Source organism: Salvelinus fontinalis, chromosome 31 (genome assembly GCF_029448725.1).
Source record: "Salvelinus fontinalis isolate EN_2023a chromosome 31, ASM2944872v1, whole genome shotgun sequence".
Taxonomy (NCBI): domain Eukaryota; kingdom Metazoa; phylum Chordata; class Actinopteri; order Salmoniformes; family Salmonidae; genus Salvelinus; species Salvelinus fontinalis.
The window spans coordinates 38,152,532-38,262,851 of record NC_074695.1 but is presented as its reverse complement, the minus strand read 5'-3'; the positions used below and the strand labels follow the sequence as shown (position 1 = coordinate 38,262,851).

The 110,320-nt window shown below is 42.0% G+C and overlaps 3 protein-coding genes across 7 annotated transcripts; 1 reads left to right on the top strand and 2 right to left on the bottom strand.

The window, feature by feature from the left end:
* Positions 1 to 4,221: 4,221 nt before the first annotated feature.
* LOC129829313 (uncharacterized) lies at positions 4,222 to 33,769 on the bottom strand. The gene is made up of 6 exons (XM_055890992.1): positions 33,584 to 33,769; positions 32,790 to 33,388; positions 15,014 to 15,065; positions 10,521 to 10,646; positions 10,224 to 10,316; positions 4,222 to 4,491 (listed from the first exon to the last, which is right to left on the bottom strand). Exons 2-6 carry the CDS (start codon positions 33,341 to 33,343, stop codon positions 4,222 to 4,224), a joined length of 1,095 nt encoding a protein of 364 aa, XP_055746967.1. The 5' UTR covers positions 33,344 to 33,388; positions 33,584 to 33,769.
* On the top strand, positions 27,318 to 35,267 carry LOC129829378 (RING finger protein 223-like). The gene is made up of 2 exons (XM_055891043.1): positions 27,318 to 27,424; positions 34,323 to 35,267. Exon 2 carries the CDS (start codon positions 34,405 to 34,407, stop codon positions 35,113 to 35,115), a length of 711 nt encoding a protein of 236 aa, XP_055747018.1. The 5' UTR covers positions 27,318 to 27,424; positions 34,323 to 34,404; the 3' UTR covers positions 35,116 to 35,267.
* An 8,806-nt stretch (positions 35,268 to 44,073) lies between these two features.
* On the bottom strand, positions 44,074 to 104,537 carry LOC129830189 (tyrosine-protein phosphatase non-receptor type 11-like). 5 transcript variants are annotated; one of them, XM_055892539.1, is made up of 16 exons: positions 104,383 to 104,537; positions 78,921 to 79,043; positions 67,106 to 67,300; positions 65,470 to 65,662; positions 60,918 to 61,037; positions 60,550 to 60,663; positions 59,740 to 59,836; positions 59,549 to 59,628; positions 58,044 to 58,199; positions 55,858 to 55,989; positions 55,265 to 55,419; positions 53,185 to 53,252; positions 52,745 to 52,896; positions 52,329 to 52,432; positions 51,942 to 52,070; positions 44,074 to 47,459 (listed from the first exon to the last, which is right to left on the bottom strand). In XM_055892539.1, exons 1-15 carry the CDS (start codon positions 104,394 to 104,396, stop codon positions 51,980 to 51,982), a joined length of 1,794 nt encoding a protein of 597 aa, XP_055748514.1. In that variant the 5' UTR covers positions 104,397 to 104,537; the 3' UTR covers positions 44,074 to 47,459; positions 51,942 to 51,979. The 5 variants fall into 5 exon arrangements, with proteins under 5 accessions (XP_055748514.1, XP_055748515.1, XP_055748516.1 ...); XM_055892540.1 differs by having other exon boundaries at positions 60,918 to 61,034; XM_055892541.1 differs by lacking the exon at positions 104,383 to 104,537 and adding an exon at positions 91,139 to 91,230.
* Positions 104,538 to 110,320: the final 5,783 nt, after the last annotated feature.

Genomic DNA, 110,320 nt, shown 5'->3' with positions numbered 1-110,320 from the left:
TTCTCATTCGTTCGGTCGTTCCTGTCTGTTCATGTGTTTCCTCGTTTCATGTAAGTTCATAGTTTAGGTCTGTCTAGTTCGTTTTGTTATTTTGTTTATCATTCAAGTGTATTTCGTTTCGTGTTTTTCCGTCTTGTCGAATAAACATTATGTATTCATCACCCGCTGCGCCTTGGTCTACTCACTCACCGAAAGAGAGCCGTTACAGAATCACCCACCAAACCCAGATCAAGCAGTGGGTTAACGGACAGCAACGACAGCAGCAGTGGGAAAAGGAGGATTGGACATGGGAAGAGATCCTGGACGGTAAAGGACCCTGGGCAGAGCCAGAGGAGTGTCGCCGTTCCAAGGCGGAGCTGGAGGCATCTAAAGCGGAGAGGCGACGTTATGAGGAGGCAGCACGGAAGCAAGGCTGGAAGCCCGCAGGTACTACCCAAAAATTTCTTGGGGGGGGGGGGGGGGGGCTAATAGGTAGTGGGCCGAGGGCAGGTAGGAGACCTGCGCCCACTTCCCAGGCTAACCGTGGAGAGCGGGAGTACGGGCAGACACCATGTTACGCAGTAGAGCGCACGGTGTCTCCTGTACGGGTGCATAGCCCAGTGCGGGTTATTCCACCTCCCCGCACTGGTAGGGCTAGATTGGGCATTGAGCCAAATGTCCTGAGGCCGGCCCTACATATCTGGCCACCAGTACGTCTCCTTGGGCCGGCTTACATGGCACCAGCCTTACGCATGGTGTCCCCGGTTCGCCAACACAGCCCAGTGCGGGTTATTCCACCTCCCCGCACTGGACGGGCTACGGGGAGCATTCAACCAGGTAAGGTTGGGCAGGCTCGGTGCTCAAGGGAGCCAGTACGCCTAAACGGTCCGGTATTTCCGGCGCTATCTCCTCGCCCCAGCCCAGTACCACCAGTGCCTACACCCCGCACCAGGCTTCCAGTGCGTTTTAAGAGCCCTGTTCCTCCTCCACGCACTATCCCTATGGTGCGTGTCTCCAGCCCAGTGCCTCCAGTTCCGGCACCACGCACTAAGCCATCTGTGCGTCTCCAGAGCCCTGTACGCACTGTTCCTTCTCCCCGCACTCGCCCTGAGGTGCGTGCCCTCAGCCCGGTACCTCCAGTTCCGGTACCACGCACCAGGCCTATAGTGCGCTTCGAGAGGTCAGTGTGCCCTGTCCCTGCTCCCCGCACTAGCCTTGAAGTGTGTGCCGTCATCCCGGTACCCCCAGTTCCGGCACCACGCACCAGGCCTACTGTGCGCCTCAGCAGGGCAGAGTCGGCCGTCTGCACTGTCTGCCCAACGCCTTCTGCCCAACGCCTTCTGCACTGCCTGTCCGCCCAGCTCCGTCTGAGCCATCTGTCTGCCCAGCGCCGTCTGAGCCATCTGTCTGCCCAGCGCCGTCTGAGCCATCCGTCTGCCCAGCGCCGTCTGAGCCATCCGTCTGCCCAGCGCCGTCTGAGCCATCCGTCTGCCCAGCGCCGTCTGAGCCATCCGTCTGCCCAGCGCCGTCTGAGCCATCCGTCTGCCCAGCGCCTTCTGAGCCAGCCGTCTGCCCAGCGCCTTCTGAGCCAGCCGTCTGCCCAGCGCCTTCTGAGCCAGCCGTCTGCCCAGCGCCTTCTGAGCCATCCGTCTGCCACGAGCCATTAGAGCCGCCCGTCTGTCCCGAGCCATTAGAGCCGTCCGTCAGTCAGGAGCCGCTAGAGCCGTCCGTCAGTCAGGAGCCGCCAGAGCCGCCAGCCAGTCAGGAGCTGCCAGAGCCGCCAGCCAGTCAGGAGCTGCCAGAGCCACCAGCCAGTCAGGAGCTGCCAGAGCCGCCAGACAGTCATGAGCTGCCCTGAAGTCATGAGCTGCCCTCCAGTCATGAGCTGCCCTCCAGTCATGAGCTACCCTACAGTCATGAGCTGCCCTTCAGTCATGAGCTGCCCTACAGTCATGAGCTGCCCTACAGTCATGAGCTGCCCTACAGTCATGAGCTGCCCTCCAGTCATGAGCTGCCCTCCAGTCATGAGCTGCCCTCCAGTCATGAGCTGCCACTCAGTCCGGAGCTGCCACTCAGTCCGGAGCTGCCACTCAGTCCGGAGCTGCCACCCAGTCCGGAGCTGCCACCCAGTCCGGAGCTGCCAGAGTCCCTCAGCCAGGACCTGCCAGAGTCCCTCAGCCAGGACCTGCCAGAGTCCCTCAGCCAGGACCTGCCAGAGTCCCTCAGCCAGGACCTGCCAGAGTCCCTCAGCCAGGACCTGCCAGAGTCCCTCAGCCAGGACCTGCCAGAGTCCCTCAGCCAGGACCTGCCAGAGTCCCTCAGCCAGGACCTGCCGCCCCTTATCCCGGTGCCGCCCCTTATCCCGGTGCCGCCCCTTATCCCGGTGCTGCCCCTTATCCCGGTGCTGGCCCTTATCCCGGTGCTGCCCCTTCATTTAGGTGGGTTTTTTTTTTTTTTTTTTTTAGGGTGGTCATTGGGAGGGGTATACAGAAGCGGGGAGTGACTATGGTGGTGTGGGGACAGCGTCCGGAGCCTGAGCCACCACCGTGGTCAGATGCCCACCCAGACCCTCCCCTGGACTTTGTGCTGGTGCGCCCGGCGTTCGCACCTTGAGGGGGGGGTTCTGTCACGTTCCTGACCTGTTTTCTGTTGTTTTGTATGTGTGTGATGGTCAGGGCGTGAGTTTTGGGTGGGCAGTCTATGTTTTCTGTTTCTATGTTGGTTTTGGGTTGCCTGGTATGGCTCTTAATTAGAGGCAGGTGTTTTGCGTTTTCCTCTAATTGAGAGTCATATTAAGGTAGGTTGTTCTCACTGTTTGTTTGTGGGTGATTGTCGCTGTGTCTGTGTATTTTGCACCACACCGTACTGTCTCGTCTCGTTCGTTCGGTCGTTCCTGTCTGTTCATGTGTTTCCTCGTTTCATGTAAGTTCCTAGTTTAGGTCTGTCTAGTTCGTTTTGTTATTTTGTTTATCATTCAAGTGTATTTCGTTTCGTGTTTTTCCGTCTTGTCGAATAAACATTATGTATTCATCACCCGCTGCGCCTTGGTCTACTCACTCACCGAAAGAGAGCCGTTACAAAAACAGTTTTCAGCTGTGCTAACATAATTGCGAAAGGGTTTTCTAATGATCAATTAGCTTTTTAAAATGATACATTTGGATTAGCTAACACAATGTGCCATTGGAACACAGGAGTCATGGTTGCTGATAATGGGCCTCTGTGCACCTATGTAGATATACCATAAAAGATCTGCCGTTTCGAGCTACAATAGTCATTTACAACATTAACAATGTCTACACTGTATTTCTGATCATAAATCATTCTGAAAATAAATGTTTTTCTTTCAAAAACAAGTAGATTTCTTGTTTTTTAACGGTAGTGTATGTATAACCCCTTTTGAGGACTCAAACTTCTTCTAGAACACATTGTCTCTGTAGGGCCTGGCTTCTCATAAAACCTGTGTTCACTTCAAAAAGCTTGTTGGAGACTTACATTAACCACAAGTGTAAAAATTGCTACTCAACTAGCAATTCATTTCTATGCAACAAGAAGGTTTCACAAAAAGAAAGGACTCAAACCTTTTAATAGAGGACTTGAACCCCTGTTATAGAAAACAAAGGACTTGAACCTTATACATCACAGATACGTATCCCTCATTGCGTGCACTAATTTTAACCTGATTTGTTTCTTTTAAAATTATATTAGTCTTGACTCACCCAGCAATTATGCCATCAATCAGGAGATTAAGAGTTGACTCCCCTGTCACGTTCCTGACCTGTTTTCTTTTGTCTTGTATTTATTTAGTTGGTCAGGGCGTGAGTTGGGTGGGTTTGTCTATGTGTGATTTTCTATGTTGGGATTTTGTGTTCGGCCTGGTATGATTCTCAATCAGAGGCAGCTGTCAATCGTTGTCCCTGATTGAGAATCATACTAAGGCAGCCGGGGTTTCACGTGTGTTTTGTGGGTGTTTGTTCCTGTGTCAGGTTTTGTGCCACACAGGACTGTTTCGTTTTTGTAACGTTTGTTGTTTGTTTTGTATTTTGAAGTGTTTTGTTGACTTTCAGTAAATAATGGACACTAACCACTCTGCGTTTTGGTCCTCTCCTTCTGTCAGCGAGGACAGCCGTTACATCCCCAAAGTGGGTTGCGCTCAGCCTTCTCTCTTTCTTCTGGATCAACACACAGTTGAGTTTTTGTTGACCAATTCTTCCAGGTCACGGCACCAAATGTTAGCAGTTGATGTTACTCTTCGATAACACAGACCCCAAAGCTGCAGGGGGCGGACCGGTCACCCATGGAACCTGACAGACCGGCTGAGGCATGAGAGCCTGACGAGCTGGTGGAAGCAGGGGAGCCTGACAATCCGGCAAAGACATGAAAGCCCGACGAGCCGGTTGAGGCAGGGAAGCCAGGCGATCCGGCAGAGGCATGAAAGCCCGACGATCCGGCAGGGGAGCCTGGCGATCTGGCTGAGGCATGAGAGCCTGTAACGGCTCCCGTTACGTCTTTATTCTGACAAAAATAAATTAAATTAAAATGCGTGTGACAATGATGACAGGTGTGCAGGATAATGAGCAGCCTGATGACCTAGAGGCCGGAGAGGGAGCACACGTGACATAGATGGTAGATGTTCATGCTCCCCTGTCCTCAGTGATTCTCTCCTGTGATTCTCTCCATAGAACAATGGGACAGAATGTAGTTTTATAACCCAGCCCTAGCCTGTGGTTGACCAATTAGAATTCCTTGCAATAAAACTGGGCCAATGGCCAAATAACAAGTATCCTATTTCAGGTTCAATGTATAAACAATTTGGACCAATGAGAACTTGCCATGTAGCTATGAGTCCCGGACTGAAATTCCTCCTACGTCTCTGACCCATTGATCAATACTTCCCTATTACAGAAAAAACACTATTTCCATTGATCATTAGTAATCTATTGACCTCTCGTCCTCTCCATTGTGTACATATTTAAAAATTATTATTAAATTATGTAAATTAGATATTTCTTATTTAATTTTCAATACAATTGCAAAAATGTCTAAAAACATGTTTTTACTTTGTTGTAAAAAAAATCATATTTAATGCATTTTAAATTCAGGCTGTAACACAACAAAATCTGGGATAAGTCAAGGGGTATGAATATTTTCTGAAGGCACTGTGTAGCTTACATACATTCTCATGGCCTTATTTATATTTATTGTGTGTTTTGTTCTACTTTACTTTATTTGATAGTACTACTGATATTGATTACTGCATTACTGGGAAAGAGCTTGCAAGAAAGGCTGTACTTGTGCACTTGACAATAAAACTTGAAACTTGAAACTCCTTTTATGATGTGAAGGCCAGGTCTCATATTTACTCTTTCATTGGCTGCATTCCAAACAGTTAACAGACACACCCTATCCGCTCTGCCCTCAAATTAAGTGGACACTTCTGATGACGTGTCATGGCGTCTGACAAGTATACACTTGCAGAGCAAGGGGCGAGGGAGGACGGAATGATTTTTAAATGGACCGCCCTTGCCAGGAAATTCATCACTCGTTCATCCCGTGATGATTGTGTTTACAGCCACCGGTAGCTTGTGGGTGCTTTATATGCACTACAGTCAATTGCATGTCTACCTTATGATTGCATGTCTACCTATATTAAGTATATAATTATTAATGTACGCCTACTGTATGATAGCTAGAAAATTAAGTGGCTTACGTTGCAAACTTCCCTTGCTTGGCTAATCATTTGAACCGACAACAAATATGGGATTCCCCCAAGGGCATAAGGCGAGGGTAAGTGGACGAGGGTGTGTCTTTTATGACTTTGAAACGCAGCCACTGAGAAGCTCTATCCATACTTCAGCCCTGGTGTTTATACTTCTGCTAAAAACACAGCCCAATTGGTCATTTCTCCTATCAATCACACAGGCTGAATTAGTCCAGGGGGACTAAGTTTGAGTTCTTAAGAAATGGACCCCTCCTTCTTTCTTTTGTAAAAGAAATCACTGATCTGCCATTGTAAGATTGGTGAGAGCAATGACATGGACACCATGTCTACACTCATCCACTTACAGATCAGTGATTACCTCCAGGAAGTACAGCACATGGATGCTTTACACTGCATGTCATTCATTGGAGACACAATGGTTATGAATCATTTTATTGAGATGTAATCTATCATGTGATTGTAAGATGTTCTCAATGTGTTATTAAATACATTTGTCATTACTTATAATGCCAGCCACTATGAGTGTTCTCCATGTTTTTGCTCTCAGCTGTAAAGTTATTCAGTAAATGTTCATATTCTTCTTGCTCTCTGAAATAAATATAGATCATTATTGGAAAAATGGTGCACAGTATTTTCATGTATGTTCATTTACATTGTTTTCTCTCTATCCAATGTAGAGCACATACTGATTTGTATTTGTTGTAATCATCATTCCTTGCCCTTACCCCCCAGTAAAGTTTGTGAGGAGAAGGTCACGGTAACTGTGTCCGTTGAAAATTACTGTAATTTTCTCTCCAATGACAGATGCCTGACTACTATCTTAAACTCATGCCAGTAACAAAGTTACACGTTATTTAATCTATGGTCACTCTCATGCTCTCATACATTTTGAATCTGAAAATCCGATTGAACTATCAGGACCCTGAATTTTTTTTTATAGGACACTCAAAATATGGAATGTGTTGTTGGAGGAAAATAGTTTTATTTGCACACAGCAAGAATGACACAGAAAGGATATACAGTACACCTAAGAGCGTGCTAGGTGAAATTACTGGTCTTTGTGGCCCATTACATGACATTGAATCTGCCCTCGTTATGATATATTATGTACACTTCACTCAAAAGAATGCAATTAGTCTAATGAGTGTTCACGCCCTCTGTTTGAGTAGATCCCCCACATGAAAAAATACTATAGAATACTATGATATAAATACCATAGTATTAACGTTAGTGTTTTGTGTGGACATGACTGTAGTATACTGTAGTGCAGTTGTCAGCGTGTGCGCTACTGGTGTTGAAGTCAGGTGCAGGAGAGCAGAGAGTTGTGATCAGGCGCACACTTTATTCGGCAGAAGCAAACAACAGACAGACGCAACAGTGTCCAACAAACCTCCAGCCAAAGGCAAAGCAGGTGTGTGGAATAAGTGATCAGGTAGAACAGAAAATCAGCAGGCTCCGGACCTTGTAAGGTACGAGTTGAGTACCCCTGGTATATAATATAGTAAGTACTGTAGTGTTTTTGCGGACTGTAGTGTTTTTGCGGACATTACAGTAATATTTACTGTAGTGTTTTTGCAGTCTGTAGTATACTGTAGTATTTACTATAGTATTTTACATTATGCTACAAAATTATATAGTAAGTACTACAAATTAATGAGGGATACTACAGTGTGTAGTATAGTATTCTACAGTATAGTACAGCCTCGGAGTATCACAGAAACACAACACTTGTGTTTCTGTGATATAATAAAAAATAACATTTTATACAAATTGCTATGGATGAAATTGATCAAAATAACTGTACGAAACATGAAAAACATACAAAAACATGTGTTTTTAAACATCAACTTTGACAAAAAATGTGTGATTTCTTTTAAATATATTACCCAAGTTGTCGCTTTTAGGGTTACAATATTTATACCCCTAAAGGCGCCAACTGGAAAAACATACATACTGTATTATATAAAACTATGTATTTGATAAAAGCTAATAAAAAATTAAATGCCTTAACCCTAAAAGCAGCAACATGTTGTATAACGTTTTTCCATTGTTACCCATCAGCTAAAAGTAGAACCTAACAAGGAATGATTTTGTCGAACATTTTTGCCAGAGGTTAAACCACATAAGAAGAGGATTAAAGTGTAATCAAGTTGGGCCTGAGGTGAACTGAAGTATCAAACTGATGTTCAGCTCCAATGAATGTCTCTTCTCAGAACTGGTTCTTGTTGTAGAAGGAACGATAATGGGAATAAATGGACCTCGAAACCATGATATCATCACATATGTGTATGTTGCATAGTGGACCACGGGAGGGCGATGTCACCATAGGTTGTGTGGTGATGTAAGAGGATTGGTAGAGGAGCTCTTTATTCACTAGAACATACTGATTGGGATTTTGTAAGCTCTACTATGATTATTGATTGGATATTATTTCTGCAATCTTCATCGATGTTATTAAACAAATTAAATAACTACACCCATAATTTACCAGAATTAAACACGTGGTAAAAGGCACAATCTGTCCCCAAATACTGTTGGAGATTGGCAAGATAATTAATTGACTGTTCAGGCTTACAATGGGGCACTTTAGGATGCATTTCATGTTTTTCCAGAAATACCAAACCACAAACGTTAACAACTACAAGAGGTTTTATAGCACAAGACATGTGGGTCAGGTGCAATAACTACTGTCCTACTGACCTATGATAAGAATCCCTCTTGTAAGTGTACTGCAGCAACCTAATGGAAGGCCCTGTCTCCTTAAAGGAGAAGTTCAGTATTCTCTCAGTAATGATGCAGAAAAATGTATCCATGCTTTTGTCACTTCTAGGTTAGACTACTGCAATGCTCTACTTTCCGGCTACCTGGATAAAGCACTAAATAAACTTCAGTTAGTGCTAAACACGGCTGCTAGAATCTTGATCAGAAACCAAAAATGTGATCGTATTACCCCAGTGCTAGCCTCTCTACACTGGCTTCCTGTTAAGGTTAGGGCTGATTTCAAGGTTTTACTGCTAACCTACAAAGCATTACATGGGCTTGCTCCTACCTATCTTTCCGATTTGGTCCTGCCTTACATACCTACACGTACACGAGAGAGCAAGACCGGTAGAGATACTCTGAATGATCGGCTATGAAAAGCCAACTGACATTTACTCCTGAAGTGCTGACCTGTTGCACCCTCTACAACCACTGTGATTCCTATTATTTGACCCTGCTGGTCATCTATGAACATTTGAACATCCTGGCCATATTCTGTTATAATCTCCACCCGGCACAGCCAGAAGAGGACTGGCCACCCCTCATAGCCTGGTTCCTTTTTAGGTTTCTTCCTAGGTTCTGGCCTTTCTAGGGAGTTTTTGCTAGCCACCGTGCTTCTACACCTGCATTGCTTGCTGTTTAGGGTTTTAGGCTGGGTTTCTTTACAGCACTTTGTGACATCAGCTGATGTAAGGGCTTTATAAATACATTTGATTGATTGATTGATATTCTCATTCACTTTCAATTATTTGCCTGGGGGGAAAAGAAAACGTTAAAAAAAGCTGACTTATTTACATTGTATGTTTTGCTAACAGTGGCTAAAGGAAGCTGAAGTTTGTAATGGCTGTTTTAAGAAAAAACTAATTATGGCCCATAGACTACTTTTACGGTAAGGAACCATCTAACCTCAAGTTGTAAAATACTGAAATACAGTATGTGTCACATTAAGGACAATATCTTTACCAACATCTTGCTCGTCTGCTTCATGGTTTACATTTAAATAAAATTAAATTTCAGATGGGCAAAGCCCAATCCAGCACCCTCTTAGAACCGGCCCTGGAACTGATTTCTGAACAATGTGTGTGTTTTTCAATGCAGAAGAAAAGTTTAACTTTCCTGAGCGGCTGCAAAGGACACTAGCTAAACTGCTGAAAAATCAAAAATGCCAGCCAATTAGTTGAAACAATCTGTCACATTCAGACCTTTCTTTATTCCAAACCTGGTTTTTAGGGATTATGCTTACACATGCAGCATAAAATAAATTGCATTGTCCAGGGAACTCCCCCACCCCACCCACCCCTTTTGGCCCTCAGAACAGTCTCAATTCTTCAGGGTATTGACTCTATAAGTTGTCGAAAGCGTTCCACAGGGATGCTGGCCCATGTTGACTCCAATGAATCCCACAGTTGTGTCAAGTTGGCTGGATGTTCTTTGGGTGGTAAACCATTCTGGATACACACAGGAAACTGTTGAATGGGAAAAACCCAGCAGCATTGCAGTTCTTGACAAAAAACAGTCCGTCTGGCATCTACCACCATACCCCGTTCAAAGGCACTTCAATCTTTGGTCTTGCCTATTTAACCTCTGAATGGCACACATACACAGTCAATGTCTCAATTGTCTCATGGCTTAAAAATCCTTCTTTAACCAGTCTCCTTCCCTTCATCTGCACTGATTGAAGTGTGGTAGGGTGGCACACGGGACTCGCACTGTAGTGGCGGTCTGCCTGCTCCTTTTGATGGTGGACGGTGCGCTGGAGTCTCACGTGAGCATCACTCCACACTTCTTCTGCATGCCTGAACCACTCACCAATCGCAGGAGCTTCGGTCTGGCCTGGGGTCCACGGAGCCAGGGCCGGCTGAAAACCCAGAACACACTGGAAGGGGGTCAACCCAGTGGAGGAGTGATGTAGCAAGTTCTGAACGTACTCCGCCCATGGAAGGAATCTAGCCCACTCTCCCTGACGGTCCTGACAGTGACTCCTCAGGAACCTCCCCAGCTCCTAGTTCATCCTCTCCATCTGCCCGTTGGACTGAGGCCGGTACCCAGAAGTGAGGCTGACCGTGACCCCGAGCTTCTCCATAAAGGCTCTCCATACCCGTGATGTGGATTGGGGGCCACAGTCTGAGATTATGTTCTCCGGAAGGCCATAATGCCGGAAGACCTGCTGAAATAGTGCCTCAGCAACCTGGAGAGCAGTAGGGAGACCAGAAAGAGGGATTAAACGACAGGATTTTGAAAAAATATCCACAACCACCAAAATGGTGGTGAAACCATCAGAGGAGGGGAGATCAGGAACAAAGTCAATGGATAGATGGGACCAGGGACGCTAAGGCACGGGAAGGGGAAGGAGTTTCCCTGCTGTAGCTTACTGGGGGGATTTGGTTTGGGCACATAAGGAACAGGAGTTGACGTTGCGAGTGACGTCCTGCGCCAAGGTGGGCCACCAGTACTTCTCAGGGATGGATTGGGTAGTGTGAGAAATACCTGGATGTCCAGCGAAGACAGCTGTGTGTGCCCAGGTCAGCAGCCGATTCCATATCCCCGTGCTCCTTCTGCTGTTTCCTGAATTCCACGATGGTGGTTCGCAATTTCAGTTTTGCGTGAATGCTGCCATCTATCTGCCAGCATTGAGGAGTACACCACCTGTACTGGATTTATCAATAAGTGCATTGAGGACGTTGTCCCCACAGTGACTGTATGTACATACCCCAACCAGAAGCCGTGGATTACAGGCAACATTCGCACTGAGCTAAAGGGTAGCGCTGCCGCTTTCAAGGTGCGGGACTCTGACCCGGAAGCTGATAAGAAATCCTGCTATGCCCTGCGACGAACCATCAGAAAGGCAAAGCGTCAATACAGAGCTAAGATTGAATCATACTACACTGGCTCCGACGCTCGTCTTATGTGGCAGGGCTTGCTATTACAGACTACAAAGGGAAGCACAGCCGCAGGCTACCCAGTGACATGAGCCTACCAGACGAGCTAAATCACTTCTATGCTCGCTTCGAGGCAAGCAACACTGAGACATGCATGAGAGCATCAGCTGTTCCGAACGACTGTGTGATCACGCTCTCCGTAGCTGACGTGAGTAAGACCTTTAAACAGGTCAACATTCACAAGGCTGCGGGGCCAGACGGATTACCAGGATGTGTGCTCCGGGCATGTGCTGACCAACTGGCAGGTGTCTTCACTGACATTTTCAACATGTCCCTGATTGAGTCTGTAATACCAACATGTTTCAAGCAGACCACCATAGTCCCTGTGCCCAAGAACACAAAGGCAACCTGCCTAAATGACTTCAGACCCGTAGCTCTCACGTCCGTAGCCATGAAGTGCTTTGAAAGGCTGGTAATGGCTCACATCAACACCATTATCCCAGAAACCCTAGACCCACTCCAATTTGCATACCGCCCAAACAGATCCACAGATGATGCAATCTCCATTGCACTCCACACTGCCCTTTCCCACCTGGACAAAAGGAACACCTATGTGAGAATGCTATTCATTGACTACAGCTCAGCGTTCAACACCATATTACCCTGAAAGCTCATCACTAAGCTAAGGATCCTGGGACTAAACACCTCCCTCTGCAACTGGATCCTGGACTTCCTGGCGGGTCACCCCCAGGTGGTTAGGGTAGGTAGCAACACATCTTCCATGCTGATCCTCAACACTGGAGCCCCTCAGGGGTGTGTGCTCAGTCCCCTCCTGTACTCCCTGTTCACCCACGACTGCATGGCCAGGCACGACTCCAACACCATCATTAAGTTTGCAGACAACACAACAGTGGTAGGCCTGATCACCGACAACGACGAGACAGCCTATAGGGAGGGGGTCAGAGACCTGGCCGGGTGGTGCCAGAATAACAACCTATCCCTCAACGTAACCAAGACTAAGGAGATGATTGTGGACTACACGAAAAGGAGGACCGAGCACACCCTCATTCTCATCGACGGGGCTGTAGTGGAGCAGGTTGAGAGCTTCAAGTTCCTTGGTGTCCACATCACCAACAAACTAGAATGGTCCAAACACACCAAGACAGTTGTGAAGAGGACACGACAAAGCCTATTTCCCCTCAGGAGACTGAAAAGATTTGGCATGGTTCCTGAGATCCTCAAAAGGTTCTACAGCTGAAACATCGAGAGCATCCTGACTGGTTGCATCACTGCCTGGTACGGCAATTGCTCGGCCTCCGACCGCAAGGCACTACAGATGTAACGCTCGTCGGAAGGTTGAGACCAAGGTGCAGCGTGGTACGTGTTCATGCTTCTTTCTTAAATCCGAACAACAAACAAAACAACAAAAGAACAACGAACGTCACGTTTCTGTAGGCTACACAGAGCTAACAAAAAACAACATCAAAACATGGCAAAACGTGGCAAAACATGGTGCCTAAATATGATTCCCAATCAGAGACAACGATAGACAGCTGTCCCTGATTGAGAACCATACCCGGCCAAAACATAGAAACCCAAATCATAGAAATAAAGAACATAGAATGCCCACCCAAATCACACCCTGACCAAACCAAATAGAGACATAAAAAGGCTCTCTAAGGTCAGGGAGTGACAACAGAGGATAGTGCGTACGGCCCAGTACATCACTAGGGCTAAGCTGCCTGCCATCCAGGACCTCTGCACCAGGCGATGTCAGAGGAAGGCCCTAAAAATTGTCAAAGGCCCAGCTACCCCAGTCATAGACTGTTCTCTCTACTACCGCATGGCAAGAAGTACCAGAGTGCCAAGTCTAGGACAAAAAGGCTTCTCAACAGTTTTTACCCCCAAGCCATAAGACTCCTGAACAGGTATCAAATGGCTACCTGTACTATCTGCATTGTGTGCTCCCCCCAACCCCTCTTTTACGCTGCTGCTACTCGCTGTTTATCATATATGCATAGTCACTTTAACCATATCTACATGTACATACTACCTCAATCAGCCCGACTAACCAGTGTCTGTATGTAGCCTCGCTACTGTATATGGTCTCGCTACTGGGTTTTTTCACTGTCTTTTTACTGTCGTTTTTATTTCTTTCTTGTTGTATTATGCATCATTTTGCTTTATGTCAAACAGACAATCTAGACATCCATCCTAAATCAAAGTTGTTTTATCACAAGGTGGTGCATGGAAGAGGGTGTATCAGACATCCGCTTGCTTCATGGAAACATATCTGTTTGATTACGCATGGCAGTTTATGGTGACATGGGAATGGTCCATTAGCAATACCTTGGCCCAGTGAAAACAGCTATCATAGCCCGCATGTTATTTAGTAACTGGAATACAAATACTGCTATATTACTGTAATTTATTGGTTGCTGAGGTGCGGTGGCTTGGAGCCGGGTGTAAGGGAGGGGTCAAGTACAGTAAGAGAGGTAAACGTCCTTTAATAAACGTACTTACCTACCTGGAATTTGTGTGTTTGCCCATAAATATGTTGCGAGGCAGGAAAATTTGTGACTGAACCAAAGATAAGCATCAGCGCACACAGCCACCAATGAGAAAGAAGGCTGTTTTATCCATTGGTTGCTAGAGGTAGCTGGTGCCCCCACGTGAGTTGACAGTTATGGTTGATGGTTACTGAAACTCATCCAACCATTTTAAATAATTTAAAGCAATAGCCGTGTGTGGTCAACTATAATTCCAGCATAGTTCTGATTGGGACAGTGTTATCGCCATGCTTTGAGACAAGCGTGGGGACTCATCATGATAAATCGATCAATGTCCGATTTTTTTCTCACACAATCTAGGTTTTGATATTTGGTTACAATTAGGCAGGGAAAATGTTAGCCAAATTGAGATGAGTGCTCATGGTGATAATCTTTAGTCTAATTTGCTAATCTAACAGTGTTATCAGAACATTTAGCTAGCATGTTAGCTAGCTCTGTAGCCTATGCTAGCCTAGCATAACAGGTGGGTTATTTTTCTCTTCACTCGTGTAGTAGTCTAAGCTATATCCCGGCTAAAAGCCCTTGACTTGTCTGATAATCAATCAATGTGATTTTGTTTCACTGAATCTCCGTCTGTATATTTGGTTATTTGATCTCAGGCTGGGCAAATAAGTGGAGGGGGCAGCTCATCTATTTGTCTGCTAATATCTGATCAGACACATTTAGCATGCTATGTAGCATAAATCAAGTACATTATTTTGCTATCAAGCATAGGCAACTCGAAAAGCCTGTAGAGGTTATGAAACATGAACACTAGACTCACACCCTTTTGAAAATATAGATGTATATTATTTTCTGTGCATGTCATGAAAGAACAGTCCCATTTTAACACCTTAAGCCAGCTCCCTACTAGGTGTAGGGTAAGGTCTACACTGTTGTATTCGGTGCACGTAACAAATAAACTTTGATTTGATCTATCCCCAGTTTCTGGTTGGGGTAGGTTTTAATAGTCACAGTGGGTACAACATCTTCTATACACTTCCTGATAAACTCAGTCACCGTATCCGTGTATTCGCCACTGTTATTCTCAGAGGCTATCTGGAACATATCCTAGTCCACGTGGTCAAAACAATCTTGAAGCGTGGATTCCGATTGGTCAGACCAACGTTGACCAACGTTGAAGTCCTTAGCACGGGTACTTCCTGTTTGAGTTTCTGGCTATAGGAAGGGAGGACCAAAATGGAGTTGTGATCACATCTGCCGAAGGGAGGGTGGGGGATGGTCTTGTAGGCAGTGGTTAAGTATTTTAGCAGCACGAGTACTACAGTCAATGTGTTGATAGAACTTCGGTAGCGTTTTCCTCAAATTTGCTTCGTTAAATGTGTCAAGTGTGTGTACCCCCTCTACAGGCCAATGGATGTATCCAGAAAAACAACAAATAAATGTATTATTATTTTTAAACTTGAATCAAACTCTGGACATTGGCTATGCACAGTATGCGTCAAGATGAAGATTTCACCACTCTCTTTTGTGGTTAAAGGATTAGAATAGAAATTGTATTGGGACAATTATATCGGACATTTTAGCCACTACAGCTATCCTGCAACAAAGGTTTTTGGTGCAGGGATGCGCGCATTACTCAAACATGACGTTTACTTGTTAACAAAAAAGGGCTCTATGAAAAAGGATTCTATTTCTATGTGACGGCCCCTTAAAGCGTCCATTTTGACAAGCACATTTCTGTGGGCAAAGATTATTTGCAATGACCATTTTACCAGATGGCAGCAATAAAGATATAGATAGTTATTGTATTGCGGTGGCTTTGGGTTGGGCATTTTGGGAAAAAAGTCATGTTTTTCTAGATTGGTTTTATTTAAATGTATTTGGGTATCTTCCCATTCCAAATCAACTAATACAGAATGGCAGGGTAATGACTTTAAAAAAAGGTTTACCATTTGGATAACATTATGCCACCAGTAGTAACACCAATGATGGTAACACCATTGAGACATTTTAGGTTATTGAGGATTTTCACATATGTTTAAATCTAAGAGCATTAACACAAAAATAAATGTACTCAAGTTATGCTTAATAATTTCGCTCACAATGTAATTTCCCTTCCTTTAAATTGAGTAACACCAAGTGACACTTTGTATTTAGACACACTAAAGGATCAATGGAATCCTCGAAATTATGACATACTACAAGCTATTTCAAAATATATCTAGAGACCTCTCCCCCGATAACAGTTTGCCACTGGAGGAAATGCTCAAGGTCCTTGTATATCTTTGTAATGAGTGATTTTCAAGGCGGTAACATCGCAAAGAGATAAACGCTTTGCAGTATGCCTCCCGAGTGGCGGAGCGGTCTAAGGCACTGCATCGCAGTGCTTGAGGCGTCACTACAGACCCGGGTTCGATACTGGGCTGTGTCGCAGTTGGCTGCAACCGGGAGACCCATGAGGCGGCACACAATTGGCCCAGCGTTGTCCGGGATAGGGGAGTGTTTGGCCGGCCGGGATTCCCTTGTCCCATCGCACTCTAGCGACTCCTGTGGCGGGCCGGGTGCATGCACGCTGACACAGTAGCCAGTTGTACGGTGTTTCCCCCGACACATTGGTGCGGCAGGCTTCCGGGTCAAGAACCAGTGCGGCTTGGCAGGGTTGTGTTTCGGAGGATGCACGGCTCTCGACCTTCACCGCTCCCGAGTCTGTACGGGAGTTGCAGTGACGGGACAAGACTGTAACTACCAATTAGATATCACGAAATTGGGGAGAAAAAGGAGTAAAAAAATAAATTATACGTTTTGCAGTATAAATGATTTGCATTATGTTATCATTGATAAATAGTTCAATATAAACAAAAACGTATGATGTATTACTATTTGTCATTTTAAAGTGTTTTCATGGTTGCAAAGCCAAGGGCCATTGTAATTCAAGAACAACCCATATGAGTTTGATCAAATTCTGTTTAGAGAAAGCACTGTAATTGTTGGTTGTAAACCTATCTTCTTTCTGAGTCATTGTTTATCTTTTGAAAAGAGAACCAGTTTGACCTGACAAGCGACGCCCCATATAGCCTCGGTGGTCAGTAAACACCTTGGTCAGTGTTGTTGCTTCATTTGACCTCTGACCTTAAAGACGCACTCCAGCTATTTTTGAATGTTTCCCGTTGAAAAACAATATCCCACATATAAATACAGTAAACACACTTGTTTTGAGCAAAATAGACACAAGTGAAAACTTCATGGAGTAGGCCATTCAAGGAGCTGGTCTGATTGTGCCCTCTGATGTCATCGGCCACCCCTTGCTTGAGGAACAATAGAGAAGCAATAGAGAACAAAAGACGAAAGGCCCCACCCCTCCACTTGTACCATGTCATGAGGATATCTGGACCACCTATTGAGATGTGCCTTTTGTTAAGTAAATCAGGTGACATATGAGCTGAAAATGAGACTGGAGTAGAACTTTACCTTTTAGGTCACATTTTACTTGATACCCAGCGTCATAACACGTTATGACACAGTCATAACAATTTCATGTCATAACAGCTGACATAACTTGTCATAGCCTGTTATTAAATGGTCATAAAACATATATTTAGACCTGTTGTGACATATATTGCGTCATTTTATGGCTGATTATGACACACCAAGAGTGTCAAAACACACAAAACCTACCACACAAGGCAAAACATTCCATTACACTATAGCCTACTGTGTCAACAGTATGTTTATCTTATATAACATTTTCTGAAATGGACCATATTAAATGATCATTGTAATTGTGCACACATTGCTGTCAGACATGCACCTACCCCAATACCCTGTTGCTTATGACTGGGATGAATGCAGGAGCAGATTTCAGGAGAAGACACCCTCTTTTTGACTGATGACTGAAATAAGGGCATGTACGTGATAGGCTTAACTGGCTTATATGATTATGATGGTCAAAATGCTTCTTGACAGTGTCATAAAGTGTATTGTGTTAGTCCAAGTAAAGTGACACGGTATGGTCATAATGCTTCATGACAGTATCAAAGTGAATTTTCTACAACTTATTTAAAATACAATGAAAAAAACATGAATGTGAAGAACCCATTATAACAACAAAGGATTTAAGAAACAAACATTTTAACTGGAAGTAAACTTCTTGGTATGGAAAAAACAATTTGAATAAATGTGGGTTTTGACACTCTTATCTAGGTGTCACAACCAACCATAAAATAATGAAATATATCAAATTTTATGGGTCGCATAACCATGCTATTGCGGGTGCAGTGAAATGCTTGTGTTCCAAGTTCCAAAAGTGCAGTAAAATCTGACAATTCACAACAATGCACACAAATCTAAAAGTAAAATAATGGAATTAAGAAATATATAAATATTAGGACAAGCAATGATCAATTAGCCTTTTAAAATGATCAACTTGAATTAGCTAACACAACGTGCCATTGGAACACAGGAGTGATGGTTGCTGATAATGGGCCTCTGTACGCCTATGTAGATATTCCATTACAAATCTGGTGTTTCCAGCTACAATAGTAATTTACAACATTAACAATGTCTACACTGTATTTCTGATCAATTTGATGTTATTTAAATGGACAAAAAAACTTGCTTTTCTTTCAAAAACGACAACATATTCTAAGTGACCCCAAACTTTTGAACGAGGAGATCTGCATGGAGGAATGGGCCAAAATACCAGCAACAGTGTGTGAAAACCTTGTGAAGACTTACAGAAAACGTTTGACCTCTGTCATTGCCAACAAAGGGTATATAACAAAGTATTGAGATAAACTTTTGTTATTGACCAAATACTTATTTTCCACCATAATTTGCAAATAAATTCATTAAAAATCCTACAATGTGATTTTCTGGATTTTTTTCTCTCATGTTGTCTGTCATAGTTGAAGTGTACCTATGATGACAATTACAGGCCTCTCTCATCTTGTGGGAGAACTTGCACAATTGGTGGCTGACTAAATACTTTTTTGCCCCACTGTATATACACATACACACTGTATGTGTGTGTGATGGGATGTATAGACATTATGAACAGTATGTGGATAGAATATTTTGTATAGCTGTATAATACGTAGTATAGAATAGTCTATATACACAGCAATAGCGTAATAGGATGGCATTGACTAGAATATAGTATATACATATAAAATTAATAATGTTTAGATACTGCTTTACTAAAGTGACCAGTGATCCAATGTCTATGTGCATAGGACTGCAGCCTCTAAGGCGCAGGGTTGAGTAGCAGGGTGGAAGCCAGCTAGTGACAAAAGCTGTTTTTCAGTCTCTCAGTCCCAGGATTGATGCACCTGTACTGACCTCGCCTAGCAGGGTGAACAGGCCATGCCTCGGGTGGTTGATGTCCTTGTTGATCTTTTTGGCCTTCCTGTGACATCGGGTGCTGTAGATGTCCTGGAGAGCAGGCAGTGTGCCCCCGGAGATGTGTTGGGCAGAACGCACCACCCTCTGGAGGGCCCTGCGGTTGTGGGCGGTGCAGTTGCCTTACCAGGCGGTGATACAGCCCGACAGGAAACTCTCAATGGTTCATCTGTAAAAGTTTGTGAGGGTCTTAGGGGCCAAGCCGAATATCTTCAGCCTCCTGAGGTTGAAGAGGAGCTGTTGCGCCTTCTTCACTAAGCTGTCTGTGTGGGTGGACCATTTCAGGTTGTCAGTGATGTGCACGCAGATGAACTTGAAGCTTTACACCTTCTCCACAGATGCTCCGTCGATGTGGATGGGGGGGTGCTCTCTCTGCTGTCCCCTGAAGTCCACGATCAGCTCCTTTGTTTTGTTGACGTTGAAGGAGAGGTTATTTTCCTGGCACCACTCTGCCAGGGCCCTCACCTTCTCCCTGTAGGCTGTCTCGTCATATGTTACAACAGGTGTAAATATATGGGTCATGACAGTGTTATGACCATATTATGACAGATTATGACACGTTATGGCAGCGGTTATGACATATTATGACATGATTATGACGGTGTTATAACATGGGGCGACGCACAATTGGCATAGCGTCGTCTGGGTTAGGGAGGGTTTGGCCGATAGGGATATCCTTGTCTCAGTATGTAAAATGTAATAAAAATGTATGCACTCTACTGTAAGTCGCTCTGGATAAGAGCGTCTGCTAAATGACTAAAATGTAAAAATGTAAAATAACACTGTGTGTCAAGCTCCATTCACAGGCCCAGGAAGGCCACTGCGCTGATAAGCGCTGTAAAAAAAAGAAACAGCATCTTTGAATTGAGATGCATTGTATCTGTGGTTTCCCTTGTCAGTGGCCCATGATTCAGTGCAAGGGTTTTATAGTTAAGTTGTTACTGGAATGGATTAATCTATTCACAGTGTGTGCTGAACCGTGGACTGAGCGTGGGGGGGGTGGAGGACCAAAGACAGGTGGCTGCTGGTTAATGGAGGGTGGAGAAGAAATGTCCTTAAAGTGTATGATTTTCTTTCCACCTCTGATCTGTTGGACTCTATCAATTCAGAGAAATGGTGTTCGGTATAAAAAGTAGCCTGGGTGCTTTTTTAGTTGAGCAGTTCAGAGTTTAGTAATACATTGACCATCAAATCCCTCGGTTGACAGCCCTGGCTAATTTAATCACATGCTGCACTGACTGAGTATTAATGACCCATGCATTCCTGGATAACTATAATATACACAGAAATAGTCATGACTGATTGACTTACCGTGACACTTATTGTATTTGTAGCAAGGCATATTTCATATTTTAAATATACAGATCTTGAAGCACTCAGAAACTAAGTTGAATGCCCCAGTGTATCCCACCAAAATTGGTTTTAAAAAACTAACACATGACAATATTTTACAAGACACTTGTGACTTGTGTTAAATGAAACCAAATCGCTTCCTTCCTATCTTGCTTTAAGCAAGAGTAAACTGCCATGTAGACAGGAAACATTATTATTTTATTGCCCTCTCCAGGGGCTGGTTGCACCAGCCTGGGCGTAGCCCTTCAATGACCTACACCTGGGCATAGACCCTACACCTAGTAGGGTGCACAGAAAAGAATATACATCTATATTTTCAAAAGGGTGTGAGTCTAGTGTTCAAGTTTCATAACCTCTACAGGCTTTTCGAGTTGCCTATGCTTGATAGTAAAATAATGTACTTGATTTATGCTACATAGCATGCTAAATGTGTCTGATCAGATATTAGCAAACAAATAGATGAGCTGCCCCCTCCACTTATTTGCCCAGCCTGAGATCAAATAACCAAATATACAGACGGAGATTCAGTGAAACAAAATCGCATTGATTGATCATCAGACAAGTCAAGGGCTTTTAGCCGGGATATAGCTTAGACTACTACGCGAGTGAAGAGAAAAATAACCCACCTGTTATGCTAGGCTAGCATAGGCTACAGAGCTAGCTAACATGCTAGCTAAATGTTCTGATAACACTGTTAGATTAGCAAATTAGACTAAAGATTATCACCATGAGCACTCATCTCAATTTGGCTAACATTTTCCCTGCCTAATTGTAACCAAATATCAAAACCTAGATTGTGTGAGAAAAAAATCGGACATTGATCGATTTATCATGAGTCCCCACGCTTGTCTCAAAGCAGGGCGATAACACTGTCCCAATCAGAACTATGCTGGAATTATAGTTGACCACACACGGCTATTGCTTTAAAGTATTTAAAATGGTTGGATGAGTTTCAGTAACCATCAACCATAACTGTCCACTCACGTGGGGGCACCAGCTACCTCTAGCAACCAATGGATAAAACAGCCTTCTTTCTCATTGGTGGCTGTGTGCGCTGATGCTTATCTTTGGTTCAGTCACAAATTTTCCTGCCTCGCAACATATTTATGGGCAAACACAAATTCCAGGTAGGTAAGTACGTTTATTAAAGGACGTTTACCTCTCTTACTGTACTTGACCCCTCCCTTACACCCGGCTCCAAGCCACCGCACCTCAGCAACCAATAAATTACAGTGATACAGCAGTATTTGTATTCCAGTTACTAAATAACATGCGGGCTATGATAGCTGTTTTCACTGGGCCAAGGTATTGCTAATGGACCATTCCCTTGTCACCATAAACTGCCATGCGTAATCAAACAGATATGTTTCCATGAAGCAAGCGGATGTCTGATACACCCTCTTCCATGCACCACCTTGTGATAAAACAACTTTGATTTAGGATGGATGTCTACATTGTCTGTTTGACATAAAGCAAAATAATACATAATACATAATGCAACATTAAAACATTTTACTGCAGTGGGGTAAATCAGGGTCACACAGAGTGATTCTTGGTAGTCTTAAATAAGTCTACTTTGAAACAAAAGTACACAACTCACACACATGGTTATGGGCTTAAAAAAGTAGACACCTGTATCATGTCAGATATAGATTTGAAATGTATTATATGTTGAATTTGCATCACAATATTACACTTTATATACATCACAGAAGACTAAAATATAACAAAACTGTTTGACATAGAAATACGGGATTTTCTTCTTTTTTTTTTTTTTTTTTATTATTATGAAAAATATTAATAACATTCCACCCATGAGGTCAAAGAGGACGCTTTTGTTCATTGACTGCAGGAAAGGGCTACTGTGAGGTGGTGATGTAAGTTTGTAGCCAATGGTCCAAATTCAAATTATAATGACGCCTTTGAACAACTGCTTGTCATCCAGTGTTTTGTGTGACTGTTCCAGATTGGAGCCAGAGTAAAGTAGGGGAGTGTGTTGCAATCAGCTTGTTAATGCAGTCAATGAGGGAATTGTAGTGACAGTACATACCCATTCATATGGTGTGGTGCAGTGTGAATCTGACAGAACATACCATTATAGAACCCTTGATTTGGACTTTCCTGAGAGATGGCTCATACTATAGGCCTGAAGTGTGATCACAGTATATGGGAAGGCCCTGAGAACAGTTAGTTAGGCTGGGTGGTAACAACCTATCTCCCTCTTACACACAACCTGGACAGGATGCTTGTCTATCGCAGGGTCTAAGAACAGTAGCAACTTCTTATTTGATTTGAGAGTTTCAGTGTGTTTGTGCATGTGTGTGTTGGTGGGAGAAAGGGAGAGAGAGACAGAGAGAGAGAGGTCATGAGCAGATGAGCTCCCACATTTTTCAGCATGTTTAAAAAAAAAATTATTGAGTTAGACAAACTTGGATTTTTTGGCAGGGACATATACAGGATGCTAACCTAAACAACATAACCTTCACTCCAAATCAAAACTCCAAACATACAACCTGATTTTGGACGGAATTATCTGGAATGCTTCCTACACCCAAGGATTATTATTCCCAAGTTATACAGCAAATGCTCTGTCAAACAAACAGAAACCTGAAAACACCATCCAACCTGGAACTAAGTGAGTAATGCTTAGTCAACCGAATGGAGAGGCCTTAGAAGCACCCTCCCACTGTTCAGAGGTAATTACAATACAATACCCTCTGTATGTAAAGAATAATAAGACAAGAACATAGTACAAAATGAAGCTCCTTATGGGAAATCAAGAGAATTTTTTTGCTGCCTATAGTAAAAATGGGACCATAAGCCACCTTATCTTCCACACAGACCATCCCCTGGCATGGCACAGTGCTATACTAACACACTACCCCTCTGTACAAGGCAACTGCAAACAGTTTCAGCTGGACTTTCACCTAATCAAAGAAATAGCTCAGCAGGAGAAGCTCTCCCTTGAGAAAGATACCCCCACCCCGAGCGGGTCAAACCAGATCTCTTCGTTACATAACCCCACAGATGAGCAACCCCAAGCGGAAAGACAACCTCCCAGCACAGTACAGTACTATTCCCTCATTGAAATTAGGGATAAATTCACCCAGCTGGAGGTAAGGCAGGTGGAGCTGGAGCAGGAGGTGATTACACTCCAGTCAGCATAGACTCAGACAACAGTCCAGCACAACAACACTAGAGGAGAGGATCAGACTGCTGGAGGAGAGGGTGAAGGGGATGGCGTGTGACAGAGAACCACCCATTAGAGAGGTGGCCACCCCCGCAGAGAAGCCAGCAGAACAGCCCACCTGAGCTCCTGACAAAAGTCTTGACACCACAGCAGAACAGTCCACTCCAGACCCTGACAACATCGACAACACAGCGGGACAGACAAATGAAGAACCCCAAGTCCAGGGGATCCCTCCCCTGTTAGCCAGTCAGATAGCCCCCCCCACTGAGGACATACACAAGACACAGATTGGATTGGACTCAAATGGAAAAACTTTTCCCCAAACACAGTGTCTAAACTCTGGTGTCCAAACACCCAGCGTGCCCTAGACCTTCTGTCTGAGGACCAACTAGGTTCACCCAGCTACATAATAATACACACAGGCACAAACGACCTGAGAGCACAGCAGGAAAGTGTGGCCACAGCACTCAAGGGAGTGATTGAAAAGCTTCTTCTACTTTCCCCAATGAACAAGTGGTTATCTCCACCTTGCTACCACGAAAAGACTTCTAGGCAGAGTTCCTCTGTCCAGTGTCTGTGTTCTTCTGTGTTAATTTTTATTTGCCAGTCTGAGATATGGCTTTTTATTTGCAACTCTGCCTAGAAGGCCAGCATCCCAGAGTCGCTTCTTCACTGTTGACGTTGAGACTGGTGTTTTGCGGGTACTAAGTAATGAAGCTGCCAGTTGAGGACTTGTGAGGCGTCTTTTTCTCAAACTAGACACTCTAATGTACTTGTCCTCTTGCTCAGTTGTGCACCGTGGCCTCCCACTCCTCTTTCTATTCTGGTTATAGCCAGTTTACGCTGTTCTTTGAAGGGAGTAGTACACACCGTTGTACGAGATATTCAATTTCTTGGCAATTTCTCACATGGAATATTCTTCATTTCTCAGAACAAGAATAGACTGATGAATTTCAGAAGAAAGTTAATTGTTTTTGGCCATTTTGAGCCTGTAATCGAACCCACAAATGCTGATGCTCCAGATACTTAACTAGTCTAAAGAAGGCCAGTTTTATTGCTTCTTTAACCAGAACACTTTTCAGCTGTGCTAACATAATTGTAAAAGGCTTTTCTAATGAACAATTAGCCTTTTAAAATTGTAAACTTGGATTAGCTAATGCAACGCGCCATTGGAACACAGGAGTGATGGTTGCTGATAATGTGCCTCTATCTACATACAGTTGAAGTCGGAAGTTTACATACACTTAGGTTGGAGTCATTAAAACTCATTTTTCAACCACTCCACAAATTTCTTGTTAACAAACTATAGTTCTGTCAAGTTGGTTAGGACATCTACTTTGTGCATGACACAAGTCATTTTTCCAACAATTGTTAACAGACAGATTATTTCACTTATAATTCACTGTATCACAATTCCAGTGGGTCAGAAGTTTACATGCACTATGTTGACTGTGCATTTAAACAGCTTGAAAAATTCCAGAAAATGTTGTCCTGGCTATTTGTCATCATTTGAGTCAATTGGAGGTGTACACGTAGATGTATTTCAAGGCCTACCTTCAAACTCAGTGCCTCTGCTTGACATCATGGGAAAATCAAAAGAAATCAGCCAATCAACTTCAGAAAAAGAATTGTAGATCACCACGAGTCTGGTTCATCCTTGGGAGCAATTTCCAAACGCCTGAAGGTACCACGTTCATCTGTACAAACAATAGTATGCAAGTATAAACACCACGGGACCATGCAGCCGTCATACCGCCCAGGAAGGAGACGCGCTCTGTCTCCTAGAGATGAACGTACTTTGGTGCGGAAAGTGCAAATCAATCCCAGAACAACAGCAAAGGACCTTGTTTCCTCCAGCATCTTCACAGGTACAAAGGTATCTACATCCACAGTAAAACAGGTCCTATATACATGACCTGAAAGGCCGCTCAGCAAGGAAAAAGCCACTGCTCCAAAACTGCCTTAAAAAAGCCAGACTACGGTTTGTAACTGCACATGGGGGACAAAGATCGTACTTTTTGGGGAAATATCCTCTAGTCTGTTGAAACAAAAATAGAACTATTTGGCCTTAATGACCATCGTTATGTTTGGAAGAAAAAGGGGGAGGCTTGCAAGCCGAAGAACACCATCCCAACCGTGAAGCACAGGGGTGGCAACATCATGTTGTGGGGGTGCTTTGCTACAGGAGGGACTGGTGCACTTCACAAAATAGATGGCATCATGAGAAAGGAAAAGGATGTGGATATATTGAAGCAACATCTCAAGACATCAGCCGGGAAGATAAAGCTTGGTCGCAAATGGGTCTTCAGACTGGACAATGACCCCAAGCATACTTCCAAAGTTGTGGCAAAATGGACCAAGGACAACAAAGTCAAGGTATTGGAGTGGCCATCACAAAGCCCTGACCTCAATCATATATACAATTTGTGGGCAGAACTGAAAAAGCGTGTGCGAGCAAGGAGGCCTACAAACCTGACTCAGTTACACCAGCTCTGTCAGGAGGAATGGGCCAAAATTCACCTAACTTATTGTGGTAAGGTTGTGGATGGCTACCTGAAACGTTTGACCCAAGTTAAACAATTTAAAGGCAATGCTACCAAATACTAATTGAGTGTATGTAAACTTCTGACTCACTGGGAATGTGATGAAAGAGAAAAAAGATAAAATAAATCATTCTCTCTTTTATTATTATGACATTTCACATTCTTGAAATAAAGTGGTGATCCTAACTGACCTAAGACAGGGATTTCTACTCTGAATAAATGTCAGGAATTTTGAAAAACTGAGTTTAAATGTATTTAGCTAAGGTGTATGTCAACTTCTGACTTCAACTGTAGGTGTACATTGCATAAAAAATCTGCCGTTTCCAGCTACAATAGTCATTTACAACATTAACAATGTCTACACTGTATTTCTGATCAATTTGATGTCATTTTAATGGACAATTTTTTTTGCTTTTCTTTCAAAAACAAGGAGATTTCTAAGTGACCCCAAACTTTTGAATGGTTTCCCATGCCAATAAAGCCCCTTGAATTGAATTGAGAGAGAGCTATAGAGAGAGAGAGAGAGAAAGAGAGAGAGAGAGAGAGAGAGAGAGAGAGCAGGAAAGGGAGTAACGAAAGGGAAGGCAAGGTAGAGCGCCAATAATGTTAGTTTCACTCCTGATGGAGGCTCCTCAGCCTATCCCTATCCCCTCCCCCTACCTGCCTCCCCCTCCTCCTCTGACACTCCCTCAAGGCCACCTTATTGTTCCCTGCATATCAATGTCATTACATTGAGTTGGAAAGGGAGTCGGCAGAGCAGGGAAAGTGAGTCGACCAACGGACACAGTGAGAGAAGGACCTCCAGGCTAATACTAACGCTAACCCTTATGTTACTTTGAAGGCTTTGTGAGCACACCTGCCGCGGCTTGACTTCCACTCGTTTAGCCTATCTAGCGTAGCACCCAAGGACCAGGGAGCACTGTATAGTGATCCCCATAGCTCACACCTCCTCTGTGGTACCCCCCCCCCCCCCCAGTCATCCAGCTTGGCATGAAGATGTGTTTTAGTCTACAGAAGGCTGGACCAAATTCACTGTAATACACTACAAAGAGAAAGAGAGAGGATAATCTGGCCAAATCATCATTAAACCGGTAAGACCAAACTTTATCATGAATTGTGTAACTTGTTGAGTACAGTGCAAACAATGTTATGGGTTATATTCTAACACCAATACTGGGAAGTGGTACCATTAAATAAATATGTGAGATTGTCACAACTGGTAAATACAGGATAAAACATGATAAAACAGGATAAACACACAGTAAGAGTTGTATGATGTGTTTTTTTTTCTTCACGTGGGTCAATTAACTTCATATTAGACGGTGCAAGTATGAAGCGGAGCAGTAGGCTGTTGCACACCTCACGTTTCTGAGGATCAAGTTACGTGTACTTTACAATTGGAGAACAGGTAGAGCAGCAATGGAAGAGAGGCAGTTTAACTGTCTACACTATAGGCTTCAACAGATGACCTCACAATAAACCCGGCTGAAGAACACAACGGCCACGCTAGTCAGTTGAAAACACCGTCTGCTGCCCTAAAAAAGTCAACATAACTCTACTGGCTTTGTTTCGTAGTATCATAGGTACTGTAACATAATGTTCAGACCTCACCATTTTAAAAGGGAGACCTGGTAACACTTTAAAATAGCTATCATATATAAGCATTGATAAACTATTCATATACTGTTAATAAATAAGTATTTCATGATTTGTAAACATTAATATACAGTGCCTTCAGAAAGTATTCACACCCCTTGACTTTTTCCACATTTTGTTGTGTTACAGCCTGAATTTAAAAGGTACTAACTTGAGATTTGGTGCCACTGATCTACACACAATACCCCATAATGTCAACGTGGAATTTTGTTTTTAGAAATTAACAAAACATTAAAAGCCGAAATGTCTTGAGTCAATAAGTATTCAACCCCTTTGTTATGGCAAGACTAAATAAGTTCAGGAGTACAAATTTGTTTAACAAGACACATAATAAGTTGCATGGACTCACTCTGTGTGCAATAATAGTGTTAAACGTTATTTTTGAATGACTACCTCATCTCTGTACCCCACACATACAGATAATTGTAAGATCCCTCAGTCGAATGGTGATTTTCAAGCACAGATTCAACCAAAAAGACCAGGGAGATTTTCCAATGCCTCGCAAAGAAGGGCACCTGTTGGTAGATGGGTAAACATTAAAACAGACAATGAATATCCCTTTGAGCATGGTAAAGTTACTAATTACACTTTGGATGGTGTATCAGTACACCCAGTAACAAAGATACAGCGTCCTTCTTAACTCAGTTGCCGGACAGGAAGGAAACCGCTCAAGGATTTCACCATGAGGCCAATTATAAAACAGTTACATAGTTTAATTGCTGTGATAGGAGAAAACTGAGGATGGATCAACAAAATTGTAGTTGCTCCACAATACTAAACTAAATGACAGAGTGAAAAGAAGGACGTCTGTACAGAAGAAACATTGTGAACAAGATGCAACCTGTTTGCAGTAAGGCACTAAAGTAATACAGCAAAAAAAAACTGGCTAAGAAATGTAACTTTTTGCCCTGAATACAAAGCATTATGCTTGTAGCAAATCCAACACAACAAATCACTGAGTACCATTTTTGTGGCTATCTCATGTTATGGATATGCTCGTCACCGGCAAGGACTAGGGAGTTTTTTTTAGGATAAAAATAATTGGAATAGAGCTAAGCACAGGCATAATCCTAGAGGAAAACCTGGTTCCGTCTGCTTTCCAACAGACACTGGGAGATGAATTCACCTTTCAATAGGAAAACAACCTAAAACACAAGACCACATCTACACTGGAGTTGCTTACCAAGAAGACAGTGAATATTCCTGAGTGGCCGAGTTACAGTTTTGACTTAAATCTGCTTGAAAATCTATGGCAAGACTTGAAAATGGCTGTCTGGCAATGATCAACAACCAATTTGTGCATTGAAGAATTTACAAAAGAATAATGGGCAAATATTGTACAATCCAGGTGTGCAAAGCTCTTAGAGACTTAATAACATTACCCAGAAAAGCTCACAGCTAAATCGCTGCCAAAGGGGAGTCTTACAAGTATTGACTCAAGGGGTTGAATACTTATCTAATCAAGATATATCTGTTTTATTTTTCATTCATCTTTAAAAAATAACATTACAGAGTATTTTATGTAAAGAAACACATCCATTTGAATCCCAATTTGTAACACAACAAAATGTGTAAAAAGTCAAGGGGTGTGAATACATTCTGATGGCACTGTTATAAAGGGTTATTCATGAAAGTTATTATACAATGTTAACAAAAACTTTAAACAAGCTAAGATTCCACTCTGAAACACACTAATTTCAAAATATCTCAACTCAAGCAGCAGGTATAGATTTGGAGGCAGTCACAAAACCAGGTCAGTCGGCTAAGCTGGCGATAGGGCGAAAATGTGTAGCTAATAGCCAAAGCGGGTCGTATAGATAGTGACAGGGAGAGTAGGGAGCACAAGTGTTCAAAGCGAAACAAAGGCTCTCCTGCCTCATGCTCCTATGGTAGATAATAAGGTTCCGACTTGCCTGACAGAAATTAGGTTAATGACTAACTGTCATTTGTCCCGCACACTAAAATGTGCCCCTAAGCACCTCATCTATAGTCAGTGTTGTGGTTTGTTGACTGTTAAATAAACCTGATTGTTCCAGTTAAGACTTAGGGAGGGTAAGCTGATCCTAGATCGGTAACTTATACCTGAATTGCAAACAGTGGATTGGGGATCGTGGTAGGACTCAGTTAAAAGTGGTTTAAACAAGTTTAATTGACAAGAAATAAGTTGATATCAGCTCGATTAAAGTGAAGATACCTAGTGAGATATTCTCACTAGGTTCACTTAGTGATTGTTGTCCATATTTCCCAATGTCAGAGCAGTTGCTACATTGTAGTTTGCGGAGGAGGTTGGGGTCCACCGAGACCTCTTTTTGAGGGCCTTAAATTGTTACGGTCTGTGACATGGTGGTGAGAGAGAGCGAGAGAGAGAGGGAGCGAGAGGAGGCCTGGGCAGAGGCTGGCCCTGCAGGAATGCCAAGGGTAGATGGAGCGATGAGAGGAGAAGGAGAACAAGCAGGCACATTGTGTCAGCCGGCTGGCAGAGCTAGAGCCGGACGGAGAGAGATAGGGGTAGGGCTGCTCCCGCAGAGCATCACAGCTCTCACCTGTCCTGTACCTACTAGCTACCTACCTATCCTAAAGGAACACAAGTGTCAATCACACTCAAACCAATACCAGACAGTTTGCCATTTGTCAGGCATACATAGTTACAGCTAGCTATTCTGACTGATTCTATTCATCAGTAATCCAATCATGTTTTTTTTAACACTTATCCCATACCCATGTATCTATGATAACAACCCCCACAACCCCCACAGACTGACAGCTGGCTGGGTGACTTAGAGGTTCTGGCCAGAGGGAGGTCTCTGTCAAGGATGCTCATGCTGACGTCTGTGAGAACAGGGAGTAACAAAGCACTCTGTGTCTGTCCCTAGTACTGCCTGATGAGAGTCCCACATAACCATTCCCCCGTCACTAGAAAGATACTGTCAACAGCTGGGCCTCGTTCAGCCGGCGCACAATGTTTGTGGAACGCTCAGATGCGCTTGTTTAAGATGTGTTAAATTGTTTGGATCATAAAAATCATTGTGCTGCCTTATTTATAGACCTTCGGCCTTCGATACCGTAGACCATCACATTCTTATTTAAAGGTTGACTGAAATAGGCCTGGATCAGGCTTCTTGCGAGTGGTTTGAAAATGATCTGTCAGACAGACAATGTGTGATCTCTGATGGTTTTAAGTCTAGTTTCCTGGATATTACAAAAACTGTACCGCAGAGGTCAGTCGTGGGGCCTCTTCTCTTTACTATTAATAAAAAAAATATTGGTCTATCTGCTAAAACTTGTAATATGAATCTGTATGCAGATGACACGGTTATTGGCCATTGCCCCAAGTGTTGATCAGGCTATGTTAGAGCTGCAATCTGACAATTTTACCTTACAGAGAGCCCTGGTTGGTTTAAAACGTGTACTTGATGCGGGCAAGACTAAATGCATGTTGTTCTGTAGTTCTCGCAAGAATGTTTCAGATGGACTACATATTTATTCATTGGATGGTTCTCCCATTGATAGGTTCCACCTACAAGTATCTGGGAATTTGGATTGACAAAGACTTAATGTTTTAAAAGAAACATATGGATGAGCTAGTTAAAAAGCTACGATTTAAAGTGGCCTTCTTTTTTGGAAATAGATCTTACCTCTGACCTAAATAATAGGAAGCAGATAGTATAGTCAACTTTCCTGCCAGTTCTTGACTATGGTGACACTATTTACCAGATTGCAGCAGCTACTACTCTTAAACTTTTGGATGCAGTCTACCATAGCTCCATTCGTTTTATCCCTGGGGACAGTTTTAATACTCACCACTGCATCCTGTATCAAAAGTTTGGCTGGTCTTCATTAAAGTCCCGTAGATCAATTGATTACTCCATTTTTCCTTTACAAAGCCCTACTACACAAGTTCCAACTTACCTAAATTTGCTGCTAACGTATTAAAGAATGAGCTACCAAACCCGCTCGCAGGATTGGTTAACTCTTGAGGTCCCTCTGGTCTCAACCAATTTAAAATCCTCCTTTAGCTTTAGTGCCCCCCATTGTTGGAATAACCTACAAAATGGATTCCCTGGTGCCGCTAGGGCAGTTTAGGACTCTGGTATTGAATTAATTCATTGAGGATTGCAGTTGTTTCGATTGATTGCAGAGCTTTATTTGTTGAAATTGTGGTGTTGAGGTTGCGGTTATTTTGTAATGAATTGTAATGTAAATTGTTCTTCCTGTTGTGAGAAAATTGTTGTACTCAGGGCACCATTGGGAATCAGACCCTGGTCTCCATTGGGCTACCCTGAAGAAGAAAAAAATTCTGATATAGGTTTCCAGGTCACCCCTTGTAAAATAAGTATCTTAATTCAAGGGTCGTTCCTGGTTAAACAAAAGTGAAAGAAAATATAGAAATATATTATGTGGAACAAAGAAGCCTCTGACATGTGGAATGAGGAATCGTGTCAGTTCTATTAATGACATTAATTACATTTACATTTACATTTAAGTCATTTAGCAGACGCTCTTATCCAGAGCGACTTACAAATTGGTGCATTCACCTAATGACATCCAGTGGAACAGCCACTTTACAATAGTGCATCTAAATCTTTTAAGGGGGGGGGGGGGGGGCAGAAGGATTGCTTTATCCTATCCTAGGTATTCCTTGAAGAGGTGGGGTTTCAGGTGTCTCCGGAAGGTGGTGATTGACTCCGCTGTCCTGGCGTCGTGAGGGAGTTTGTTCCACCATTGGGGTGCCAGAGCAGCGAACAGTTTTGACTGGGCTGAGCGGGAACTGTACTTCCTCAGTGGTAGGGAGGCGAGCGCAGTGCCCTTGTTTGGGTGTAGGGCCTGATCAGAGCCTGAAGGTACTGAGGTGCCGTTCCCCTCACAGCTCCGTAGGCAAGCACCATGGTCTTGTAGCGGATGCGAGCTTCAACTGGAAGCCAGTGGAGAGAGCGGAGGAGCGGGGTGACGTGAGAGAACTTGGGAAGGTTGAACACCAGACGGGCTGCGGCGTTCTGGATGAGTTGTAGGGGTTTGATGGCACAGGCAGGGAGCCCAGCCAACAGCGAGTTGCAGTAATCCAGACGGGAGATGACAAGTGCCTGGATTAGGACCTGCGCCGCTTCCTGTGTGAGGCAGGGTCGTACTCTGCGGATGTTGTAGAGCATGAACCTACAGGAACGGGCCACCGCCTTGATGTTAGTTGAGAACGACAGGGTGTTGTCCAGGATCACGCCAAGGTTCTTAGCGCTCTGGGAGGAGGACACAATGGAGTTGTCAACCGTGATGGCGAGATCATGGAACGGGCAGTCCTTCCCCGGGAGGAAGAGCAGCTCCGTCTTGCCGAGGTTCAGCTTGAGGTGGTGATCCGTCATCCACAGTGATATGTCTGCCAGACATGCAGAGATGCGATTCGCCACCTGGTCATCAGAAGGGGGAAAGGAGAAGATTAGTTGTGTGTCGTCTGCATAGCAATGATAGGAGAGACCATGTGAGGTTATGACAGAGCCAAGTGACTTGGTGTATAGCGAGAATAGGAGAGGGCCTAGAACAGAGCCCTGGGGGACACCAGTGGTGAGAGCGCGTGGTGAGGAGACAGATTCTCGCCACGCCACCTGGTAGGAGCGACCTGTCAGGTAGGACGCAATCCAAGCGTGGGCCGCGCCGGAGATGCCCAACTCGGAGAGGGTGGAGAGGAGGATCTGATGGTTCACAGTATCGAAGGCAGCCGATAGGTCTAGAAGGATGAGAGCAGAGGAAAGAGAGTTAGCTTTAGCAGTGCGGAGCGCCTCCGTGATACAGAGAAGAGCAGTCTCAGTTGAGTGACTAGTCTTGAAACCTGACTGATTTGGATCAAGAATTAATGACAACGTTTCCCTGATGAACGTGGCCCAGGGAATGCAAGAGGTTGCTCAGGGACTTTAGTGGGTTTAGTGAATGGATGTCAATCAGCCCCATACTGTATAAAGTAGAGAGTAAGCAAGAAATTAATTGTAGATGGCATGGTCTGATATTAAAAGTAAAAAATATATACAAAAAATACATTTAATTTATAAACATATTTAAATTCCACCAAATGCTGAATTATTTGTGACTACTGTGTAACCTCTAGAAAAGTTCAGAATGTAATCGTATTCTGAAGGGAATAACATAATGGTATTGCAACTCCGCCTGCATGGGGTCATAAACCTTTAACCTACTGTATTTTATAATATGCACTTGACACAAAAATCCCCAAAATCCTGTGAACAGTTTGGGATTATGTCCACACTGCATGATTTTAAAAATAGATTTACTCACCATCTGAGCACGTTATTAAGAGATCATCTAATCTGCATTTCCATTCATTCTCAGATAATCCACACCAAGTACAAAGAAGAGAAAGGGGGACAAAGACTAAAGGAAGGGGGAAAAGGATACAGAACATCCCTTCAAAATGGCGCAGATCCCTCAGGTGTGGCACACCCAGGAAGAGAAAGTGGACCTGGATATATTGGTGGCTGTTGGCAGCCAACCCGAGTGCTCTATCTGCTACAACACCTACGACAACGTTTTCAAGACGCCCAAGCTGCTGGACTGTGCCCACACCTTCTGCCTCGAGTGTCTGTCACGCCTCATGGCCATTTCACTGGGAGAGCAGGAAGGAGGAGGCAGCAGCAAGATCCTGTGTCCCTTCTGCCGCCACCCCACCCTCCTTACCAAGGAGGGTCCCCCGGCCCTGGCCACCAGCAGCGAGGTACTCTGTAAGCTGCCCAGCCACCAGCAGCACGAGGAGCCTGTGTGGCTGGACGGAGAGAAGCTGTGCTACAAACGGGCCCTGGAGGCCAGCCCTGAGGCCTCTAGCTCCACCTCGACCTTCTGCATCTGCATCGACATAGGGGCCAGCAAAGCAGGCGAGGTCCCGGCTCAGACACGCCCCCACAACATGGCCTTTATGAGGCGTCTGACCAGCTGTAAGCGGCTGCTGCTCTTCATCATGCTGATGGTGCTGCTTGTGGTCATCGTGCTGTGGCCCCTGCAGTGCATCGTCACCACGGGCAACATGCACTGCATGCCTCGCTCTGTGGGCTCAATACAAGGCTCCATCACCACCACAGCTACCCCATTCACCAGCATACACCATTCCACAAAGGGAGCCTTTCATTAAAATACATGTATGTAGTATGCCAGATTCCACCAACGGTACCCTGGTTCACATTCACACAGACCCCCAGAATAAGCTCTAGTAAGAGGTTGATCTATGTATCCCTTCTCCGCCACTTTCTCCTTCAGCTCCACTAAAGGGTATCCAGCCACAGCCCCCCCCCCCCCCCCAGCCCACACAGAAATGCATTCCCTCAGTCATGAGAGGGCTAAAATACCACAGATAAGAAGTGGGAAAGATGGCCATGTAGTTAAGGCCCACAACTGAATCAAGGAAGACTGGATATAGAACACAACTGTGAGAAACTCTGCACACTCTATCCAGTTGTTTTAGCAATTGATATTGGCATGCTCAGCGTCATTATTCTGACAAGGAAGTTACAAACTCATACATGAATTCCAATTCTTGCACTTTGATGAACTGATTTTCCTTTTCCTTTTTTTTTCTTTATAAAGTTATTTTGCTGTAGAAATATAATATATATAATATTCATATCTACAGTATCAAATCGGATGGCCACAGTTCAATCCCAAATCAAAATGTTCAGTTTTTAAGAAAAATGTGCAAGTTTAGCTGTCTTATTACTGTTTTGAAAAAATGGTATGCCAAAACATAAAGCTGAAATTGTAAGTGTATATACATGTATAGTTGATTGTACTATTTTGATATATATTTTGTTTACAAAATGACAATAAATGAAAAACAACACAGGCATGGTCCAGGTTTTTCGTTATGAAAAATATTCTGTAGCTTTGTTTCTGAAAGTCTTTGAACAAACGGAAGTACAGTAAACATGGGTTGTTGGCCGTGGTATGAACTAATGATTACTGGACTACCATTCCCAACTTGCTGTTAGGATCTTATCTGGGCACACACCAGTGACCTGTCAGGATTTTCCAAATACACAACGATTATTACTAACAACAAGGTGTTGGAAACTGCTTCAATAAAATTGTGAACCCTTCCTCGTAGATTAAGGAGTGGTCATAACAGTAAGGAGTGGTATTTCCTGTATTGGTGTGAAATTACTGGATAGGTGTGTACAGGAGACCAAAGGTGAGGTCTGGGGGAGAATCTCAAATGCATTTCCTTGATTCCTTGCGTCCTCTTTGTCTCCTTCTCAAAACCCATTGGTTGAAAAGGTGATTGTACAGACTCTATTTCGTAGAGTCTTTGTGATGCAAGGTCACAAGTGTTGGGTCGTTCCATGAAACGAGTGCCTTGATATTTTAAGTAGAAATTGTGCACCAGTATTGATTATTTTAATATTAATAAAGACTTGTTAAAGTGCCAAAATTCAGCATTTTGGCATGTCCCTTTGTGCACCCTCTGTGACTTCTAGGAAGATTTTAATCCACTTAACCCCAAAATTCCTCAAAGTTTCCGGCATCATTGTAAATCCCTCATTATTTTGTTGCTTTGACAAAGTAATTTCTGGAGATGATTATTGACAGTATTTCATGCGATCAGTGAAACATTTGAAGGTTAAACAAAACCTGTCCGTAAGGTCAACCCTGTTAAGTGAACTGAACTCTCGTTTTAATATGGTGAAATGATTCCTTATAAAAATATTTTTTCAAAAGAAGCATTGAACATCTAGTCAAATCCTAGTGTGAAAGCAGGTGAGTTGGTTCTACTTTTTTGGGCCATTTTCTGGTGTTTTGTGGTGAAAAACTGAGCAGGCTGAGCATCACGCACCAACCATGTTACCCGTATATAGACAGGTTCGAAATGTTTTAACAATAAAATAAAATTGTTAAAATAAGGGGATTTATGGCTGATTTAAGATGAAATCGTCAACCGTGTTATGGTCAATACTGTTACATTATTTGGCACTTACTATCCTCATTTTTTAAATTTAACCTGTGTTAAACATGTGTTTTTTATTAAGTTGAACAAGTGCTCTTTAGATCAAAGTTTATTGGTCACATACACAGTTTAGTTTATGTCATAGTGGGTGCAGCGAAATGCTTATTTTACTAGCTCCTAACAATGCAGTAAAATGCCAAACAAGTACAAAATATATATTCCAGAAATGTCAGAATCCAGTTGGCAAACCAAATAGCCCTGTAACAGTAGTTCAAATGCAATCTATACGTACATTATATACACCAGATGAACTTACACCAGATACACTAAGAATGATATGTACAGCAGTAGATATATTAGTGACCTATGTCAAGAATCAAGTATATACATAAATATGTGGTGTGTACAGTATAAACAGCGTAACTAAAATGCAGTAGTAGAAATACAGTGTAAAACAGGAAGTGTCTGGCGGTTTAATGTCTCTATAACATGGGACAGCAGCGTTGGCTGTGTATGTGTGATAGCTTGTGTGTGTGCGCACATCACCTGGTGCAGACGGCTAGTGATGGCTGTTCAACAGCCTGATGGTAATAGAAGCTGTTCAACAGTCTGATGGTCTGGTAATAGAAGCTGGTCAACAGTCTGATGGTCTGGTAATAGAAGCTGTTCAACAGTCTGATGGTCTGGTAATAGAAGCTGTTCAACAGTCTGATGGTCTGGTATTAGAAGCTGTTCAAATGTCTGGTGGCCTGGTAATAGAAGCTGTTCAACAGTCTGATGGTCTGGTAATAGAAGCTGTTCAACAGTCTGATGGTCTGGTAATAGAAGCTGTTCAACAGTCTGATGGTAATAGAAGCTGTTCAACAGTCTGATGGTAATAGAAGCTGTTCAAATGTCTGGTGGCCTGGTAATAGAAGCTGTTCAACAGTCTGATGGTAATAGAAGCTGTTCAACAGTCTGATGGTGATAGAAGCTGTTCAACAGTCTGATGGCCTGGTAATAGAAGCTGTTCAACAGTCTGATGGTCTGGTAATAGAAGCTGTTCAACAGTCTGATGGTAATAGAAGCTGTTCAACAGTCTGATGGTCTGGTAATAGAAGCTGTTCAACAGTCTGATGGTAATAGAAGCCGTTCAACAGTCTGATGGTAATAGAAGCTGTTCAACAGTCTGATGGTAATAGAAGCTGTTCAACAGTCTGATGGTAATAGAAGCTGTTCAACAGTCTGATGGTCATAGAAGCTGTTCAACAGTCTGATGGTAATAGAAGCTGTTCAACAGTCTGATGGTAATAGAAGCTGTTCAACAGTCTGATGGTAATAGAAGCTGTTCAACAGTCTGATGGTAATAGAAGCTGTTCAACAGTCTGATGGTAATAGAAGCTGTTCAACAGTCTGATGGTAATAGAAGCTGTTCAACAGTCTGATGGTAATAGAAGCTGTTCAACAGTCTGATGGTCATAGAAGCTGTTCAACAGTCTGATGGTCATAGAAGCTGTTCAACAGTCTGATGGTCATAGAAGCTGTTCAACAGTCTGGTGGTAATAGAAGCTGTTCAACAGTCTGATGGTCTGGTAATAGAAGCTGTTCACCAGTCTGATGGTAATAGAAGCTGTTCACCAGTCTGATGGTAATAGAAGCTGTTCAACAGTCTGATGGTAATAGAAGCTGTTCAACAGTCTGATGGTAATAGAAGCTGTTCAACAGTCTGATGGTAATAGAAGCTGTTCAACAGTCTGATGGAGATAGAAGCTGTTCAACAGTCTGATGGTAATAGAAGCTGTTCAACAGTCTGGTGGTGATAGAAGCTGTTCAAATGTCTGGTGGCCTGGTAATAGAAGCTGTTCAACAGTCTGATGGTCATAGAAGCTGTTCAACAGTCTGATGGTCATAGAAGCTGTTCAACAGTCTGATGGTAATAGAAGCTGTTCAACAGTCTGATGGTAATAGAAGCTGTTCAACAGTCTGATGGTAATAGAAGCTGTTCAACAGTCTGATGGTAATAGAAGCTGTTCAACAGTCTGATGGTAATAGAAGCTGTTCAACAGTCTGATGGTAATAGAAGCTGTTCAACAGTCTGATGGTAATAGAAGCTGTTCAACAGTCTGATGGTCATAGAAGCTGTTCAACAGTCTAATGGTCATAGAAGCTGTTCAACAGTCTGGTGGTAATAGAAGCTGTTCAACAGTCTGATGGTCTGGTAATAGAAGCTGTTCAACAGTCTGATGGTCTGGTAATAGAAGCTGTTCACCAGTCTGATGGTAATAGAAGCTGTTCACCAGTCTGATGGTAATAGAAGCTGTTCAACAGTCTGATGGTAATAGAAGCTGTTCAACAGTCTGATGGTAATAGAAGCTGTTCAACAGTCTGATGGTAATAGAAGCTGTTCAACAGTCTGATGGAGATAGAAGCTGTTCAACAGTCTGATGGTAATAGAAGCTGTTCAACAGTCTGGTGGTGATAGAAGCTGTTCAAATGTCTGGTGGCCTGGTAATAGAAGCTGTTCAACAGTCTGATGGTGATAGAAGCTGTTCAACAGTCTGATGGTAATAGAAGCTGTTCAACAGTCTGATGGTAATAGAAGCTGTTCAACAGTCTGATGGTAATAGAAGCTGTTCAACAGTCTGATGGTAATAGAAGCTGTTCAACAGTCTGATGGTCATAGAAGCTGTTCAACAGTCTGATGGTAATAGAAGCTGTTCAACAGTCTGATGGTAATAGAAGCTGTTCAACAGTCTGATGGTAATAGAAGCTGTTCAACAGTCTGATGGTAATAGAAGCTGTTCAACAGTCTGATGGTAATAGAAGCTGTTCAACAGTCTGATGGTAATAGAAGCTGTTCAACAGTCTGATGGTAATAGAAGCTGTTCAACAGTCTGATGGTCATAGAAGCTGTTCAACAGTCTGATGGTCATAGAAGCTGTTCAACAGTCTGATGGTCATAGAAGCTGTTCAACAGTCTGGTGGTAATAGAAGCTGTTCAACAGTCTGATGGTCTGGTAATAGAAGCTGTTCACCAGTCTGATGGTAATAGAAGCTGTTCACCAGTCTGATGGTAATAGAAGCTGTTCAACAGTCTGATGGTAATAGAAGCTGTTCAACAGTCTGATGGTAATAGAAGCTGTTCAACAGTCTGATGGTAATAGAAGCTGTTCAACAGTCTGATGGAGATAGAAGCTGTTCAACAGTCTGATGGTAATAGAAGCTGTTCAACAGTCTGGTGGTGATAGAAGCTGTTCAAATGTCTGGTGGCCTGGTAATAGAAGCTGTTCAACAGTCTGATGGTCATAGAAGCTGTTCAACAGTCTGATGGTCATAGAAGCTGTTCAACAGTCTGATGGTAATAGAAGCTGTTCAACAGTCTGATGGTAATAGAAGCTGTTCAACAGTCTGATGGTAATAGAAGCTGTTCAACAGTCTGATGGTAATAGAAGCTGTTCAACAGTCTGATGGTAATAGAAGCTGTTCAACAGTCTGATGGTAATAGAAGCTGTTCAACAGTCTGATGGTAATAGAAGCTGTTCAACAGTCTGATGGTCATAGAAGCTGTTCAACAGTCTAATGGTCATAGAAGCTGTTCAACAGTCTGGTGGTAATAGAAGCTGTTCAACAGTCTGATGGTCTGGTAATAGAAGCTGTTCAACAGTCTGATGGTCTGGTAATAGAAGCTGTTCACCAGTCTGATGGTAATAGAAGCTGTTCACCAGTCTGATGGTAATAGAAGCTGTTCAACAGTCTGATGGTAATAGAAGCTGTTCAACAGTCTGATGGTAATAGAAGCTGTTCAACAGTCTGATGGTAATAGAAGCTGTTCAACAGTCTGATGGAGATAGAAGCTGTTCAACAGTCTGATGGTAATAGAAGCTGTTCAACAGTCTGGTGGTGATAGAAGCTGTTCAAATGTCTGGTGGCCTGGTAATAGAAGCTGTTCAACAGTCTGATGGTGATAGAAGCTGTTCAACAGTCTGATGGTAATAGAAGCTGTTCAACAGTCTGATGGTAATAGAAGCTGTTCAACAGTCTGATGGTAATAGAAGCTGTTCAACAGTCTGATGGTAATAGAAGCTGTTCAACAGTCTGATGGTCATAGAAGCTGTTCAACAGTCTGATGGTCATAGAAGCTGTTCAACAGTCTGATGGTAATAGAAGCTGTTCAACAGTCTGATGGTAATAGAAGCTGTTCAACAGTCTGATGGTAATAGAAGCTGTTCAACAGTCTGATGGTAATAGAAGCTGTTCAACAGTCTGATGGTAATAGAAGCTGTTCAACAGTCTGATGGTAATAGAAGCTGTTCAACAGTCTGATGGTAATAGAAGCTGTTCAACAGTCTGATGGTAATAGAAGCTGTTCAACAGTCTGATGGTCATAGAAGCTGTTCAACAGTCTGATGGTCATAGAAGCTGTTCAACAGTCTGGTGGTAATAGAAGCTGTTCAACAGTCTGGTGGTAATAGAAGCTGTTCACCAGTCTGATGGTAATAGAAGCTGTTCAACAGTCTGATGGTAATAGAAGCTGTTCAACAGTCTGATGGTAATAGAAGCTGTTCAACAGTCTGATGGTAATAGAAGCTGTTCAACAGTCTGATGGAGATAGAAGCTGTTCAACAGTCTGATGGAGATAGAAGCTGTTCAACAGTCTGATGGTAATAGAAGCTGTTCAACAGTCTGGTGGTGATAGAAGCTGTTCAAATGTCTGGTGGCCTGGTAATAGAAGCTGTTCAACAGTCTGATGGTGATAGAAGCTGTTCAACAGTCTGATGGTAATAGAAGCTGTTCAACAGTCTGATGGTAATAGAAGCTGTTCAACAGTCTGATGGTAATAGAAGCTGTTCAACAGTCTGATGGTAATAGAAGCTGTTCAACAGTCTGATGGTAATAGAAGCTGTTCAAATGTCTGGTGGCCTGGTAATAGAAGCTGTTCAACAGTCTGATGGTAATAGAAGCTGTTCAACAGTCTGATGGTAATAGAAGCTGTTCAACAGTCTGATGGTAATAGAAGCTGTTCAACAGTCTGATGGTAATAGAAGCTGTTCAACAGTCTGGTGGTAATAGAAGCTGTTCAACAGTCTGATGGTAATAGAAGCTGTTCAACAGTCTGATGGTAATAGAAGCTGTTCAACAGTCTGATGGCCTGGTAATAGAAGCTGTTCAACAGTCTGATGGTAATAGAAGCTGTGCAAAGGTCTGGTCCCTGGTAATAGAAGCTGTTCAACAGTCTGGTGGCCTGGTAATAGAAGCTATTCAACAGTCTGATGGCCTGGTAATAGAAGCTATTCAACAGTCTGGTGGTAATAGAAGCTGTTCAACAGTCTGATGGTAATAAAAGCTGTTCAACAGTCTGATGGTAATAAAAGCTATTCAACAGTCTGGTGGTAATAGAAACTTTTCAACAGTCTGGTGGTAATAGAAGCTATTCAACAGTCTGATGGTAATAGAAGCTATTCAACAGTCTGGTGGTAATAGAAGCTGTTCAACAGTCTGATGGTAATAAAAGCTATTCAACAGTCTGGTGGTAATAGAAACTTTTCAACAGTCTGGTGGCCTGGTAATAGACGCTTTTCAACAGTCTGATGGCCTGGTAATAGAAGCTGTTCAACTGTCTGGTGGCCTGGTAATAGAAGCTTTTCAACAGTCTGATGGTAATAGAAGCTGTTCAACAGTCTGGTGGCCTAGTAATAGAAGCTTTTCAACAGTCTGGTGGCCTGGTAATAGAAGCTTTTCAACAGTCTGATGGTCTGGTAATAGAAGCTGTTCAACAGTCTGGTGGCCTGGTAATTGAAGCTTTTCAACAGTCTGGTGGCCTGGTAATAGAAGCTTTTCAACAGTCTGATGGTAATAGAAGCTGTTCAACAGCCTGATGGTAATAGAAGCTGTTCAAATGTCTGGTGGTCTGGTAATAGAAGCTGTTCAACAGTCTGATGGTAATAGAAGCTGTTCAACAGCCTGATGGTAATAGAAGCTGTTCAACAGTCTGATGGTCTTGTAATAGAAGCTGTTCAACAGTCTGATGGTCTGGTAATAGAAGCTGTTCAAATGTCTGGTGATATGGTAATAGAAGCTGTTCAACAGTCTGATGGTCTTGTAATAGAAGCTGTTCAACAGTCTGATGGTCTGGTAATAGAAGCTGTTCAAATGTCTGGTGGCATGGTAATAGAAGCTGTTCAACAGTCTGATGGTAATAGAAGCTGTTCAACAGTCTGATGGTCTTGTAATAGAAGCTGTTCAACAGTCTGATGGTCTGGTAATAGAAGCTGTTCAAATGTCTGGTGGCATGGTAATAGAAGCTGTTCAACAGCCTGATGGTAATAGAAGCTGTTCAACAGTCTGATGGTAATAGAAGCTGTTCAACAGCCTGATGGTAATAGAAGCTGTTCAACAGTCTGATGGTATTAGAAGCTGTTCAACAGTCTGATGGTCTGGTAATAGAAGCTGTTCAACAGTCTGATGGTCTGGTAATAGAAGCTGTTCAACAGTCTGATGGTCTGGTAATAGAAGCTGTTCAACAGCCTGATGGTAATAGAAGCTGTTCAAATGTCTGGTGGCCTGGTAATAGAAGCTGTGCAAAAGTCTGGTCCCTGGTAATAGAAGTTGTTCAACAGGCTGATGCCCTGGTAAAATAAGCTTTTTTTCACTCTCTGGGTCCCGACTCTGATGTACCTGTTCTGACTCCTTTTTTAAAGAATTGTATGTTATCACCGATGACTTGACATGGACCAACAACACCACCACTCTTGTCAAGAGGGCACAACAGCCCCTGTAATTCATAAGGCGGCTGAAGAAATTTGACATGCCACCCTGGGTCCTCTCCAAATACTACCGCTGCACCATCGAGAGTGTCCTGACCAGTTGTATCACGGCCTGGTACGGGAATTGCTCCACCACGACCGCAAGGCTCTCCAGTGGGTGGTATTATTTCTTATTGTCTTTGCATTGTCGAGAAGGAACCTGCAAGTAAGCATTTCATTGGACTGTGTATACCAGGTGTATCCTGTACTTAAAAAATGCATTTTGCTTTTACCTAATAAATAACCAATGTCTTGCAGAACAAAATCAGTCCACATTTCCCTGCTTATAAGGAAAGGTTGTGCCATCTGTCCACGGACATCAGCGACAGGAAGTCCCATTATATCAGCATATAAGAAGGCACTTGACATATCTCATTCATAGATTTTTATTAAACTATTACATTTTTAATAATTTTGTTGTCATTTCTGACATTCTCATTGCATCAGCGCTATAAGCCTGGACAGAAGGCGTTAAGGCTGAGCCAGTGCAAGAGGGAAAAACAGTCTTCATCTGAATACAGGAACAGTCAGTATACCACTACTCAAATCAGGCATAACGCAACCAACTATGTCAACATCATATTCAAGTAAATTAAGGAGCAGAAATAAAATAACTCATATAATTTCTGTATACTTTCAAGAACACCTGCTTAACTGACAATTCATTATCATTGTGTTATTATCAATGGTGTAATAACACCAAATAAAAACTAAAATAACAATAATCAAACAAATAATCGTATACAATATAAAATGCACCCACAGGAAATGTAAAATTCAAAACACCTCAGTAAATGAAAATACAATTTACAACACTGATGTCATACTTCTAGCAGACTGTCAACATACTCTACTCTTTTAAAACAGCCAATGGACATCCTGACGGTCACAGATCACAAGTCTGCAGCTACAGGATTTAGCAATTTTGAATAGAATTTCAAGTATTGAAGTGTTAAGAGCGAACACTAATTTCCACTTTAGTCAAATTTTCACAGTCTCCCACTGACATCAATGCATAACTAAATGAAAATGAATCTTTGGGCTAAGTAGGATTCACCCCTCAATGTTTCACCACATCATACAAAGTTTTGACCCTTCCAGGCAAAGTGAAATACAATAAAAAAATCATCATCAACAACAGTGCAACATAATTAAAGGACTCTATTCAATCAGATCCGATTTAGCTGACATCCACACAGCAGTCATTCTGGCGGTGCTGGAGGTGGAACAGAGTTAGAGCTGTCAAATGCATAAGTGGCTCCTATCATTATACATAAAGCGGACATTGCCATTGGCTGCACGGAGTCACATTAAGAGTTCGAAGACTGGAATGTGAGATGTAATCTACACCTCGATTAGGCTGATAGAAATCCTCATTATTTTGCTTAATGATTTTCAATTTGAGCGTCATTATTTCTATATAGGCTAAACTTTCTCCTTCTGAACTAACGCGAGTGGGACAGGTATGGCTTTGTGAAATGATCACAAGAGCAGCTGTTCACTAATTTGACAGCGCCAATGCAGTTCCACTTGCCGACACCGCCAAAACATCACCTACGCGAGTGTCGGCTATCACCAGTTAACGCTTGATCTGATCGAATCTAGGCCTAAGAAAATAGAAACCAAAAATGTCAATTTTCATTCATTGGACAAGATTGAAAGTTCGGCAGACAGTTGAACAATGGAGAAGGTTCCTTTGACAAAGATTTTCAATGTTCACTTCAGGATAGCATACCATTTATAGCATACCACTTATAGCATGAGTATTATATCAACAACTAAACTGCAGCGAAATATGTGTCCTATAACACTTAGAACGGACTTACTGAAACATAATTTGAAGGGAAATACTGAAACATCAGACTTTCAGTATTGCTGAAAGTTACTGCACTGGTGTTAGGATGAGCAAGGGATGATGTAGTCAAGCCCTAGTTGAAAGGCCTGAACACTATGTACAAGAACAGCGCTGCACAACCAGCAGACGACACTGCACAGCATCTATGTAGCCAACCAGCAGGGTCGCTCAAAAGGATGACATCATTGAGCCGCTGGCTAAATCCACCTTAGAATTGAGATTTTTATGCAAAATGCTAAGAATAGTAAAGAAAGAAGCCACTGCCCTATATATATATATATATAAAACTGAAGGCTCTTTGCTGTGTGGTGTCACCCTTCCTATGACATCATCACTGAAGCCGTTTTTTACTCTCCCAAACAAAGTCAAGCCTGGATTATAACCATCTTGTAAATTACTTTTTGGAGACAAATCTACTCTTTAATCTTGGGCTGTAGGCCATCTGGCCCAGTAATATTCATAAAGACCAGTGATGGCAGCCTGGCTAGCATCCTGACATTTCTTCTCCCCTATCTCATTTTCTGCTACCCTTGTCTATCTCTCACTTGGCAAATATTTAACCCAGTTTATTATGCCATTCGATTAGGAGTTACAACCTACACAGAGAGAGAAAGACTGCAGATCCGACCGATTTTATCGTTTGAAGTTGACCTCAAATTTCCCACATATAAAACAGGATCTGCAAAGCAACTGCAAATTCAGAGAATTGTGCTTTTTGTCGACTGATAATAATGGAAGTGGATCTTTCTTTATTCAGAGGCAATACCGCACTGACATTAAAAACCATGTCCTGTACATTACAAAATCACACCAATAATAACAATAAAAGAAACAATAATTAATTGAAAGGACACAGTTTAAAACTAAATAAATAGAAAAATTGCACAAGTCAATTGGTGCTTCAAGCTCCCCCTCCTTGAGCTTCAAGCCCTCCCCTTCCAGCAACCACAGGACAAGAAACAAAATGGAGTCCGAAGAGGAGCTCATTATCCTTGATTGAATAGGCTCTCAGTAGCTGTGATGGTGGAACCACTACAGTAGATGAGCATGGCACAAAAGACCATCGGTGGAACCAATAAGACAAACAAATCAGCTCCCCACTGACAAAGGCCCATTAAGAATATCCTGCCTTTCCTCTTGCCTTTCATGGGATAGGGTTGTAAGGACTTTGCTTGTCCGTGCCAGTGCCTCAGTGGTAGCAGATCGCTTCACTGTTTCGCCGCCATTAATCAACGCTGCAGTAATGACTGCTGCTAGCAAAAACAGAACATTGCTAGAGTCTTTGGTTCAAGTAGATGACAGCCAGCAGAGAGAGTGAGCACTTTGAATTGAATTGAGAGAGAGAGAGAGCGAGAGAGCGAGAGAGCGAGAGAGAAAGAGAGAGGAAGAGAGAGGATTCCAACAGCGCAAAGAGAAACGGCATAGCTTCACCCTTTCTAGTCCCGTCCACCCCATTCATGGTTGAACACGATGGAGCAAAACATCACTTGAACATTGAGTGCACCATTGTTTGTTTCTTGTGTCGATTTAGTTTGAGAGTCTACAGAAATAAGCAAAGGACATTTGTTGGGTTGGTTGGTGGGTGAGGGGATGAGATGGAACAACTGTGGGACCAAATACGGGGGTAACAGACATGTCTGTAGACGAGGCACTTTGTCCGTAGACAGGAGAGGCTGTAGAGACTTGAAGTTATTCAGAGAGAGAGAGAGAGAGCGAGATGGGGGGTGGAGATAGAAGAACAAGAGCACTGTGCTGTACTCCTCTCTCCTTGGAGAGGGAGGCTCCAGCCATCCAGCAGGGCAGCGGGAGGGGGGGGGGGGGTTCTCCATTGCCAGGGGGTCAGGGGCCAGAGCTCCACAGGTCCTCCATGGTGCGCTGGCGAAGCGGCACCTCTGTTGAAACTGAAGCACACACAACGGCACACCGCTTTAGACATACACAGAACCACTCTGCATAGAAACGCACACAACAGTTGTCCGCATGACATCCTAATAAACACTAGAATCACTATGATAGTCAATAGCAAAATGTATGTGTTTTTGTGACGTCTTCCCTCATCTGGAATATGTCTGGAACCAATTCATTGGAAAACACTGAAATTTCTGGCCTGTGTTACTATAACAAGCAAGAACAACTGCTTGTCTGTAGACACTGAGTTCTGTATTTTCGAAGGTTTACTGGGTCGAATTCTGTTGAGAATTTATTATTTATTTCCCAGAGTACCCAAGGAGCCCGTATATACACAATGACACAGTTTTACCCTTGGTGTTCCCTTTTTAGGGAGCGAGATCTTTAGAAACTCTTGAAAGGAACCCAACAGTATGCAGAAGTGCATCTCAAATATGATGGTTTATTAACACTTGACAGATGAGAAGACATTACTGCTTGCTAACATCTCTCCATCTGCGCCCGCTCACAGGGTAGCAGAGGATATATCCCAGGCCCACAACCAATGAGGACCAAACAATTAAGACAGTTATAACCAATCACACACATGCATTCTTTGATAATGCACTGAACAAGTTCATGCACATTTTTCCAATGCACCATGTGCATTACACTGCTGTATATTCTCATACACAACATTTCCCTCACCCCACCTGCATTGTTTTTTCAGATATGGGCTCTACTGTAACCATTGTAGTCAGTTGAAGAAGGCTAAATCTGATTGAAATGTTACGTTTAACCACATTGTTAAACTTGAATAACCTCCTGACCTCCACATCTTCTGTATGTTCTTGTAGTTTGTTATGCAAACCGTTTTTATGATGCAAAGATTTTTTTTGTCAAAACAGACAATAAAATGCCTTCTTAAAATCTTCTTTGCCAATAATGATTCTTTTTCCTATTACTAATTAAGCTGTTTAATGTTGGTTACTTTCTAAATGTAATCCGTTAGTTACTAGTTACCTGGCCAAATTCGGAATCAGTAATAGAAAGTTTTTATTACCCAAACTCTAACATAATCTGATTACTTTCAGTTACTTTTAAATGGCGTTCCCCTAAAGAGGTATTAGAAGAAGTTTGTAGGAATATTACCAATTGAATGACATTATTGTAGGATAAATCAATGTTAGAGTTTACATAGCTGGCCATACGTAAATGGATGTTGCATTTTACTTATGGGTTGGTTATGTACAGTTGAAGTCGGACGTTTAAATACATTTAGGCTGGAGTCATTTAACTTGTTTTTCAACCACTCCACAAATTTATTGTTTACAGTTTTGGCAAGTCGGTTTAAGTCGGTTTAATCTACTTTGTGCATGACACAAGTCATTTTTCCAACAATTGTTTACAGACAGATTATTTCGCTTATAATTCACTGTATCACAATTCCAGTGGGTCAGAAGTTTACATACACTAAGTTGATTGTGCATTTAAACATCTTGGAAAATTCCAGAAAATGATGTAATGGCTTTAGAAGCTTCTGATAGGCTAATTGACATCATTTGAGTCAAATGGAGGTGTACCTGTGGATGTATTTCAAGGCCTACCTTCAAACTCAGTCCCTCTTTGCTTGACATCATGGGAAAATCAAAAGAAATCAGCCAAGACCTCAGAAAAAAAAATTGTAGACCTCCACAAGTCTGGTTCATCCTTGGGAGCAATTTACAAACGCCTGAAGGTACCACGTTCATCTGTACAAACAATAGTACACAAATATAAACACCATGGGTTCACGCAGCCGTCATACTGCTCAGGAAGGAGACGCGTTCTGTCTCCTAGAGATGAACGTACTTTGGTGCAAAAAGTGCAAATCAATCCTAGAACAACAGCAAAGGACCTTGTGAAGATGCTGGAGGAAACAGGTACAAAAGTATCTATATCCACAGTAAAACGAGTCCTATATCGACATAACCTGAAAGGCTGCTCAGCAAGGAAAAAGCCACTGCTCCAAAACCGCCATAAAAAAAGCCAGACCACGGTTTGCAACTGCACATGGGGACAAAGATCGTACTTTTTGGAGAAATGTCCTCTGGTCTGATGAAACAAAAATATAACTATTTGGCCATAATGACCATCGTTATGTTTGGAGGAAAAAGGGGGAGGCTTGCAAGACGAAGAACATCATCCCAACCGTGAAGCACGGGGTGGCAGCATCATGTTGTGGGGGTGCTTTGCTGCAGGAGGGGCTGGTGCACTTCACAAAATAGATGGCATCATGAGGAAGGACATTTATGTGGATATATTGAAGCAACATCTCAAGACATCAGTCAGGAAGTTAATACTTGGTCGCAAATGGGTCTTCCAAATGGACAATGACCCCAAGCATACTTCCAAAGTTGTGGCAAAATGGCTTAGGGACAATAAAGTCAAGGTATTGGAGTGGCCATCACAAAGCCCTGACCTCAATCCTATAGAAGATTTGTGGGCAGAACTGAACAAGCTCTGTCAGGAGGAATGGGCCAAAATTCAACCAACTAACTGTGGGAAGCTTGTGGAAGGCTATCCGAAACGTTTGACCCAAGTTAAACAATTTAAAGGCAATGCTATTAAATACTAATTGAGTGTATGTAAACTTCTGACCCACTGGGAATGTGATGAAAGAAATAAAAGCTGAAAGAAATAATTCTCTCTACTATTATTCTGACATTTCACATTCTTAAAATAAAGTGGTGATCCTAACTGACCTAAAACAGGGAATTTTTACTGGGATAAATGTCAGGAAATGTGAAACTGAGTTTAATTGTATTTGGCTAAGGTGTATGTAAACTTCCGACTTCAAATCTAGGCTTCTTCTAACCCATTTCTCTCTACTACAGATAATACGATTAGGCTAGATTATTACATTAAAAAGTCTGTCAGATTTCCAGTCATTCCAATTCATTTAATACCCCTTAATCTTCAAGAATACGACTTGGAAATATGGAAATATAGATTAGCCAAATTGTTTTACCTGAGCATAATGTATTAGCCTACTCTGTTGTTTATGATTTTGTTGTCATGGAGGACTGATTGGGCTCATTGCTTTGAGTTGAAAAATAAAGGCTGCTCTCATGGAATGGCATGCTTTGAGAACTACCCGAAAAGTGCTATTTGCATGTGAAAAAGGTACGGCATATGGTGCATATGCTATAGGCTTATTGTTTATGTTTTAGTTGGTGGCACCATAGAATTAGGAATTAGAATACTTAATTATTTTAAATACATGTTTTATTGTCACATACACCAGATAGCTGCAGTGAAATGTGTTGTTTTACAGGGTAGAAGTAGGCCACCCCTGGAGCAAATTTGGGTTGAGTGCCTTGCTCAAAGACACGTCAACAGATTTTTCACCTTGTCGGCTCGGGTATTTGAACCAGCGACCTTTCGGTTACTGGCCCAACACTCTAACCGCCAAGCTACCTGCCGCACATGATCTAAGGATTTAATACAATCTCTATTGGTGACACTTTGATATCTTGATAATTTGCAGTCTATCAAAAGTGTGCGAGTTTAAGCATGTGTCCATTAGACCTATGGATTATTTTATTTATCAGCATGAATTACATTGAGCAATAAAAGCCCCACTCGTGGTCTTTGTAAATTAAACTAGTATGGAGCTCAATACCACGGAGGTGTTGGGAGGAACATTTTTCACTGGCTGTCCACTGGTCTCAAAAACAAGGGTTTATAGGCAGCTTAAACTTCTTAAATTCAACCATTATTGGGTTAAAATACAGAAATACATTTGTGAAGTGCCATCCACAACAACCACAATCCGCAAGGCGCAAATAGCTAAACGAGAGAGCAGCAGTGTGATTCACATCAATGCTCTATGTAGATATCAATAATAAGTGATATCCGTATCGCCCGTAGGCTACACCACTGCTGTCACCCTTACCTCCAAGCGTTTATTCAAATTGGATCATCTTTGGACGCAGACAGCAGTCACACCATTGAAAGACATAGCTTGGACTGTAGCCTATAAATGTCTATTCCTGCTCTTTTCCCCGCGATCCATCAAATGCATTTGACGCATTCGCTCAGGCGCAACAAACAAACTGATTTGAATGTAATTGAGAAAACAGAAAGGTGTTGTTTTTTTTTGCAAACCACCTTTAAAAGTAAAAGTGAATTTAAAAGTAATCCTAGAAGTAATCATCTAGTTTTTCAAAAGTATCTGTAATCTGATTACAATATCTTTGCTGGAAACGTAATGGATTACCCTCTTTTTTTTGTACATGTAATCCGTTATTCCCTAACCCTGTAAATCAAATAGAGCAATTATACGGAGCAGTTCCTCAACAAAAAGTTAGGAATGATTTAGCTAAGAAAATAACAATAACACTTTACTTAGGTATGCCGGTATGATGCTTAGTAACTTGTTATAAGCAGGTATGATCCTTTATAATGTCTTGTATAATTTATAACTAAACAAGCCACAGTAATTTAACACTCACAGAGAGGTTGAGAGAGGCAGAGGTCTGTGGCTCAACTTTTACTTCCTGGTGTTACTGCTGTTCCCAGAGGTACTTGGGTTCTTGATGTTCAGGTTCTCATACACAGCGGACGGGTCGTCGTTCGTCACCCTGCATCACACAAAAATGGACACACACACGCAGGCAGGCAGGCAGGCAGGCAGGCAGGCAGACACAGACACACACACATACACACACAGACACAGACAAAACATGGTGAGATGAAATTCCGATTCATGTTCATTCAGACAATGTTCATTGAATTTGGATGGAATGATATAGATGACAGCGGTAGTGTGTATTTAGAGAGAATAAAACAGTATTTGCCTGTGTACTGTATGAGCAGTGTGTATTTGCAGGGCTACTCACACAGAGGAGGAGCGTGATACACAGGTCATGTTGGGTTTTGACCGAGCGTTGGTCATCTGGGGGTATTTGATATTGGAGTACTCCCTTTCCTTTGTCTTATTCCTCTGCAATGAAAGCAGCCACAATAAACCATATTCTTTTAGCTTGAAAAATAAGATTATCATTGAAACAAGATAACATAACACGCACCCGCACTTGCTTAGCTGGTTGACACCATGAAATGTACTACCTGTATCTCGGGTTTATCTTGATTGTTCCTTTGAATGAAGCTATCATGAAATGCTTGGGGCTCCAACTGTAAGGCAGTCACTTTTGAAAACATGTACTGCGATAATACTGTTAGTGTGTGCGGTAGTTACTGGTACCTTTCAAATTAAACTACTACTGTAGTGGCAATATTATAGTAAAACTACTACCTGCTCCTCCTCCAGTCTCTTCTGTGCCGTGTCAATGTACTGCTGGACAGCCATGTAGATGAACTTATACTGGGCCTCTGTCTGCACCATGCCTGACCGCTGCTGACGAACCCTCTGGATGGTCTTGGGGATGTCGATGTCACAGTCTAATCCTGAAAAACACCCAAGCACAAAAGGTCAAAAGGCAGCATATTTAGCACGGTTAAACTAATACCTAATACATGCAGATCCATCCCAAGACTGGATCTCAGAGCCGTAATGTTTGGATAGGACTGATATCAAAGTTATAACATTAGGATATGACTGATATCAGAGCCGTAACGTTTGGATAGGACTGATGTCAAAGTTATAACATTAGGATATGACTGATATCAGAGCCGTAACGTTTGGATAGGACTGATGTCAGAACCATCATGTTTGAAAGATCAACATTCTCTTACCTTGTCTGTTGATGATGTCAATGAGAATATCAATGACAATGATGGTGCCTGTTCTCCCGATTCCTGCACTGGAGAGACAAAGGAGACAATTTGGTGTCATTTTCATAAACAGACATACTGCTATTCCGCTAAAGTTCCAAGTAGAATTCTGGGCATGTGCTCCTGAGGACTCCTACACTAATAATAAGTTACACTTGTAAAATATGAACAAATCTATATGAAAGACAGTTCAGCTTATGCTTGTGAAAATAAAATATATAACTTAAACATTAAAATGTTTAAACAAAATTGAGATCCTTAACATTAAGACAAATCCCTATTCAAAAAACAATGTTTTTTGCCCACAAAATTTAAAATCCCAGTGCAGTTAACACAAAACATATTATGTTCCGTGTTATAGCCTAACTAGACAATAAGCTATGAAGGCCTGGGGAAAATTGTGTAATTTAAAGCTAAAACGATAAGAAGCAGATGCAGAAAGTAAACAGCATAGTGAGTCGGTCAATTTCCGCTACAACTAAGTATTGAAGCGAGAGGCTGAACTTCTCCACTGTTTTGGTGCCCTATACATGGGTAGATAGTGGCTGTGACTGTGTGAGAGTAACGTGTTGCATCTCACACATCTCAATATCTTAGCCTATTAATTGATGATAGAGGCCCTGCTTTACTGAAGTTCCGAGACATTGCGAGATACAACATTCCATTTGGTGGTACAGCTTTTTTGTATTGATGATAGATATGCCCAGTGTACAGTTCAAACTCTGTCTGCCTGGTGGCCAACCTGCCTATACTGTGCCCCTACACTCACTCTCTGTCCCTCATTAGCTCGCTATGAAAGATGCTAGCGTTCATGTTCTCAGAAGTACGGCAACTAATCCATCTCCTCCTTTCCAAAAATACAGAATCTTTGGAGTCGATTCCTAGTGGAACTGAATCTTGACACTCAGAAATGGGAGTCGACACGGAGTCGAAGAATACATTATTTTGGAGTCGACTCTCCACCACTACGTCATCGTCGTTAACAGTTGAAAAAATGGCAGAGAAAGGCAAGTGACAGCAGCTAAATGAGAAGGAAATGCAAGCTTTGCGAAGTGGAATTGAGGTACAGTAATAGCAATACCGGTGCAATGCGTAAAGCTGTTCGTTATAGATCTGTTAGTTATAGATTGTCAATGTCATAGAATGCAAGTCTAAGAAGAGGTAGATATGTTCTATGTGCACTAATTCTATGCTTCCCATTCTCTAGGCCTAAGCCTATTTAACTGCTTTTCAGTGACTGCTGCAACTAAAAAAACGAGGCTATTTGGTAGGCTATTCGCCACGAGCGTGCTTAAAAAAACCCACAGCTCATTTTTAAAAGAAGCCAATGATCCTCTGTGGCCAAATCACGCTCTCTGGTGTAGTATTTTGAATGATTTCATTTATTTCTGTATAGGCACGAGTCATTATATGGCAATTTCTTTGCAAATGTAATTCAATTTATTTTAAGGGAAGCTTATCTTCCCCTAGCCTATTGCACGCCGCCTATGCCGACATCAATGTGAAAGTAACCAGCGCATAAAACAGCATTCAGGCTTACAAGGCCGAGTTCAAATGCCAACATCAAATTCAAAGCAAATCGGCCCACTGCCTAAGTGGCTGACGAGCAAAGCAAACTCTCGGACACTGTCTCTGCAAGAAAGGTGCAGGTTGGCATCTGCTCTCTGAGCGATGCTCCGCATGGTCCTAAAGCCAGCCACTCAAACAACATTTGCATTTTCATCGAGATTGGAATGATTTTAGTGTACTTTTTTGTAGCATACTTTTACATTTTTGTTCTTGAGCTAGGGTGTGGTGACTGCCCTGCCATACCCAACGGATGCCCCTGGACTTTTGTAGACTGTCCTATACCACTAGACCTATAATTCTAGCTTCATGTTCTGCCAAAAATAACAAATAAGAATGGTCATCTCAAACAGCCCCGGTCACCGTGGTGCAGGCATTTAGGCGTTTGTTATGACTGATGTTATGTCAGTAGTGCTTGGAGAGGTGTGTCTGATACATGCTGTCTGTCACAATGTGTGCACCCTGTGTGTTTTACCTGCAGTGGACCACAATGGGCCCGGTGTCTCGAATGGTGCTCTGCGTGCGGTTGACCTGCTCCAGGAAGCTGAGCACACCCCCAGGCTCGTTGGGAACACCGTGGTCAGGCCAGCTCAGGTACTGGTAGTGCCAGATATACCTCATCGGCTCCCTCTGCAGATCGGGAGAGTTAGCGCTCCAGTTTACAGGCCTATTCCAGCATGTGTTTTACCTGGTATTTGCTAGGTCTTGGTAAGAAACTCTATGATAAAAACAGGTGCTTTATGGTTCTAACTTCAATTAATAAAAAAAAAAGATTATTTAGCTATGTTATTGTTATGTAAAAAAATTCATCATGCTACCTTAAAATGTCTATGTAAATATCAGGTAAAGTGGGCTGCAAAATAATGCATAACTCCAATTTTAACAGTGGTCAATCAGAAATGGCCCATGTGATACCTGTTCATTATAAATTCAATTTCATACAACCAGAAAGTTATACTTAAACCAGCAGAAGTGGGCTTATTGTGAAAGAATGTGCCATACTAAAACAGATCACTTTTATAAAGATCCTCTTTTGATTTATGTGGTCACTACAGAGGGCTGTCTTACCCGGTCCAAACGCGTCACCTCCAGTTCCCTCAAGATGTAGTCCTGAGCCGGACGCTCCTCCACGTTCTTCACACACACTTTCCCAAACTCCTTAGTGGCGTTGAGGTCAGGCCAGTAGCGCACACACTTGTTCTGACGAGGACAAAGTGGAGCATTAGACAATCTAGAAGGCCCAACTTTTCTTCTCAAGCAGCTTTACAATGACCTTAGCTGTCATACTATCCTGGTAATCCTGACCCAGCCCCCGCCCCCCCAGTCGCTCACCTCCACTCCTAGAATAAAAAATAAAAAATATATACATACTGAACCAAAATATAAACGCAACATGTAAAGTGTTGGTCCCATGTTTCATGAACTGAAATAAAAGATCCCAGATATTTTTCAAGCACACAAAAGAGCTTATTTATCTCACATTTTGTGCACAAATGTGTTTACATCCCTGCTAGTGAGCATTTTTCCTTTGCCAAGATAATCCATCCACCTGACAGTTATGGCATATCAAGAAGCTAATTAAACAGCATGATCATTACACAGGTGCACCTTGTGCTGAGGACAATAAAAGGCCACTCTAAAAGGGGCAGTTTTGTCACACAACACAATGCCACAGACGTCTAAAGTTTTGAGGGAGCGTGCAATTGGCATGCTGACTGCAGGAATGTCCCCCAGAGCTGTTGCCAGAGGATTGAATGTTCATTTCTTTGCCATAAGCCGCCTCCAAAGTTGTTTTAGAGAATATGCCAGTATGTCCAACCGGCCTCACAATCGCAGACCACGTGTAACCACGCCAGCACAGGACCTCCACATCCAGCTTCTTCACCTGTGGGATTGTCTGAGACCAGTCACCCAAGAACTGATTAAACTTAGAAGTATTTCTGTCTGTAATAAAGCCCTTTTGCGGGGAAAATGTCATTTGGATTGGCTGGGCCTGGCTCCCAAGTGGGTGGGCCTGCCCAGTCATGTGAAATCCATAGATTAGGGCTTAATTTATTTATTTCAAATGACTGATTTCCTTATATGAACCGTAACTCAGTAAAATAATTTAAATTATTGCATGTAAAATATAAACTTTTAAGCTGCCAGGAACTCCACATTCGGGCTTCTTCACCTGCGGGATCGTCTGAGACCAGCCACCCGGAAAGTTGATTAAACTGTGGATTTGCACAACCGAAGAATTTGTTGTCCTCATCAGGATCTTGACCTGACAGCAGTTTGGTGTCGTAACCGACTTCAGTGAGCAAATGCTCACTTTCAATGGCCACTGGCATGCTGGAATAGTGCTCTTCACAGATGAATCCTGGTTTTAACTGTACCGGGCAGATGGTAGAAAGCATGTATGGTGTTGTGTGGGTGAGCGGTTTGCTGATGTCAACATTTTGAGTGCCCCATGGTGGTGGTGGTTATTGTATGGGCAGGCATAAACTACAGACAACGAACACAATTGCATTTTATCGATGGCAATTTCAGTGCACAGGGATACTGAGACAAGATCCTAAGGCCCATTGTCGTGCCATTCATCCGCCGCCATCACCTCATGTTTCAGCATAATAATGCACGTCCCCATGTCACAAGGATCTGTACACAATTCCGGGAAGCTGAAAATGGCCGAGTTCTTCCATGGCCTGCATACTCACCAGACATGTCATCCATTGAGCATGTTTGGGATGCTTTGGATCGACGTGTACGACAGCATGTTCCAGTTCCCTCCCATATCCAGCAACTTCGCCCAGCCATTGAGGAGAAGTGGGACAACATTCCACAGGCCACAATCAACAGCCTGATCAACTCTACGCGAAGGAGATGTGTCACGCTGCATGAGGCAAATGGTGGTCACACCAGGTACTGACTGGTTTTCTGATCCACACCCCTAACTTTTTTTTAAGGTATCTGTGACCAACAGATGCATATCTGTGTTCCCAGTCATGTGAATTAATTTATTTCAATTGACTGATTTCCTTATATGAACTGTGACTCAGTAAAATTGTTGAATGTTGCGTTTTTGTTCAGTGGAGTATTACATTATATTGACTTGAATATGAATGCCTGACCTAATAATTATATTTCGTTCTCTGAACATATTATTTTTGGGTTGAAAAGAGCAAACTGGGATCCACACCACGGGGGAATATATGTGGTTCCATAGACGAGACTGATATCGCCCGTTCATAATTCTATTTCTATGACCTCACCCGTCCTCTCTCCATCTCCTTGGTGGTCATGACAATGACGTGCGTGTTCTCCTGGTAGACCATCTTCCAGAAGTCCACCACAGTGTTCTGAAGGCAGCCCTGGGTGGCAATGAACACCTTTCCCTCCTCCACGTGACAGCCCTCTTCATGCATACTCTGGGGGAGAGAAACATATTTCATTCATTCCGTGTCTTCATTGGTGAGGAACATTTTAAACATTGATAGCATAGTGGTGGTTCAGTCTGTTGGTGCTTTAGCCAACTCCTCACTGTGTTAGTTCATTTTCATGCCAAACATGGAAGAGTTGGCTGCGACAGCGCATTGGCTACAGTATAGGACCCGGACAAAACTTTAGGGCCTGTCTGTGACAATATGTACAGATACGTTACTAGAGACATTGTGAGAAACTTACAGAATTTCCAGTGCTCAGATCGGTTTCAAGTTACGTGACCGTGTTTCACATCAGAATATGGCCATCTGTCACGCCCTGACCTTAGTATTCTTTGTTTTCTTTATTATTTTGGTTAGGTCAGGGTGTGACGAGGGTGGTATGTGTGTTTTTGTCTTGTCTAGGGTTTTTTGTATGTCTAGGTGTGTGTGTCTAGTCTAGACATATGTAGGTCTATGGTGGCCTAGATTGCTTCCCAATCAGAGGCAGCTGTTTATCGTTGTCTCTGATTGCGGATCCTATTTAGGTTGCCATTTTCCAGTTTGGTTTGTGGGTTATTGTCTATGTGATGTTGCATGTCTGCACTCATTGTTTATAGCGTTCACGTTCGTTTTGTTAGTTTGTTTAGTGTTCTTCGTGTTTATTTGTTTCATTAAAAAAGTATGTATTCACATCACGCTGCGCTTTGGTCTCCTCACTACGACGATCGTGACACCATCGATGAACATGATAGGCATCTCATTCTGCATTTCTAACAGTTGTTTATTCTGGTGCTTTAATATTTAATTGTAAGGGGCGAGTCAAATTCAAGCCACATTTTCACTTAGTCGTGCATTGATGAAGTGGAAGTTAGGATTCGCCCCTAAGTGCCATGTAAATTATTCCACTCAGCAATAGACAGGTGGGTTGTTTAGCAACAAAACCGATGCATGGGGCAAAACAGACAGGGTTGACTTACATTGTCGACAACATGTAAACTATATTTCGTCGCAAATGTTTATTGAAAACATAAATAGCCCTTGTTGTCTCTTAAATACATAATTACAGTTGTTGGTTAGCTAGCAAGCGAATTTGAGCTATATTAGCATTGACGTGACATCAATCAAAACACCTCAAAACAAGACATGGTATCAAGAACAAGATAAAACGAGCCACCTATGATTCCCTACATGGCAGCTTCTTGTCACTGTTGCTAGCTATCTGACCATCCAGAATCACAACACATGGACGTCTGCCCCATTGAAGAGCGCGCATCGTTTTTGTGACCTCGTCAGATAACCCATCTATAAAGTGCATCACTAAATTCTTGATTCTATCATTCATCTCCAGAACTCACTCTGATGTAGTTGGCATTGATGTAGTCTGAGCCAGGCACATCTACGTCTGCTTCCCTGATCTCCACCCGCGTAGTGTCAACTGGAACATAGATACACAGGGACTAGGGTCTTTAGCCTCGCACACGCACACACACACAGTTTTGTAGACACAGTTTTGTAGACAGGATGTACAGGTCGGTGTTTCACTCACAAGGGAGGATGTTCTTGTATCTGTTTTTACTCTTGTTCTCTGCTGTCTGTCCTTCTTTCCTGGGGTAGAGGAGCTTACACTCCTGCTGCTGTAGTACCTGGAAGAAGACAGGAGAAAGAAGAGAAGAACAAAAAGAGATTAGGGAAAAAATGAAAGGTTATAGAGAAAGAAGAGATACAATAAAATCATACAGCATCTGAAATGGCATTCCTTCTATCTAGTGCACAACTTTTGACCAGAGCCTTAGGGAGCTATTTTTGACTCCCCCTTGTGAAGAGCCCGACATGAGCCACAGACAACCCAACGTATGCTTGAACTATTCCACTAAGAACATCGGTCTGACATGAAAGGTAAATATGATGAAATCATAAGCTAGTTCAGTTTGGTTTAGGACCGCTTTTTGTGTGTTTGGCCACACATACAGTAGGGGTCACTATGGAGAAGATGAAAATCAAATCATGGAGCTATAAACTCTGCTAGAAAACAGGAGGCTGAAAGTTAAATCTCTCACCACAAGAGGTCACAATGAGACAAATCCCTCAGATCCAGGTTATGTTCTAAATGGCACCATATTCCCTAGTGTCCTACCTTTGACCAGGGCCATTAACCAGACCATGACAGGAACCAATGGTGTCCGTCTTAGAGTTAACAATAATGTTCCTTGGGTTGTCCCTCAGAAAATGCCGCACGAACATACTGGATTTCCATTCTCTTCGTCTTGACTTTCATGTTTTGGAATATGAGATGATATATGTGATCTAGAGTAATTGAAACACACTGGTGGTGGTGTTGACATCACCCCCCTTGTACCTCAAACTCTTCCCAGAACCCTTGTTTGGGCTTCTCAGAGTTGTCCGCCACTTTGTTGAGCTCCTTTACCCTGTTCTCAATGTTGGCTGCATTTATTCTGGTGGCATTGAAGGGCTTTCGTTGGAAAATGGGAAGAGAAATACATTCATCGATTAATTCCATGGATTATCATATGATCCACCATTCACATTCAAGTATATGTTATAGAACTTGCAGCTTGACTATACTTGGACTTACACATAATTCCATATTTAACACATCTGATTTTCAGAGTAGATGTTCTGGAAAAAAACGTGGCTTCCATTTCTTTTACAAGGACATCATTGTTTTATGAGCGGTTGTATGAACGCACTGGTCCAGTCTCTCACCTGTTTGAGGTGAACAACAATTCCACTCTTCTCCACCATGGGGTTCTTCTTGTAGTGATCCACCAGGTCAGCTAGCGTGTCAAACCTCTCTCCTCCGCCCACGTCATACTTCCCATCCTGCTGGAGCCACACAGAAACTCTGTTAGTAGGGATGGAGAACATTCAGCCTGCTGCACAGTCAATATGGAAGCTCTAGTCTACAGTGCCTGGCATTGCCTTATGTCAGATGGCATCACTCCGTGACACTCGTCCGTCAATCACTGCAGGCGGAATCACCGTGCTATCTGACCTAAGACAATGGAACGCCCGGCTAAAGAAGAAGCTTTTTTAAACTCTCTCCATAGTTGAACTAGTTGCAATTTTTGACAAATCTATGAGTGTGCTTTATTAACTATCATCCTAAAATCGAAATATTGAATCATTTTGACAAATGTAATTATTTTATATTACGCAAATGTCGTCTATGGTTGACTGAACATCTTACTACATTACAGACTAAAGTTTTTACCACAAAATAATTACAAGAAATGCACATCCTGTTTACCTCAGATTGGTGATGTTAGTGTAAAAGTTTATAGTCATCACGATCTCACAACATCAATTGCTTAAAACAAAATCCCTGCTGCAGTGTGTGCAAACCTGGTTAAGAACTACAGGAAACGTATGATCTCTGTAATTGCAAACAAAGGTTTCTGTACCAAATATTAAGTTCTGCTTTTCTGATGTATCAAATACTTATGTCATGCAATAAAATGCAAATTAATTACTTAAAAATCATACAATGTGATTTTCTGGATTTTTGTTTTAGATTCTGTCTCTCACAGTTGAAGTGTACCTATGATAAAAATTACAGACCTCTACATGCTTTGTAAGTAGGAAAACCTGCAAAATCGGCAGTGTATCAAATACTTGTTCTCCCCACTGTGTTTTTGTCATAATGCACCAGTCCGTAGTGAAACAGAAAACACAGCTGCTTATAAATGTCTCTGACCTGACATGAATTCACCGATTTTATGGTTAGCTATCACTCAAATGAAAGCCAACCTCTGTCGCTATTTAGAAACCGATGTGAGGTGGTGATTCGTTTAAATTATCCAGTCAAGAAAAGTGTTAACTTTTTTGTATTAGCCATCTACCGGAAAAAAATTATTATAGAAATATAAAAGTTGATAAATGGCTACAACAGGTTTTCATCTACCGACTAGTGTATGTAGTATACCCAATATCTTTGAGGTTTGTCTCTTAGAAGAGTTTAAAAGGGACATGTTGCCGCAGTTCCATTGATTTCAATACAATATTGATTTGAATGATTCATTTTGCTCGCTATTGATTACAGTAGAACAAGGCCGCTAGGTAAATATTGGTGCGTGTGCACTTATAAGGTACTAATTAAGCAAAATACAAGTCATCTGTGACACGTATGTTTAGAGACAAATGTTTATGGTTTGGTGTTCAAAATATTATGACATATTTCAGCATATTGGTTATGAGTTTGGACATTTAAAACCTGTGTTTTGACACTAGACAGGAAGAACTAGACAGGAAGCAGAAAACAGTATAATTTTCAATTTATAAGGAGAAATGTTACTTTTAACAATATTTTTCAATGGGATTCTGGTTAATCAAGTAGAAACTACTGAATGAGCCCAAAAAACCTGCTATGATTTATTGATTTTGATGTCATTGGTGAAATCATGAAAATGTGTTTCTTGCCTTCTGTTAGCGCTGTTTGCTACCCCTACTAGCCTGCTAGTCCCTACTATCCTGCTAGCCTTACAAGCCTGCTTTCCCTACTAGCCTGCTAGCCCTGCCAGATAGCCTGATAGGCCAATCTAGCTGGCAGGATAGGGGCTACAAGCATGCTAGTTCCTATATTCCTAGCTGCCCTACCTGTCTTCTAGCCCTGCCAGGTAACCTGCTAGACCCTAAGCCAAAGGCCTTTCTATAATAAAAGCTAGCCTGTAAGAGTTAGCCTACTGCTAGCTAGGCCGGTTTTCAACTAATCAAGCCCCTGTTAATTTGAATCAGGTGTGCTTGTGATATATGGAATAATGGTTGGGCCCACAACAGATTGAGAAAGGCTGGTCTAGCTCTTAGTCTAGTAGTCTAAACAATGAAGTCTATCAAAGTATGTGCTCTACAAATTGCTAACCAAGGTGTGTTATGCAAAGATGGTATATTATAGGAGTAACGATTGCAGTGCCATCCGGCTCACAGAAGGCGCAGGGTAGCGAGAACCTGTAAAGTGAGCCAGAAGCGATGACCCTCATTGTATTTTTTTTATATTCCCTTCTGGAGACACAGACAACTAGGAAAGACTAGTTGACAACCATGGAAGTATGGTGACAGCTAGGAAAGAGTCGATCGACCTACAGATGATCGACCTACAGGACAGACCACTGTTATGATCAGCCCATGATGGACAACCGATGACGGAACAGCTAAGCGATTTATCTTGGGTCTGCAGATGTGGGAAGATCTGCAAAAACGAGAGGGGTCTGAAGATACATCAGGCAAAGATGAAGTGTACACTACCCAAAGGTGATGTGCAACACACAGGGCAAGCTGGTGAGACGGGGGAGATTCCGGGGCAGGAGCCAAACCACAGTCCCCAGAATCTCCATACGCAACATCACTGATGCATCAGGGGAGACAGACGACCAACAGGAGAGACAAAGCAATCTGTATTGAACACCAACACAGGAGAGACCAGGAAGCAACCTGTGAAATGGACTGCTGCATCAGCAAAGAAGGAATAGGAGATATTCGATTGAGATGTGGACCAAGTGCTTGGAGGTAACCCTCGCAGGAGATGTAGGGGAGAAAATCTGAGCAATGTCAACTATCTTCTGGATCATAGGGGCTGACTGCTTTGAAAAGAGGAGAGGAAATCCAAGGCAAACATCAAGCCAAAAGAAAACCGACATCTGAAGGACGTAACGCTAAGAGGCGACTTGCGGAGGCTTATGAAGGCTTTTCAAAAACCAAGAGAGGAAGAGAAACTAGCATTGAAGAACATCCGTGACAACCTGAGAGAGTGCATTCAGACTTTGTGGCGAGCTGAGTACCATCGCAGGGCCAGAAGTAGGCCAATGAAGGAGGGGAGAGACTTTACAAAGAACCCCTTCCAGTATCTATCAAAACCCCTGGGGGACAAAATATCAGGAGAGCTGAAAGCAATGAAGGAAAAGGTGGAGGAGCACCTTTGTGGAGTGCACAGTGACCTCAGACGTGAGATGTCAGAAGCCAGCTGGCGGAGGTGAATGACTTTCTCAAAAAGGCCAGGGGAAGATCAAAGCCAGGGCCTAATGGTATTCCATACAAGGTGTACAAATACTGCAAAAGGCTCAGGAAGAGAGTCTGGAGGCTGCTGAAAGCCCTAACCCTAACCCTAACCCAAGAAGCTTCTGCTCCATCGGTCTGTACAGCACAGGCAGCAAGCTGCAGCTGCCAATAACATCTGTGTTAGAGGAGTTCAAGGCAACAAAAGCATGTCAAGCCATGATGCTTCGGGACAGCAAGGATGAAATGGTTTGCCAGGTACTTCCACAGGTCAGGAGAGAGTGCAGCAAAGAGAACAAGGAACAAAGGGATACTTGCCACAGTAGGCAACAGAGATGCAGGCAGACCTCAAGAAGCAGCTGCTCTCCCTGAGGAGATAGCCAGCACAAGTCTAAGACCAGATATAGTCCTCTGATCTAGAAGCACCAACCAGGTGGTCCTCGTCGAGCTTACAGTGCCCTGGGAGGAGAGAATGGAAGCTCAATAAATACCAGTCCCTCATCCTTGAGAGTCAGCAAAATGGATGGAGTCTGGAATCTACCACTTGAGGTTGGCTGAAGGGCCTTTGCAGGCAAATCACTCTGGAGAACCCTGGGGCTGCTCAGCATTGAAGGAGTGGCAATGAAGAAGCTGGGGGCTGATATCAGCAAGCAGGCAGAAGAGGCATCTCGTTGGATCTGGCTGAAGAGGATTGAACGGTGGCAGAGCCAAGCAGGCATTAGGGAGGCTGAGTTGAGTGGTGGGATCGAGGGGGTAATTCCAGAATACTCGTTCTGCCGCTGAGGCCCTCTGAAGTGTCGTGTGCTTATCGACGAAACACCAGTTAAGGGGGGTACCACACTTGAGAAGTCCCACTCCAGTTACGTGTGGAGCGCCTTGAAGGAGGAAGAATGATTAGCGATTGCAGTGCCACCTGGCTCACAGTAGGTGCAGGTTAGCGAGTACCTGTCAGGTAAGCCGGCAGCGATGACACTCATCGTATTTTGATATACCACAACTAGTTCAGCGAACGGTCTGCAATGTTGGCATCAAACAATGTTAATAACCATGTTATGACCAGCCTAAAACGTTTGGTGCCAACATGGCACCCATTAAAAGTCTACATCTCAAACATTGCTTGCCAAACTATATGCATAGCTCTGGCTCAGTGTAGGCCCTAGCTGGTCTTACCTGGTATCGGATCATGACGTGTTACCTGGTATCGGATCATGACGTGTTACCTGGTATCGGATCATGACGTGTTACCTGGTATCGGATCATGACGTGTTACCTGGTATCGGATCATGACGTGGGTAACCTTGGTCTTGCGGTCCACGTTTTCATGCTTCTCCTCGTTGGTGAGGACAGAGAGCACGAAGTCACCTGGTTTACTCTGGCTCTCGCGCACCAGGAAACTGCCAGGCTTGCCCTTGTCCGTAAGCAGCTTCTCAGCGTCGCGCCCAGAGAGGTGCCCGTGGTACCACCTAGGGTAGATTGGTAGATGTAGAGTCAGACAATTTATGACATGACTATTACGTTTGAATATACACTGCTCAAAAAAATAAAGGGAACACTTAAACAACACAATGTAACTCCAAGTCAATCACACGTCTGTGAAATCAAACTGTCCACTTAGGAAGCAACACTGATTGACAATAAATTGCACATGCTGTTGTGCAAATGGAATAGACAAAATGTGGAAATTATAGGCAATTAGCAAGACACCCTCAATAAAGGAGTGATTCTGCAGGTGGTGACCACAGACCACTTCTCAGTTCCTATGCTTCCTGGCTGATGTTTTGGTCACTTTTGAATGCTGGTGGTGCTTTCACTCTAGTGGTAGCATGAGACGGATTCTACAACCCACACAAGTGGCTCAGGTAGTGCAGCTCATCCAGGATGGCACATCAATGCGAGCTGTGGCAAGAAGGTTTGCTGTGTCTGTTAGCGTAGTGTCCAGAGCATGGAGGCGCTACCAGGAGACAGGCCAGTACATCAGGAGACGTGGAGGAGGCCGTAGGAGGGCAACAACCCAGCAGCAGGACCGCTACCTCTGCCTTTGTGCAAGGAGGTGCACTGCCAGAGCCCTGCAAAATGACCTCCAGCAGGCCACAAATGTGCTGGAGGTCATTTTGCAGGGCTCTGGCAGTGCTACTCCTTGCACAAAGGCGGAGTGAGAGCACCGCCAGCATTCAAAAGTGACCAAAACATCAGCCAGGAAGCATAGGAACTGAGAAGTGGTCTGTGGTCACCACCTGCAGAATCACTCCTTTATTGGGGGTGTCTTGCTAATTGCCTATAATTTCCACCTTTTGTCTATTCCATTTGCACAACAGCATGTGAAATTTATTGTCAATCAGTGTTGCTTCCTAAGTGGACAGTTTGATTTCACAGAAGTGTGATTGACTTGGAGTTACATTGTGTTGTTTAAGTGTTCCCTTTATTTTTTGAGCAGTGTACTAATACCATTGAAAAGCAATGAGGGTTGAAATGAAAGTCACCCCAACCCCGCCGTATATATTGAATTGTTAACTTAAGAAATCGAAAAGTGTGTTTGTTTCTGAGTTGAGTTTGCACACGTGATGGTGTTACAAAGAAACCGGAATAGTGTGTGCCTCTGCATGTCTGTGTCTGTATGAGAGCTTACATATGTGAATGTGTAGGAGGTTCCAACAAGAGGTCTCAGGAGGTGTTTCATGGAGAAGCCACAGAAACCATGCTTGACAGAGATCACACATTGTTCTTAGAAACAGATACAAACTGATACATTGTACGTCACAATGTGCAGAGAGACAGAGATGCCTGTGTGTGTGTGTGTGTGTGTGTGTGTGTGTGTGTGTGTGTGTGTGTGTGTGTGTGTGTGAACATGCGTGCATGTATTGGATTGTAAATGCTGTCTGTGGTTGTTAATTTCTGTGTGTGCGTACCTCTCGGAGGTGGGGTCTTTGCAGTTGAGTGGGTACTTGAGCTCGATGACGTCTCCATTCCTCTCTCTGAGGAGGTCGTGCTGCTCTGTGTAGTACTGCACCAGCTCTGCCAGCGTGGCAAACTTCTCCCCTCCATAGAGGTCGTAGTAGTCCCCTGAATTCTGGATCTTAATATGGGTGACCTCATCACTCCGCCTGACACACACACACACACACACACACACACACACACACACACACACACACACACACACACACACACACACACACACACACACACACACACACACACACACACACACACACACACACACACACACACACACACACACACACACACACATAGGGAAGAGAGTCAGGGTTAGTCACAGTGCACATTGTTCAAATAGGTAACTATTTATTAGGTAACCGGTTTACCCTGCAGTATGTAGCAGAGGTGTTTTTGCGGGGCAATATGCTATGAATTTCTAACATTTGTCGCGGAAATGCGCTGATGAGGACAAAAGTCTGTTGACTTGTGGCTTGATTGAACCATATGATGTGGTAAATGTTTGGTTGAAATTGCAAGCCCTCTTTCTGCACTACGGTGATGGGTCAGTTTTATGCGATAATATTGCGATGCTTTGACTATGAGGTAATTATGCAGTGAGTGGTCAAATTTGCAAGCTTTCGCATAATATTTGGGGAATTGTTGATTTTGGTAAAAATGTGGCCATCGCAGAGTCCTGTAGGGTTGGTTAATAGAGGTTAGATTACCACTGTGTGTGTGTGTGTGTGTGTGTGTGTGTGTGTGTGTGTGTGTGTGTGTGTGTGTGTGTGTGTGTGAACAGAGCAAGACAAAATACCACAAAAACCTGTATGAAAATAACAGGTTGATTTGATCAGCGGTACAGTGAATACCCAATCATTTCTGAACAATAGGAAACAGTTTATTCAACAAATCTGTACAGAAATAAGACTGTTTTCCTTCTAGAAAAAACCTTATCAGACAATATTATCCCTCTATAATACCATGTTTATTTCATATTAAAGGCTTAAAGGAGATTTTATTTGAAGTGAGTATTTGAAAGAAACTGCTTTTCATGAAATGCAGGTGACTAGAGAGCACAGCTCAGACAAGGTCATAAAACAGTCACTGTCACTTTACAAGATACACAGCCAAAGAGACAGTGTCACACACACACACACACAAATGCATGCATGCATTCAAACACACACATACAGCATTCTAAACCGAAACATTCTTATCAGTATGGAAACAAGTCAGACTACTTATTTTGACATTTTTTCCATTGCAGTAAAAATATCAGAGCACCATTTTTCTGCTGCAACAAGGCAAAACAACCTTCAAACATAGGCTTTGTTGTCTAAGTACACCTACACACTCAGAAGAAGACCGGGTTTGAGCATGCAGCCAACCACAACTCCCACTCCACACGCTTTTACAAAAAAGATCATAGCTAGCGATCTAACACAGGCAATTAGAAAAGTGACAACACTGCACATTATGCTATCTGATATCTAGTTTGAATGTAATTAGTAAGCCTTCGCTCTGCAAATTGATGATCAAGTAACAGTCATAAAAAGTGTAGCTAATCATATCTCCCTCCCTCTCTCTCTGTCACTCCCTTTCTCACTCTGCTTCCCATCACTGTCTCTCTCCACTTCTCTCTCCATCCATCTCTATCTTGCCTATAAACCTGCACTCCCTCCATCCCTGTAATTGTGTTATGAATGTTTGAGTGGAGTAGTATGCCTCCCTGTCTGTGGCTACTAATGGCCAGTGACGGCTGCAATGCGTGCGCGTGCGTGTGTGGCAGGCTGTTTGTGGGAATTTAACACGATTAATGACATCGCAATGAGCCAAAAACATCCAACTACATTTTACTCTGCAGATGGGCTTGGTCTGTTGCAGACTTGGAGACATAGCACACATTATCAATGTGCCATACTTCATCCTTGAATCTGCTAGATACTAGCTCCTGTACCTGATTATGACAACTGCAATATCAAGTAGTACTGTTGGACAGAGATGTGTTTTTTTTTTGGGGGGGGGGGGGGGGGTCAGAGACCAACTCCGATATTTTACTTTAAAATGTAAACCAAACAAAAACCATTGATTTCAAAGTTTAACAAACCATACAATTCTATGCACAAGGACTACATTTAACAACAACATTTACAGGAAGAACTTTGCAGATCCAAAGTATTACTTACAAAATTGTTACTGTGTAAATGATTAAAGGCCGAATTTGGGCAAAAGCGCAATGGACCATTATACCAGGTCATTTAATGCTTAAAAATTAAAACAAAAATGGATGAATAAGATATTTTGCTATAGAAACACTGTATTTGGCTCCATTCATTGTGCACTCTACAGTCTGCAAAAACACTACAGTTTAACTATAGTAATACTACAGTATTTAATTTGCTTATACCATGCCCATTCCCTTCCCCCACATCCTAATTTGTGCCACCCATAAGAGAAACCTACCGGTACATATCAAGTAAAGGTACTTCTACAAAACAAGGGGTGTTACTAAGGGCTGTGAATACTTATGCAAATAAGATATTTCTGTATATTCATTTAAAAAATAAAAAAAATCTAAAAACATTTTTTCACTTTGTAATTATGGGGTATTTTTTGTAGCTGGGTGAGAAAAAGAAAAAAAATTAATCCGTCTTGAATTCGGGGTGACAGGTAGCCTAGTGGTTAGAGCGTTGAACTAGTAACCGAAAGGTTGCAAGATCGAATCCACGAGCTGACAAGGTAAAAAAAAAAACTGTCGTTCCGCCCATGAACAAGGCAGTTAACCCGCTGTTCCTAGGCCATCATTGAAAATAAGAATTTGTTCTTAACTGACTTTCCTAGTTAATAAATAAAGGTACAAAATATATATAATCATTCAGGCTGTAACAAAACTCAAACTGTTGTTATATCTGAGCTGTAAAGGTCTAACCCATAACAACTGGTCTCACTAGCTATGTTTCCATGAACTTGTCCAGTGATATTTTTGTGGACAAATAGAAAGTTTGCATAGAAAATAGATGTGACAATTGACTGCTACAGTATGTTTCCATTTAATTGTCTTGGTGTCGATAGAAACCGCTATCTGGAAGTAATGACATCACAAAATAATTATTATAAAAAATAAATAGATGGTGTCGATTAATAATGGGAGTTGAAGCGTTTCCATTATCCATTTTAGGCAAACTGTGCATTAATAATTTGGCAACAATCCATATACCCTCACCTATCTGTTTCATGTCTCAGGTAGCCCGCAGAAGCCAGTTTGGATAGAACGCAAGTAAGTCATCTAATAATTCTAAAGTGCCAATATTTTTTTGTCATGGTGGGTTCAATTTAGATTTTCAGTCACTGACCTACACACAATACCCCATAATGTCAAATTGCAATTACATTTTCTAAATGTGTACAAATTAATAAAAAATGAAAAGCTGAATTGTCTTGAGTCAATAGGTATTCAAGCCCTTTGTTATGACAAGCCTAAATAAGTTCAGGAGTAAACATTTGCTTAACAAGTCACATAATAAGTTGCATGGACTCACTCTGTGTGCAATAATAGTGTTTAACGTTATTTTTGAATGATTACCTCATCTCTGTAACCCACACATACAATTATCTGTAAAGGCCCTCAGTCGAGCAGTGAATTTCAAACACAGATTCAACAACAAAGACCAGGGAAGTTTTGCAATGCCTTGCAAAGGGCACCTACTGGTAGATGGGTAAGAATTTAAAAAAAGCAGACAATGAATATTCCTTTGAGCATGGAGAAGTTATTAATTACACTTTGGGTGGTGTATCAATACACCCAGTCACTACAAAGATACAGGCATCCTTCCTAACTCAGTTGCCGGAGAAGCAGGAAACCGCTCAGGAATTTCACCACGAGGCCAATGGTGACTTTAAAACAGTTACAGAGTTGAATGGACTGAGAATGGACTGAGAATGGATCAACAACATTGTAGTTACTCCACCATAATAAACTAATTGACAGAGTGAAAAGAATGAAGACTTTGCAGAATTTTTTTTATTCTTAAATATGCATCCTGTTCGCAACAAGGCACTAAAGTAATACTGCAAAAAAATGTGGCAAAGCAATTAACTTTTTATCTTGAATACAAAGTGTTATGTTTGGGGCAAATCCAATACAACACATGACTGAGTACCACTCTCCATATTTTCAATAATAGTGGTGGCTGTATCATGTCATGGGTATGCTTGTAATCGTTAGGGACTGGGGAGTTTTTTCAGGATAAAAAATAAATGGATTGGAGCTAAGCACAGGCAAAATCTTAGAGCAAAACCTGGTTCTGTGTGCTTTCCACCAGACACTGGGAGATTATTTCACCTTTCAGCAGGACAATAACCTAAAACACAAGGCCACATCTACACTGGAGTAGCTTAACAAGAAGACAATGAATGTTCCCGAGTGGCCGAGTTACAGTTTTGACTTAAATCTACTTGAAAATCTATGGCAAGACCTAAAAATGGTTGTCTAGCAATGATCAACAACCAATTTGAAAGACCTTGAAGAATAATGGGCAAATGTTGTACAACCCAGGTGTGTAAAGCTCTTATAGACTTACCCAGAAAGACCCAGAAGCACTTCTACAAAGTATTGACTCAGGGGTGTGAATACTTCATCTCCGTATTTCATTTTCAATACATTTGCAAAAACTTCACTTTGTCATTATTGTGTGTAGACGGCTGAGAAAAAAAATCGATTTAATCCATTTTGAATTCAGGCTGTAACACAACAAAATGAATAAATCAAGGAGTATGAATACTTTCTGAAGGCACTGTACATGTCCTCAAAGATGGCAAGCTCAGGTGTGACCATTCTAGCTAACGATAGGGCAGATATGCATGTGAACAACAGGCACAACTAAGTTGTTGTTTTTCTCCAAAGTTGCCAGAATGCCGATTGCATCAACTTATATCAGTACATTTAACAGCCTAAACGTTACTAAACTTCTATTTGCTCAAATAAGCCTCACATAATTCAACATTCTCTAATAGACTTCCATACAAAAAAAGAGCTTATATCACACGGACAGATTTTGGGCGGAGTAAATCCTCTCGCTTCACCTCTTCCTGTGCTTGCACTCCTGTAGATCTGAAATAATTGGATGGTGAAAATTGCATCCAGACAACCAGAAAAGCAAGGCTATCAATTCAGGTATTCTTGAAATTCAACACAATCCTTGTCCTGCAAAGAAACGTTATTTGTATTGTTCAAAAATAGACTTAGCAAGCAGTAGGCATTTAGAATAAAATGTGAAGTGGTGCTTTAGTTACCTGATGACATGCAGTACCAGTCAAAAGTTTGGACACACCTACTCATTCAAAAGCCTTTTCTTTATTTTTACTATTTTCTACATTGTATTATAACAGTGAAGATATCCAATCTATGAAATAACACATATGAAATCATGTACTAACCAAAAAAGTAGCCACCTTTTTTTGCCTTGATGACACTCGGCATTCTCTCAACCAGCTTCACCTGCAATGCTTTTCCAACAGTCTTGAAGGAGTTCCCACATATACTGAGCACTTGTTGGCTGCTTTTCCTTCACTTTGCGGTCCAACTCATCCCAAACCATCTCAATTGGGTTGAGGTCGGGGGATTGTGGAGGCCAGGTCATCTGATGGAGCACTCCATCACCCTTCTTGGTCAAATAGCCCTTACACAGCCTGGAGGTGAAACAAAAAAAACAAATGATAGTGGGACTAAGCACAAACCAGATGAGATGGCTTATCTCTGCAGAATGCTGTGGTAGCCATGCTGGTTAAGTGTGCCTTGAATTCTAAATAAATCAGTGTCACCAGCAAAGCACCCCCACACCATCACACCTCCTCCTCCATGCTTCACGGTGGGAATTAGACATGCGGACATCATCTGTTCACCTACTCTGCATCTCAAAAAGACACTGCGGTTGGAACCAAAAATCGCACATTTGGACTCATCAGACCAAAGGACAGATTTCCACCAGTTTAATGTCCATTGCTCGTGTTTCTTGGACCAAGCAAGTCTCTTTGTATTATTGGTGTCCTTTTAGTAGTGGTTTCTTTGCAGCAATTCGACCATGAAGGCCTGATTCACGGAGTCTCCTCTGAACAGTTGATGTTGAGATGTGTCTGTTACTTGAACTCTGTGAAGCATTTATTTGGGCTGCAATCTGAGGTGCAGTTAACTCTAATGAACTTATCCTCTGCAGCAGAGGTAACTCTGGGTCTTCCTTTCCTGTGGCGGTCCTCATGAGAGCCAGTTTCATCATAGCGACTGATTTTTTTCCCCCGACTACACTTGAAGAAACTTTCAAAGTTATTTAAATTTTCCGGATTGACTTAAAGTAATGATGGACTGGCAAAGGGTCTTAAATATAAAATATATTTTGATTTGTTGAACACTTTTTTGATTACTACATGATTCCATGTGTTATTTCATAGTTCTGATGTCTTCACTATTATTCTACAATGTAGAATATAGTAAAAAGAAAGAAAAACCCTGAAATGAGGTGTGTCCAAACTTTTGACTGGTGCTGTACGTGATCATGTGCCCCGTGTACCTGCAAACATTTTCGGCACTCATCACTTATTTTATAAACACAGTTTCCCTCCTCATTTGTCGCAATAAAAGAAAGTTAGATAAAATAAAAATCCATCCCTTTCGAAAGGATAACATTTTTGTCGATCTTTAAAAAATGTCTTCTATATCAGCCGTTTTTACATTACACACCGCAAAGAATTTTTTTGTGACATTACTTTTGTCAAATTAACCTGGGTCAATGGAAACCAGCCTACTTAAATACACATTACTCTAGAAGGGTCTCTGACTCCGGACCCTACTGGAACAGTTAACATCACAATGTTTAACCTTCCCCATCCCCCACTATCAGCCCTGGCCTCCCCCTGCCATCCAGCCCCAGGCCGGGCCAGGAAAGAAGGGAGAGATAAGCAAAGGGAAAAGCAGGGAGAATGAGACAACACAGCCCAGTGGAGTCCCAGGACGTCCATTACGACGAGAGAGAGACGAGCTGGATTTCCCTCATCTAACATCTATTATAAACTGGGTGGGTTGAGCCCTGAATGCTGATTGGCTGACAGCCGTGGTATATCAGATCGTATACCACGGGTATGACAAATCATTTATTTTTACTGCTCCAATTATGTTGGTAACCAGTTTATGTAGCAATAAGGCATCTCGGGGGTTGTTATATATGGCCAATATACCATGGCTAAGGGCTATGCGTTGCGTCATGCATAAGAACAGCCCTTAGCCGTGGTATATTTGCCATATTCCACACCCCCTCGGGTCTTAATGCTTAAAACCTCTTAAGGATCGTAACCTTTTTTCAGTTTTCGCCTAAAATGACATACCCAAATCTAACTGCCTGTAGCTCAGGACCTGAAGCAAGGATATGCATATTCTTGATGCCATTTGAAAGGAAACACTGAAGTTTGTGGAAATGTAAAATTAATGTAGGAGAATATAACATATTAGATCTGGTAAAGGATAATACAAACAAAAAAACATGCATTCTTTTTGGGGGTTTTCCCCCATCATCTTTGAAATGCAAGAGAAAGGCCATACTTTCAGATATGAGTCTAGGTGTCATTTAGATTTTGGCCACCAGATGGCAGCAGTATGTGTGCAAAGTTTCAGACTGATCCAGTGAAGAATTACATTACACAATATTTTGTATCATGTCTGCCAGGAGTTTGCCCAATTGTGCCGAATTGGTCAATTGATACATTTTCAAGGTACATAACTATAGAGAACATACAAAAATCCTTTGGAGATAAAAATGTTTACACACTCCCAAGAATGTCATACATGTTGGATCATTATCTTATTCACTAACTTTCAAAAATCTACATGGCCGGGCGGGGTGGGTGGGGAGCCAAAGACAGCAGTGGGGTCAAACTGTAGCCCCCAGTTCCTACATTTGAACATAAAAATTGATTTTATCAAACAAAACTATGCAACATTTTATCTCTGGGACCCTCAGGATGACAAATCAAAGGAAAATTACTGAATGTAAGTACATTATTTTCCTACAGAGGTGAATGTATCAAACCAGTTGCAGTGTTAAACATTTTTTGTTGTTGTGCATTCTCCTCAAACAATAGCATGTTAAGTTTTCACTGTAATAGCTACTATTAATTGGACACCGCAGTTAGATTAACAAGAATTTAAGCTTTCTGCCCATATAAGACATGTCTATGTACAGGAAAGTTGTGTCTATGACCCGGCTGTTGTATACAACGTCATTCTAGTCACATTAGCGCACGTTAGCAACCACCCATCCCGAGGCTAAATAACACACTGGTAAGTAGACACTACTAATAACTTGTTAATTACTCTCTCAGAGTGTGTCTGTGAGAGTGTGTGAGAGAGTGAGAGAGGAGAGTGTCTGTGATATGTGATTGTGTGTGAGTACATACACGATTGAGAGAGTGTGTTATATGCAAGTGTGTGAGTGTGTGTGTGATATGAGAGTGTGTGAGTGTGTGAGAGTGGGTGGGTGATATGAGTGTGTGAGATATGAGAGTGTGAGATATGAGAGTGTGAGTGTGTGAGTGATATGAGTGTGTGAGATATGAGGGTGAGAGTGTATGTGTGTGATATGAGACTGAGATTTGAGGGTGTGTTTGATATGAGAGTGTGTGAGATATGAGAGTGTGAGAGTGTGTGTGATGTGAGTGTGTGAGTGTGTGTGTGATATGAGAGTGTGAGATACGATTACACAAGTAAGAGACAGTTAGCTTGGTCACAGGGTAAGGCATCCCTGAATAGTCACAAAGAAAACAAAGTGCAAAGAACTGTGCTTAAAAGGACATGGCTCTCATCAGTTCATTTAAAAGGACTTTCATCCGTTCGTGATGACTTAATAACGTCACGATCGTCATAACGATGAGACCAAGGTGCAGCGTGATTAGAATATATTCCTCTTTAATAAACGAAATAAACACTAAACAAACTAACAAAACAACAAAACGAACATGAAGCTATATGGCTAGTACAGAACAGGCAACTAAACATAGAACAACAACCCACAAAATACCCAAGGAATATGGCTACCTAAATATGGTCCCCAATCAGAGACAACGATAAACAACTGCCTCTGATTAAGAACCAATCTAGGCAACCATAGACATATAAACACCTAGACTAGAAAACCCCTAGACAATACAAAAACTAAACAAACCACCCTTGTCACACCCTGACCTAACCAAATAATAAAGAAAACAAATATAACTAAGGTCAGGGCATGACAAATAAGTATTGATTTTTTCACAATCAAACAGGATATTTTGATATAATTTATTTTTGGTGTAATCTCTCAAGCAAATAAATGTGTTCGAAAATGTAATCTTATCCATTGATGTCGGTGCAGAGCCTACTTTCAATAGCAAAACAGTGCAGACACAAAATAAGGCTGCCAATTCTCAATTATACCACACACACACACGCACACACGCAGTTAGGCAGCCCAAAGTCACCACATAACCACAGGCATCAGCCAGGTCAGACCTCGACATGGACCCCCAGCCTTAATGTTATTAAGAGCTACTGCCTGGCCTGCCACACTCCCTACTCACTGCTGCTGCCAGCCTAACTGCTCTCTCCCCGTCTCTCTCTCTCTCTGCTAAAGAGCGATGCGCTAAAGGACGACGCTGGACCTTTTCCAGGAGCTTTTTCCAACTCATGAGCCTCTTAAAAGCTTCCGTTGCCAAAGCAGAGCCACTCTCTCTCTCCTCGCGCTGCAGGAAGTCACAGAGGCCTGCTGTTTACCAGAACGCCACACTTCTCTTTTCTATTCAGCTCTCCAAATACAGAACTGTTCTACTATAACTGTTCATAATTCAGTGAAATGTAATGTCATGGGACAGGGTTAGACTTGATGATTTCAAACATGGAGGTCAAAAGAGGTCATATTCCTCAAAGGGCTGTTGTGGCGTAAAGGTCGTTCTATATGAATTCAATCACTTTCTGACTGCACTCCTTTTGAGTTGAATGAACCCTTCCATACATGCTTGCTCATGGTAGAAGTGTTCAGAAATACCAATTTCAGACAGAAGCTGTGGTAAGTTTATATGACCTCCTTTCAAACAGCCCCTTCTTTACAGCTACACCCCTTTTATACATACCAGTGGGTAACTGGTAAATTGGGAGGGGTGGGGATTGTTGTTAAACCAAGGCAGCTGTTTGCAGTTCAAATTAGGGATGATCTAATGAATTTACCTGCAGAAAAGCAGAGAATCATTCACACAGACCCATACCTGTATTTTGGTTACAGGGTCTGTGAAAATGCAGGAATCATGACTAGGTCTTAAGGTGGCTTTTATTTTCTATGCCTTTTACCCCCTACCCCTTTCAGATAAGCAAAAAAGCTGGTATAAAATGCAAGCATGTTAAATTAGTGGGATTTTGGTCTGTGTATGAAAGGGATAAATATTAAATATCCTTTTATGAGCGCTTTGCTCTGAAGTCAATTTGCCGTTGCTGCCACATAATTATGGACACTCCCATCCTGCACACGCTTAGAAACACACTCTCACACACTCTCTCTCGCTCACGCACACACACTCCCTATACCCCTACGCACACTTCTAAACAACAATTACAGACTTCCAAAGCCAACTCTATAATGTGCGTTTGTCTGAGTGGAAGAAGTACATAGTAGTGGGGACGTTGTGGTGTGGTGTCACGTTGAGAGGTGACATGTGGCACTAACATCTCGGGACAGATTGGAGAGGCCATCTGGAGGTCTGGATGAGTGTCCGCAGTGAAAGGGATCAGTGGAACAGGGAGGAGCGAGTGATCTGTCAGAGATCTGGAAGGTTCCACTATGATACAGGCCTAAGTCTGACGGTGATGTAAGGGTAAATCCATTTGAATTCAATCACTTTTTGTTTTGACAGCATCCCTTTTAATTTAAACAAAACTTTCCATACATGTTTGCCCATGGAAAAAGTGGTCAGAAAGTGACTTTTTGGACCGGAATCAAGAGATAGAGGTGCTCAAAGTTGAGTGAGTTTGATATCATTTGAAAGCTTACAACAGGTCTGCCAGGGTTATGATTTCAGGTCCAAAAGTCACTTTCTGACCACTTCTACATTGGGCAAACACGTATGGTTACCTTATGTATGGTAAGGTTTCATTCAAAATAGAAAGGGGTACAGTCAAAAAGTGATTTAAATCATATGTGAATTACATTTACATTTAAGTCATTTAGCAGACGCTCTTATCCAGAGCGACTTACAAATTGGTGCATTCACCTTATGATATCCATTCTTGTGAAAGGTTATCTTATACCAGTTTCATACTTTTTTTTCAACCTAGGGGGGAAACAAACGTTCTCCGTTTCCTAGAAACTCGGGAGAGCAACAAAGGCATATTTCAAGCTCGGATTCCCACAAGCTGCGACTGTTCACCCAAAGGCAAGGCTCTCATTCGCTCGCTAGCTTGCTAAATGAGGAGCGATTATTTCCCATTTCAGCTTGGCCAACTGTGCACAGATGACATGCGGCTTGACTCTTGCCTTCATTAAAATTGCTCAGCCGTCCCCAGGAGACAATACACCCGAGTTTGGTTTTCTCTGAATGCTGAAGTTGACATCAGCGACAATGTTGTGGTGCATAGGCGGCTAGCGTTAGGCTAAAGTGCTAGGCTAAAGCGCTAGGAGAAAACAATGCTGTTCTCCTTTGGTTATTGAACAAATAACTTTCCCACAACATTCTGGGAACCAAAATGTGACATGCTGGTAACATGGACGCTGCTACCTGACAGAGAGAGTAAAATCCCCCGGGTTGCTCTTGCTCGGCCGGGCTAGGAAACTGCCGTGGACCCCCCGCGTCAACAGGAGCTGCTCTGCCTCGATGCCGGTGATGTTGGGGTGGAACCACCTTGAAGAACGCAGAGAGAGTGAGAGAGAGAAAGAGAGAGAATAGTTTTGAACACAAAAGCCAAATACAGTCACCAGTGTTTCTCTATACATCCCTACGGGACTTCCAGGTGTATACAGAACATTAGTTAATTACCTTCAAATAACCTACCATTTCCATTCTAAGAACGTAAATAAAACCTCCCAGGAAAACTGTTAGAACCTCCCTGCAACATAAACATTTACACTCTCAGAACAGGCAAAACTTTTTTTTTTAAACGTAACCTTTTACAGGTCAGGAAACGTATGCCTTTGGTCCCAGAACCAATGGGAAACCCACAACTTCCATAGAACCAAATGTGCTAGCTGGGTCCGTTTGGTGACAGTAGTTAGATACACATAAAAAGTGAGATATAAACTTTTGGAAAGCAGAACACCAATATTTACAGAACTTAATATAACTGGCAAATGTTTACTTCCTGTGTTATATAACCAAGTAGAGAGTAAAAGATAACATTTACTCCATCCAGCATACATTTTGATAAACCCTATCGTCCACTATCATCCATTACAAATGTGGATGTTACATTGTCCACCAACCTAAAATAATATAGAGAAATACACACTAGCGTAATTGATAAGTCCGGCTCTGCTCTGTGCCCTTCTATCACTATCTCCCCCTACATATATCCCTACTGTTCTGTCATAAAAATATAAAAAAATCAATACTAAAAAGGGGATTGTGACTCCTCTTCATGGCAAAAGATCTATAGATGTCTGAGAAATACAAGTTGTGTGGTTATGCAAAGAAATGCAACATGGAATAATGCTTTTTCCTCTTCATGAAGTGTGTTTTTCATAATTGTTAGTATGCTAAAGTAGTAAAGCAGGAAGCGTGTCAGTGAGTCAGTTGTTTGGAGTTGCGTCTCATGGTGCAGTTCGTTCAACGGGTTCAAACCTCTAACTCAGGGGTCTCCAACCTTTTCTAGCATGAGAGCTAGTGTCATGTGTTTGTTCGCACCCGGACGCATTTGCTGATAGCCCATCTGGAACCGCACGACTATATGTGATGAAGTGAAAATCTTAAGCACGCACCCGATCCTAACCCATAAATGTTGAAAATGCACTCTACAGTCAGAGATATTGGAATTCATTTTTTGACAGGCCTTTTTAGATGTTAGCGTGTTTCTGCTTATCATTTCCAGCCATTTGGCAGTGGTGTAAAGTACTTAAGTAAAATTACTCTAAAGTAGTACTTAAGTTGTTTTTTGGGGTATCTGTACTTTACTATTTATATTTTTGTCAATTTTTACTTCACTACATTCCTGTAGAAAATAATGTACTTTTTACTCCATACATTTTCCCTGACACCCAAAAGTACTTGTTACATTTTGAATACTTAGCAGGACAGGAAAAACAAGCACTTATCAAGAGAACATCTCTGGTCATGTCTACTGTCTCTGATCTGGCGAGCTCACTAAACACACATGCTTCGTTTGTAAATTATGTCTGCGTGTTGGAGAGTGCCCCTGGCTATCCGTACATTTAAATAACAAGAGACTGGTTTGCTTAATATAAGGAATATGAAATTATTTATACTTTTACTTTTGATATTTAAGTATATTTTAGCATTTACATTTACTTTTGATACTTAAGTATATTTAAAACCAAATACTTGTAGACTTTTTCTCAAGTAGTATTTTACTGGGTGACTTTCACTTTTTTGAGTAATTTTCTATTAAGGTATCTTGACTTTATGACAACTGGGTACTTTTTCCACCACTGCAATTTGGTAGGCTATTTGTTAGTCAACTTGACTATCATTAGATACATACAGTATATAGATACGTCACTACTTGTTGCCCTAGAAGACTAAATCAACCCTTGCTCACAAGAATAATGTCGTGCAGCAACGATGTTTATGAACCGAGGAGAAAATGCTATAAAGATTTTCCGTGAAACATTTCCAAATGGCATCAGTTAGACCGGTTTGAAGGAAATGAAAAGCTGTTTCAATGACCCAACATGTTTTTGTGAAGATTTCAGTTTGGCTTGGATGCATATTTTATGTGGTTGAAATACTATCATCTTTTATGACAGCACCTTTCCAGACAGTCCCTAAACGCACATTCATTCTCTTATGATGCTGAAAGAAATAAAACATATTTCTCCTCTCTCGTTCGAGTCAAAATTGACATTTGGTGTATAATTTTACTGCAAGAAATACTTAATTCTGCAGGAGTTAATATTATATTAGACTATGTGAGATGTTATAGACCTACGGTCAATTGGTGACAGATTTTCCTGCAAATATTCAAAAATCTGCATAAAAACAATGTGCATTTTCCCACCAGTGATGTTTCCATCAAATTGACTTGTTGCAGAAAAGACTGTGTGTGATGACATAGTGCACATAAAAATACCTTTTGCAGTTAAATTCTTATGTACCGTGGCATTTTCAACCCTACTGATGGTTTTCTCACAAAAAATGTTGTGTTATATAGCGAGCGTGCCCACTGTGCACTGTTGGCTAGAGCACACTAATGTACAAAAGAATGAGATTATTTTTATTTGTCAAACGGCAGCCAACAATCGATCATCATGTCACCAGAATAAGACCCTCAATATTTGTTGGAAAGGAGCATCAACCTCATCACCTTACACTTTTCCCACCCTGTGAAGTTCATCATTTATTTCATCTGTTGCCTTATAAACTGCATGCTTTCACTGGCGAGTCTTAGTGGGAGGACCACACATGTCATCGCGTGACTAAGTTACCTTCAATATGATGGTTATTATTTGAATATTTACACATAATTATTGCATAATTCATTTTAAAAGACAAAAACAACCCACCTAGAAGTCCCCATCGTGTAACTGTCTAATTTGTATAGAACCTCACAAACATAACAATAACACTGCCATCATCCTCTTTCACCACATCTTTCCCAAACATTAGACTACTGTTCTGTTCCTCCCTTCTATATATTTTCAACTCTCCATTTTGCAGCTTTTCTCTTCTTGAATTAATCTCCATTGTTAATTTTGCCTCAGTGGATCAACGTTAACCTTTTCTGCCCAAGTTTCCAAAAGCATTTGGCAATTGATGTGTATTGGTGCGCTACAGTTAGCCCTAACGTTTAGGCTTAGGCTACGCACTAACGGCAGATTAACATCATGAAAAAATCATATTTTTCAACCTGACCGCCACCCACCCGCCCTTCATCTACACAATATTTCTTGACCCTAAACCCGCCCCGCGGATATAACCGTGCGGACTGCGGGTTATGAGTCAACTCGCACATCACTAATGAGAGCTACTTTTATTTATGAAACATGTCACGAGCAACTCATTCATTTCTTCCTAGCTTTCAAATAAGCACTTGTATTTTCCCGAATGTAGCTTTCTGTTATTTTCCCTTTTTAAGAAAAAAATCTTTTTTATTTTTACAAATTACAATTATTAGTAGAGAAACAATGACAATTGATGTTCTAAGTCCATGTCAATGCTTAAATCACTTTAGAAGACCATTCTTGAGGGTAAAACATTTGAGTGTAATACCCCTTTAATTGAGAATTTTAGGAGCAAAGAACGTGCTGGTCTAGCAATGTTTTTGCTCCTCCAAATGTCATGACAGAGTTTACAAAACAAAAGCCCACCCAGTTGATACTGTAGAAAGAATCCTGATATACACTGAGAGTACAAAACATTAAGAACACCTTTTCCCTCAGAACAGCCTCAATTCGTTGGGGCAAGGACTCTATAAGTTGTCGAAAGCGTTCCACAGGGATGCTGACCCATGTTGACTCCAATGCTTCACAGTTGTGTCAAGTTTTGACAAACCGGTGCGCCTGGCACCTACTACCATACCCCGTTCAAAGGCACTTAATATTTTGTCTTGCCCATTCACCCTCTGAATGGCACACGTACACAATCCATGTTGCAATTGTCCCAAGGCTTAAAAATCTTTATTTAACCTGTCTTCTCCCCTTCATCTACACTGATTGAAGTGGATTTAACAAGTGACATCAATAAGGGATCATAGCTTTCACCTGGATTCACCTGGTCAGTCTACGTCATGGAAAGAAGAGATGTTCTTGATGTTTTGTACACTCAGTGTAATTCTGCCAGGTATACCTACTTTGCAGTTAACATTTAATCGTGAAGGTTTTGGGGAAAGTCTTTGTCTACTCAGAAGACAGTTATCGCTAACTGGCTACACGAAGTGAACGATAAAGAGAGGCGCACACCACACAGACATACAGAGACAATATTCCTAGAAATGAATTGGCACATATTGTGTTACGTTTGGCTTTTAAAGACAATTGTGTCTAACCAGGGGTGGGACAATGTCAATGTGGATTTAATTATATAGTATCTGGGAGCTTGCGGTGTCTGATACTTGTGAGATTTGTTTATGACAGATTGTGGTGGAGCGTGTGAAAAATACATGCACTTTCTGAATTATTTGGCAAGCTACTCATACAGTAGGTGGGCTGAGAGCTACTGGTAGCTCACAATCAAACTGTTGGAGACCCCTGCTATCACTATTGTGAGGCTAATCTATTACTTATTAGCGTCGCAAGGCCCCTTTCCACAAGTGGTTGCTACGGCCAATGAATTCACTATTGTGGCTTTTCAAGCCTTGTGAAAGTGCAGAACTGTGAACCCATTTGCATTAAGCACAATGAATAAGGCCTACATGACATTAAAACGACAGCTAACGTTGATTGAGCCCATTGCAATGATGTTGTGAATGGAAAAGAGAGCTCATGGTCCATTTTGTAGATGCACAAGCGCGGGTTGAGAATTTCCACAAAACATTGTGTTGAATATGGTTAGATACGCTCTTAGATGAATATAGTGCAATGTTCTGGTATCAGACTTAAAGGTGCAATCTGTAGCTTCTTCGTCTGCTGTGGCCACGACACCCATTGTTGATGCTTAAACAAACTCATACACTCAAAAAAATATTTGTTCAATTTAATCCAATCAGTGCACAGAATCCTCACAAAGGCCCTCGTCCTTAGTCCTGCCAGGTCAATAAATGACAGGAAACAAACTAAGATGAGCTGTCAAAACAACAATAGCCTATAAATATTAAGAACACACCTACTGGTGTTGTGACACTGTCAATAGTCTGTTACGCCTTAAAACAGCAAAAGCCAAACCTCAAGACCTAGTTCACTGCTTTACCAATACCACCCTTTCCTACAACTGCACATCTCGATCAGTTGCTTCAGAATCCAAACCATTTAGCGAGCAACAGCACAATATCTGGTTCTCCACACTTTCCTTAAAGTATGCATTTGAACATTCCCCGTCATGGATTTACAAGCATTGTATAGGTACGTAATAAGTTTTGGGTGGGGGTAGATTCCAAACATTGTTAAATCGATGACTGTGAGTGTGCAAGTGCACACTTTAGGAGAAGTGTGAAGAATCAGGTCATAGCTACAGTGAATGTAGTGGTGGTGTAAATACAGCAATACTGTTTACAATGTGTTAAGAAAAACACAGCAGGGGACTTTTGAAGATGACTTAATACAAAATATCAGCGATAAGAGGGGGATTTTGGTAAATGCTAGTGATTCAACACGAGTGGGAAAAGAATAGATTTTGACACTAACATTTAGAGAAACAGTGAGTCACATAGCACATTCATTTCCACAGCAAAATATTGCTTTCCTTCCCCCACGCTTCCCAAAGAAGTATGGACAGTGATACATGCAGCGAGCGCAACAACAAGAGATCATTTTATTAAACTCCACATACAATCTTCACCAGATCACATTTCTATGCCCTGGCACAGTAGTGAGTATTTGGGTATTTTCATGTTAATATTTAGGACAAAAAAAACATGACCAGTGGCAGAAAAAAGAACAATGATTTTTTTCTCTTAAGGGACTGTATTCATAAGATAAGGACATCAACAGACATGTTAACACTAGATCTACTTACAAGCCTTGTGAGACTTTCGTACAGCCTTCAAGTAGCCGTGAAACACACATCCTTTCATATTTCTGTTTGATGGCAAAACTATGGATCCAATTTAACCGGACTCGTGGGGAGCTTGAGCTCAACCGCTGGGCAAACATCTAAATCGATAAAGTCCCTACAACGTCAAACGAGTAAACCCAGTCCTTGGAACGGCGGATCGTTGTCCTGTGTCTTCGCTCCGAACCTCCGGTGGAATTACACTCAGATCAGGATGAATCACGCTTTATTGACAGCTTGTCATTCACAAAGCAGACCCACATGCGAGAAAAAGAGAGAGACAGAGGGAGAAACAGAGAGAGAGAGAGAGAGAGAGAGAGATGTCAACAGTAGACAGTAGTGGAGCTGAGGGAAGAGGGAACAGACGGGGCCAAAGCCACAGGAAGCTGCAGACATCTGGGGACTGACACTGGCCCAGATTGCACCTGACCCCCTCATCCACCCAGGCACCATGCTTTTCTCATTCCAAGCCCAGGAGATTACTGAGGAACTTTTCAAACAGCAGCAGCAAATCATGACCGATTACCACTGGCATTCACCAAGGGATTAGACACAAATACATGGCAGGGGGGGAATGAACAAGGCTCTCTCTGATATCATCAAATGCCCATGCTGTGGCATTAACAATGGACTGGGATATATAGCAATGAAGGGATCATTTGCCAAAGTAGATTTTTTTTGCGTGCGGAGACTCAGAAACACACCTGATGTACTGTAGAATAGGGATCACTATGATCCACCTGGTTCAAAAACAGGCCGTCAGTGGGAGATAAGAGGAATTACAAGTGCATGACTGTTATTAGTACAATACATTGTATTGCTGTAGTAGCGAGATGACAGCAATGTGGTGTTTTTTTCTTTTTTTGTATTCAATCTTTTTCTGTGAGTTGTTGAGCACGTTTGACATTTCTAACAGTCCACTTTTTCTCTGTTTGAAATTTCAGCAGCACCATGCTCTGTCTACCAAGCTATAATAACTATAAATCCCATTCTCAGAGCCAAAATCAATGTTTCTGTCAAGGTTGGAGGCACACCAAACACTTTCCATCCTGTGCATTACCACAGGCCTCAATGTTCCATGACTGCCATGACCTCAAGACAAACCAAACCAAATAGCAGGGTCATATTTACCAGGCACCAAAATGGAAGAAAACACACTGAAACAGGGAAGGACTACATGGATTTGTCGAATAAGATACACTTGTTTTTGTTTTCCTTTGTTAAAATGTTTTGTTACAGTGTGCACAAATGAATACGACCCAATATGTGTGAAAACATAACATAAAAAGGCGTTACAGTTCCTTGTTTTAATCATAGCGGGCAAGTATCAAGCTCATCTCTACTAAGCAGTATAGCCTTATGTGCCAGTCTTCAAGATTATCCTACGATACAATGCGAGTATGGCGTCAGGCTTTGCAAAACCTAACTATGCACTCTACAGAGAATACCATACGGCAGAGGTTGGACATAGCTACATAAAACTGTTATGTCTTCTATAATACTCCACTTTGTATGACAGTACCTTTAACATTCAACAAATCAGTTTTATACTATTCTACAGAAGGCTATGTGGCTTAGCTGTGCAGAAGAGGGAACTATTGTTCAATACAGGGGGAGGAAGAGGAAAATAAAAATGAAATGTAAATACTGTAGCGCACATTTGTATGTCTATTAGATTTAAATCTAGACGAGGTAAATCTAAATAAACAACAAGCTCCACATCCTCCTGATCACCCTGCTGCCCACCCGTTGTTACTTGCACTATGAGTATGTGCAACATTCTATGTACAGTACCAGTCAAAAGTTTGAACACACCTACTCATTCATGGGTTTTTCTTCATTTTCACTATTTTCTACATTGTAGAATAATAGTGAAGACCTCAAAACGACGAAATAACACATATGGAATCATGTAGTCACCAAAAAAAGTGTTAAACAAAACCAATTTTATATTTGCGATTTTTTTTAAGTAGACACCCTTTGCCTTGAAGACAGCATTGCACACTCTTGGCAAAACATTGAAAAAGTTATCCTTTTAAGATAAAACTAAATTATTCATATGTTCACCAAATAATGGATTAAAACACACGGTTTTACAATGAAGGTCTACAGTAGCCTCAACAGCACTCTGTAGGGTAGCACCATGGTGTAGCCGGAGGACAGCAAGCTCCTGTCCTCTTCTGGGTACATTGACTTCAATACAAAACCTAGGAGGCTCATAGTTCTCACCCCCTTCCATAGACTTAGACAGTAATTTATGACAACATCCGGAGGACATCCTCCAATCTATCAAAGCTCTTGAAGCATGAACTGATATGTTGTCTACTCAATCAAAGGATCAGATAATTAATCTAGTACTGAAAGCATAAGCTGCAGCTAGGTAGCACTGCAGTGCATAACATGTGGCGAGTAGTTGACTCAAAGAGAGGGAAAGACAATAGTTGAATAGTTTTGAACAAATTAATTTCTTCCAAAATGAAGGAGATGCAAGCGAAAGACAAAGACAGAGGTTTCATTATTTCTTTTTCACTTTCACTTACTTAGCTAGCAAATGGAGCTAGCTACTTTAGCCTACTCAAACGCCCTGCTCAAACAGAGGGATACTATGTGAGCTAGCTGGCTTTGACTATCCAACACAACACTGGAACTCTTCAAAGTCAAGGTAAGCTTTTGGTTTTACAAATGTATTGCCACCGGGTGCACACCGGTGTAACTGCTAAACTGCTTACTGACGGTACACTGTAACATTACTGCATGATTGTAGCAAGTTTACTAATGCGTTAGTTCTATTAGCTATGCTGATTATGACGTTACTTTAGCTAATATTGTGACAACAATGTAGGCCGTGTGTAGCGGTTATAATATGGTTTGGCTTGGAAAGTTTTTTGTTTTTTTTGCCTGGTCACATACAGCTGATGTGTTGTGCATTGAAGTCCACAAGCGAAGGGAAAAGGCGAGAGGAGGAGAGTGCATACATTTTATTTATTTAACTAGGCAAGTCAGTTAAGAACAAATTCTTATTTACAATGACGGCCTACCAAAAGGCAAAAGGCCTCCTGCGGGGATGGGGCCTGAGATTAAAAATAAGAAAATAAAAATAAATATAGGACAAAAACACACATCACGAAAAGAGAGACAACACAACACTACATAAAAGAGAGACCTAAGACAACAACATAGTAAGGCAGCAACATGACAACACAGCATGGTAGCAACACAACATGACAACAATATGGTAGTAACAACATGGTAGCAGCACAAAACATGAAACAAACACTATTGGGCACAGATAACAGCACAAAGGGCAAGAAGGTAGAGACAACAATACATCACGCAAAGCAGCCACAACTGTCAGTAAGAGTGTGCATGATTGAGTCTTTGAATGATGAGAGTTTGAGTGTTTGTTGCAGCTCGTTCCAGTCGTTAGCTGCAGCGAACTGAAAAGACGAGCGACCCAGGGATGTGTGTGCTTTCTGGACCTTTAACAGAATGTGACTGGCAGAATGGGTGTTGTATGTGGAGGATGAGGGCTGCAGTAGATATCTCAGATAGGGAGGAGTGAGGCCTAAAAGGGTTATATAAATAAGTTGATGCGAGAAGGAATGCAATGTGGCTGCTGTGAAAGTGAACTGTGTTTACTCGTGATCAGGGGTGTATTCATTCAGCCGATTCCGTTGAAAAACACTTCTTAAACGGAAGCAAACGGAACGGGGATAAACATACCTGAATTTGTCCAATGGAAACTCTCGTTTGCAACTGTTGGCCTAATGATTTCACCCTAGATCTGCTAGATGCATGCAAGAGTGTGCAAGGCCGTCACCTCAAATTTCTCTCTCGACCTGTGTGCACCTACGTTGTAAACTTTCATTCATAGGCTGGGTTGTAGCAACCTCACGATGGGTATAGGGAAAATGTGAGAATCATGTAGTAGCCTAAACCTATCAATGTTACATTGAACTGCGTGAATGGAATATGAATGACAGTCACCCAATATGCTGTAATAGAAATAAGGCCATGCTCATGAATAAATGTGTCATCCCTCATCTTAAAACGGCACGACCACCACTGGGACATACAGTATATGGTATTCTGGGGTGCTGCCATCTTGAATACACCCGTAGAGTAGAGTAGACCACTTGGGTTGTATGGTGTTGACTGGGGTCCAGACTAGACTTCATTCTGTTATTAATCTGACATTTTTTACTGGGTCATGAGGAAAAAATGTCTACCAATCAGAAAAAAATGCCATGTGTTACTATAGTAATCCCAGACAAGCAGCTTTCTAAGTCAGCCCAGCATTGCTGTCACTCATTTCAACTGATGAAACAATGGCAGCCCACTCAGACCATGTAGTCTCTGAACCCGTTCAAGCAGAAAAGATACACACTTGTTGACCCTGCGAAAATCACCATTGCTCTGTAATAACAACTAACAACCAACATTGCAACATTACTGGTATCTTTTCTGCACAATTTATACAACAGTTTTTTGGAGTGAATCACATTTTTTGTATTTTTTTGTATTTTATTAGGATCCCCCATTAGCTGTTGCAAAAGCAGCAGCTACTCTTCCTGGGGTCCACACAAAACATGAAACATGACATAATACAGAACATTAATAGACAAGAACAGCTGAAGTACAGAACTACATAAAAAAATGTTTTAAAGACACACGTAGCCTACATATAAATACATACACACAAACTATCTAGGTCAAATAGGGGAGAGGCATTGTGCCGTGAAGTGTTGCTGTTTTTTTTTTAAACCAGGTTTGTTTATTTGAGCAATTTGAGATGGAACGGAATTCCATGCAAAAATAGCTCTATATAATACTGTAAGCTTTCTTGAATTTGTTCTGGATTTGGAGACTGTGAAAAGACCCCTGGTGGCATGTCAGGTGGGATAAGTGTGTGTGTCAGAGTTGTTTGTAAGTTGACTATGCAAACAATTTGGGATTTTCAACACATTAATGATTCTTATAAAAAGAAGTGATGCAGTCTGTCTCTCCTCAACTCTGAGCCAAGAGAGACTGCCATGAATAGTATTTATATCAGCCCTCTGATTACAATGAAGAGCAAGACGTGCCGCTCTGTTCTGGGCCAGCTGCAGCTTAACTAGGTCTTTCCTTGCAGCACTGGACCACACGACTGGACAATAATCAAGATTAGACAAAACTAGAGCCTACAGAACATGCTTTTTGGAGTGTGCTGTCAAAAAAGCCGAGCATCTCTTTATTACAGACAGACCTCTCCCCATATTTACAACCATTGAATCTATATGTTTTGACCATGACAGTTTGCAATCTAAGGTAACGTCAAGTAATTTAGTCTCCTCAACTAGTTCAACAGCCACACCATTAATTTCCCTAGAACATAGGGAATGATTTGTACCAAATACAATGCTTTTAGTTTTAGAGTTATTCAGGACCAGTTTATCACTGGCCACCCATTCCAAAACACATGCAACAATGTTCAGAGAGCTTTATTTTGTTTGTTTTGATATTGAAACAAATGCCCGACAAAGTGGCCGACGCTTTGTGTCCATTGCAGGTCAACGGGCAAGAGAGAGCGGTCAGTATCCTTTTCTGTTTTGGGCTTTAGTCCATCTAGTCTGCAACCCCCACCCCAATGCACTTAAACACACACGCACACATACACTCGCCTGCCTGCTAATGAGGATCAGGCAGGAGGTCACCCCTTGTTTGACCCCTGACCCCTCAATAGAACAAAGAGCACTTCTCACCAATTACTGCACTAATCCTCCCCTCTCTCTCTCTCTCTCTCTCTCTCCCTGGCCTGACCTACTCTGAGAGGGACCACACTGCCCAGGTCTATCCCCAAACACTTAACAGTTAGCAGGCTCACTTCCCTCAGAAAGCTCTAACACGGACCACACGTCCACAAATAAGCACACCCACTCAGTCCACTCCAACCAGACCCTCCAAAATGCACACAAGGTTATGGACTGTCAACCATTGAAGCATGAGACCAACTTGAGCAAGTGCGTTGCACTAGCAACATAACAGCAGCAATCTACTGGTAAGACCCAATGCATGTGGTTGGGGAAAAAAAGAGGCTGTTAATGAATGTCAGGAAGTGAATGAGAGTTTTCTCCCCCTACCTAACCATTCTGGTCGGAGCTTGTCAGAGCCCCCCGGTTCAGTTGCCTCAGATCTTAGTAATCCAGCCCGGCACGGTTACACAAGGAGGGGAAGGGAGGGAGGAACGAGGGGGGAGGGCAGGGACTTGTAGGAGTGCTGCCTCTGCGGGTTGAAGCAAGAGAGGCGGGGGCGTTTAATCTGGGATTTGGATGAGTGCAAAGGGCCCTGATAGGACCATCTGAGCGGCTATCAGGCCGTCCCTCTGGGGACCTACATGACACGGCACCTTCTCCACTCCAACTGAAGACCTCGACTCCTAATTCAGCCTTCCTTCCTTGTGGTTGCCAGTTCCCAAAGCAAGGCATATTGAAAGGTCTCGTCTACATGCGCAGTAGAACATTACTGACCTCCTTGCCTAGTAAGGATGTATAACATAGAAAACTATGTAAAGTCTCTATGCTCTCTACTGGTATATTGGAGTCTATGTTGCTGTTATGTGGGAGATAATGGTGGACATACAGTACTGGTGGATACAGTAGTACTGGTGGATACAGTAGCTGGCCTACATGAGTTAGTTAGGGCATTTCCAAATGATGCTGATGCCTGATGAAATGCTTAAATTACATTGCAACACAATATGAAATGCATTTTCACCACAAATTAAACATTCAGGAAAAAATGGAACAGTGAAACAAATGGAGAATATCTTGAAATGATCTAGAAATGTATCAAATCGGATAGAAGATGAAAGCACTAAAATTAGTCATGCCAGTGATTGCATTCTTTTGAGAATGGCAAGATACAGTGCTTTCGGAAAGTATTCAGACCCCTTGACTTTTTCCACATTTTGTTAGGTTTACAGCCTTATTCTAAAAAAAAAATTTTTTATTTTTTAAATGTCCTCATAAATCTACACACAATACCCCATAATGTCAAAGCAAAAACAGGTTAAGAAATGTTGGCTAATTTATAAACATGTTCAGTATTCAGACCCTTTACTCAGTACTAGGGATTACAGTCTCGAGTCTTCTTGGGTATGGCGCTACAAGCTTGGCACACCTGTATTTGGGGAGTTTATCTCATTCTTCTCTGCAGATCCTCTCGAGCTCTGTCAGGTTGGATGCGGAGCGTTGCTGCACAGCTGTTTTCAGGTCTCTTCAGAGATATTCGATCGGCTTCAAGTCCGGGCTCTGGCTGGGCTACCCAAGGACATTGAGACTTGTCCCAAAGCCACTCCTGTGTTGTCTTGGCTGTGTGCTTAGGGTCGTTGTCCTGTTGGAAGGTGAACCTTTGCCCCATTCTAAAGGTCCTGAGCACCCTGGAGTAGGTTTTCATCAAGGACCTCTCTGTACTATGTTCAGTTCATCTTTGCCTCAATCCTGACTAGTCTCCCAGTCCCTGCCGCTGAAAAACATCCCCAAGGCATGATGCTGCCACCACCATGCTTTACGGTATGGATGGTGCCAGGTTTCCTCCAGACGTGACATAGGCATTCAGCCTAAGGAGTTCAATCTTGGTTTCATCAGACCAGAGAATCTTGTTTCTCATGGTCTGGGAGTCTTTAGGTGCCTTCTGGCAAACTCCAAGCAGGCTGTCATGTGCCTTTTACTGAGGAGTGGCTTCCTTCTGGCCACTCTACCACAAGGGCCTGATTGGCGGAGTGCTGCAGAGATGGTTGTCCTTCTGGAAGGTTCTCCCATCTCCACAGAGGAACTCCAGAGCTCTGTCAGAGTGACCATCGGTTCTTGGTCACCTCCCTGACGAAGGCCCTCTCCCTATTGCTCAATTTGGCCCGGGCGGCCAGCTCTAGGAAGAGTCTTGGTGGTTCCAAACTTCTTCCATTTAAGAATGATGGAGGCCACTGTGTTCTTGGGGACCTTCAATGCTACAGAAATGTGTTGGTACCCTTCCCCAGATCTGTGCCTCGACACAATCCTGTCTCGGAGCTCTACGGACAATTCCTTCGACCTCATGGCTTGGTTTTTCTCTGACATGCACTGTCAACTGTGGGATCTTATATAGACAGGTGTGTGCCTTTCCAAATCATGTCCAATCAATTGGATTTACCACAGGTGGACTCCAATCATGTTATAGAAAAGTCTCAAGGAGGATCAACGGAAACAGGATGCACCTGAGCTCAATTTCGAGTCTCATAGCAAAGGGCCTGAATACTTATGTAAATAAGGTATTTCTGTTTTTTATTTTAATACATTTGCAAAAATTCTAAAAACCTGCTTTTGCTATGTCATTATGGGGCATTGTGCGTAGACTGCTGATTATAATTTTTTTAATCCATTTTAGGTTAAGGCTGTAACGTAACAAAATGTGGGAAAAGTCTAGGGGTCTGAATACTTTCCGAAGTCACTGTATATGAATACTTCCACTTGAGAGGAATAATCACTATGGAGAATTACTACTGCATGACATAGTGGATGAATAGAGATAGACATGACGCTGACAAGGCCAAGGACAAAACCAAACATTTTACATTTGAGCAGCATTCAATGCTCAGCCATGCCATCTACTTCAACCAATAAATAAAGAATATACATTATAATTATAGGTCACACTGAAGTCAAGAAACCAGTAGACTTTCCCCAGAAAGCTCACATCACTAGCAGCCTGTGCCCAGACATGACACCTTGAGGCCAGGCCAGTTTATTAAGAGTTTCCCATTTTAAACCCCGTGCTTAAGCTTGATCCAGTCCCAGGGGTCCTATTCAGTCTGCCATGAAGACGCTAATGGTTAACAAGTTCACCCTCAAGAGCCTGCAGGCTCCTCTATTGCCTTTCATTGGCATTGGTGCATAAAGAGACATTATAAGCATTGTTCTACGAAATTATAAAGGCTAATACATGTTTATAACAAGTTATAAAGCATTATACCTGAATGTTTTAGCTAAAATGTTACAATGGTATTCATACAATAAACCAATGTGATGTGGTATGAGTGGACAGCCCTTCGGAGTACCTTTTCGCTGAAAACCAGAATGGGATTTTTTTGTCAAACTATGATTTGGTTGGTTGTTGTGTAAGTCTGGGGCAAATGTGTTTGTCCTTTCACTTTTTCTGTATGCAGAGTTGAATGATTAACTGGTAGTATCCATGCTTGCCCCATCTCTCACTGAGAAATCGCTTTCGGGAAATAGATCAAATTGTACAGATGTGCGCCACCAAAGTGGAAAATCTTGTTTCTCGTTCTGTTTACCCATTTAGACAACTTGACTTACTGTACTATAAATTACACAAGTTAAAAATACAATTAGAAATATAAAAAGACATGAAGTATGCCCTTTCTGTGGTGTCCTCATGCTACAAGTATCATAGTTATCTCCACAGAACATGACTGCAGGAGTGACTCAGGGCTTTCCAAGAATAGGTTTTCCTTGACAACTACCAGGCGCTTCACTGCCTTGTATTATGCATTGAGCACTGGGAGGGAGAGAGAAAGAGAGCGAGAGAGAGAAAGAGAAAGAGAGAGAAAGAGAAAGAGAGAGAGAGAGGAGAGAGAAATACAACTGTCATTGAGAGACTTGCATAAAATACGACATACAGAGCGAGAGAGCATGAGGTAGAGCGAGAGAGAAGGGTAGAAGAAGGGAAAGAGAGGACGGGAGAGCAACACAGTCAGAGCCATGGCTCAGCGGGCAAACATAGCACAGAGCAGAGCGCTAGCATGCTCAGACAGACAGGGAAAACAGAGGCCCCACGTGCATCCAGCACGCCAGGCTCTCTATCCTCTTACATAATGTCTCAAGTTCAATACAGCCGTGGCTATTTAAAGTCCTGGCTAGGCCTGGTGACAAAAAGGTGATATACTTAGTGCCCCGAATGCTGCATGAAAGCCCCGTTAGGGCTATATCGGTCACAGACAAGCCCTGGGGTGTGGATTTTGGTCATGCTGCTGGTATTTTTAGAACAGCTGATGATCTTGGGGTATTTACAGTACATGCAGTGCAAACCCACCCTCAGCGGATAGATGCCTCACATCACTATGTAGACAGCTAGCGTCTAGAAGCTAGCAGTTAACGTAGCGCTTTCATGTTGCGCATGATAGCCATATAAGTATTTGAGGGATATTATGGACTAACCCCCATCTGTTTTCAGGGGATGGCTAATTAATCTGCCTGATTGCGTGCACTGATATTGAAAATCAGGGGAAAAGAGGGCTTTTACACTAAATTAAAGGACAATCTATTTAACTTGCATGAGCAAGCTAGCACAGGCTATGCACACAGTTTTAAGAGAGCGCAAATCATGCTACTCTGGTGACATGGAGTTACAGGTTCAACTATGGCCAGACAAGGAGTGTAGCATTGGTGTTTTAATATAACCTGACCGTTATACATTGTCTGAGAGTGTACATTGTCACGGCCCATGCCTTGATAACCAGCATTGCACATTTCTTGAAGCAAACAGGTTGATCAGTCATAATTTAGAAGAAAGCAGATATGAAAAACTGACAGTTAAAAATAACCATAGAACGCCTAGACTGCTCCTTCTTAAAAATGCAACTTTAGCCCCTGGTTGTTAAAATGTATGTTATTGTAGTTCCAATTGGAGCAATATTATGAAGTTAGAAATGTACACATTTAAAGGGATAGTTTTTCATATTTCAAACTTTGTTTCGGGCAGTTGTGAGCTGCCCCTTTAAATGGTATTAGGTAGTCATTAGCCAGTAACAGTGACTTCCTTTTTTCTCTGACCTAAACCTGTTGCCTTTTTTTACCACACCCACTCATCTAGAAAGTCTAAAACTGCATAGAAAAACTGCATTGATTTTGAATCATACAGCTACAAATAACAGAAGAAACACATTTACAACCAAACCAACCAACGAAATGACAAACTGGCACATACATTTGAGAGTGCTGTGTTCATGCATCAAACAGGTGCTGGAAATGATATCAAAATGTGATAACCTAAATCAAACACAGCAGGAGGGAAGATTAAAGGATTTGATTGCATTGGTAATTATAGCAGCTCTTATCGTGAATTCCTGGCGACAAGAGAAAGGGCTTCACAGAGTGTCGGAAACATGAGTACTGCTAGTGCTAACGAGAACGTCAATTTGGTGCAAAAGAAGGGCGCATATTCGGCGGTATGGCAGTATTTCGGCTACAGGCAAACTGATGTCAACCAAATGCAAGTGTTATGCAAAAAGTGCCTCAGGGTTGTGGCAACAACAAGAGGCAACCTGACACATATATTGAACCACTGGAAGAAGAACCAGCCCTTACTTTATGACAATTGCATGGTGAAAAAAGACACCCTCAGCCATAGCCAGCCACCTGCGTTAAACAGACATTGATTGCCAATGTGTTTTCAAGTGTAACACTTTACGAAAAAACATTGAAATCCCAGAGGCTATCACCGATCTATCACATAGTGTCAATAAGAATCATGTCCTTGGCTGTCAGCAAAGATGGCTTCAAGAAGATCACAAACAAGCTGGACAGGAGATTAAAGATTCCATCTCACACATACAGTGCTTTCAGAAAGTATTTGCACCCCTTGACTTTACAGTATTTTTTAAAACTGCACTGTCGGTTAGGAGCTCGTAAGTAAGCATTTCACTGTAAGGTCTACACCTGTTGTATTCGGCGCATCTAACTAATAAAACTTGATTTGATTTGATTCTTGACACAAACTGGTGCGCCTGGCACCTACTACCATACCCTGTCTTGCCCATTCACACTCTGAATGGCGCACACACAAAATCCATGTCTCAATTGTCTCAAGGCTTAAAAATCCTTCTTTAACCTGTCTCCCCCCTTCATCTACACTGATTGAAGAGGATTTAACAGGTGACATCAATAAGGGATCATAGCTTTCAACTGGATTCACCTGGACAGTCTATTCAGTGTTTCCCAAACTCGGTCCTGGGGACCCCGATGGGTGCACGTTTAGTTTTTTGGCCTAGCACTACACAGCTGTGGGTCTCCAGGACCGAGTTTGGGAAACACTGCTATGTCATGGAAAGAGCATTCAACCTCCTGAGTCAAAGTTAGAAGCACATTTGGCAGCGATTACAGCTTTAAGTCTTTCTGGGTAAGTCTCTAAGAGCTTTGCACCTGTATTGTACAATATTTGCACATTATTCTTTAAATTCTTCAAGCTCTGTCAAGTTGGTTATAGATCATTGCTATGCAGCCATTTTCAAATCTTACCATTGATTTTCGAGCCGATTTAAGTCAAACCTGTAACTCGGCCACTCAGGAACATACAATGTCGTCTTGGTAAGCAACTCCAGTGTATATTTGGCCTTGAGATTTAGGTTATTGTCCTGCTGAAAGGATTTGTGAATTTGTCTCCCAGTATCTGTTGGAAAGCAGACTGAACCAGGTTTTCCGCTAGGATTTTACCTGTGCTTAGCTCTATTCTGTTTCCTTTTATCCCCAAAACTCCATAGTCCTTGCCGATGACAAGCATACACGATGCTTAAAAATATGAAGAGTGGTACTCAGTGATGTGTTGTGTTGGATTTGACCAAAACATAACGCTTTGTATTCAGGACATAAAGTTAATTTCTTTGCCATATTTTTTGCAGTTTTACTGCAGGGTGCATGTTTTGGAATATTTATATTCTGTACAGGCTTCCTTCTTTCACTCCGTCAATTAGGTTAGTATTGTGGAGTAACTACAATGTTGTTGATCCATCCTCAGTTTTCTCCTATCACAGCCATTAAACTATGTAACTGTTTTAAAGTCACCATTGGCCTCATGTTGAAATCCCTGAGCGGTTTCCTTCCTCTCCGGCAACTGAGTTAGGAAGGACGCCTGTATCTTTGTTGTGACTCGGTGTAACATCCAAAGTGTAATTAATAACTTCACCATGCTCAAATGGATATTCAATGTCTGATTTTTTTAACCCATCTACCAGTAAGTGCCCTTCTTTGCGAGGCATTGGAAAACCTCCCTGGTCTTTGAGGTTAACTCTGTGTTTGAAATTCACTGCTCAACTGAGGGGCTTACAGATCATTTTATTTGTGGGTTACAAAATCATGTTAAACACTATTATTGCACACAGAGTGAGTCCATGCAATGTATTATGTGACTTGTTAAGCACATTTCTACTCCTGAACTTATTTAGGCTTGCCATAACAAAGGAGTTGAATACTTATTGACATTTCAGCTTTTCATTTTTTATTAATTAGTAAAAAAACAAACACAAAAAACATAAAGCATAATTCCACTTTGACATTGAGTATTGTGTGTAGGTCAGTGACACAGAACCTCAATTTTAATCAATCTAAAATTCAGGCTGTAACACAACAAAATGTGGAAAAAGTCCAGCGGTGAGAATACTTTCTGAAGACATTTCTCCCAGAATGTCATCCCAACACTGTATAACTAAATTAAGCGAGAAGTTGAAACTCACACGTTGATTATTACCTTTGGTCTAGTAGAACAACCAAGGCCTACATTAGTTTGAAAGTACACTTTATGGATGAGAAGTTTCAACTGAATTGTTGGTGCTTGCAAACCCCATAGTCTACTTCACTGGAGATCACATGAGAGAAAACAACAGTCTGGGGTTGAGAGACGCTTTAGCAGCCTGGGGCCTGAATGCGGAGCAGCAAGTGTGAATAACGATAACGCCACAAATGTGGACCAGACTCCAATGTTTTGGACACAGGCTGCACCTTTGCAATTGGTAGGCTACGTATTACATGTTAAGGCACTTTGACTTACATTTTTATTATAAGAATTCCATCTGCAGCCTATGGTGCCGGACTAAATAATTAACTTAATTAATTACTAACATTAATAACCTAAGTGCTGCTCTTATAGCACACGATATTTTGATGATCGAGTTAAAAATGTATGTTTGTTTCGTTAATATGCAGGTGTAATAATCCTATCTATTAGCATATGTTGTTTCAATTGGTTTTGTATTCAGTTAGCACAGTATCTATTCATTCATATGATCTCATTTTAGCAGCGACGTTATCTAACCTGTCACTTGTCTGATGGAATTACCAGGTTTTCCCCAAGTGCTTGAAAATCTCAATTCATAATCGCAATTGCAATATCTGGCCATATTATTCGCAATTAGATATTTTGTCCAAATCGTGCAGCCATACGATCTCGATTAAGAAAGCAAAACCAAGCTCTTTTTAAGCTCCATCTCTGACTCTGCTGGTGATCCTTAAAAAACAGTAAACGCACCGAAGCGTACAAACTCCTCTTCTACCCTGGCTAAGAAAGTTCTGACTGACTCTGGCATAATAACTGAGAAGAATAAACGCATCACTTATGCCAATCTGCATTTTATCTCGGCAGGCTTTTTATTTGAGAAAAAAATGTGGTTTAATTGACCCTGGTCAGTCAAACGGCTGCTCTTCCCTCTGCCAGCCTCTAGCTGACTCGACGGTTATCCCGTCACCTTCTAGTGAATCTTTGTTTTTATTTCAACAATTTACTTCCTGTGATGTGCTAGATGCCTTCCTTGAAAGTGGAATTGACAGCTTTTTAACTACTTTGCAGATATGAAACAGCCAATCGTAATATCAGTGAAAAAAAATCTAATTCCCAGTTAATGCTTCAAAACCAACTTTATAGGTTTTAAAAATAGGTTCTATTTGACTCAAAGTTCCATGACGTACAGTAAGGCACTGTTGGTATAATAGATGGATGCAGTTCAATGCATGATTCATATAATTCCCCAATACAGTTCTTGGTAGTTAAAACAGTATTGCTATCAGGTTGTAAATCACAGCTGGCCTGGTACATTGTTTGCTGCCTCCACCCATTCAGGATATACTGTTTGAGTTTCAATCATATTGAACAAAAAAAAAAACGGACAATTTTAACTAAGGCTGGAAATGTCAATACAATCAACTATTAGTACATGTACATCTGTGTGTACTGACATGTATGTATAACTGATAGATGCACATGTAACGGATGTGAAATGGCTAGCTAGTTAGCGGTGGTACGCGCTAATACCCTTTCAATCGGTGACGTCACTTGCTCTGAGACCTTGAAGTAGTGGTTCCCCTTGCTCTGCAAGGGCCGTGGCTTTTGTGGAGCGATGGGTAACGATGCTTCGTGGGTGACAGTTGTTGATGTGTGCAGAAGGTCCCTGGTTCGCGCCTGGTTCGGGGCGAGGGGACGGATTAAAGTTATACTGTTACACACACACGCTACATGTTAATGTTTTTAAATGTATGTAAATGGTAAAATCATTTGTCTGTAATTAATTTATCGTTATATGTCAGACCCCAGTAATACTAGCTGTCGCCACTGGCATCAGCTAATGGGGATCCCAATAAACCAAATCAAAAGCCAGTCATAACGTGGCTAATAGGCTAGCACACATATCAAACACAAGGCCCGCGGGCTTAATAGGACACACAAGCAAGTATAAATGAGTCAATAGTTGAGTCATCTACTTTCTGAAATTACAGCCTGATGCGCTCGTATCGGTGAATTCAACTTCAATTGCGCTGCTTTCGTGTCTCCCGTTTACAGCACGCAGCAGAGGGAAAGTGTATACACATGCCACAGTTCCAAGCTAGACTACTAAAATGTTGCAGTCTGGCTTCAGTTTTTAAAGATTGACAATGAAAAACCAAAAACTAAAACTGCAATAAAACACCATCCAATTCAGAAAGCTGATTGAGCACCTCATTACTGAAGAATGTGTTTGTTTTTCTTTCCGCTTGCATTTTGTATTTATACTGTGTGCAAAACGTTATGAATACCTGCTCATATACTGACCAGGTGAATACAGGTGAACGCTATGATCCCTTATTGATGTCACCTGTTAAATCCACTTCAATCAGTGTAGATGAAGGGGAGGAGACAGGTTAAAGAAGGATTGTTAAGCCTTGAGACAATTAAGACAAGGACTTTGCATGTGTGCCATTCAGAAGGTGAATGGGCAAGACAAAATACTTAAGTGCATTTGAACAGGATATGGTAGGTACCAGGCACTGCAACGCTGCTGGGTTTTTCACGCCCAACAGTTTCCTGTGTGTATCAAGAATGGTCCACCACCCAAAGGACATCCAGCCAACTTGACACAACTGTGGGAAGCACTGGAGTCAACATGGGCCAGCATCCCTGTGGAACACTTTTGACGCCTTTATAGAGTCCATGCCCCGACGGATTGAGGCTGTTTAGGGCAAAAGCGGGTGCAACGTAATATTAGGAAGGTGTTCCTAATGTTCTGTACACTGTTTTTTCTGTACATGGTATATTTTCATATGTGTATTTTCTATAGATCAGGGCTCATCTGTAAAAAAGAGACATTGGTTTCAGTATGACTCCCTGATAAAACAAAGATAAAATAAAATATACAGCACCAGTTTCAGAACGTTTGGGATGTGCTTTACTGAAAATCATACCGTTCATTGAACTCTAAGTCACTAATGGTTATGAACTACTTTGCATTTCATAACCAAAGGTAATAGAGGAGGAACACGATAACTATTGGTTGATCTGAAGTGAAAACTGAGACTCAAAAGTTTTGACTGCTAAATGGTAAGTTCGGTCTTTCCAAGATGGCACCCAGGCTATTGTTCAGATGAATGTGTCAGAAACTGTTATCCTGTGGCTCACAGGAGCAGGAAGTACTGAGCCGCACACTAAACAGAACTGATGACAAAGGATGGAAAAACACCCACTAACCAACTACGTTATCACAATACCAGCATTATGATTTCCAGAAATATAATGGAAAGGAAAACGAAACATGAAGCAGACTTCATTTCTTGAGAAAAACTGTCCTAATGTTACTCAGTCCCATTGCTTATTTTCCAAGCTATAAAGGACTATAAAGGTTTGTCTGCCTAATGTTTTCCTTTTTTTTGACATGGGAAATACCAGTATCAAAATAATATGATAGTGTATCGTGACAACCTATAACCAACTAACTCCAATTCAATACTACTAGTGTTTCCCCTACCATTACTTAGATGAGGAAGCCCCTCTGCCTATATCAACTGCCAGAATAAATGCACAGAAGCTAACGCCACATCCATGCAGTATTAATGATGCAAAGCTGTTATTTTTGCCTAACTGTGCCATAAATTGCACCACTTTGTTCTCAAAGGACAGAAACATAAGTCTTTGTATGTTCTCACACGGACTGCATTGCTAAATGACATTGTTGTTATCTATCATCCATTCATTTGTTTGCACAGCTTTACTTCTACCATACCGTGGCAGTCCCGCTTTCGGAAACTTTGCTGTGATGCATCTCTCTCACTCAGAGCGTACTCTTATAGGGGTGTCTATGTACACTGTCAACCCTTGGGATTGCTGACATGGTGCATTTTGAGTCCATACTCTTCATAATAAACATCTCTTCGTCCACAGACTCTGCAGAACATTGGAAAATACTTCCCAAGACAACATTTGTGGGCAAATCTCAAACCAACTTCCGGACACCTTCATCTGTATCAATCCAAAATAGCCCTATACCTCTACTTTTTTACAGTTATTATATTACGGTACAACTGGTTACAAACACAAACCTCATGGTTTGTTTCGTATTTTGTCAAATATTTGATGTTTATGAATGTTATTTTGTGTACTGTGGGAAAATTTGGCTTGCAGGTATATGCAACTGCCCACCTTTAGACTAGATGTCAACAAAGGCATTACCTGAGATACGCATATAATGTCTCCGCCCTAACAATGGGATTCGCTGTCCACAGAGCAGAACGGTGGGCTTTCAAGCTCCTGCCTATTCCTCTCTTTGGATTGGTGCATACACCCCGTTAATTGAATCATTTTGGGAATATTTGATGAGGGGTGTTGACGTCAATCGCATGTATTCAATGCAGAGTGAGATGATATGCCAGCCTCATGAATATGCATATACAGTCTCGAATTTCACTTCTATTCGAATAAGCCTCAAATATCAAAATAGCAAGTCATGTTTATCTTGACTAAATTTGACACTCTCATTGCTTCACATACAACAAATCCTCACCTGCTTAATAATTAAGGATCTGCTTAGGGTGGACAGATGTTGGGTAGAGATAGGGCTCTCGGTTCGGCATAACCACACAGAAGTAGATATATGAGTAAAGTTACACACTTCCCTCAAAAAGCATAATATACATATGGTATGATGGTTTGACCTTGTACAGAAAATGTAACAACAATGTCTTGATTGATATTGCAGCGAACAGCCTTTGCTAAACTCAAATACATCCTGCAGTTGTGGCACTTAAGTGGTTGTGCTACAGTTAAAGGCCCAGTAGGCAGCTTTTTGGGACGACCCCTGAGAGGAAGAGAAGAGTTTTCACTCTTGCCAGAATCTGTCCAAAAATGTTTCCCAATGCGTTTCTATGAGTTTATTTTGGACCTAAGCTTGTCGCCTGCCTTCCTGCCTTTGGGATAACGACTCCCATTATTAAGGCATGAGACATGAGCATCTCATCATTATACAGATCTCTGGCAACCTGACCAAATTCACATAGAAATGTGAGTTATAGATCTGTCATTCTCATTGAAAGCAAGTCTGAGAATCAGATCTGTGGTGGCTACATTCAGATTATTTTTTGCATTTTCTTATGAGGCGACTGACACTACCCACTGGACACAGAAATCAACTCAACATCTATTCCAACGTTGATCAACCAGTGCGTGCCCACTGGGTCCATTTAAAAATGTCTTATTTACTGACATTAATAAGATATGAGGGGACACATTTCAGTTAATAATTGAAGAACTTTGTTGCATTCCAACTACAAATACAGAGCACTCTGCAAAAGCCAAACCATGCACCTTGATATCAAAGGCCAACTTCTACTCATTTCCTACACAGCAGAGAGAGAGAGAGAGAGAGAAGAGAGAGAGCGAGCACTGGGGATATAGCAAATAAGACCCTCGTTTAAAGAAGACCCATCCACCCAATGAATAGTCGCTTTTATATCAATCTATTATTCAACGGCACATTAGTTTTGCGAAGTCCCATAGCTTACAAGCGTAAAATGATCAGACGAAAGTAATAGCGTATTCCACCTAATTGCCAATGACAGTTTTATTGCAACTCTGAACTCACATTAAATAACTTTTGTCACACAAACAGGCTACAAGATGCCGACAAAGCGAAAAATATCCCTAATTGAAGCAACCATTGTGGGCTTTGAGCGTTTTAAAGGGTCGGAGAAAATGCATAGTACTTTTGCTCGTAAGCGGAAGGTCCCACACATGTCCTGTAATAAGTCATGAAACGCTGTTTTTAATGGGTGAAAGGACTATTCCCGGTTCGTTACATGGTTTTCGATAAAGCCCGTCTTACCTGCGAGACGTCATAGCAGTCTTAGAAAGCTGTCTTCGAATGAGAAGGGAAAGTCGAATAAAGTGAGCGTTCCCTTTACGTCTTCGCCGTGTCGCTGTTGGACAGCGTGCACTCAGGAGGGCGTTTATTGAACAATGTTCAACTCCAAAGACAAATTATCGCAGCACACCCCGCCTCCAAAGCCCACAGTCATATTCATTGTACCACGCGGTCCCTGCAGCTAAAACATAGACGGAAAGTGTGTAGCTTATTCCAGGGGCGCAACTTTAGTTTTAGAAGTGGGGGGGCATAACTTGATGGGGGGTCTGGGGTTCCTCCCATTTTGGGGGGCATCCATGGCCCTTCTAGCCTTCTCTATTTAGAGCAACATAAAGTCAGCAAAAATGCCCAGTCATCAAGCTAGGTAAGAGATCATTATTAAATATGTTTAAGTGATTGATAGGACTGAACTAGATCATTGATAATTCAATAATCAATATTATATTGTGTTGCACCTTTAATCAATAGCGTAACAAATGAACAACTCTTACAAATAAAGTACAAATACTTTTCATTGTCTTTATTAAGACATCCTCTATATCATATTTCAGCCAGACTGCCTAGCCAGCCTGTGTTACCTGCACGCCCAACCCCCACCAGTCTAGTCAATAACTCAACTCCATCTTTTTATATGTCAAGGAAAGGTTTGGAAAACAAAAGTTTTATAAAAACACACATACACCGACAAATTAACACACAGAAACAGTACACCCTCCATATAATTCATATCATAGGCCTAATACTACTGTAGAGCTCTTTTTACTTGCACACAATCTAGCTGGGTCACCGCGTCCTGCCCCTAGGGGTCCACGGCCCCGCAGCGCCCCAACCCAACACACCCCACTCAGCTTTAGGATCTTAGTGAAACATACATTATTGGTTTTGGGTGTGTTAGGCCAAGCCCAGAGTGTCAACCAACAGTACGACAGAGCCCCAGGACCAGGACTGAGCAGCCCAGCAGCTAGGGACTACCTAAATATGTATCTCCTCTGACGTGGGCATGTTTTCAATACAGACTCTGTTTGTCGTACTGTATTCCATATAAGGCAGACAGACCTTATGAAAGTTGCACACTATACCCTTAATCTATTGATATATAATTTGACATTTCTTCCATCCATTGTGGGAGGATAGCCAACCTTCCAATGTATGGCAATGCATTTCTTCGAGGGTATAAATGATAGGTTACACAGTTTCTTCTGATAACAGTCTCCAGTATCAACATTTTCAAGAAAACAAAAACAGGGAGAGGAGATAATCTGTAGACATGCTGAGATAGAAGAACATACTCTTGACAGAATTTAGCCAGCCTTCACAAGAACATAACACATGCAAATATGTCCCCTTTTGTGTTTTACACCTCCAGCAGGGGAATTACATTTCTGAGTGCATGTAATTCAGTTTCACTGGCATATAGTACAGTACATTCTATGGAATTAAACTGCAGTAATTTATATCTGTATCCATTCACCATCATCAATAGCGTTTCCTAGGTCTACCTCACATTTTTGTTTTACATGGTGTGTGACATCGGGAAAAGTCTCTGTCAATCCTTGATACAGTTTAGAAATCAACTTTAGAGGTTTGTCAGACTGCTTTAAAATAGTTTGAATCTTTGAAGCTTGTTGCTTGTTGCTTGTCCAGTGTTTGCAGCACAGAGAAAATATAGTGCTGTGTCTGCAAAAATTCACCTCAGCTCCATCACAGACTGGTCTTCCCTGGCTGCCTGACCCTGATGAGACCCCTGTCACCATCTGATCCTGCTCAGATGAGGCATGACAAAGAAATACCTTGGTCTACATTTATACATTATATTATCCAAGAATACAATCAATGGATCAATAATTGAAATGACCATTATTCCCAGATCCCAGACTGTTGTAGGTTGCAGAGAGAGAGAGAGGGAGAGTGTAGCCTTGAAAAACGTATTGTAAAAACCTGGAAATCAAGCAATCCGCCATCATTAACACAATGTGAAAATCTAATGATTTATTATTGAAATGTTGAAATAGCATGGGCGACCGAGAAAAACTAATTGGTAGGCTACAAGAAGGCCATGTGTCAAACAATAATGCAGCCACTAGGGGTGTGTTTGAGCATGTGGGTCTGGGCAGATTAAATGTAGTCGTTTGTGTGCGTATGTACAGTGCCTTCGGAAAGTATTCAGACCCCTTGACTTATGAATCAAATGACCATGATTCCCAGATCCCAGACTGTAGCCTACCCACCAATTCAATACGGAACTTTGTATCCATTCACTGATTGTTATACTACACTGGAAATCTCACCTGAGCTCTATAGACTGGTATTACCTGACTGTCTGATCCTGCAGGGACACCTGTCACCATCTGATCCTGCGAAGACATGATGAGCATAGTGTTGTGTACTGACTGTGCACCATGACAGTGAAGCCTGTAGAGCTGTTTATACCGTGTCAGTATGAAAAGTAGGGCATTAGCCACGGAAAATGACAGATCAATACATTGCTATACTGACTAATAAAAGCACACATTGCACTGAAAAGGTAGCGTAGTGGTTAGAGCGTTGGGACAGTAACCAAAAGGTTGCTGGATCAAATCCCTGAGCTGATAAGGTAAAAATCTGTTGTTCTGCCCATGAACAAGGCAGTCAAACCACTATTCCTAGGCTGTCATTGTAAATAGAATGTGTTCTTAACTGACTTGCCTAGAAAAATGAAAATGGCTAGCTGAGCTGGCAGCTTGTTAACTACTGTAGTTGATAGTAGATCCTTCAGTTGAGAGGGGATGAATCATTAGCTAGTTATACTACTAGCTGGGAGTAATTGTCTTCTTCTGTAAAACAGCAGTTACCTTGCCAGCTAGATCAGTCAACTAAAGAGTAGCCAGTTTCTGCTCTGCTTGCTTTTACAACTCAGAGAAAAAGCGCAACACAGACACAGCTACCTCTGTTCATCTCTACTGCGCTGGTCCTGTACGCCAGCCTTTCAGAAGCTTTGCCTTAACACAGCTTGTCTGCATGTCCTGTGGTGTCTGTGTGGTCTTTCGCATTGTCCAAAAGCACACCGGAGCAGCATTTTCTATCACAGTGCAATCATAAAATGGGGGGGGACAAAAATGCCCCCCCCCCCCCCAGTGAAAGTTGCACCCATGGCTTATTCTTTAGTACGGTGTCCATAGCAACTTGGTTCATGTTAGATTGCTTACAGGTGGAATCGCAGACAACCATGAAGAATAGACTGGAAAGGAGCCTGCTTGTAGGCCTATCAAACATTTGCTAGTAGGCTATATAATTTAATTCCATTTTAGTACACAGCCTCTAAAACCAAAAGGGAGGGCAATGCAAGTTGAATCCAGTTCTAGATCACAACTCCATCACACATCAGTGCAGTTCATGAGAGGGTAACTGAATGAACGTTCGGTATGCTACATAGGCTACTGCCAATTTTCGTATTAAAATAGGTCTACATGATTACACATGTCTTGATTAGAAAATAGTCATCCGCGAACTCCCTGTTATTTATAGCAGCAATGCAATTAATGGACGTCATTATGAAATGTTTTGCTCCGCTATTGTCTCGCAAAGGAGGATAATGGCAAATCTATTTAAATAACCTTGCCTCCGTTCACGTCATCTTCCCATGAACGCAAATTGTAGGTTGCAGATAGAGAGGGAGAGAGAGTAGCCTTGAAAAACGTATAGTAATAACCTGCAAATCAAGCAATCTGCCATCATTAACACAATGTGAGAATCTAATGATTTATTATTGAAACATTGAAATAGCATGGGCGACCGAGAAAAACAAATTGGTGGGCTGCAAATTAAGGCCACGTGTCAAATAATAATGCAGCCACTAGGGATGGGTTTGAGCAGATTAAATGTAGTCGTTTGTGTATTTATGTACAGTGCCTTCGGGAAGTATTCAGACCCCTTGACTTTTTTTTCACATGTTGTTACGTTACAGCCATATTCTAAAATTGATTTTATATATATATATATCCTCAGCAATCTACACACAATACCCCAAAATGACAAAGCGAAACCGGTTTAAAGACATTTTTGCAAATGTATAAAAAAAATAAAAATGATGCTATGTGATTGGAAATTGAGCTCAGGTGCATCCTGTTTCCATTGATCATCCTTGCGATGTTTCTATAACATGATTGGAGTTCACTTGTAGTCAATTCAATTGATTGGACATGATTTGGAAAGGCACACACCTGTCTATACTGTATGTCCCACAGATGCTGCGCAAATCACTATCAAGGCAATGGGTCAGAACAGAGGTGCTTCCATGGCTGCATTGACGTCATCAAGCTGTGTGGTTATCAGCAGAAGTTAATCTGCCTGGTATGGGGTTATGCAATATCTGAGGCCACAGGACTTTTTCTCTATGGATTTGCTTTGCACTGATAAAGTTTGACCTGCCGGGCCACTGTAGTGCAACTGTAATGTGGTCCTGTATGGCTAAGTTGGAATGAGCATAGTGCTTGCAATGCCAATGCCACCCATATGTAAGATGTATACACATTGCTTTGGATAAAAGTGTCTGTTAAATGGTACATATTAACTCGACTAGTAATGACATGTTTTTGTAGGCACAGACTCCGCTAAGCTCGTAGAGCAAAGCCTATGGGAAAAATAGTTTTTATAGGGTTTTTCGATAAACGCGGTAAATACAGGCTTAGGTTCTTATACGTTTTGTTCTATGAGATAATCTTCATCAGCTGATGTCACTTTTTTTGGAAATTTTAAGCATTTACGTAATGATAAAAAACATAAATATGTAAGAAGAATCAACTACCTTTATCAACCTTTATCTGACAGAAAGAGAAAGGAAAAAACAATGAAGTCATGGCACATTCGACATGTTATGTTAATGTAATATTAAACGTGTATCACAAACAGGGCTGCAACACCAGCAAAAACATGAGCAATACAACCCATCTTCACAAATCTATCAGTTCACAGCCAGCTTGTGTGTGTGTGTGTTTCTGTTTCTCAAGACTGATGACAGTTGTCCACAGACAGATAATATTCTCTCCACTAACGCTTGGGATGCAGGGGCAGAAATCAGATCCAGTGCCACATGGCACAGCTTAGGATAAAAAGCCATCCTTGCCTGCCAGAAGTGAAGAGGTGACTCGGTAAACATGCCCCCCTGTACCTCTTCCAGGTATTGTCGCAGCTCACACAGGGCACTTATTGCCTTGCCAAGGTTGACCTTCCGGCTGGATAGCGACCTCAGACATAAACTTTGATGCGAGGATGCTATATTTCTGAAGCATTGTGGTCGAGATGCTTGCTGGATTCATCGTCCTGGCATCTTCTTGGGGTCCTGCTGCTCCATGCTGTACTCTCTGATTTTCTGAAGTACAAAATACTCTGCTTCCCTCATCAATGGCTCGATCTCTGTTGAAAGAAGTGCCAGAGACACACTTTGGTCCATCAGGCAATCAGCTGCAGGGGTTGGATCAAAGTTGGCTGCCAGAGGATTCAGTATGGATGTGAAGCACTCATGCAGTGACTTCAGGAGGACCTGTGCAATCTGTTTTGCAACAGTAGTTGTCTGTATCTGTGCGTCAAGGTTGAGAAGGCATGGCACCACATCAGACAGTGACTTGCTGTCATTTTGAAGTTGGTTGGTGTGCATTGTGAACGGCTCCAGCAACTTCTCAAGCTGTTCTAGCTTGGCCCAGTCACGCTCTGGACTCGCCCTCTGATTTATTCCCTGTTAGCTAGGGATAGTTAGTGATGCACAACGTAGGCCTATTTGAAACATCGGCATCTACTGGCAGTATTTACCCGAAAGTATTTACCCATTCGATTTTTGACCAAAGTTTAGAAAGAAAAAACAAAAACGTAACAATTTATGTTTTTTTATTTTTGTTCATTTTGCAGTCAAAGATAATAGTTTCAG

Bases quoted from the DNA above. Each gene is read 5' to 3' on its own strand.
- LOC129829313 (XM_055890992.1), bottom strand. From the start codon at position 33,343: ATGACGGATCACCACCTCAAGCTGAACCTCGGCAAGACGGAGCTGCTC. The intron at 10,647-15,013 runs GTTGGTCTGACC...ACTGCTCTCCAG, and splicing joins GGACTTCAACGTTGGTCAAC to GTTGCTGAGGCACTATTTCA. The intron at 10,317-10,520 runs GTCAGCCTCACT...CTGGGTTTTCAG, and splicing joins TGGAGAAGCTCGGGGTCACG to CCGGCCCTGGCTCCGTGGAC.
- LOC129829378 (XM_055891043.1), top strand. From the start codon at position 34,405: ATGGCGCAGATCCCTCAGGTGTGGCACACCCAGGAAGAGAAAGTGGAC.
- LOC129830189 (XM_055892539.1), bottom strand. The intron at 67,301-78,920 runs GTAGCAGCGTCC...TGTGTGTGTCAG, and splicing joins GATTTTACTCTCTCTGTCAG to GCGGAGTGATGAGGTCACCC. The intron at 52,897-53,184 runs GTAAGAGAATGT...GGTGTTTTTCAG, and splicing joins TGACATCATCAACAGACAAG to GATTAGACTGTGACATCGAC.